Source organism: Hypomesus nipponensis, chromosome 15 (genome assembly GCF_054491055.1).
Source record: "Hypomesus nipponensis isolate SF chromosome 15, ASM5449105v1, whole genome shotgun sequence".
NCBI classification, from domain to species: Eukaryota; Metazoa; Chordata; class Actinopteri; order Osmeriformes; family Osmeridae; genus Hypomesus; species Hypomesus nipponensis.
Genome location: NC_140375.1, coordinates 13,647,817 through 13,791,271, shown reverse-complemented (window position 1 = coordinate 13,791,271; position 143,455 = coordinate 13,647,817). Strand labels below are relative to the sequence as shown.

Below are 143,455 nucleotides of genomic sequence, written 5' to 3'. Positions count from 1 at the left end.
GAAGTATTAATACATTTGGGAATTAGTTACTGAGGGAACACACATTCTTACAAAATCGTTTTATTTTTTGGGTGGGTCACACATTCTGACGGCCGTCAGAAATGGTGACCTATGTGGTAATGGCTCTATGATGACTCTAAATTGGAAAAATGGCTCCATATGAGTGTTAAATTGATGAAATAACAACCCCAAACAATCTTTCGAAGTATTAATACATTTGGGAATCAGTTACGGAGGGAACACACATTCTTACAAAATCGTTTAATTTTTTGGGTGGGTCACACATTCTGACAGCCGTCAGAAATGGTGACCTATGTGGTAATGGCTCTATGATGACTCTAAATGGGGAAAACGGCTCCAGAATAGTGTTAAATTGATAAAATAAAAAACCCCAAACCATCTTTCGAAGTATTAATACATTTGGGAATTAGTTACTGAGGGAACACACATTCTTACAAAATCGTTTTATTTTTTGGGTGGGTCACACATTCTGACGGCCGTCAGAAATGGTGACCTATGTGGTAATGGCTCTATGATGACTCTAAATTGGAAACATAGCTCCTGAATAGTGTTAAATTGATAAAATAACAACCCCAAACCATCTTTCGAAGTATTAATACATTTGGGAATAAGTTACTGAGGGAACACACATTCTTACAAAATCGTTTTATTTTTTGGGTGGGTCACACATTCTGACGGCCGTCAGAAATGGTAACCTATGTGGTAATCGCTCTATGATGACTCTAAATCGGAAAACATGGCTCCAGATGAGTGTTAAATTGATAAAATAACAACCCCAAACCATCTTTCGAAGTATTAATACATTTGGGAATTAGCTACTGAGGGAACACACATTCTTAAATAATTGTTTTATTTTTTGGGTGGGTCACACATTCTGACGGCCGTCAGAAATGGTGACCTATGTGGTAATGGCTCTATGATGACTCTAAATCGGAAACAATTTCTCCAGATTAGTGTGAATTAATGAATTATCTACCCCAAGCCATCTTTCGAAATTTTAATACTTTTGGGAAACAGTTACGGAGGGAACACACATTCTTACAAAATCGTTTTATTTTTTGGGTGGGTCACACAGTCTGACAGCCGTCAGAAATGGTGACCTATGTGGTAATAGCTCTATGATGACTCTAAATTGGAAACATAGCTCCTGAATAGTGTTAAATTGATAAAATAACAACCCCAAACCATCTTTCGAAGTATTAATACATTTGAGAATAAGTTACTGAGGGAACACACATTCTTACAAAATCGTTTTATTTTTTGGGTGGGTCACACATTCTGACGGCCGTCAGAAATGGTGACCTATTTGGTAATGGCTTTATGATGACTCTAAATCGGAAAACATGGTTCCAGATGAGTATTAAATTGTTGAAATAACAACCCTTAACCCTCTTTCACAGTTAATACATTTGGGAAGCAGTTACGGAGGGAACAAACTTTCTTAAATAATCGTTTAATTTTTTTGGTGGGTCACACATTCTGACGGCCGTCAGAAATGGTGACCTATGCGGTAATGGCTCTATGATGACTCTAAATCGGAAAAAAAGGCTCCAGAATACTGTTAAATTGATAAAATAACAACCCCAAACAATCTGTCGAAGTATTAATACATTTGGGAATCAGTTACGGAGGGAACACACATTCTTACAAAATCGTTTAATTTTTGGGGTGGGTCACACATTCTGACAGCCGTCAGAAATGGTGACCTATGTGGTAATGGCTCTATGATGACTCTAAATGGGGAAAACGGCTCCAGAATAGTGTTAAATTGATAAAATAAAAAACCCCAAACCATCTTTCGAAGTATTAATACATTTGGGAATTAGTTACTGAGGGAACACACATTCTTACAAAATCGTTTTATTTTTTGGGTGGGTCACACATTCTGACGGCCGTCAGAAATGGTGACCTATGTGGTAATGGCTCTATGATGACTCTAAACCGGAAAACATGGCTCCATATGAGTGTTAAATTGATAAAATAACAACCCCAAACCATCTTTCGAAGTATTAATACATTTGGGAATTAGCTACTGAGGGAACACACATTCTTACAAAATCGTTTTATTTTTTGGGTGGGTCACACATTCTGACGGCCGTCAGAAATGGTGACCTATGTGGTAATGGCTCTATGATGACTCTAAATTGGAAAAATGGCTCCATATGAGTGTTAAATTGATAAAATAACAACCCCAAACCATCTTTCGAAGTATTAATACATTTGGGAATCAGTTACGGAGGGAACAAACATTCTTACAAAATCGTTTTATTTTTTTGGTGGGTCACACATTCTGACGGCCGTCAGAAATGGTGACCTATGTGGTAATGGCTCTATGATGACTCTAAATCGGAAAACATGGCTCCATATGAGTGTTAAATTGATAAAATAACAACCCTTAACCCTCTTTCGAAAGTAATACATTTGGGAAGCAGTTACGGAGGGAACAAACATTCTTAAATAATCGTTTTATTTTTTGGGTGGGTCACACATTCTGACGGCCGTCAGAAATGGTGACCTATGTGGTAATGGCTCTATGATGACTCTAAATCGGAAAACATGGCTCCATATGAGTGTTAAATTGATAAAATAACAACCCCAAACCATCTTTCGAAGTATTAATACATTTGGGAATTAGCTACTGAGGGAACACACATTCTTACAAAATCGTTTTATTTTTTGGGTGGGTCACACATTCTGACGGCCGTCAGAAATGGTGACCTATGTGGTAATGGCTCTATGATGACTCTAAATCGGAAAACATGGCTCCATATGAGTGTTAAATTGATAAAATAACAACCCCAAACCATCTTTCGAAGTATTAATACATTTGGGAATTAGCTACTGAGGGAACACACATTCTTACAAAATCGTTTTATTTTTTGGGTGGGTCACACATTCTGACGGCCGTCAGAAATGGTGACCTATGTGGTAATGGCTCTATGATGACTCTAAATCGGAAAACATGGCTCCAGATGAGTGTTAAATTGTTGAAATAACAACCCTTAACCCTCTTTCGAAAGTAATACATTTGGGAATCAGTTACGGAGGGAACAAACATTCTTACAAAATCGTTTTATTTTTTGGGTGGGTCACACATTCTGACGGCCGTCAGAAATGGTGAGCTATGTGGTAATGGCTCTATGATGACTCTAAATCGGAAAACATGGCTCCAGATGAGTGTTAAATTGTTGAAATAACAACCCTTAACCCTCTTTCGAAGTTAATACATTTGGGAAGCAGTTACGGAGGGAACAAACATTCTTAAATAATCGTTTTATTTTTTTGGTGGGTCACACATTCTGACGGCCGTCAGAAATTCTAAATCAGAAAAAAGGCTCCAGATTAGTGTTAAATTGATAAAATAACAACCCCAAACCATCTTTCGAAGTATTAATACATTTGGGAATTAGCTACTGAGGGAACACACATTCTTACAAAATCGTTTTATTTTTTGGGTGGGTCACACATTCTGACGGCCGTCAGAAATGGTAACCTATGTGGTAATCGCTCTATGATGACTCTAAATCGGAAAACATGGCTCCAGATGAGTGTTAAATTGATAAAATAACAACCCCAAACCATCTTTCGAAGTATTAATACATTTGGGAATTAGCTACTGAGGGAACACACATTCTTAAATAATTGTTTTATTTTTTGGGTGGGTCACACATTCTGACGGCCGTCAGAAATGGTGACCTATGTGGTAATGGCTCTATGATGACTCTAAATTGGAAACATAGCTCCTGAATAGTGTTAAATTGATAAAATAACAACCCCAAACCATCTTTCGAAGTATTAATACATTTGGGAATAAGTTACTGAGGGAACACACATTCTTACAAAATCGTTTTATTTTTTGGGTGGGTCACACATTCTGACGGCCGTCAGAAATGGTGACCTATTTGGTAATGGCTTTATGATGACTCTAAATCGGAAAACATGGTTCCAGATGAGTATTAAATTGTTGAAATAACAACCCTTAACCCTCTTTCACAGTTAATACATTTGGGAAGCAGTTACGGAGGGAACAAACGTTCTTAAATAATCGTTTAATTTTTTTGGTGGGTCACACATTCTGACGGCCGTCAGAAATGGTGACCTATGCGGTAATGGCTCTATGATGACTCTAAATCGGAAAAAAAGGCTCCAGAATAGTGTTAAATTGATAAAATAACAACCCCAAACAATCTGTCGAAGTATTAATACATTTGGGAATCAGTTACGGAGGGAACACACATTCTTACAAAATCGTTAAATTTTTTGGGTGGGTCACACATTCTGACAGCCGTCAGAAATGGTGACCTATGTGGTAATGGCTCTATGATGACTCTAAATGGGGAAAACGGCTCCAGAATAGTGTTAAATTGATAAAATAAAAAACCCCAAACCATCTTTCGAAGTATTAATACATTTGGGAATTAGTTACTGAGGGAACACACATTCTTACAAAATCGTTTTATTTTTTGGGTGGGTCACACATTCTGACGGCCGTCAGAAATGGTGACCTATGTGGTAATGGCTCTATGATGACTCTAAATTGGAAAAATGGCTCCATATGAGTGTTAAATTGATAAAATAACAACCCCAAACCATCTTTCGAAGTATTAATACATTTGGGAATCAGTTACGGAGGGAACAAACATTCTTAAATAATCGTTTAATTTTTTTGGTGGGTCACACATTCTGACGGCCGTCAGAAATGGTGACCTATGCGGTAATGGCTCTATGATGACTCTAAATCGGGAAAAAAGGCTCCAGAATAGTGTTAAATTGATAAAATAACAACCCCAAACAATCTTTCGAAGTATTAATACATTTGGGAATCAGTTACGGAGGGAACACACATTCTTACAAAATCGTTTAATTTTTTGGGTGGGTCACACATTCTGACAGCCGTCAGAAATGGTGACCTATGTGGTAATGGCTCTATGATGACTCTAAATGGGGAAAACGGCTCCAGAATAGTGTTAAATTGATAAAATAAAAAACCCCAAACCATCTTTCGAAGTATTAATACATTTGGGAATTAGTTACTGAGGGAACACACATTCTTACAAAATCGTTTTATTTTTTGGGTGGGTCACACATTCTGACGGCCGTCAGAAATGGTGACCTATGTGGTAATGGCTCTATGATGACTCTAAATTGGAAAAATGGCTCCATATGAGTGTTAAATTGATAAAATAAAAACCCCAAACAATCTTTCGAAGTATTAATACATTTGGGAATCAGTTACGGAGGGAACACACATTCTTACAAAATCGTTTAATTTTTTGGTGGGTCACACATTCTGACAGCCGTCAGAAATGGTGACCTATGTGGTAATGGCTCTATGATGACTCTAAATGGGGAAAACGGCTCCAGAATAGTGTTAAATTGATAAAATAAAAAACCCCAAACCATCTTTCGAAGTATTAATACATTTGGGAATTAGTTACTGAGGGAACACACATTCTTACAAAATCGTTTCATTTTTTGGGTGGGTCACACATTCTGACGGCCGTCAGAAATGGTGACCTATGTGGTAATGGCTCTATGATGACTCTAAATTGGAAAAATGGCTCCATATGAGTGTTAAATTGATAAAATAACAACCCCAAACCATCTTTCGAAGTATTAATACATTTGGGAATCAGTTACGGAGGGAACAAACATTCTTAAATAATCGTTTAATTTTTTTGGTGGGTCACACATTCTGACGGCCGTCAGAAATGGTGACCTATGCGGTAATGGCTCTATGATGACTCTAAATGGGGAAAATGGCTCCAGAATAGTGTTAAATTGATAAAATAACAACCCCAAACCATCTTTCGAAGTATTAATACATTTGGGAATAAGTTAGTGAGGGAACACACATTCTTACAAAATCGTTTTATTTTTTGGGTGGGTCACACATTCTGACGGCCGTCAGAAATGGTGACCTATGTGGTAATGGCTCTATGATGACTCTAAATTGGAAACATAGCTCCTGAATAGTGTTAAATTGATAAAATAACAACCCCAAACCATCTTTCGAAGTATTAATACATTTGGGAATCAGTTACGGAGGGAACACACATTCTTACAAAATCGTTTTATTTTTTTGGTGGGTCACACATTCTGACGGCCGTCAGAAATGGTGACCTATGTGGTAATGGCTCTATGATGACTCTAAATCGGAAAACATGGCTCCATATGAGTGTTAAATTGATAAAATAACAACCCTTAACCCTCTTTCGAAAGTAATACATTTGGGAAGCAGTTACGGAGGGAACAAACATTCTTAAATAATCGTTTTATTTTTTGGGTGGGTCACACATTCTGACGGCCGTCAGAAATGGTGACCTATGTGGTAATGGCTCTATGATGACTCTAAATCGGAAAACATGGCTCCATATGAGTGTTAAATTGATAAAATAACAACCCCAAACCATCTTTCGAAGTATTAATACATTTGGGAATTAGCTACTGAGGGAACACACATTCTTACAAAATCGTTTTATTTTTTGGGTGGGTCACACATTCTGACGGCCGTCAGAAATGGTGACCTATGTGGTAATGGCTCTATGATGACTCTAAATCGGAAAACATGGCTCCATGTGAGTGTTAGATTGATAAAATAACAACCCCAAACCATCTTTCGAAGTATTAATACATTTGGGAATTAGCTACTGAGGGAACACACATTCTTACAAAATCGTTTTATTTTTTGGGTGGGTCACACATTCTGACGGCCGTCAGAAATGGTGACCTATGTGGTAATGGCTCTATGATGACTCTAAATCGGAAAACATGGCTCCAGATGAGTGTTAAATTGTTGAAATAACAACCCTTAACCCTCTTTCGAAAGTAATACATTTGGGAATCAGTTACGGAGGGAACAAACATTCTTACAAAATCGTTTTATTTTTTGGGTGGGTCACACATTCTGACGGCCGTCAGAAATGGTGAGCTATGTGGTAATGGCTCTATGATGACTCTAAATCGGAAAACATGGCTCCAGATGAGTGTTAAATTGTTGAAATAACAACCCTTAACCCTCTTTCGAAGTTAATACATTTGGGAAGCAGTTACGGAGGGAACAAACATTCTTAAATAATCGTTTTATTTTTTTGGTGGGTCACACATTCTGACGGCCGTCAGAAATGGTGACCTATATGTGGTAATGGCTCTATGATGACTCTAAATTGGAAACATAGCTCCTGAATAGTGTTAAATTGATAAAATAACAACCCCAAACCATCTTTCGAAGTATTAATACATTTGGGAATAAGTTACTGAGGGAACACACATTCTTACAAAATCGTTTTATTTTTTGGGTGGGTCACACATTCTGACGGCCGTCAGAAATGGTGACCTATTTGGTAATGGCTTTATGATGACTCTAAATCGGAAAACATGGTTCCAGATGAGTATTAAATTGTTGAAATAACAACCCTTAACCCTCTTTCACAGTTAATACATTTGGGAAGCAGTTACGGAGGGAACAAACGTTCTTAAATAATCGTTTAATTTTTTTGGTGGGTCACACATTCTGACGGCCGTCAGAAATGGTGACCTATGCGGTAATGGCTCTATGATGACTCTAAATCGGAAAAAAAGGCTCCAGAATAGTGTTAAATTGATAAAATAACAACCCCAAACAATCTGTCGAAGTATTAATACATTTGGGAATCAGTTACGGAGGGAACACACATTCTTACAAAATCGTTAAATTTTTTGGGTGGGTCACACATTCTGACAGCCGTCAGAAATGGTGACCTATGTGGTAATGGCTCTATGATGACTCTAAATGGGGAAAACGGCTCCAGAATAGTGTTAAATTGATAAAATAAAAAACCCCAAACCATCTTTCGAAGTATTAATACATTTGGGAATTAGTTACTGAGGGAACACACATTCTTACAAAATCGTTTTATTTTTTGGGTGGGTCACACATTCTGACGGCCGTCAGAAATGGTGACCTATGTGGTAATGGCTCTATGATGACTCTAAATTGGAAAAATGGCTCCATATGAGTGTTAAATTGATAAAATAACAACCCCAAACCATCTTTCGAAGTATTAATACATTTGGGAATCAGTTACGGAGGGAACAAACATTCTTAAATAATCGTTTAATTTTTTTGGTGGGTCACACATTCTGACGGCCGTCAGAAATGGTGACCTATGCGGTAATGGCTCTATGATGACTCTAAATCGGGAAAAAAGGCTCCAGAATAGTGTTAAATTGATAAAATAACAACCCCAAACAATCTTTCGAAGTATTAATACATTTGGGAATCAGTTACGGAGGGAACACACATTCTTACAAAATCGTTTAATTTTTTGGGTGGGTCACACATTCTGACAACCGTCAGAAATGGTGACCTATGTGGTAATGGCTCTATGATGACTCTAAATGGGGAAAACGGCTCCAGAATAGTGTTAAATTGATAAAATAAAAAACCCCAAACCATCTTTCGAAGTATTAATACATTTGGGAATTAGTTACTGAGGGAACACACATTCTTACAAAATCGTTTTATTTTTTGGGTGGGTCACACATTCTGACGGCCGTCAGAAATGGTGACCTATGTGGTAATGGCTCTATGATGACTCTAAATTGGAAAAATGGCTCCATATGAGTGTTAAATTGATAAAATAAAAACCCCAAACAATCTTTCGAAGTATTAATACATTTGGGAATCAGTTACGGAGGGAACACACATTCTTACAAAATCGTTTAATTTTTTGGGTGGGTCACACATTCTGACAGCCGTCAGAAATGGTGACCTATGTGGTAATGGCTCTATGATGACTCTAAATGGGGAAAACGGCTCCAGAATAGTGTTAAATTGATAAAATAAAAAACCCCAAACCATCTTTCGAAGTATTAATACATTTGGGAATTAGTTACTGAGGGAACACACATTCTTACAAAATCGTTTTATTTTTTGGGTGGGTCACACATTCTGACGGCCGTCAGAAATGGTGACCTATGTGGTAATGGCTCTATGATGACTCTAAATTGGAAAAATGGCTCCATATGAGTGTTAAATTGATAAAATAACAACCCCAAACCATCTTTCGAAGTATTAATACATTTGGGAATCAGTTACGGAGGGAACAAACATTCTTAAATAATCGTTTAATTTTTTTGGTGGGTCACACATTCTGACGGCCGTCAGAAATGGTGACCTATGCGGTAATGGCTCTATGATGACTCTAAATGGGGAAAATGGCTCCAGAATAGTGTTAAATTGATAAAATAACAACCCCAAACCATCTTTCGAAGTATTAATACATTTGGGAATAAGTTAGTGAGGGAACACACATTCTTACAAAATCGTTTTATTTTTTGGGTGGGTCACACATTCTGACGGCCGTCAGAAATGGTGACCTATGTGGTAATGGCTCTATGATGACTCTAAATTGGAAACATAGCTCCTGAATAGTGTTAAATTGATAAAATAACAACCCCAAACCATCTTTCGAAGTATTAATACATTTGGGAATAAGTTACTGAGGGAACACACATTCTTACAAAATCGTTTTATTTTTTGGGTGGGTCACACATTCTGACGGCCGTCAGAAATGGTAACCTATGTGGTAATCGCTCTATGATGACTCTAAATCGGAAAACATGGCTCCAGATGAGTGTTAAATTGATAAAATAACAACCCCAAACCATCTTTCGAAGTATTAATACATTTGGGAATTAGCTACTGAGGGAACACACATTCTTAAATAATTGTTTTATTTTTTGGGTGGGTCACACATTCTGACGGCCGTCAGAAATGGTGACCTATGTGGTAATGGCTCTATGATGACTCTAAATCGGAAACAATTTCTCCAGATTAGTGTGAATTAATGAATTATCTACCCCAAGCCATCTTTCGAAATTTTAATACTTTTGGGAAACAGTTACGGAGGGAACACACATTCTTACAAAATCGTTTTATTTTTTGGGTGGGTCACACAGTCTGACAGCCGTCAGAAATGGTGACCTATGTGGTAATGGCTCTATGATGACTCTAAATTGGAAACATAGCTCCTGAATAGTGTTAAATTGATAAAATAACAACCCCAAACCATCTTTCGAAGTATTAATACATTTGAGAATAAGTTACTGAGGGAACACACATTCTTACAAAATCGTTTTATTTTTTGGGTGGGTCACACATTCTGACGGCCGTCAGAAATGGTGACCTATTTGGTAATGGCTTTATGATGACTCTAAATCGGAAAACATGGTTCCAGATGAGTATTAAATTGTTGAAATAACAACCCTTAACCCTCTTTCACAGTTAATACATTTGGGAAGCAGTTACGGAGGGAACAAACTTTCTTAAATAATCGTTTAATTTTTTTGGTGGGTCACACATTCTGACGGCCGTCAGAAATGGTGACCTATGCGGTAATGGCTCTATGATGACTCTAAATCGGAAAAAAAGGCTCCAGAATAGTGTTAAATTGATAAAATAACAACCCCAAACAATCTGTCGAAGTATTAATACATTTGGGAATCAGTTACGGAGGGAACACACATTCTTACAAAATCGTTTAATTTTTTGGGTGGGTCAAACATTCTGACAGCCGTCAGAAATGGTGACCTATGCGGTAATGGCTCTATGATGACTCTAAATCGGAAAAAAAGGCTCCAGAATAGTGTTAAATTGATAAAATAACAACCCCAAACAATCTTTCGAAGTATTAATACATTTGGGAATCAGTTACGGAGGGAACACACATTCTTACAAAATCGTTTAATTTTTTGGGTGGGTCACACATTCTGACAGCCGTCAGAAATGGTGACCTATTTGGTAATGGCTTTATGATGACTCTAAATCGGAAAACATGGTTCCAGATGAGTATTAAATTGTTGAAATAACAACCCTTAACCCTCTTTCACAGTTAATACATTTGGGAAGCAGTTACGGAGGGAACAAACTTTCTTAAATAATCGTTTAATTTTTTTGGTGGGTCACACATTCTGACGGCCGTCAGAAATGGTGACCTATGCGGTAATTGCTCTATGATGACTCTAAATCGGAAAAAAAGGCTCCAGAATAGTGTTAAATTGATAAAATAACAACCCCAAACAATCTGTCGAAGTATTAATACATTTGGGAATCAGTTACGGAGGGAACACACATTCTTACAAAATCGTTTAATTTTTTGGGTGGGTCAAACATTCTGACAGCCGTCAGAAATGGTGACCTATGCGGTAATGGCTCTATGATGACTCTAAATCGGAAAAAAAGGCTCCAGAATAGTGTTAAATTGATAAAATAACAACCCCAAACAATCTTTCGAAGTATTAATACATTTGGGAATCAGTTACGGAGGGAACACACATTCTTACAAAATCGTTTAATTTTTTGGGTGGGTCACACATTCTGACAGCCGTCAGAAATGGTGACCTATGTGGTAATGGCTCTATGATGACTCTAAATGGGGAAAACGGCTCCAGAATAGTGTTAAATTGATAAAATAAAAAACCCCAAACCATCTTTCGAAGTATTAATACATTTGGGAATTAGTTACTGAGGGAACACACATTCTTACAAAATCGTTTTATTTTTTGGGTGGGTCACACATTCTGACGGCCGTCAGAAATGGTGACCTATGTGGTAATGGCTCTATGATGACTCTAAACCGGAAAACATGGCTCCATATGAGTGTTAAATTGATAAAATAACAACCCCAAACCATCTTTCGAAGTATTAATACATTTGGGAATTAGCTACTGAGGGAACACACATTCTTACAAAATCGTTTTATTTTTTGGGTGGGTCACACATTCTGACGGCCGTCAGAAATGGTGACCTATGTGGTAATGGCTCTATGATGACTCTAAATTGGAAAAATGGCTCCATATGAGTGTTAAATTGATAAAATAACAACCCCAAACCATCTTTCGAAGTATTAATACATTTGGGAATCAGTTACGGAGGGAACAAACATTCTTACAAAATCGTTTTATTTTTTTGGTGGGTCACACATTCTGACGGCCGTCAGAAATGGTGACCTATGTGGTAATGGCTCTATGATGACTCTAAATCGGAAAACATGGCTCCATATGAGTGTTAAATTGATAAAATAACAACCCTTAACCCTCTTTCGAAAGTAATACATTTGGGAAGCAGTTACGGAGGGAACAAACATTCTTAAATAATCGTTTTATTTTTTGGGTGGGTCACACATTCTGACGGCCGTCAGAAATGGTGACCTATGTGGTAATGGCTCTATGATGACTCTAAATCGGAAAACATGGCTCCATATGAGTGTTAAATTGATAAAATAACAACCCCAAACCATCTTTCGAAGTATTAATACATTTGGGAATTAGCTACTGAGGGAACACACATACTTACAAAATCGTTTTATTTTTTGGGTGGGTCACACATTCTGACGGCCGTCAGAAATGGTGACCTATGTGGTAATGGCTCTATGATGACTCTAAATCGGAAAACATGGCTCCAGATGAGTGTTAAATTGTTGAAATAACAACCCTTAACCCTCTTTCGAAAGTAATACATTTGGGAATCAGTTACGGAGGGAACAAACATTCTTACAAAATCGTTTTATTTTTTTGGTGGGTCACACATTCTGACGGCCGTCAGAAATGGTGACCTATGTGGTAATGGCTCTATGATGACTCTAAATCGGAAAACATGGCTCCAAATGAGTGTTAAATTGATAAAATAACAACCCCAAACCATCTTTCGAAGTATTAATACATTTGGGAATTAGCTACTGAGGGAACACACATTCTTACAAAATCGTTTAATTTTTTTGGTGGGTCACACATTCTGACGGCCGTCAGAAATGGTGACCTATGTGGTAATGGCTCTATGATGACTCTAAATCGGAAAACATGGCTCCAGATGAGTGTTAAATTGTTGAAATAACAACCCTTAACCCTCTTTCGAAGTTAATACATTTGGGAAGCAGTTACGGAGGGAACAAACATTCTTAAATAATCGTTTTATTTTTTTGGTGGGTCACACATTCTGACGGCCGTCAGAAATGGTGACCTATATGTGGTAATGGCTCTATGATGATTCTAAATCAGAAAAAAGGCTCCAGATTAGTGTTAAATTGATAAAATAACAACCCCAAACCATCTTTCGAAGTATTAATACATTTGGGAATAAGTTACTGAGGGAACACACATTCTTACAAAATCGTTTTATTTTTTTGGTGGGTCACACATTCTGACGGCCGTCAGAAATGGTGACCTATGTGGTAATGGCTCTATGATGACTCTAAATCGGAAAACATGGCTCCAGATTGGTGTTAAATTGATAAAATAACAACCCCAAACCATCTTTCGAAGTATTAATACATTTGGGAACTAGCTACTGAGGGAACACACATTCTTACAAAATCGTTTTATTTTTTTGGTGGGTCACACATTCTGACGGCCGTCAGAAATGGTGACCTATGTGGTAATGGCTCTATGATGACTCTAAATCGGAAAACATGGCTCCATATGAGTGTTAAATTGATAAAATAACAACCCTTAACCCTCTTTCGAAAGTAATACATTTGGGAAGCAGTTACGGAGGGAACAAACATTCTTAAATAATCGTTTTATTTTTTTGGTGGGTCACACATTCTGACAGCCGTCAGAAATGGTGACCTATGTGGTAATGGCTCTATGATGACTCTAAATTGGAAACATGGCTCCAGAATAGTGTTAAATTGATAAAATAACAACCCCAAACCATCTTTCGAAGTATTAATACATTTGGGAATTAGCTACTGAGGGAACACACATTCTTACAAAATCATTTTATTTTTTTGGTGGGTCACACATTCTGACGGCCGTCAGAAATGGTGACCTATGTGGTAATGGCTCTATGATGACTCTAAATCGGAAAACATGGCTCCATATGAGTGTTAAATTGATAAAATAACAACCCTTAACCCTCTTTCGAAAGTAATACATTTGGGAAGCAGTTACGGAGGGAACACACATTCTTACAAAATCGTTTTATTTTTTGGGTGGGTCACACATTCTGACAGCCGTCAGAAATGGTGACCTATGTGGTAATGGCTTTATGATCACTCTAAATCGGAAAACATGGTTCCAGATGAGTATTAAATTGTTGAAATAACAACCCTTAACCCTCTTTCAAAGTTAATACATTTGGGAAGCAGTTACGGAGGGAACAAACATTCTTAAATAATCGTTTAATTTTTTGGGTGGGTCACACATTCTGACGGCTGTCAGAAATGGTGACCTATATGTGGTAATGGCTCTATGATGACTCTAAATCGGAAAAAAGGCACCAGATGAGTGTTAAATTGATAAAATAACAACCCCAAACCATCTTTCGAAGGATTAATACATTTGGGAATCAGTTACGGAGGGAATACACATTCTTACAAAATCGTTTTATTTTTTTGGTGGGTCACACATTCTGACAGCCGTCAGAAATGGTGACCTATGTGGTAACGGCTCTATGATGACTCTAAATTGGAAACATAGCTCCTGAATAGTGTTAAATTGATAAAATAACAACCCCAAACCATCTTTCGAAGTATTAATACATTTGGGAATAAGTTAGTGAGGGAACACACATTCTTACAAAATCGTTTTATTTTTTGGGTGGGTCACACATTCTGACGGGCGTCATAAATGGTGACCTATATGGTAATGGCTCTATGATGACTCTAAATTGGAAACATAGCTCCTGAATAGTGTTAAATTGATAAAATAACAACCCCAAACCATCTTTCGAAGTATTAATACATTTGGGAATAAGTTACTGAGGGAACACACATTCTTACAAAATCGTTTTATTTTTTGGGTGGGTCACACATTCTGACGGCCGTCAGAAATGGTGACCTATTTGGTAATGGCTTTATGATGACTCTAAATCGGAAAACATGGTTCCAGATGAGTATTAAATTGTTGAAATAACAACCCTTAACCCTCTTTCACAGTTAATACATTTGGGAAGATGTTACGGAGGGAACAAACGTTCTTAAATAATCGTTTAATTTTTTTGGTGGGTCACACATTCTGACGGCCGTCAGAAATGGTGACCTATGCGGTACTGGCTCTATGATGACTCTAAATCGGAAAAAAAGGCTCCAGAATAGTGTTAAATTGATAAAATAACAACCCCAAACAATCTTTCGAAGTATTAATACATTTGGGAATCAGTTACTGAGGGAACACACATTCTCACAAAATCGTTTTATTTTTTGGGTGGGTCACACATTCTGACGGCCGTCAGAAATGGTGACCTATGTGGTAATGGCTCTATGATGACTCTAAATTGGAAAAATGGCTCCATATGAGTGTTAAATTGATAAAATAACAACCCCAAACCATCTTTCGAAGTATTAATACATTTGGGAATCAGTTACGGAGGGAACAAACATTCTTACAAAATCGTTTTATTTTTTTGGTGGGTCACACATTCTGACGGCCGTCAGAAATGGTGACCTATGTGGTAATGGCTCTATGATGACTCTAAATCGGAAAACATGGCTCCAGATGAGTGTTAAATTGTTGAAATAACAACCCTTAACCCTCTTTCGAAGTTAATACATTTGGGAAGCAGTTACGGAGGGAACAAACATTCTTAAATAATCGTTTTATTTTTTTGGTGGGTCACACATTCTGACGGCCGTCAGAAATGGTGACCTATATGTGGTAATGGCTCTATGATGATTCTAAATCAGAAAAAAGGCTCCAGATTAGTGTTAAATTGATAAAATAACAACCCCAAACCATCTTTCGAAGTATTAATACATTTGGGAATTAGCTACTGAGGGAACACACATTCTTACAAAATCGTTTTATTTTTTGGGTGGGTCACACATTCTGACGGCCGTCAGAAATGGTAACCTATGTGGTAATCGCTCTATGATGACTCTAAATCGGAAAACATGGCTCCAGATGAGTGTTAAATTGATAAAATAACAACCCCAAACCATCTTTCGAAGTATTAATACATTTGGGAATTAGCTACTGAGGGAACACACATTCTTAAATAATTGTTTTATTTTTTGGGTGGGTCACACATTCTGACGGCCGTCAGAAATGGTGACCTATGTGGTAATGGCTCTATGATGACTCTAAATTGGAAACATAGCTCCTGAATAGTGTTAAATTGATAAAATAACAACCCCAAACCATCTTTCGAAGTATTAATACATTTGGGAATAAGTTACTGAGGGAACACACATTCTTACAAAATCGTTTTATTTTTTGGGTGGGTCACACATTCTGACGGCCGTCAGAAATGGTGACCTATTTGGTAATGGCTTTATGATGACTCTAAATCGGAAAACATGGTTCCAGATGAGTATTAAATTGTTGAAATAACAACCCTTAACCCTCTTTCACAGTTAATACATTTGGGAAGCAGTTACGGAGGGAACAAACGTTCTTAAATAATCGTTTAATTTTTTTGGTGGGTCACACATTCTGACGGCCGTCAGAAATGGTGACCTATGCGGTAATGGCTCTATGATGACTCTAAATCGGAAAAAAAGGCTCCAGAATAGTGTTAAATTGATAAAATAACAACCCCAAACAATCTGTCGAAGTATTAATACATTTGGGAATCAGTTACGGAGGGAACACACATTCTTACAAAATCGTTAAATTTTTTGGGTGGGTCACACATTCTGACAGCCGTCAGAAATGGTGACCTATGTGGTAATGGCTCTATGATGACTCTAAATGGGGAAAACGGCTCCAGAATAGTGTTAAATTGATAAAATAAAAAACCCCAAACCATCTTTAGAAGTATTAATACATTTGGGAATTAGTTACTGAGGGAACACACATTCTTACAAAATCGTTTTATTTTTTGGGTGGGTCACACATTCTGACGGCCGTCAGAAATGGTGACCTATGTGGTAATGGCTCTATGATGACTCTAAATTGGAAAAATGGCTCCATATGAGTGTTAAATTGATAAAATAACAACCCCAAACCATCTTTCGAAGTATTAATACATTTGGGAATCAGTTACGGAGGGAACAAACATTCTTAAATAATCGTTTAATTTTTTTGGTGGGTCACACATTCTGACGGCCGTCAGAAATGGTGACCTATGCGGTAATGGCTCTATGATGACTCTAAATCGGGAAAAAAGGCTCCAGAATAGTGTTAAATTGATAAAATAACAACCCCAAACAATCTTTCGAAGTATTAATACATTTGGGAATCAGTTACGGAGGGAACACACATTCTTACAAAATCGTTTAATTTTTTGGGTGGGTCACACATTCTGACAGCCGTCAGAAATGGTGACCTATGTGGTAATGGCTCTATGATGACTCTAAATGGGGAAAACGGCTCCAGAATAGTGTTAAATTGATAAAATAAAAAACCCCAAACCATCTTTCGAAGTATTAATACATTTGGGAATTAGTTACTGAGGGAACACACATTCTTACAAAATCGTTTTATTTTTTGGGTGGGTCACACATTCTGACGGCCGTCAGAAATGGTGACCTATGTGGTAATGGCTCTATGATGACTCTAAATTGGAAAAATGGCTCCATATGAGTGTTAAATTGATAAAATAAAAACCCCAAACAATCTTTCGAAGTATTAATACATTTGGGAATCAGTTACGGAGGGAACACACATTCTTACAAAATCGTTTAATTTTTTGGGTGGGTCACACATTCTGACAGCCGTCAGAAATGGTGACCTATGTGGTAATGGCTCTATGATGACTCTAAATGGGGAAAACGGCTCCAGAATAGTGTTAAATTGATAAAATAAAAAACCCCAAACCATCTTTCGAAGTATTAATACATTTGGGAATTAGTTACTGAGGGAACACACATTCTTACAAAATCGTTTCATTTTTTGGGTGGGTCACACATTCTGACGGCCGTCAGAAATGGTGACCTATGTGGTAATGGCTCTATGATGACTCTAAATTGGAAAAATGGCTCCATATGAGTGTTAAATTGATAAAATAACAACCCCAAACCATCTTTCGAAGTATTAATACATTTGGGAATCAGTTACGGAGGGAACAAACATTCTTAAATAATCGTTTAATTTTTTTGGTGGGTCACACATTCTGACGGCCGTCAGAAATGGTGACCTATGCGGTAATGGCTCTATGATGACTCTAAATGGGGAAAATGGCTCCAGAATAGTGTTAAATTGATAAAATAACAACCCCAAACCATCTTTCGAAGTATTAATACATTTGGGAATAAGTTAGTGAGGGAACACACATTCTTACAAAATCGTTTTATTTTTTGGGTGGGTCACACATTCTGACGGCCGTCAGAAATGGTGACCTATGTGGTAATGGCTCTATGATGACTCTAAATTGGAAACATAGCTCCTGAATAGTGTTAAATTGATAAAATAACAACCCCAAACCATCTTTCGAAGTATTAATACATTTGGGAATCAGTTACGGAGGGAACAAACATTCTTACAAAATCGTTTTATTTTTTTGGTGGGTCACACATTCTGACGGCCGTCAGAAATGGTGACCTATGTGGTAATGGCTCTATGATGACTCTAAATCGGAAAACATGGCTCCATATGAGTGTAAAATTGATAAAATAACAACCCTTAACCCTCTTTCGAAAGTAATACATTTGGGAAGCAGTTACGGAGGGAACAAACATTCTTAAATAATCGTTTTATTTTTTGGGTGGGTCACACATTCTGACGGCCGTCAGAAATGGTGACCTATGTGGTAATGGCTCTATGATGACTCTAAATCGGAAAACATGGCTCCATATGAGTGTTAAATTGATAAAATAACAACCCCAAACCATCTTTCGAAGTATTAATACATTTGGGAATTAGCTACTGAGGGAACACACATTCTTACAAAATCGTTTTATTTTTTGGGTGGGTCACACATTCTGACGGCCGTCAGAAATGGTGACCTATGTGGTAATGGCTCTATGATGACTCTAAATCGGAAAACATGGCTCCATATGAGTGTTAAATTGATAAAATAACAACCCCAAACCATCTTTCGAAGTATTAATACATTTGGGAATTAGCTACTGAGGGAACACACATTCTTACAAAATCGTTTTATTTTTTGGGTGGGTCAGACATTCTGACGGCCGTCAGAAATGGTGACCTATGTGGTAATGGCTCTATGATGACTCTAAATCGGAAAACATGGCTCCAGATGAGTGTTAAATTGTTGAAATAACAACCCTTAACCCTCTTTCGAAAGTAATACATTTGGGAATCAGTTACGGAGGGAACAAACATTCTTACAAAATCGTTTTATTTTTTGGGTGGGTCACACATTCTGACGGCCGTCAGAAATGGTGAGCTATGTGGTAATGGCTCTATGATGACTCTAAATCGGAAAACATGGCTCCAGATGAGTGTTAAATTGTTGAAATAACAACCCTTAACCCTCTTTCGAAGTTAATACATTTGGGAAGCAGTTACGGAGGGAACAAACATTCTTAAATAATCGTTTTATTTTTTTGGTGGGTCACACATTCTGACGGCCGTCAGAAATGGTGACCTATATGTGGTAATGGCTCTATGATGACTCTAAATTGGAAACATAGCTCCTGAATAGTGTTAAATTGATAAAATAACAACCCCAAACCATCTTTCGAAGTATTAATACATTTGGGAATAAGTTACTGAGGGAACACACATTCTTACAAAATCGTTTTATTTTTTGGGTGGGTCACACATTCTGACGGCCGTCAGAAATGGTGACCTATTTGGTAATGGCTTTATGATGACTCTAAATCGGAAAACATGGTTCCAGATGAGTATTAAATTGTTGAAATAACAACCCTTAACCCTCTTTCACAGTTAATACATTTGGGAAGCAGTTACGGAGGGAACAAACGTTCTTAAATAATCGTTTAATTTTTTTGGTGGGTCACACATTCTGACGGCCGTCAGAAATGGTGACCTATGCGGTAATGGCTCTATGATGACTCTAAATCGGAAAAAAAGGCTCCAGAATAGTGTTAAATTGATAAAATAACAACCCCAAACAATCTGTCGAAGTATTAATACATTTGGGAATCAGTTACGGAGGGAACACACATTCTTACAAAATCGTTAAATTTTTTGGGTGGGTCACACATTCTGACAGCCGTCAGAAATGGTGACCTATGTGGTAATGGCTCTATGATGACTCTAAATGGGGAAAACGGCTCCAGAATAGTGTTAAATTGATAAAATAAAAAACCCCAAACCATCTTTCGAAGTATTAATACATTTGGGAATTAGTTACTGAGGGAACACACATTCTTACAAAATCGTTTTATTTTTTGGGTGGGTCACACATTCTGACGGCCGTCAGAAATGGTGACCTATGTGGTAATGGCTCTATGATGACTCTAAATTGGAAAAATGGCTCCATATGAGTGTTAAATTGATAAAATAACAACCCCAAACCATCTTTCGAAGTATTAATACATTTGGGAATCAGTTACGGAGGGAACAAACATTCTTAAATAATCGTTTAATTTTTTTGGTGGGTCACACATTCTGACGGCCGTCAGAAATGGTGACCTATGCGGTAATGGCTCTATGATGACTCTAAATCGGGAAAAAAGGCTCCAGAATAGTGTTAAATTGATAAAATAACAACCCCAAACAATCTTTCGAAGTATTAATACATTTGGGAATCAGTTACGGAGGGAACACACATTCTTACAAAATCGTTTAATTTTTTGGGTGGGTCACACATTCTGACAGCCGTCAGAAATGGTGACCTATGTGGTAATGGCTCTATGATGACTCTAAATGGGGAAAACGGCTCCAGAATAGTGTTAAATTGATAAAATAAAAAACCCCAAACCATCTTTCGAAGTATTAATACATTTGGGAATTAGTTACTGAGGGAACACACATTCTTACAAAATCGTTTTATTTTTTGGGTGGGTCACACATTCTGACGGCCGTCAGAAATGGTGACCTATGTGGTAATGGCTCTATGATGACTCTAAATTGGAAAAATGGCTCCATATGAGTGTTAAATTGATAAAATAAAAACCCCAAACAATCTTTCGAAGTATTAATACATTTGGGAATCAGTTACGGAGGGAACACACATTCTTACAAAATCGTTTAATTTTTTGGGTGGGTCACACATTCTGACAGCCGTCAGAAATGGTGACCTATGTGGTAATGGCTCTATGATGACTCTAAATGGGGAAAACGGCTCCAGAATAGTGTTAAATTGATAAAATAAAAAACCCCAAACCATCTTTCGAAGTATTAATACATTTGGGAATTAGTTACTGAGGGAACACACATTCTTACAAAATCGTTTTATTTTTTGGGTGGGTCACACATTCTGACGGCCGTCAGAAATGGTGACCTATGTGGTAATGGCTCTATGATGACTCTAAATTGGAAAAATGGCTCCATATGAGTGTTAAATTGATAAAATAACAACCCCAAACCATCTTTCGAAGTATTAATACATTTGGGAATCAGTTACGGAGGGAACAAACATTCTTAAATAATCGTTTAATTTTTTTGGTGGGTCACACATTCTGACGGCCGTCAGAAATGGTGACCTATGCGGTAATGGCTCTATGATGACTCTAAATGGGGAAAATGGCTCCAGAATAGTGTTAAATTGATAAAATAACAACCCCAAACCATCTTTCGAAGTATTAATACATTTGGGAATAAGTTAGTGAGGGAACACACATTCTTACAAAATCGTTTTATTTTTTGGGTGGGTCACACATTCTGACGGCCGTCAGAAATGGTGACCTATGTGGTAATGGCTCTATGATGACTCTAAATTGGAAACATAGCTCCTGAATAGTGTTAAATTGATAAAATAACAACCCCAAACCATCTTTCGAAGTATTAATACATTTGGGAATAAGTTACTGAGGGAACACACATTCTTACAAAATCGTTTTATTTTTTGGGTGGGTCACACATTCTGACGGCCGTCAGAAATGGTAACCTATGTGGTAATCGCTCTATGATGACTCTAAATCGGAAAACATGGCTCCAGATGAGTGTTAAATTGATAAAATAACAACCCCAAACCATCTTTCGAAGTATTAATACATTTGGGAATTAGCTACTGAGGGAACACACATTCTTAAATAATTGTTTTATTTTTTGGGTGGGTCACACATTCTGACGGCCGTCAGAAATGGTGACCTATGTGGTAATGGCTCTATGATGACTCTAAATCGGAAACAATTTCTCCAGATTAGTGTGAATTAATGAATTATCTACCCCAAGCCATCTTTCGAAATTTTAATACTTTTGGGAAACAGTTACGGAGGGAACACACATTCTTACAAAATCGTTTTATTTTTTGGGTGGGTCACACAGTCTGACAGCCGTCAGAAATGGTGACCTATGTGGTAATGGCTCTATGATGACTCTAAATTGGAAACATAGCTCCTGAATAGTGTTAAATTGATAAAATAACAACCCCAAACCATCTTTCGAAGTATTAATACATTTGAGAATAAGTTACTGAGGGAACACACATTCTTACAAAATCGTTTTATTTTTTGGGTGGGTCACACATTCTGACGGCCGTCAGAAATGGTGACCTATTTGGTAATGGCTTTATGATGACTCTAAATCGGAAAACATGGTTCCAGATGAGTATTAAATTGTTGAAATAACAACCCTTAACCCTCTTTCACAGTTAATACATTTGGGAAGCAGTTACGGAGGGAACAAACTTTCTTAAATAATCGTTTAATTTTTTTGGTGGGTCACACATTCTGACGGCCGTCAGAAATGGTGACCTATGCGGTAATGGCTCTATGATGACTCTAAATCGGAAAAAAAGGCTCCAGAATAGTGTTAAATTGATAAAATAACAACCCCAAACAATCTGTCGAAGTATTAATACATTTGGGAATCAGTTACGGAGGGAACACACATTCTTACAAAATCGTTTAATTTTTTGGGTGGGTCAAACATTCTGACAGCCGTCAGAAATGGTGACCTATGCGGTAATGGCTCTATGATGACTCTAAATCGGAAAAAAAGGCTCCAGAATAGTGTTAAATTGATAAAATAACAACCCCAAACAATCTTTCGAAGTATTAATACATTTGGGAATCAGTTACGGAGGGAACACACATTCTTACAAAATCGTTTAATTTTTTGGGTGGGTCACACATTCTGACAGCCGTCAGAAATGGTGACCTATTTGGTAATGGCTTTATGATGACTCTAAATCGGAAAACATGGTTCCAGATGAGTATTAAATTGTTGAAATAACAACCCTTAACCCTCTTTCACAGTTAATACATTTGGGAAGCAGTTACGGAGGGAACAAACTTTCTTAAATAATCGTTTAATTTTTTTGGTGGGTCACACATTCTGACGGCCGTCAGAAATGGTGACCTATGCGGTAATGGCTCTATGATGACTCTAAATCGGAAAAAAAGGCTCCAGAATAGTGTTAAATTGATAAAATAACAACCCCAAACAATCTGTCGAAGTATTAATACATTTGGGAATCAGTTACGGAGGGAACACACATTCTTACAAAATCGTTTAATTTTTTGGGTGGGTCAAACATTCTGACAGCCGTCAGAAATGGTGACCTATGCGGTAATGGCTCTATGATGACTCTAAATCGGAAAAAAAGGCTCCAGAATAGTGTTAAATTGATAAAATAACAACCCCAAACAATCTTTCGAAGTATTAATACATTTGGGAATCAGTTACGGAGGGAACACACATTCTTACAAAATCGTTTAATTTTTTGGGTGGGTCACACATTCTGACAGCCGTCAGAAATGGTGACCTATGTGGTAATGGCTCTATGATGACTCTAAATGGGGAAAACGGCTCCAGATGAGTGTTAAATTGATAAAATAAAAAACCCCAAACCATCTTTCGAAGTATTAATACATTTGGGAATTAGTTACTGAGGGAACAAACATTCTTACAAAATCGTTTTATTTTTTGGGTGGGTCACACATTCTGACGGCCGTCAGAAATGGTGACCTATGTGGTAATGGCTCTATGATGACTCTAAACCGGAAAACATGGCTCCATATGAGTGTTAAATTGATAAAATAACAACCCCAAACCATCTTTCGAAGTATTAATACATTTGGGAATTAGCTACTGAGGGAACACACATTCTTACAAAATCGTTTTATTTTTTGGGTGGGTCACACATTCTGACGGCCGTCAGAAATGGTGACCTATGTGGTAATGGCTCTATGATGACTCTAAATTGGAAAAATGGCTCCATATGAGTGTTAAATTGATAAAATAACAACCCCAAACCATCTTTCGAAGTATTAATACATTTGGGAATCAGTTACGGAGGGAACAAACATTCTTACAAAATCGTTTTATTTTTTTGGTGGGTCACACATTCTGACGGCCGTCAGAAATGGTGACCTATGTGGTAATGGCTCTATGATGACTCTAAATCGGAAAACATGGCTCCATATGAGTGTTAAATTGATAAAATAACAACCCTTAACCCTCTTTCGAAAGTAATACATTTGGGAAGCAGTTACGGAGGGAACAAACATTCTTAAATAATCGTTTTATTTTTTGGGTGGGTCACACATTCTGACGGCCGTCAGAAATGGTGACCTATGTGGTAATGGCTCTATGATGACTCTAAATCGGAAAACATGGCTCCATATGAGTGTTAAATTGATAAAATAACAACCCCAAACCATCTTTCGAAGTATTAATACATTTGGGAATTAGCTACTGAGGGAACACACATTCTTACAAAATCGTTTTATTTTTTGGGTGGGTCACACATTCTGACGGCCGTCAGAAATGGTGACCTATGTGGTAATGGCTCTATGATGACTCTAAATCGGAAAACATGGCTCCAGATGAGTGTTAAATTGTTGAAATAACAACCCTTAACCCTCTTTCGAAAGTAATACATTTGGGAATCAGTTACGGAGGGAACAAACATTCTTACAAAATCGTTTTATTTTTTTGGTGGGTCACACATTCTGACGGCCGTCAGAAATGGTGACCTATGTGGTAATGGCTCTATGATGACTCTAAATCGGAAAACATGGCTCCAAATGAGTGTTAAATTGATAAAATAACAACCCCAAACCATCTTTCGAAGTATTAATACATTTGGGAATTAGCTACTGAGGGAACACACATTCTTACAAAATCGTTTAATTTTTTTGGTGGGTCACACATTCTGACGGCCGTCAGAAATGGTGACCTATGTGGTAATGGCTCTATGATGACTCTAAATCGGAAAACATGGCTCCAGATGAGTGTTAAATTGTTGAAATAACAACCCTTAACCCTCTTTCGAAGTTAATACATTTGGGAAGCAGTTACGGAGGGAACAAACATTCTTAAATAATCGTTTTATTTTTTTGGTGGGTCACACATTCTGACGGCCGTCAGAAATGGTGACCTATATGTGGTAATGGCTCTATGATGATTCTAAATCAGAAAAAAGGCTCCAGATTAGTGTTAAATTGATAAAATAACAACCCCAAACCATCTTTCGAAGTATTAATACATTTGGGAATAAGTTACTGAGGGAACACACATTCTTACAAAATCGTTTTATTTTTTTGGTGGGTCACACATTCTGACGGCCGTCAGAAATGGTGACCTATGTGGTAATGGCTCTATGATGACTCTAAATCGGAAAATATGGCTCCAGATTGGTGTTAAATTGATAAAATAACAACCCCAAACCATCTTTCGAAGTATTAATACATTTGGGAACTAGCTACTGAGGGAACACACATTCTTACAAAATCGTTTTATTTTTTTGGTGGGTCACACATTCTGACGGCCGTCAGAAATGGTGACCTATGTGGTAATGGCTCTATGATGACTCTAAATCGGAAAACATGGCTCCATATGAGTGTTAAATTGATAAAATAACAACCCTTAACCCTCTTTCGAAAGTAATACATTTGGGAAGCAGTTACGGAGGGAACAAACATTCTTAAATAATCGTTTTATTTTTTTGGTGGGTCACACATTCTGACAGCCGTCAGAAATGGTGACCTATGTGGTAATGGCTCTATGATGACTCTAAATTGGAAACATGGCTCCAGAATAGTGTTAAATTGATAAAATAACAACCCCAAACCATCTTTCGAAGTATTAATACATTTGGGAATTAGCTACTGAGGGAACACACATTCTTACAAAATCATTTTATTTTTTTGGTGGGTCACACATTCTGACGGCCGTCAGAAATGGTGACCTATGTGGTAATGGCTCTATGATGACTCTAAATCGGAAAACATGGCTCCATATGAGTGTTAAATTGATAAAATAACAACCCTTAACCCTCTTTCGAAAGTAATACATTTGGGAAGCAGTTACGGAGGGAACACACATTCTTACAAAATCGTTTTATTTTTTGGGTGGGTCACACATTCTGACAGCCGTCAGAAATGGTGACCTATGTGGTAATGGCTTTATGATCACTCTAAATCGGAAAACATGGTTCCAGATGAGTATTAAATTGTTGAAATAACAACCCTTAACCCTCTTTCAAAGTTAATACATTTGGGAAGCAGTTACGGAGGGAACAAACATTCTTAAATAATCGTTTAATTTTTTGGGTGGGTCACACATTCTGACGGCTGTCAGAAATGGTGACCTATATGTGGTAATGGCTCTATGATGACTCTAAATCGGAAAAAAGGCTCCAGATGAGTGTTAAATTGATAAAATAACAACCCCAAACCATCTTTCGAAGGATTAATACATTTGGGAATCAGTTACGGAGGGAATACACATTCTTACAAAATCGTTTAATTTTTTGGGTGGGTCAAACATTCTGACAGCCGTCAGAAATGGTGACCTATGCGGTAATGGCTCTATGATGACTCTAAATCGGAAAAAAAGGCTCCAGAATAGTGTTAAATTGATAAAATAACAACCCCAAACAATCTTTCGAAGTATTAATACATTTGGGAATCAGTTACGGAGGGAACACACATTCTTACAAAATCGTTTAATTTTTTGGGTGGGTCACACATTCTGACAGCCGTCAGAAATGGTGACCTATTTGGTAATGGCTTTATGATGACTCTAAATCGGAAAACATGGTTCCAGATGAGTATTAAATTGTTGAAATAACAACCCTTAACCCTCTTTCACAGTTAATACATTTGGGAAGCAGTTACGGAGGGAACAAACTTTCTTAAATAATCGTTTAATTTTTTTGGTGGGTCACACATTCTGACGGCCGTCAGAAATGGTGACCTATGCGGTAATGGCTCTATGATGACTCTAAATCGGAAAAAAAGGCTCCAGAATAGTGTTAAATTGATAAAATAACAACCCCAAACAATCTGTCGAAGTATTAATACATTTGGGAATCAGTTACGGAGGGAACACACATTCTTACAAAATCGTTTAATTTTTTGGGTGGGTCAAACATTCTGACAGCCGTCAGAAATGGTGACCTATGCGGTAATGGCTCTATGATGACTCTAAATCGGAAAAAAAGGCTCCAGAATAGTGTTAAATTGATAAAATAACAACCCCAAACAATCTTTCGAAGTATTAATACATTTGGGAATCAGTTACGGAGGGAACACACATTCTTACAAAATCGTTTAATTTTTTGGGTGGGTCACACATTCTGACAGCCGTCAGAAATGGTGACCTATGTGGTAATGGCTCTATGATGACTCTAAATGGGGAAAACGGCTCCAGATGAGTGTTAAATTGATAAAATAAAAAACCCCAAACCATCTTTCGAAGTATTAATACATTTGGGAATTAGTTACTGAGGGAACAAACATTCTTACAAAATCGTTTTATTTTTTGGGTGGGTCACACATTCTGACGGCCGTCAGAAATGGTGACCTATGTGGTAATGGCTCTATGATGACTCTAAACCGGAAAACATGGCTCCATATGAGTGTTAAATTGATAAAATAACAACCCCAAACCATCTTTCGAAGTATTAATACATTTGGGAATTAGCTACTGAGGGAACACACATTCTTACAAAATCGTTTTATTTTTTGGGTGGGTCACACATTCTGACGGCCGTCAGAAATGGTGACCTATGTGGTAATGGCTCTATGATGACTCTAAATTGGAAAAATGGCTCCATATGAGTGTTAAATTGATAAAATAACAACCCCAAACCATCTTTCGAAGTATTAATACATTTGGGAATCAGTTACGGAGGGAACAAACATTCTTACAAAATCGTTTTATTTTTTTGGTGGGTCACACATTCTGACGGCCGTCAGAAATGGTGACCTATGTGGTAATGGCTCTATGATGACTCTAAATCGGAAAACATGGCTCCATATGAGTGTTAAATTGATAAAATAACAACCCTTAACCCTCTTTCGAAAGTAATACATTTGGGAAGCAGTTACGGAGGGAACAAACATTCTTAAATAATCGTTTTATTTTTTGGGTGGGTCACACATTCTGACGGCCGTCAGAAATGGTGACCTATGTGGTAATGGCTCTATGATGACTCTAAATCGGAAAACATGGCTCCATATGAGTGTTAAATTGATAAAATAACAACCCCAAACCATCTTTCGAAGTATTAATACATTTGGGAATTAGCTACTGAGGGAACACACATTCTTACAAAATCGTTTTATTTTTTGGGTGGGTCACACATTCTGACGGCCGTCAGAAATGGTGACCTATGTGGTAATGGCTCTATGATGACTCTAAATCGGAAAACATGGCTCCAGATGAGTGTTAAATTGTTGAAATAACAACCCTTAACCCTCTTTCGAAAGTAATACATTTGGGAATCAGTTACGGAGGGAACAAACATTCTTACAAAATCGTTTTATTTTTTTGGTGGGTCACACATTCTGACGGCCGTCAGAAATGGTGACCTATGTGGTAATGGCTCTATGATGACTCTAAATCGGAAAACATGGCTCCAAATGAGTGTTAAATTGATAAAATAACAACCCCAAACCATCTTTCGAAGTATTAATACATTTGGGAATTAGCTACTGAGGGAACACACATTCTTACAAAATCGTTTAATTTTTTTGGTGGGTCACACATTCTGACGGCCGTCAGAAATGGTGACCTATGTGGTAATGGCTCTATGATGACTCTAAATCGGAAAACATGGCTCCAGATGAGTGTTAAATTGTTGAAATAACAACCCTTAACCCTCTTTCGAAGTTAATACATTTGGGAAGCAGTTACGGAGGGAACAAACATTCTTAAATAATCGTTTTATTTTTTTGGTGGGTCACACATTCTGACGGCCGTCAGAAATGGTGACCTATATGTGGTAATGGCTCTATGATGATTCTAAATCAGAAAAAAGGCTCCAGATTAGTGTTAAATTGATAAAATAACAACCCCAAACCATCTTTCGAAGTATTAATACATTTGGGAATAAGTTACTGAGGGAACACACATTCTTACAAAATCGTTTTATTTTTTTGGTGGGTCACACATTCTGACGGCCGTCAGAAATGGTGACCTATGTGGTAATGGCTCTATGATGACTCTAAATCGGAAAATATGGCTCCAGATTGGTGTTAAATTGATAAAATAACAACCCCAAACCATCTTTCGAAGTATTAATACATTTGGGAACTAGCTACTGAGGGAACACACATTCTTACAAAATCGTTTTATTTTTTTGGTGGGTCACACATTCTGACGGCCGTCAGAAATGGTGACCTATGTGGTAATGGCTCTATGATGACTCTAAATCGGAAAACATGGCTCCATATGAGTGTTAAATTGATAAAATAACAACCCTTAACCCTCTTTCGAAAGTAATACATTTGGGAAGCAGTTACGGAGGGAACAAACATTCTTAAATAATCGTTTTATTTTTTTGGTGGGTCACACATTCTGACAGCCGTCAGAAATGGTGACCTATGTGGTAATGGCTCTATGATGACTCTAAATTGGAAACATGGCTCCAGAATAGTGTTAAATTGATAAAATAACAACCCCAAACCATCTTTCGAAGTATTAATACATTTGGGAATTAGCTACTGAGGGAACACACATTCTTACAAAATCATTTTATTTTTTTGGTGGGTCACACATTCTGACGGCCGTCAGAAATGGTGACCTATGTGGTAATGGCTCTATGATGACTCTAAATCGGAAAACATGGCTCCATATGAGTGTTAAATTGATAAAATAACAACCCTTAACCCTCTTTCGAAAGTAATACATTTGGGAAGCAGTTACGGAGGGAACACACATTCTTACAAAATCGTTTTATTTTTTGGGTGGGTCACACATTCTGACAGCCGTCAGAAATGGTGACCTATGTGGTAATGGCTTTATGATCACTCTAAATCGGAAAACATGGTTCCAGATGAGTATTAAATTGTTGAAATAACAACCCTTAACCCTCTTTCAAAGTTAATACATTTGGGAAGCAGTTACGGAGGGAACAAACATTCTTAAATAATCGTTTAATTTTTTGGGTGGGTCACACATTCTGACGGCTGTCAGAAATGGTGACCTATATGTGGTAATGGCTCTATGATGACTCTAAATCGGAAAAAAGGCTCCAGATGAGTGTTAAATTGATAAAATAACAACCCCAAACCATCTTTCGAAGGATTAATACATTTGGGAATCAGTTACGGAGGGAATACACATTCTTACAAAATCGTTTTATTTTTTTGGTGGGTCACACATTCTGACAGCCGTCAGAAATGGTGACCTATGTGGTAACGGCTCTATGATGACTCTAAATTGGAAACATAGCTCCTGAATAGTGTTAAATTGATAAAATAACAACCCCAAACCATCTTTCGAAGTATTAATACATTTGGGTATAAGTTAGTGAGGGAACACACATTCTTACAAAATCGTTTTATTTTTTGGGTGGGTCACACATTCTGACGGGCGTCATAAATGGTGACCTATATGGTAATGGCTCTATGATGACTCTAAATTGGAAACATAGCTCCTGAATAGTGTTAAATTGATAAAATAACAACCCCAAACCATCTTTCGAAGTATTAATACATTTGGGAATAAGTTACTGAGGGAACACACATTCTTACAAAATCGTTTTATTTTTTGGGTGGGTCACACATTCTGACGGCCGTCAGAAATGGTGACCTATTTGGTAATGGCTTTATGATGACTCTAAATCGGAAAACATGGTTCCAGATGAGTATTAAATTGTTGAAATAACAACCCTTAACCCTCTTTCACAGTTAATACATTTGGGAAGATGTTACGGAGGGAACAAACGTTCTTAAATAATCGTTTAATTTTTTTGGTGGGTCACACATTCTGACGGCCGTCAGAAATGGTGACCTATGCGGTACTGGCTCTATGATGACTCTAAATCGGAAAAAAAGGCTCCAGAATAGTGTTAAATTGATAAAATAACAACCCCAAACAATCTTTCGAAGTATTAATACATTTGGGAATCAGTTACTGAGGGAACACACATTCTCACAAAATCGTTTTATTTTTTGGGTGGGTCACACATTCTGACGGCCGTCAGAAATGGTGACCTATGTGGTAATGGCTCTATGATGACTCTAAATTGGAAAAATGGCTCCATATGAGTGTTAAATTGATAAAATAACAACCCCAAACCATCTTTCGAAGTATTAATACATTTGGGAATCAGTTACGGAGGGAACAAACATTCTTACAAAATCGTTTTATTTTTTTGGTGGGTCACACATTCTGACGGCCGTCAGAAATGGTGACCTATGTGGTAATGGCTCTATGATGACTCTAAATCGGAAAACATGGCTCCAGATGAGTGTTAAATTGTTGAAATAACAACCCTTAACCCTCTTTCGAAGTTAATACATTTGGGAAGCAGTTACGGAGGGAACAAACATTCTTAAATAATCGTTTTATTTTTTTGGTGGGTCACACATTCTGACGGCCGTCAGAAATGGTGACCTATATGTGGTAATGGCTCTATGATGATTCTAAATCAGAAAAAAGGCTCCAGATTAGTTTTAAATTGATAAAATAACAACCCCAAACCATCTTTCGAAGTACTAATACATTTGGGAATTAGCTACTGAGGGAACACACATTCTTACAAAATCGTTTTATTTTTTGGGTGGGTCACACATTCTGACGGCCGTCAGAAATGGTGACCTATGTGGTAAAGGTTCTATGATGACTCTAAATCGGAAAACATGGCTCCAGATGAGTGTTAAATTGATAAAATAACAACCCTTAACCCTCTTTCGAAAGTAATACATTTGGGAAGCAGTTACGGAGGGAACAAACATTCTTAAATAATCGTTTTATTTTTTTGGTGGGTCACACATTCTGACGGCCGTCAGAAATGGTGACCTATTTGGTAATGGCTTTATGATGACTCTAAATCGGAAAACATGGTTCCAGATGAGTATTAAATTGTTGAAATAACAACCCTTAACCCTCTTTCACAGTTAATACATTTGGGAAGATGTTACGGAGGGAACAAACGTTCTTAAATAATCGTTTAATTTTTTTGGTGGGTCACACATTCTGACGGCCGTCAGAAATGGTGACCTATGCGGTAATGGCTCTATGATGACTCTAAATCGGAAAAAAAGGCTCCAGAATAGTGTTAAATTGATAAAATAACAACCCCAAACAATCTTTCGAAGTATTAATACATTTGGGAATCAGTTACTGAGGGAACACACATTCTCACAAAATCGTTTTATTTTTTGGGTGGGTCACACATTCTGACGGCCGTCAGAAATGGTGACCTATGTGGTAATGGCTCTATGATGACTCTAAATTGGAAAAATGGCTCCATATGAGTGTTAAATTGATAAAATAACAACCCCAAACCATCTTTCGAAGTATTAATACATTTGGGAATCAGTTACGGAGGGAACAAACATTCTTACAAAATCGTTTTATTTTTTTGGTGGGTCACACATTCTGACGGCCGTCAGAAATGGTGACCTATGCGGTAATGGCTCTATGATGACTCTAAATCGGAAAAAAAGGCTCCAGAATAGTGTTAAATTGATAAAATAACAACCCCAAACCATCTTTCGAAGTATTAATACATTTGGGAATCAGTTACTGAGGGAACACACATTCTCACAAAATCGTTTTATTTTTTGGGTGGGTCACACATTCTGACGGCCGTCAGAAATGGTGACCTATGTGGTAATGGCTCTATGATGACTCTAAATTGGAAACATGGCTCCAGATGAGTGTTAAATTGTTGAAATAACAACCCTTAACCCTCTTTCGAAGTTAATACATTTGGGAAGCAGTTACGGAGGGAACAAACATTCTTAAATAATCGTTTTATTTTTTTGGTGGGTCACACATTCTGACGGCCGTCAGAAATGGTGACCTATATGTGGTAATGGCTCTATGATGATTCTAAATCAGAAAAAAGGCTCCATATTAGTGTTAAATTGATAAAATAACAACCCCAAACCATCTTTCGAAGTACTAATACATTTGGGAATTAGCTACTGAGGGAACACACATTCTTACAAAATCGTTTTATTTTTTGGGTGGGTCACACATTCTGACGGCCGTCAGAAATGGTGACCTATGTGGTAAAGGTTCTATGATGACTCTAAATCGGAAAACATGGCTCCAGATGAGTGTTAAATTGATAAAATAACAACCCTTAACCCTCTTTCGAAAGTAATACATTTGGGAAGCAGTTACGGAGGGAACAAACATTCTTAAATAATCGTTTTATTTTTTTGGTGGGTCACACATTCTGACGGCCGTCAGAAATGGTGACCTATGTGGTAATGGCTCTATGATGACTCTAAATCGGAAAACATGGCTCCAGATGAGTGTTAAATTGATAAAATAACAACCCCAAACCATCTTTCGAAGTATTAATACATTTGGGAATTAGCTACTGAGGGAACACACGTTCTTACAAAATCGTGTTATTTTTTTGGTGGGTCACACATTCTGACGGCCGTCAGAAATGGTGACCTATGTGGTAATGGCTCTATGATGACTCTAAATCGGAAAACATGGCTCCAGATGAGTGTTAAATTGTTGAAATAACAACCCTTAACCCTCTTTCGAAGTTAATACATTTGGGAAGCAGTTACGGAGGGAACAAACATTCTTAAATAATCGTTTTATTTTTTTGGTGGGTCACACATTCTGACGGCCGTCAGAAATGGTGACCTATATGTGGTAATGGCTCTGTGATGATTCTAAATCAGAAAAAAGGCTCCAGATTAGTGTTAAATTGATAAAATAACAACCCCAAACCATCTTTCGAAGTATTAATACATTTGGGAATTAGCTACTGAGGGAACACACATTCTTACAAAATCGTGTTATTTTTTTGGTGGGTCACACATTCTGACGGCCGTCAGAAATGGTAACCTATGTGGTAATGGCTCTATGATGACTCTAAATCGGAAAACATGGCTCCAGATGAGTGTTAAATTTATAAAATAACAACCCCAAACCATCTTTCGAAGTATTAATACATTTGGGAATTAGCTACTGAGGGAACACACATTCTTACAAAATCGTGTTATTTTTTTGGTGGGTCACACATTCTGACGGCCGTCAGAAATGGTGACCTATGTGGTAATGGCTCTATGATGACTCTAAATCGGAAAACATGGCTCCAGATGAGTGTTAAATTGTTGAAATAACAACCCTTAACCCTCTTTCGAAGTTAATACATTTGGGAAGCAGTTACGGAGGGAACAAACATTCTTAAATAATCGTTTTATTTTTTTGGTGGGTCACACATTCTGACGGCCGTCAGAAATGGTGACCTATATGTGGTAATGGCTCTGTGATGATTCTAAATCAGAAAAAAGGCACCAGATTAGTGTTAAATTGATAAAATAACAACCCCAAACCATCTTTCGAAGTATTAATACATTTGGGAATTAGCTACTGAGGGAACACACATTCTTACAAAATCGTTTTATTTTTTGGGTGGGTCACACATTCTGACGGCCGTCAGAAATGGTAACCTATGTGGTAATCGCTCTATGATGACTCTAAATCGGAAAACATGGCTCCAGATGAGTGTTAAATTGATAAAATAACAACCCCAAACCATCTTTCGAAGTATTAATACATTTGTGAATTAGCTACTGAGGGAACACACATTCTTAAATAATTGTTTTATTTTTTGGGTGGGTCACACATTCTGACGGCCGTCAGAAATGGTGACCTATGTGGTAATGGCTCTATGATGACTCTAAATTGGAAACATAGCTCCTGAATAGTGTTAAATTGATAAAATAACAACCCCAAACCATCTTTCGAAGTATTAATACATTTGGGAATAAGTTACTGAGGGAACACACATTCTTACAAAATCGTTTTATTTTTTGGGTGGGTCACACATTCTGACGGCCGTCAGAAATGGTGACCTATTTGGTAATGGCTTTATGATGACTCTAAATCGGAAAACATGGTTCCAGATGAGTATTAAATTGTTGAAATAACAACCCTTAACCCTCTTTCACAGTTAATACATTTGGGAAGCAGTTACGGAGGGAACAAACGTTCTTAAATAATCGTTTAATTTTTTTGGTGGGTCACACATTCTGACGGCCGTCAGAAATGGTGACCTATGCGGTAATGGCTCTATGATGACTCTAAATCGGAAAAAAAGGCTCCAGAATAGTGTTAAATTGATAAAATAACAACCCCAAATAATCTGTCGAAGTATTAATACATTTGGGAATCAGTTACGGAGGGAACACACATTCTTACAAAATCGTTTAATTTTTTGGGTGGGTCAAACATTCTGACAGCCGTCAGAAATGGTGACCTATGTGGTAATGGCTCTATGATGACTCTAAATGGGGAAAACGGCTCCAGAATAGTGTTAAATTGATAAAATAAAAAACCCCAAACCATCTTTCGAAGTATTAATACATTTGGGAATTAGTTACTGAGGGAACACACATTCTTACAAAATCGTTTTATTTTTTGGGTGGGTCACACATTCTGACGGCCGTCAGAAATGGTGACCTATGTGGTAATGGCTCTATGATGACTCTAAATTGGAAAAATGGCTCCATATGAGTGTTAAATTGATAAAATAACAACCCCAAACCATCTTTCGAAGTATTAATACATTTGGGAATCAGTTACGGAGGGAACAAACATTCTTAAATAATCGTTTAATTTTTTTGGTGGGTCACACATTCTGACGGCCGTCAGAAATGGTGACCTATGCGGTAATGGCTCTATGATGACTCTAAATCGGAAAAAAAGGCTCCAGAATAGTGTTAAATTGATAAAATAACAACCTCAAACAATCTTTCGAAGTATTAATACATTTGGGAATTAGTTACTGAGGGAACACACATTCTTACAAAATCGTTTTATTTTTTGGGTGGGTCACACATTCTGACGGCCGTCAGAAATGGTAACCTATGTGGTAATCGCTCTATGATGACTCTAAATCGGAAAACATGGCTCCAGATGAGTGTTAAATTGATAAAATAACAACCCCAAACCATCTTTCGAAGTATTAATACATTTGGGAATTAGCTACTGAGGGAACACACATTCTTAAATATATGTTTTATTTTTTGGTGGGTCACACATTCTGACGGCCGTCAGAAATGGTGACCTATGCGGTAATGGCTCTATGATGACTCTAAATGGGGAAAATGGCTCCAGAATAGTGTTAAATTGATAAAATAACAACCCCAAACCATCTTTCGAAGTATTAATACATTTGGGAATAAGTTAGTGAGGGAACACACATTCTTACAAAATCGTTTTATTTTTTGGGTGGGTCACACATTCTGACGGCCGTCAGAAATGGTGACCTATGTGGTAATGGCTCTATGATGACTCTAAATTGGAAACATAGCTCCTGAATAGTGTTAAATTGATAAAATAACAACCCCAAACCATCTTTCGAAGTATTAATACATTTGGGAATTAGCTACTGAGGGAACACACATTCTTAAATAATTGTTTTATTTTTTGGGTGGGTCACACATTCTGACGGCCGTCAGAAATGGTGACCTATGTGGTAATGGCTCTATGATGACTCTAAATCGGAAACAATTTCTCCAGATTAGTGTGAATTAATGAATTATCTACCCCAAGCCATCTTTCGAAATTTTAATACTTTTGGGAAACAGTTACGGAGGGAACACACATTCTTACAAAATCGTTTTATTTTTTGGGTGGGTCACACAGTCTGACAGCCGTCAGAAATGGTGACCTATGTGGTAATGGCTCTATGATGACTCTAAATTGGAAACATAGCTCCTGAATAGTGTTAAATTGATAAAATAACAACCCCAAACCATCTTTCGAAGTATTAATACATTTGGGAATAAGTTACTGAGGGAACACACATTCTTACAAAATCGTTTTATTTTTTGGGTGGGTCACACATTCTGACGACCGTCAGAAATGGTGACCTATTTGGTAATGGCTTTATGATGACTCTAAATCGGAAAACATGGTTCCAGATGAGTATTAAATTGTTGAAATAACAACCCTTAACCCTCTTTCACAGTTAATACATTTGGGAAGCAGTTACGGAGGGAACAAACGTTCTTAAATAATCGTTTAATTTTTTTGGTGGGTCACACATTCTGACGGCCGTCAGAAATGGTGACCTATGCGGTAATGGCTCTATGATGACTCTAAATCGGAAAAAAAGACTCCAGAATAGTGTTAAATTGATAAAATAACAACCCCAAACAATCTGTCGAAGTATTAATACATTTGGGAATCAGTTACGGAGGGAACACACATTCTTACAAAATCGTTTAATTTTTTGGGTGGGTCACACATTCTGACAGCCGTCAGAAATGGTGACCTATGTGGTAATGGCTCTATGATGACTCTAAATGGGGAAAACGGCTCCAGAATAGTGTTAAATTGATAAAATAAAAAACCCCAAACCATCTTTCGAAGTATTAATACATTTGGGAATTAGTTACTGAGGGAACACACATTCTTACAAAATCGTTTTATTTTTTGGGTGGGTCACACATTCTGACGGCCGTCAGAAATGGTGACCTATGTGGTAATGGCTCTATGATGACTCTAAATTGGAAAAATGGCTCCATATGAGTGTTAAATTGATAAAATAACAACCCCAAACCATCTTTCGAAGTATTAATACATTTGGGAATCAGTTACGGAGGGAACAAACATTCTTAAATAATCGTTTAATTTTTTTGGTGGGTCACACATTCTGACGGCCGTCAGAAATGGTGACCTATGCGGTAATGGCTCTATGATGACTCTAAATCGGAAAAAAAGGCTCCAGAATAGTGTTAAATTGATAAAATAACAACCCCAAACAATCTTTCGAAGTATTAATACATTTGGGAATCAGTTACGGAGGGAACACACATTCTTACAAAATCGTTTAATTTTTTGGGTGGGTCACACATTCTGACAGCCGTCAGAAATGGTGACCTATGTGGTAATGGCTCTATGATGACTCTAAATGGGGAAAACGGCTCCAGAATAGTGTTAAATTGATAAAATAAAAAACCCCAAACCATCTTTCGAAGTATTAATACATTTGGGAATTAGTTACTGAGGGAACACACATTCTTACAAAATCGTTTTATTTTTTGGGTGGGTCACACATTCTGACGGCCGTCAGAAATGGTGACCTATGTGGTAATGGCTCTATGATGACTCTAAATTGGAAAAATGGCTCCATATGAGTGTTAAATTGATAAAATAACAACCCCAAACAATCTTTCGAAGTATTAATACATTTGGGAATCAGTTACGGAGGGAACACACATTCTTACAAAATCGTTTAATTTTTTGGGTGGGTCACACATTCTGACAGCCGTCAGAAATGGTGACCTATGTGGTAATGGCTCTATGATGACTCTAAATGGGGAAAACGGCTCCAGAATAGTGTTAAATTGATAAAATAAAAAACCCCAAACCATCTTTCGAAGTATTAATACATTTGGGAATTAGTTACTGAGGGAACACACATTCTTACAAAATCGTTTTATTTTTTGGGTGGGTCACACATTCTGACGGCCGTCAGAAATGGTGACCTATGTGGTAATGGCTCTATGATGACTCTAAATTGGAAAAATGGCTCCATATGAGTGTTAAATTGATAAAATAACAACCCCAAACCATCTTTCGAAGTATGAATACATTTGGGAATCAGTTACGGAGGGAACAAACATTCTTAAATAATCGTTTAATTTTTTTGGTGGGTCACACATTCTGACGGCCGTCAGAAATGGTGACCTATGCGGTAATGGCTCTATGATGACTCTAAATGGGGAAAATGGCTCCAGAATAGTGTTAAATTGATAAAATAACAACCCCAAACCATCTTTCGAAGTATTAATACATTTGGGAATAAGTTAGTGAGGGAACACACATTCTTACAAAATCGTTTTATTTTTTGGGTGGGTCACACATTCTGACGGCCGTCAGAAATGGTGACCTATGTGGTAATGGCTCTATGATGACTCTAAATTGGAAACATAGCTCCTGAATAGTGTTAAATTGATAAAATAACAACCCCAAACCATCTTTCGAAGTATTAATACATTTGGGAATAAGTTACTGAGGGAACACACATTCTTACAAAATCGTTTTATTTTTTGGGTGGGTCACACATTCTGACGGCCGTCAGAAATGGTGACCTATTTGGTAATGGCTTTATGATGACTCTAAATCGGAAAACATGGTTCCAGATGAGTATTAAATTGTTGAAATAACAACCCTTAACCCTCTTTCACAGTTAATACATTTGGGAAGATGTTACGGAGGGAACAAACGTTCTTAAATAATCGTTTAATTTTTTTGGTGGGTCACACATTCTGACGGCCGTCAGAAATGGTGACCTATGCGGTAATGGCTCTATGATGACTCTAAATCGGAAAAAGGCTCCAGAATAGTGTTAAATTGATAAAATAACAACCCCAAACAATCTTTCGAAGTATTAATACATTTGGGAATCAGTTACTGAGGGAACACACATTCTCACAAAATCGTTTTATTTTGTTGGGTGGGTCACACATTCTGACGGCCGTCAGAAATGGTGACCTATGTGGTAATGGCTCTATGATGACTCTAAATTGGAAAAATGGCTCCATATGAGTGTTAAATTGATAAAAAAACAACCCCATACCATCTTTCGAAGTATTAATACATTTGGGAATCAGTTACGGAGGGAACAAACATTCTTACAAAATCGTTTTATTTTTTTGGTGGGTCACACATTCTGACGGCCGTCAGAAATGGTGACCTATGTGGTAATGGCTCTATGATGACTCTAAATCGGAAAACATGGCTCCAGATGAGTGTTAAATTGTTGAAATAACAACCCTTAACCCTCTTTCGAAGTTAATACATTTGGGAAGCAGTTACGGAGGGAACAAACATTCTTAAATAATCGTTTTATTTTTTTGGTGGGTCACACATTCTGACGGCCGTCAGAAATGGTGACCTATATGTGGTAATGGCTCTATGATGATTCTAAATCAGAAAAAAGGCTCCAGATTAGTGTTAAATTGATAAAATAACAACCCCAAACCATCTTTCGAAGTATTAATACATTTGGGAATTAGCTACTGAGGGAACACACATTCTTACAAAATCGTTTTATTTTTTGGGTGGGTCACACATTCTGACGGCCGTCAGAAATGGTAACCTATGTGGTAATCGCTCTATGATGACTCTAAATCGGAAAACATGGCTCCAGATGAGTGTTAAATTGATAAAATAACAACCCCAAACCATCTTTCGAAGTATTAATACATTTGGGAATTAGCTACTGAGGGAACACACATTCTTAAATAATTGTTTTATTTTTTTGGTGGGTCACACATTCTGACGGCCGTCAGAAATGGTGACCTATGTGGTAATGGCTCTATGATGACTCTAAATCGGAAACAATTTCTCCAGATTAGTGTGAATTAATGAATTATCTACCCCAAGCCATCTTTCGAAATTTTAATACTTTTGGGAAACAGTTACGGAGGGAACACACATTCTTACAAAATCGTTTTATTTTTTGGGTGGGTCACACAGTCTGACAGCCGTCAGAAATGGTGACCTATGTGGTAATGGCTCTATGATGACTCTAAATTGGAAACATAGCTCCTGAATAGTGTTAAATTGATAAAATAACAACCCCAAACCATCTTTTGAAGTATTAATACATTTGGGAATCAGTTACGGAGGGAACAAACATTCTTAAATAATCGTTTAATTTTTTTGGTGGATCACACATTCTGACGGCCGTCAGAAATGGTGACCTATAAGGTAATGGCTCTATGATGACTCTAAATCGGAAAAAAAGGCTCCAGAATAGTGTTAAATTGATAAAATAACAACCCCAAACAATCTTTCGAAGTATTAATACATTTGGGAATCAGTTACGGAGGGAACACACATTCTTACAAAATCGTTTAATTTTTTGGGTGGGTCACACATTCTGACAGCCGTCAGAAATGGTGACCTATGTGGTAATGGCTCTATGATGACTCTAAATGGGGAAAACGGCTCCAGAATAGTGTTAAATTGATAAAATAAAATACCCCAAACCATCTTTCGAAGTATTAATACATTTGGGAATTAGTTACTGAGGGAACACACATTCTTACAAAATCGTTTTATTTTTTGGGTGGGTCACACATTCTGACGGCCGTCAGAAATGGTGACCTATGTGGTAATGGCTCTATGATGACTCTAAATTGGAAAAATGGCTCCATATGAGTGTTAAATTGATAAAATAACAACCCCAAACAATCTTTCGAAGTATTAATACATTTGGGAATCAGTTACGGAGGGAACACACATTCTTACAAAATCGTTTAATTTTTTGGGTGGGTCACACATTCTGACAGCCGTCAGAAATGGTGACCTATGTGGTAATGGCTCTATGATGACTCTAAATGGGGAAAACGGCTCCAGAATAGTGTTAAATTGATAAAATAAAAAACCCCAAACCATCTTTCGAAGTATTAATACATTTGGGAATTAGTTACTGAGGGAACACACATTCTTACAAAATCGTTTTATTTTTTGGGTGGGTCACACATTCTGACGGCCGTCAGAAATGGTGACCTATGTGGTAATGGCTCTATGATGACTCTAAATTGGAAAAATGGCTCCATATGAGTGTTAAATTGATAAAATAACAACCCCAAACCATCTTTCGAAGTATTAATACATTTGGGAATCAGTTACGGAGGGAACAAACATTCTTAAATAATCGTTTAATTTTTTTGGTGGGTCACACATTCTGACGGCCGTCAGAAATGGTGACCTATGCGGTAATGGCTCTATGATGACTCTAAATCGGAAAAAAAGGCTCCAGAATAGTGTTAAATTGATAAAATAACAACCCCAAACAATCTTTCGAAGTATTAATACATTTGGGAATCAGTTACGGAGGGAACACACATTCTTACAAAATCGTTTAATTTTTTGGGTGGGTCACACATTCTGACAGCCGTCAGAAATGGTGACCTATGTGGTAATGGCTCTATGATGACTCTAAATGGGGAAAACGGCTCCAGAATAGTGTTAAATTGATAAAATAAAAAACCCCAAACCATCTTTCGAAGTATTAATACATTTGGGAATTAGTTACTGAGGGAACACACATTCTTACAAAATCGTTTTATTTTTTGGGTGGGTCACACATTCTGACGGCCGTCAGAAATGGTGACCTATGTGGTAATGGCTCTATGATGACTCTAAATTGGAAAAATGGCTCCATATGAGTGTTAGATTGATAAAATAACAACCCCAAACCATCTTTCGAAGTATTAATACATTTGGGAATCAGTTACGGAGGGAACAAACATTCTTACAAAATCGTTTTATTTTTTGGGTGGGTCACACATTCTGACGGCCGTCAGAAATGGTGACCTATGTGGTAATGGCTCTATGATGACTCTAAATCGGAAAACATGGCTCCAGATGAGTGTTAAATTGATAAAATAACAACCCCAAACCATCTTTCGAAGTATTAATACATTTGGGAATTAGCTACTGAGGGAACACACGTTCTTACAAAATCGTTTTATTTTTTGGGTGGGTCACACATTCTGACGGCCGTCAGAAATGGTGACCTATGTGGTAACGGCTCTATGATGACTCTAAATCGGAAAACATGGCTCCAGATGAGTGTTAAATTGTTGAAATAAGAACCCTTAACCCTCTTTCGATGTTAATACATTTGGGAAGCAGTTACGGAGGGAACAAACATTCTTAAATAATCGTTTTATTTTTTTGGTGGGTCACACATTCTGACGGCCGTCAGAAATGGTGACCTATATGCGGTAATGGCTCTATGATGATTCTAAATCAGAAAAAAGGCTCCAGATTAGTGTTAAATTGATAAAATAACAACCCCAAACCATCTTTCGAAGTATTAATACATTTGGGAATTAGCTACTGAGGGAACACACATTCTTACAAAATCGTTTTATTTTTTGGGTGGGTCACACATTCTGACGGCCGTCAGAAATGGTGACCTATGTGGTAATCGCTCTATGATGACTCTAAATCGGAAAACATGGCTCCAGATGAGTGTTAAATTGATAAAATAACAACCCCAAACCATCTTTCGAAGTATTAATACATTTGGGAATCAGTTACGGAGGGAACAAACATTCTTAAATAATCGTTTAATTTTTTTGGTGGGTCACACATTCTGACGGCCGTCAGAAATGGTGACCTATGCGGTAATGGCTCTATGATGACTCTAAATCGGAAAAAAAGGCTCCAGAATAGTGTTAAATTGATAAAATAACAACCCCAAACAATCTTTCGAAGTATTAATACATTTGGGAATCAGTTACGGAGGGAACACACATTCTTACAAAATCGTTTAATTTTTTGGGTGGGTCACACATTCTGACAGCCGTCAGAAATGGTGACCTATGTGGTAATGGCTCTATGATGACTCTAAATGGGGAAAACGGCTCCAGAATAGTGTTAAATTGATAAAATAAAAAACCCCAAACCATCTTTCGAAGTATTAATACATTTGGGAATTAGTTACTGAGGGAACACACATTCTTACAAAATCGTTTTATTTTTTGGGTGGGTCACACATTCTGACGGCCGTCAGAAATGGTGACCTATGTGGTAATGGCTCTATGATGACTCTAAATTGGAAAAATGGCTCCATATGAGTGTTAAATTGATAAAATAACAACCCCAAACCATCTTTCGAAGTATTAATACATTTGGGAATCAGTTACGGAGGGAACAAACATTCTTACAAAATCGTTTTATTTTTTGGGTGGGTCACACATTCTGACGGCCGTCAGAAATGGTGACCTATGTGGTAATGGCTCTATGATGACTCTAAATCGGAAAACATGGCTCCAGATGAGTGTTAAATTGATAAAATAACAACCCCAAACCATCTTTCGAAGTATTAATACATTTGGGAATTAGCTACTGAGGGAACACACGTTCTTACAAAATCGTTTTATTTTTTGGGTGGGTCACACATTCTGACGGCCGTCAGAAATGGTGACCTATGTGGTAACGGCTCTATGATGACTCTAAATCGGAAAACATGGCTCCAGATGAGTGTTAAATTGTTGAAATAAGAACACTTAACCCTCTTTCGAAGTTAATACATTTGGGAAGCAGTTACGGAGGGAACAAACATTCTTAAATAATCGTTTAATTTTTTTGGTGGGTCACACATTCTGACGGCCGTCAGAAATGGTGACCTATGCGGTAATGGCTCTATGATGACTCTAAATCGGAAAAAAAGGCTCCAGAATAGTGTTAAATTGTTGAAATAACAACCCTTAACCCTCTTTCGAAGTTAATACATTTGGGAAGCAGTTACGGAGGGAACAAACATTCTTAAATAATCGTTTTATTTTTTGGGTGGGTCACACATTATAACAGCCGTCAGAAATGGTGACGTATGTGGTAAAGGCTTTATGATGACTCTAAATCGGAAAACATGGTTCCAGATGTGTATTAAATTGTTGAAATAACAACCCTTAACCCTCTTTCAAAGTTAATACATTTGGGAAGCAGTTACGGAGGGAACAAACATTCTTAAATAATCGTTTAATTTTTTGGGTGGGTCACACATTCTGACGGCCGTCAGAAATGGTGACCTATGTGGTAATGGCTCTATGATGACTCTAAATCGGAAAACATGGCTCCAGATGAGTGTTAAATTGATAAAATAACAACCCCAAACCATCTTTCGAAGTATTAATACATTTGGGAATTAGCTACTGAGGGAACACACATTCTTACAAAATCGTTTCATTTTTTTGGTGGGTCACACATTCTGACGGCCGTCAGAAATGGTGACCTATGTGGTAATGGCTCTATGATGACTCTAAATCGGAAAACATGGCTCCAGATGAGTGTTAAATTGATAAAATAACAACCCCAAACCATCTTTCGAAGTATTAATACATTTGGGAATTAGCTACTGAGGGAACACACATTCTTACAAAATCGTTTCATTTTTTTGGTGGGTCACACATTCTGACGGCCGTCAGAAATGGTGACCTATGTGGTAATGGCTCTATGATGACTCTAAATCGGAAAACATGGCTCCAGATGACTGTTAAATTGTTGAAATAACAACCCTTAACCCTCTTTCGAAGTTAATACATTTGGGAAGCAGTTACGGAGGGAACAAACATTCTTAAATAATCGTTTTATTTTTTGGGTGGGTCACACATTCTAACAGCCGTCAGAAATGGTGACCTATGTGGTAAAGGCTTTATGATGACTCTAAATCGGAAAACATGGTTCCAGATGAGTATTAAATTTTTGAAATAACAACCCTTAACCCTCTTTCAAAGTTAATACATTTGGGAATCAGTTACGGAGGGAACAAACATTCTTAAATAATCGTTTAATTTTTTGGGTGGGTCACACATTCTGACGGCCGTCAGAAATGGTGACCTATATGTGGTAATGGCTCTATGATGACTCTAAATCGGAAAACATGGCTCCAGATGAGTGTTAAATTGATAAAATAACAACCCCAAACCATCTTTCGAAGTATTAATACATTTGGGAATTAGCTACTGAGGGAACACACATTCTTACAAAATCGTTTCATTTTTTTGGTGGGTCACACATTCTGACGGCCGTCAGAAATGGTGACCTATGTGGTAATGGCTCTATGATGACTCTAAATCGGAAAACATGGCTCCAGATGACTGTTAAATTGTTGAAATAACAACCCTTAACCCTCTTTCGAAGTTAATACATTTGGGAAGCAGTTACGGAGGGAACAAACATTCTTAAATAATCGTTTTATTTTTGGGGTGGGTCACACATTCTGACGGCGGTCAGAAATGGTGACCTATGTGGTAAAGGCTTTATGATGACTCTAAATCGGAAAACATGGTTCCAGATGAGTATTAAATTGTTGAAATAACAACCCTTAACCCTCTTTCAAAGTTAATACATTTGGGAAGCAGTTACGGAGGGAACAAACATTCTTAAATAATCGTTTAATTTTTTGGGTGGGTCACACATTCTGACGGCCGTCAAAAATGGTGACCTATATGTGGTAATGGCTCTATGATGACTCTAAATCGGAAAACATGGCTCCAGATGAGTGTTAAATTGTTTAAATAACAACCCTTAACCCTCTTTCGAAGTTAATACATTTGGGAAGCAGTTACGGAGGGAACAAACATTCTTAAATAATCGTTTTTTTGGGGGTGGGTCACACATTCTGACGGCCGTCAGAAATGGTGACCTATGTGGTAAAGGCTTTATGATGACTCTAAATCGGAAAACATGGTTCCAGATGAGTATTAAATTGTTGAAATAACAACCCTTAACCCTTTTTCAAAGTTAATACATTTGGGAATCAGTTACGGAGGGAACAAACATTCTTAAATAATCGTTAAATTTTTTGGGTGGGTCACACATTCTGACGGCCGTCAGAAATGGTGACCTATATGTGGTAATGGCTCTATGATGACTCTAAATCGGAAAAATGGCTCCAGATTAGTGTTAAATTGATAAAATAACAACCCAAAACCATCTTTCGAAGTATTAATACATTTGGGAATTAGCTACTGAGGGAACACACATTCTTACAAAATCGTTGTATTTTTTGGGTGGGTCACACATTCTGACGGCCGTCAGAAATGGTGACCTATGTGGTAATCGCTCTATGATGACTCTAAATCGGAAAACATGGCTCCAGATGAGTGTTAAATTGATAAAATAACAACCCCAAACCATCTTTCGAAGTATTAATACATTTGGGAATTAGCTACTGAGGGAACACACATTCTTACAAAATCGTTTAATTTTTTTGGTGGTTCACACATTCTGACGGCCGTCAGAAATGGTGACCTATGTGGTAATGGCTCTATGATGACTCTAAATCGGAAACAATTTCTCCAGATTAGTGTGAATTAATGAATTATCTACCCCAAGCCATCTTTCGAAATTTTAATACTTTTGGGAAACAGTTACGGAGGGAACACACATTCTTACAAAATCGTTTCATTTTTTGGGTGGGTCACACAGTCTGACAGCCGTCAGAAATGGTGACCTATGTGGTAATGGCTCTATGATGACTCTAAATCAGAAACAACGGCTCCAGATTAGTGTGAATCAATGAAATAACTAACCCAAACGATCTTTCGAAATTGTAATACGTTTAGGAAGCAGTTACAGTGGGAACACACATTCTTAAAACATATTTATTTGTGGGTCACACATTCTGACAGCCGTCAGAAATGGTGACCTATGTGGTAATGGCTCTATGATGACTCTAAATTGGAAACATGGCTCCAGAATAGTGTTAAATTGATAAAATAACAACCCCAAACCATCTTTCGAAGTATTAATACATTTGGGAATTAGTTACGGAGGGAACACACATTCTTACAAAATCGTTTTATTTTTTTGGTGGGTCACACATTCTGAAAGCCGTCAGAAATGGTGACCTATGTGGTAATGGCTTTATGATGACTCTAAATTGGAAACAATTTCTCCAGATTAGTGTGAATTCATGAACTAACTACCCGCATCTTTCGAGGTTTCAATACTTTTGGGAAGCAGTTACGGAGGGAACACACATTCTTACTTTTTATTTTTATTTTTGGGGTGGGTCACACATTCTGACGGCCGTCAGAAATGGTGACCTATGTGGTAATGGCTCTATGATGACTCTAAATCGGAAACAATTTCTCCAGATTACTGTGAATTAATGAACTAAGTACCCCAAGCCATCTTTTGAAGTTAATACATTTGGGAAGCAGTTACGGAGGGAACAGACATTCTTAAAAAATCGTTTTATTTTTTGGTGGGTCACACATTCTGACGGCCGTCAGAAATGGTGACCTATGTGGTAATGGCTCTCTGATGACTCTAAATCGGAAACAATTTCTCCAGATTAGTGTGAACTAATGAACTAACCACCCCAACATCTTTCGAAGTTTTAATACTTTTGGGAAGCAGTTACGGAGGGAACACACATTCTTAAATTTATTTTTAATTTTTTTGGTGGGTCAAACATTCTGACGGCCGTCAGAAATGGTGACCTCGGTGGTAATGGCTCTATGATGACTCTAAATCAGAAAACATGGATCATGATGAGTGTTAAATTGTGGAAATAACAACACTTAACCATCTTTCGAAGTTAATACATTTGGGAAGCAGTTACGGAGGGAACACACATTCTTAAAAAATCGTTTTATTTTTTTGTAGGTCACACATTCTGACGGCCGTCAGAAATGGTGACCTCGGTGGTAATGGCTCTATGATGACTCTAAATCAGAAACAACGGCTCAAGATTAGTGTGAATCGATGAAATAACTAACCCAAACGATCTTTCGAAATTGTAATACCTTTAGGAAGCAGTTACAGTGGGAACACACATTCTTAAAACATATTTATTTGTGGGTCACACATTCTGACGGCCGTCAGAAATGGTGACCTCGGTGGTAATGGCTCTATGATGACTCTATGTCTGTGTGTGAGTGTGGATTATTTTGTCTTGTCTGAGACCTAATCCTGATGTTGGCAGCTCTAATATGTTTCCCTGTTGAGGATTTGGAAAGTGCTTACGTAATGAGGCCTCCAGGAGCAGACATGGACCTGACCGCCCTCCTACTGCCCTCGAAGGGGTTTCCGAAGGAACGTTTCCTCAGCATGGACTTGACCAGGATCTGCAGTGGGCAAAGGTGGTAAAGGCTAGTAGCGACTCGAGGCTTTCCAATAACAGCCGGACAAACCTGGCCGACAGACCCAGCCGACAAACCTAACTTTAGCTAGCTCAAACACAGAGCGAAACAGAGAGAAATTGAGTCATTTAGCAGACGCTCTTATCCAGAGCGGGTGAAGTGTCTTGCCCAAGGACACAACGTCATTTTGGCACACTCCCTGCACTTGTATTGCACTTGATAGAGCTATCAGCTGGCTCACCACTGCAGACAGACTAGGGATGAGTTTGACAGAGTTCTTGATCTCCTCCTCTGTGACCTCGATCACAGTGCAGTGCTCCTCCTCCAGGGGCAGGGGGGAAGCACCATTCTCCGTCACCCACCTGTGGAGCTGCCAGAGACACAACACACACCACACAACTCAGACTACCCTGGAAACCTAAACACAACCTCACTAACAACACTCTGGATCATTCTGGATCATTGGTAGCACATAACAGGCCATCTTAGTTGTCTGTTTTTCTCTCACCTTGATTTCAGGGATGCTGACCCTTGTTTCTGCATTTTTATCGAGCATCCTGGAGATCAGCTCCTTTAGGTCCTCAGATGACACAGGCCTTAGACACCATTCATTTAGATTAATAACGACAACCAGAGCTAAGCTTCTATCCATTAAACTACAATTCACTGACAAAGGTACGTGAGGTTACAGTGACAGCTGATATGTTGATGTTTTGTTGAGTGGAGCTTACGTCTCTGGGAACACTACAGGAGCATTCTTGATTTTGGCGTGCAGAGCAAGTATGTAATCATCACAGAAAGGGACCTGGCAAATTTTGACCAAGAAAATAAAAAACTATTAATACAAACCTGTACAGGCATAGCAGCTGTAAATATAGTGTAAGACCGCAGCTGTATTAATCAAGAAAGTGTACTAATTCAAATAAGAAACCAATAGAGATAGATGAACTAAGACAGAGTTTGGTGTATTTTTCTGTAAAACACACAAGGTCATAGGAGGGCTGACCTTGCCATAAACAAAGCAGTACAGCGTAATTCCCATCGCCCACACATCTAAAGCCTGGTGAACACAAGTATTTGTTTTGTTAGGCAGAAATCATTCACTGAAAAATGTATTTGACACTCAGTTTTAATACAGAAGCATAAGAACCAGATTAGGTATAAGATCAAATAAGATTAAAACATAAAAAGTCTATAAGAATAATCATCATATATTTTCTCATTCAAATGTAAACAGGAAGGCCAATGTCTCACCTTGCCGGTAAAGCTCTGCTCGCTCTCTGACATCATCTCAGGGGCCATGAAAGCTGGGGTCCCTGCAGTGCTGGACAGCAGGGCATCATTCCCCACAAACTCGTTACTCACACCAAAGTCTGCTATCTTCACGTGCCCGTCATCTCCCAGAAGCAGGTTTGAGGGCTTAATATCTCGGTGGATGATCTTCTGGTAGTGCACTGAGGAGAAGAGCATGGAGGGGAGGAGCAGGGAGAGGAGGTGAAGGAAGAGGAGGATGGAGGAGAGGACCAGGAAGGGGAGGATCAGGGAAAGGAGGAGCAGAAATGAGAAATGAGGAAGAAAGCTAGTGTGTGGAGGGTATCATTGAGTAGATAATAACATTTCGATAAGACTCACAGTATTCAATGCCCAGGATGATGTCTCTGAAATAGAAGCGAGCCTGTTCCTCTGTAAACACAGTGTCTGTAGGCACCTCCATGACTGGCCTGGGATACACAGCAAACAGGGAAAAAAAATGGCTAAAGGTCCCATACTAACAAAATTCTCAATGAAATACTTAACCTAAGAGCAAGTAGCCAAAGACAGTATGGTTTCATTTTAATGAACAAATACACATTTACCCTTTTGGCATCAGCTCGAAGGCTAGACAGTCAACACATAGATAAGGATGATCAGAGTGATTCAGCGTAAACCTTAGTCAGCAGCATCATATCAACACTACAGTATATGAAACATGAAAGTGATGACTTACCCATATGGAGCTTGTCTTCTGAAGGATCGTCAAGCACCTAAAGTAAAACAGTCAAAGTCAGTTTTCAACATCACATTCAATTGCTGAACCAAATCAAATCACCATGCTAAAACAATATTTCATCCAGTACTGCCGTATTAGTTTCAATGATTATATAAAGTCAATGTAAAGACATACCTCGACCAGTTTGACAACATTAAGGTGGTCCAGTTTCTTCAGAATAGCAATCTCCTGGTAGACTCTGTCCAGAGGTCCTAGCGGTATTGGTGACTGTCCTTGCTCCTGGCTGGGTCCCCGAGGCGGAGGACGGCCTGGGGGAAATCACACACACACACACACGCACGCACACACACACACACACACACACGTACACACACACACACGCTCACACATGCACAAGTGTGTGAGATTCCATGATAAAGAACAAACAACTTGAGACAGTACAAGAGATCAGCGTCACCTACGAGGAAATCCGCACTGCTTCATCAGCTTCTTTTTAGACACTACTTTCATCGCCTAAAGAACAAGACAAAAGAGACTCAGAAGAGATGAAACAAAACATGAACTACTGGCAGAAAACCAGTAGTTGTGACAGTCACATATATTGAGAATGAGCAAGATAATAAAGATGCTTCAATGCGTTTCTGATCTAACAGAAAGATGGAAAGCAGCTTACATAGTACTGCTCATCATGCTCATTGTAAGCTAGTTTCACCACCCCATAAGATCCCTGTAATGTAAAGAAATCATTACAAAGGACAGTCTCAGACACAACACTTAAAGTATAGCAAGTTATCTTTGATGAACTTAAAACAAATATTTTACCTTTCCAATCTCGTCCTGCAGCTTATACTGGTTGAGTTGGATACAATCCTAGGAAAAAAGAAGGTTGTTAAATGAATTAAACTCAAAGATACACTGTCTTTTTGTCAAAACAAAATGTGTGTTTCCACCAGATATGTGTGAATCAGACACACATATGAGGGCATGCTATCTAGACATTGACCTCTGAATCAGAGATCGACACACGCTTGGACTCGATGGTGGGCTGGCGTGCCACACGGCTGGTCCCCCGCTCCTGCAGTGACAGCTTCCTGTCTGAAAGGCGGAGTCGCTGAGGAGGGTTCCTGCCTGGGTTGGACCTGAAGCCGTTATGCGTGGTCAACTGGCTGGGTGTCACATTGATGGCCGCCACCATATCAGCCAGCTCTGCATGGTCAGGGTCACTGTCAGCACTCATTGTCGTCCCAGATCAATGGAAGCAACAGTAGAGGGATGTCACTGAGGGAAGCGTACAGACAGCTTCAAAAGGTGCACAATCATTCTGGAAGGATAGAAAGATTTTCAATGCTGAATCAAAAACCTCCACACTTTAAATGTACCCGTGGGAGTATTCTGCATACAGTAAGATCAGGTTTATTTTATACGTTTTAAACATGAAAATGGCTACTAGTGTCTGACGAGTGTTTAGACCATGGATTTAAATAGCCTCTTATGTAACAGGGAAAGAAGCGAGAATTTGAACATCTTATTTAGTGGGCTGATAGGCTGACTATGTGCGATGCCAAAACAACTGAAAACACAATACTATTTGACCTCCTTGAAAATAAATGTTTAGATATCAAAATGCTGTTCATGATGTGACAATGACTGGGACATGAGCTCCTATCATACCTGTAGAGCTGTCAGGTCAACACTGCTCTCTGCAAATCCCTTCCGAAATCACTGCAACCTAGCCACAAACAAAGATGCATTGTAGAATATCTAACTAATAACGTATAAAAAAAGATTGATACACAGTGGTGTACATTTGTTGTTACTTACACATAGCTTTAGGACTTCCTTCAGGTGACTGGTGCGGCTATGCTGCATGCTCTCCTGCTGATCATTAGGTGGGAAAATCCTTTGTGTCTCAGAACACGACTTTCTCTCATGAGCCAGGAACTACAAGATCACCCAAGCCTTAGGGATTAACTCAGTCCACATTTAGCCAACTGATGCTCATTCTAAGACAGGCAATCAGTGTTTACAGTACAGTACACCAACAGACTCCTCCCAAGCCCAGGGGATGATAGTTGATTGGATGGAGTCATGACCAGGAGCATGAGCACATGATAAGTGTTCAGGTCAGTCAATACATTAAGCTGGGAGAGACCTCTGGAGGAGAGGTGAGGAGCAGCCGTGTCTCATGTTGAAGTTCATGGAATGTCCCAGTCTTAAGTGGGGTTATGCCAGGACCTTCTCCTTGGTTTAAAGCGGCTCAAGTCTTACATAAAATAATAGCAACATAGCTACACACAACATAACAACACTGATAGAGAAACAAACGTATATTCTAATAAAAACCAATAGTTTTAAACATACATTTTACAGAATAGACTGATGAGTTGACATATGTATGGTACAGCGTTAATTGGAGTCAGATGGCTGAGCAGTTAGGGAATCGGGTTAATCAAAAGGTTGCCGGTTCGATTCCCGGTCATGCTAAATGACGATGTGTACTTGGGAAAGGCACATCACCCTACTTGCCTTGGGGGGAATGTCACTGTTCTTACTGTAAATGGCTCTGGATAAGAGCGTCTGCTAAATGTAATTGACATCTGTTATATTAAATAACTTAGCCTAAAGGTTTTTGTTATTTCATAGTCTATTAAACTTGTACACTGTGATATACGGTACAAATGTTGCCCATAGCTGTTTTATAGTAACCTATCAGCTATCACATGCAACTAATTCAATTACATCGATTCGCGGAAACGATTAGCTGTAGGCTCTAGCGCAATAAATAGGAGGTTACTTAAACCAAATTTCGATTGATTAAATACCTTACATATATTTTTCTTCACAATTTGACTAATTGACAACTTCAATAGGCCTTGATATAGCATAGGTATGTTTGTACTCTTTCTTTGCAAGTACCTACTTAAAGTTAAAGTTAAAGTTTTGTCTCTTGGGTAGGCTTTAATCTGCGCTTTTACAATTCATGAAGAGAGGCGAGCTCCACCTAACGTCGAAAAAGCGAAACACGCTATAAAAAAAAACCTAGCCAACATGAGAGTGTAACAAACCTCCGTGACGCTGAGGGCAAACAGGTATCCCAGTGCAGGTAGCTACAGCCTTAGGGGCAAAAGTTGGACGTGACTTACGGATGTAATACACTGGCAAGGCATTAAGTTCCTGCTTGTAATGCATTTTAATAGGGATGCAAAATTGATGTCCGGCAATTTCAGTCGTTTGAGGACTTCTGAATTGCGGCAACTTCTGAATGATGATCCGAAATTGAGCCGTATAATTCAATTAAGTAAGAAGGTATGTTTTTTGTTTGATGCAGCCTACTGTCTATCTAAGTCTTATATCACCTTTTGTGGTTTCTTGGTTTTTACTTAAACTGCTATGTTTAAAACAGAATAGCAATAAACACTATTAAAGTATAATGTCAAAGTAATTCTTGTGCAGTTTCAGGGACTTCAGTCGACAAAAGAAGACATATTTGTGTCAAACTGTAGACTGGCCGAAATTAATCTTTCTCATCAGCCAACACTCAGAAAAGGAAAACTTAAATTAGCCAACAAGCATCTGGAGATGGAAAAACTGATCATCAGCGTTCAAGCCAAGCAAGACCAACTTTGTAAGATTAACACTAACAACAGATGCTCTATATACTCTTACTGTACATAAACGTTGACACATTTATGGGCACGTGTGTGCCATACAATCCTAATCCCCATTGTTACCCTCCTGATGTTGAACTCTACTGTTCTGTTATTGTCAATAGCAGCCTTGTTAGAAGGTCATATGCTCAAGATGGCTCACAGGCTGCTCCTTAAAAAGATAGAACAGAACGAAGAACATAGTGAGGTAAGGAAAATATATAATATATATACCGGTATATAGGAAATACAGAATTTACGTTTATAGTAGCAGTAATCCGCTATAATTCCAAATAATTATATGTTAATAGTCTAAAAGATCATTCATGTCATTTTCAACCAACAGGTTTTCTTTCAGAAATTTGTGGAGGGGAGAATGTCCGTGGAGAAGTTCTTAGGGCGCTTTCAGAACTCCAGATGTCTGCATCACATCCGACTGGTTCAGGCAGTGAAGACCCAGGACATCCTGGAACCTACACCAAAGGAACACCAGATATCTACTGAGACTCACAATAGTGAGCGTTTCCCTCTGGTCTACCCCCACAACCCACCTGACACCTGTCGTGTTCACTACAGCCTCGTGCCTTTTGTTATTCTGCCGAACTTCTACCACCCATACTCCACCATTCCATTTCCTCCTCCATTTCTACCCCCTTTGAGTGGCTATGTAGACAATGCTCAACTTCTGCAGCCTAGGGCCTTGGATTTTCACCAAACATCCCAACATGTACGCCCTAGAGTTCATGAACAGACGCCTAGGTGGCCAGCGAGACCTTCCCGTCTAGAACAACTTCACTTACCAACAAGACATCAGCAGCAGAAACCACGTTAGAGAGAAACAATTGAACGTTTTTCTCTGAAAACAATAGCATCCCATGGTTGCAAAGTTGGAAAAATCCCTTTCTTTGACATGACTCTGCAATATATATATATATTTTTTTTTTTGGGGGGGGGGGGGTGGGTCTGTGTGGTTTTGGTTGGGCTTGCTCCATGTAGTCTCATTCTGTGTCCTCAGGTCAGGAGGAACTGTCTTGAATCAACTGTGTTTAAGTGCAGTGGGTCACAGGGTGAACTTGAACTCCTCACACCACCTGATATCTCAGATCGGCTGTCTGCAGAGCCTCCTGCCAAGTGTAACCATGGACCATGACTCAGACTGCCCAATGCTTGCGTCTTTTAACCAAACACCTGTTTATGACACACTGTTCTGAAGGAAGTTAATTGTCACAATCATATAATAACTTCCTCCGTTTTAACGACTGACTACTGAGCTGTCTTGGTTTCTCTCTTTCTAGTATGTATTAACTCACCGATTCACCCGGTCGCCATTTGGGTTAGTCAGGGTGTCACAGGCCCTGACAACCTCACCACACTAATTAGACCTCAGAGAGAGGCTAGCTGCTTTATAGGAGGTGATTAGCCAAGCAACATATTTGAAAGCCTTTGTTCGACAGCGGACTTAAGTTACATCTATGTCAGCAGCCCCTATTGTTTGAAAAACCCCAAAGTGGCCAATTTTCTCATCTGTCAGCTAATCATTACCTGCCTGTCAACCCAACTCTACATCTCTGTATAACTGCTTTCTTGGGCGAGGTAAAAGGGACTCTGAGCTCGATCTGGATGCCTAATGAACTACAAATAATCCTAATTACTAAAGAAGGGCAATGAGTTCAACCAACCTATTCCCTTATTGGTGCCTGAGGTCAAAGTCGTGAATACAGAAGATATATGATAACACCAGGTGCAGTACTGGCCTGCCATGGCTTTTGCAAACTGCAATAGGGCAAGTACTTGAGTTTGCTACCTTCCTAAAAACACCATGTAGGGATTCCGGGATGTCTCTGGTGTGATGCAATATGTATTGGGTGACACTTTAACATGTTCAGTTATGTCAGAATAAATGTAGGGCAGCAGCTGTGAATGAGCAAGCACCTACTAATAAATCCAAACTTTTAACACCAAGCAGAAACTGCATGACATGCATTGTTATATTCAGATGTTTTTTTCCTTCTGTTATTATTAGGAAACATCACTTTAATAATACAATATTTAATCCAGATACATTCTGAACAAAATGTTCCATTTATACTTTATTCTCTAGAAAGTGTACCTTGTAAAAATTCACATGTACAGTAGAAACGTTCATTTTTCAAGTAATTGAAGACAACAGATCACTTAAGAGCAATAATCCACATTGTAAAAGGTAGAGTGCAAATGTACAACTTCGTATAATTCATACTTGTTTGGCTATAATAAAAATACATATAAAACATTCATACACAATAAGTTAACTCCATTACCTACAGTACATATTTTACATGATTTGCTTAAATGCACATTATCTTGACTGACATCTGCTGGACGTCCCAGGTTTTCCACCTGACTTCAACTTTCACTGTAGATTTCATAAATCAGTCTCTTCATCCCATCAACATACAGGAATCGACAGCTGTTTCTATTGGCCAGCACTATTGCCCCCTTGGTCCATACAAAACAGAGAGGACACAACCCCTGCTGAAGCAAACACACCATACAGCAGTGATCTGTAACTGGTTCCTCCACTGGTTCTGCTCTGCCAACCCAGGCAGTCAAAGCCTCATATTTCTTCCATTGTGTAAGATGGCTTCACATCGACATCCACTTCCCAGGAGGAGTTCATATGGGGGACTCCCAGGACTGTTGGGCTCTCATGGCTGCTCTCTTGATTTGCTCATAGGAGACAAACATCACAATGTTCCAGGAGCCAAGGCGAAGAAACGAGGGCATAAACCTAAAGTACGTAAACAAAAATGAGTAATCTTTCATTTTTTGATGTGCCTGAATTACAAAATGCTAACTATCAGATAGCTAGTGCTTCTGATTTTGAATTCTGTCATTTTAATACTACGCACCCTTTATAGAATGCCTTAGGCCCCTCTTTGGTCAGCATGGTGTACGCACAGTTACTAGCACTGCTGTACTGTGCTGTTGTGGAGTTCATGAACCGAGTTTTCACCACATCCACAGGAGACGCTACAACTGTGGTGAAGAATCCAGCACCAAAGGCTGCTGTGAAATGGCAGGGTAGGTTATCTGTAAAACACAAAGTAGAAGACCAACAACACATATACTCATTAGAAACATTGATGTTTTCAATCTTGAGACTTTGATCAAGTTTAAAATGTGCACTGCTTCCATCTATCAACTTACCGGTCATTAGGTCATGCTTGAGGATGAGTTCCTTGATGATGTCATAGGTCACCAGCTCTGCACAGTTTACAATGGCGTTGCGGGTTATATTTGGCATGCAGCCTACAAGGGAAATGGCAGTACAGTTAATACTCTATAATAATCACATGTACATTTTTATAATGACAAAAAGCAAGTCCTTAGTTATATTTCACCTTTCCAGAGCCCTCTGATGCCCTCTTCCCTGGCTATCGTCCTGTAGGCATCCATGGTGCCATTGTATCTCTTCACTGAGTCCATGTCTGGCAGTCTGACTTGAGCCTGAAAGCGCACTTTCACCACATCTGTGGGCTGAGCAAAGGCTACAGCCATGGCCCCTGTGCTACAGCCTGCCAGCAGCCGGATTCCAATACCTGCATCTGCAAGACGACAAACAAAGACATGAAACAAAAGCTATTTAATTTTTTTTACTGACATGAATGTCAACACACTGAGCTAAACTGAACCGAGGATCATTCATTGGCCGTACTTTCTGATCCCCGGGTGTAGAACTGCTTCATGGAGTCGTAAAGGCCGATGCGGACGGATGCGAAGCTCATCTGTCTTTGCAGTCCTGCTACCAGGCCGTTGTAGAGGCTCCTGGCCCCCTCGGTCTTCACCATGGTGCTGATGGTGCCAAACACCCCTCTGTACTTCACCACCTTCCCTCCCTCCAAGGACTTTGATTCTCCTTGAATCTAAAGCAAACACAAGCATGAGCGCAAGGGTTAACTTCTCCTTTGTGTTCCCCCCCCCCCCCCCGAGATCAAATGAAGACAATTCAATCAAGCACATTTCAGCAAATAATGACTGTGTAAACGTTTGCGTCATCATGGTTAAACATTCGAAATGGTATCCTGTGAATGTGTGAAAGTCTTTTTTTCCTTCGCTTACCTGAAGCCTAACCTTGGCTGTGTCCAAAGGAAAGGTGATGAGATCTGCTACACAGGCAGCTGTTCCTGCTCCAAAGAACTTGACCGTTGCCGTAGGAGCTAAGTCTTTGGGTTTTATCGCAACCATGATTGATCTGCTGTTAATACAGTATGGTTTCAGAAATATGGAAGGTCTTCCTGGTTGTATAACAGACTGTTTGTGGTTGAATCCCTCTGTCAGCCCCTGAATATAATGACACAAATATTATACAATGTACTTTAATTAATGGATGCTATAATAAACAGTCAGACAAACTGTTGGCAGGCTACTATGATTAATCACACCTACCCAAACAGGTGGAAGTAAAACTCAAGTTTCAGGTAATGAGAAGTGTCTGTCTTGAAAGTTATTTTGTCCTGGTTGGTCTTGCCATAAAGAATTCCAAAACAGCATGTCAAATTTCACCATGAAAGTAGAAAATAGTATCCTATAAGCCTAATGATTTGAAAATTGATGGAAACAAGTGTATCTAAAGTCTTCAACAGATCCTTGTATATAGAATCTATATCCACTACCTGAGATTTTAATCCGAAAAATGAATAATTTCAGGTTGGGTGTTTTTTTCCGAGGTGCACCGCTTCTTGCTCAGTGAGAGTTGTTCTCACACCAGCTTGCTTCCAGTTGAGTTTTTATAGCCCTCCTCCGTACTTGCATGACACGTTGACCTGAGAAGAACGCGCCAGCGCGTGCGTGTGGCACGACAGTTTGTGAAGCTCTAAACATAACTCGACAACAGTACAATAGTTACATAAGCCGTCTTTTTTTATATGCCACAAAAACATGGCAATGAACCTTGCAACTTTGGCGAATTAACATAAGATTGAATTCTTCATAAATAAACTTCAGATTTTCTGAAATCCAAATGCTTTCTGTTCAACGACTTCGTATTGGTATTGAAATTCGTAGTCTAGCTACACGGGACACAATGGCAACCGGTAGTGCACATTCTATATGTGTATATATATAATATATATATATATATATATATATATATATATATATATTAAAAAAACTTGAATCTGATGCTATAGAATTAGCGAACACCATATCCTATATAGCCTATGGCTTTGTCGTCACCCCTCAGCCAATCTATTAGGCTTGCAGATTCAGGTGTGACGTCTGGCTGCTGCATATTTTCTTTTTACATTTCGGTAACTTCACAGTGTTAAGTTACAGAACATGGGCGTGCGTGTCAGGATCACAAAGGTTGAGAACGTACAGGGTTCTACTAACTGTAAACAACACTAAAGACTCACTTGTGCATCCTTGTCACCACCACAAAACTGATGGGTCCAGTTCATACTGGTTTCAGGTAAATCATATAGCATAACTCTACAGTTTACTTATACATAATAAAGTTTTATTACTTAAAACATACAAATTACTGTACAGATTTTTATTTTACATAATTGCAAAGCACTATATACTGCAAGTTCTTTGGTCATAACCTGTAAACTTGTAAAAATGTTAATGCTAAATGGCAATTGGGACAAGTGCTAATGTTTTTCACTAAAATGAGCTGCAAATATCTTGGCTATTCTTTTGGTCTCTTCTTTCTTCATGGAAGATGGCGGTATGCTAGGCCTGGGTCTAGGTGCTCGTCTGTAGGGAATCCCTTGCTGAACAAGACTATCTTTCTGGAAAACAGAAGACATATCAATTACTGAAACATAATGATCCATTTGGACACTAATGCACGCAGTAACAGGTGGATTTGTTTCTCATGAATGCCCGTCTTATAGAAAACCCATTTGCACAAAACAGACTGTGTACCTATTATGGTACAATGAGTAAAACCAACATTATCAATCACATTGAAAAGGGCTAGTAACACTTGAAGGCGACGCACTACCAGTGGCTGGCTGGAACCAGTTTCCTTGACATGTCCTGTGAACTCTGCCACTTACCACAACGTGATAAACAACTATATCTACACCCCTCCTTGAAACTGGACACTGGCATGTCTGACGCAGGCACACGTTTCCATCTCCATACTTGCTCAGTGGTCAGGAGTGCTCTAGTCTACAGTAGCTGCTGAGCCCTATCCCGTTTTCACCTTTACCATACAAAACCTGTCCAGTAGTTACTTTGCTTTCAGTTTAACAGGCACGTTGATGAAGATTGTAGACACATGGCAAGACTCCACTGTAGTCTACTAATCATAGTAAAATTATAATTAAAAGTTAAGTGGTATGAGTTGTACAATATCATACATTAATTGTTTTGTCCTGTTGCAGACAACATCTAAGACCTAATATAGTAGGGCCCTCAATTACTTTTTACTGACATCTGTTACACATGTGAAGCCAAATAGACACGAGGACTTGCTAATAAAATACACCCTCCTTTGCCAGAAGCATGAAGAATGATGACGGAAGGCATATGACACTGCAAATGTAAGAGCACAGATGCTGGCCCCAGTCAACAGTCATCAGACCCTGCCAAAACTACTGAGCTACCTACAATAGCTCTGCCATTCAACTATATAGAACTATCCATGTCCTAGAACTGGCTGGCCCAGGCTATAGTCTTACTGTAGAGGAGAAAAGAGGGTTGTATGAGAGCAAAAGGTTGCTACCGTGGCGACTGATGAGTGTAGACCTGTGTGGATGTTTTTTGGACTCACAGGGAAGGCCGGGGCTAGACGTAAGGCTCTCATGGAAGCCTCAAGGTGATGGGGTGGGAGAAAGAAATTTGGGATTTCTACAGGGTCAGAACTGGAGGCAAACGGTTGAGGAAAACAGCAAATAACAAACACTCAGTGTTTCAATAAATACATCTTGAGGTAAAAAAAGAAAAAAAAAAAGGTTAAAATATTATCTTAGATATGTCCAGTTAACAACTCTGCGCTGGACAAAGGATACTGCTGTAGCATTCCATCTCCCTGCTCAGGGGATCTCACTGAGCAGGTATCAGATGTCCTCGTGGTGTATTCTGGGTTGAGGGACATCGTGGGGTCCTCATCTTCTGAGCTGCCGCCTCTGTCCCCACGAGCCCTGTTGGGTGTGTCTTCAGAGCACATCGAGGGGACTGAAAGAGGAGCCACACCAGAATCCTGGGGCTCCAGAGGTCCTACCTCATCAGGAGTTTGACGTGTCCTCGCACCGCCTCTGTCTGTGTCAGAGTTGTCCGTTTCCGAACCGTCCGAGCGATCAGAGTGAAAACGTTCACTGTCCTTCACTATGGCCGCCTGAGAACCACCTGAGCTCCAGGACTGCAGGGCGGTCATCTGGGTCCCCACCCCCGCCTCTCCCTCTGGGGACAAGTCTGTGTGGTGAGAGGCCCTGTCTCTGGAAGGCTGCTCCTCAGGGGCCTCCATACTCTCCAGAGAGCCCAGGTCAGGGTCTGACAGCAAGCTCGTCCAGGGGCTGGTCCTGTCGGTTAACGAGGTCACTTCATTTAGAGGTCGAGGTTCTACTACCGTCTCCTCATAATCTCCATCCTCCTCGTCCTCCTCTCCCATCTCCTGTCCACAACCTCCTCCATCGTCATCACTTTCATCCTCAGAGGAGGGGGCCTTTTGGAGGTTGTAGTCCTCCTCTTCCTGGTCCTCACCCTGGGATTCACTGTGCTGCTCAGACGGGCCAGGCGGGGGGAGGGGAGAGGAGACTCCTCCACCAGGGGAGAGTGGGTGGTTTTGTGGAAACATGGAAGACCATTTGGGAGGGGTTCAGAGGTGAAGAACTGGTTGTCGGGAACTGGAGGGGTTGCGGGGAAGCACTGGGGGACGGAGGATACTGTCTCCATGTGACTGCTCTGTAGACCTAGATATGGGGAACAGGGTGGGGTGGGATTTAGTTGCATGCACAAAAGGAAGTTACACCGAGCTATTCAATTACAACAATAAACGGTAATCCCTGAAATGAATGAAAAAGAACATTTAAAGAACAAAAAGTCCTATTTAAAGTAAAGCCTTGCAAAGCATGCTGGTGTCACTTTCATTATACACACACTGGGGTTCAAACTCAGGGTAATCCTGACTCACGCACGCAACGACCACCTCTCATAAACACAGCTTTAGCCAACAACGCCACCGAAAAGGTAGCTTTTCGATGGCTCACGTAGGCAGTATTTATACTGAGGAGTGAGTTCAACCAGCTTGGTGACATCAGTATGGAACAACACGTACTAACTTTCCACAGGGCTACAGCTACATGGAGAGAGCAGCTCACCACTGACGAGGCTATTGACTTCCCCCACCAGCCTGCTGGACTTGAGCAGGAGCTGCCTGGTGTCTGTCTCAGAGTCTCTGTGCTCCTCCAGCCTGCTGGACAGACGCCCTGTCTCACTTCGGGAGGGAAACGTGGGCGTGGACAGCTTGTGGTTGAAATACTTCTGCATGTCATCCAACTCACTCAGGTTCTTCCTAGGAAACGCATGTGTACGGTATTGGTTTATTTACGTGATGTGAACATCAACATTTTCATAGTCAAACACTGTTGAGCACCGTCCAAGTCATCCTAACTTGTGGCGTGTACGCCGTGAGGGAGTCTCAGTACCTGAGCGCAGAGAAAAGCATGGAGCTGGACGGATGGGAGTCCGCCGCGGCTCCAGTAGACTGTACCGCCGCCCCCTCCTGTAGACTCTGATGGTACAGTCTCACGTTGTCCATGTGCTCGTCGTGACGATTGCCCTCGCTGAACCTGGGAGGAGGAAACCGGTCATCACTGACGATATTCTGGAGGAGACGGAAGAGGCTGTTACCTGGGCACTCCGGGGGGGGGGGGGCCTGGTGTACCTTTCTGGGCGCAGCTGGTCCTGGCGGTCAGGGGAGGAGATGACCCTCTGCTCTGGGTAGCGGCTGATGTGGGAGGGGAAGCTGCTGTAGCTGGCAGCTGTGTGGTAGTACAGAGGCAGGGCGCGGAACAGAGCCTGGGAACACAAACACAAACCTCAGAAAATGCAGATAGGGAATGTAATGACAGTGGTGGGGATTCAAATCAGATCAAACTATGGCCGTTTCTACAATCAATCACTGTTACAAAGAGCTTTACATTTACCCACAGATTGATATCAAGGTCCAACCGACAAGGAAAACAGTGTGAACAGAATGCGTCAGTAGATCGCAGCGTACTCACTGAGGACTCTTTTGAGACGTCTTCATTCAGGGCTTGTCTCTGCCCCTTCAGGTCCTGCACCCCCTTCAGGGGAGAGATGGAGACTTTGAGCTGGCCCTGACACTGGCCGCTGAAGTCAGTGATGTTGTACCAGCCACACACAGACTGGAACCCAGACAGCAGAGGAGAGAGGTCCACAGAGGCAAAGCCAATCACACGCTCCACATCTATAAAGACAAATGACAGGACCAATGAAAGCTGTGGAGCTTGTTCTGACTCATGAGGTCATCAGGTTAAATTGTCAGGGTTATGCTAAGTATCGTTTCTGACCTCCTCTGTGCCAGACTTTGAAGACCAGGGACTCCTGTGGATCCACCAGCAACTGCTTCGAAAGCCTAGGTTGTACCAACAACAGTTTATGACATCATTCGACTACAAATCCTGTCATCAAAAACCCATTTATTTTCCCTGTGATAGAGAGCTGTACCTGCACTCTAGTTGGTGACCCCACACAGGGCAGTCAGAGTCTGCTATCAGCTCTGTGGTGATTGGCTGTTCAGAATCAGCAGTGACGTATGACACACAGCAGCAGGGCTTCGCTCCACTGCCCTCAGCCAGAGGACAGCCTGCCAGACACACACACACACACACACCCACAAAACAGAGAGTGAGCCAGGACAGTGCAGGGAGTAAACACTACACAAAAACATTCTGTCTGACCGTCATCTTACCTTTCAGGCTGAGACGCATGGCTCTGTCCACAGTGACGGAGACAGAGAAGGCGTCGTCCATGCTGGCGTCTGTCTGCTGGGAGACTGGAAGGCCTGCGCTTACGGAGGACTTAGTCTGGCGTCCGCTCTGTGGACCAGACTGCCCGGACACAACGGCTGGCAGACACCCCTCTCCTTCTACCTCCTCTGCAGGAGAGTGCGCCCCCTGGCTGTCACTGTCCTCCAGGTCGGCCCCTGCTGGGGGGGGATTGAGAGGGACAGGGCCGGGGGTCAGGGTGACATGGACCCTGAGAGCAGCTCTACTCAGGTCTGGGGCTGACCGTCGGAACAGAGGGTACACTCCTGGAAAAACAACAGGGCTGTTAGTCCTGCTACTCATTAGCTATAAGGTAATGACTAATAAATAGGTGTTCCTTTACAGTAAGTACACTATAACAAAAACCAGAAGTAAGCTTGAATATTTCCAGACAGTTCCCTACCACTGATTGTGAGCTTATGTCTGGATTTCTTGGCGAAAGAAGAGAGGTCCACAAAGGCCGAGCCCACCAGCCGGTCTGTGTCGTGAGGCCTGCTCGTCCTGTCCTTCCCAAAGGCCACCCACACCTGCACCTCTAGCCTCTCCTCCCGGAGGTACCACACCAGGGGCAGGCTGCTCTTCAACTCCAAGCTGCTGCCTCCTGGGAAGGCCACACTGGCCAGGCCGTCCTCAGCCTCGTCCTCCACACACGGGTGTCTCAGCAGGGAACAGAAGGCCTCGCGGTCGTACAGCTTGTACCTGAAGTAGCAGTACGTTGAGCGCTGGAGTTCACTGTGGCCAGGCAGAAGCAAGCTGTGGACAGGTAGCCACGCTCTAGGCATGGCCAACGTCAGGTGCACCGTCCTCCTACTCTCCACCCAGGCCTCTCCATCGCTGTCCGCCTCCTGGTCCTCCTTGTCCTCTGTCATGCCCACCTCCCAGCCCAGGCCCTGGGCAGCAGTGATGACCCTCTCTCTGTCTGCATGGTGGGCAAAGTTGATGGATATCTCCAGGCCTCCCACTAAAATGTGATGGGCAGGAAATGGACCCTGGTCCTGAGGTAACGACACCCCAAACCAGCCACAGATCCCTGGGGAACGCAGAGGCAGTAGACTGATAAGGAATACCTCAGATCTCATCCTGTGATCCAGTAGGTAGTTGTGATAACTGAAACAAGCATTGTACCTGTTCTTTTATGGATCATATCAGCCAGCTGTATTCTCACTGTGCCCAGCAGAGTGTCATTTGACTTGGGGCTGCCCATCACTGTCATTATAAATATGGGAGAGAAAAAGACAAACAGCTATCATTTCATGATTAATAATAATCGCAATATTTCAGAGAAAAATACTTCAAATTATCAAAAACGATTCTAAACAATCTTATTGCAGGAGCGATTCCCTGGCTGCCTGGTTTCCCGACCTCGGCGGCTGTCTCTGTTCCAGATGCTGAGTTCGGCGCTGGCCTCCTGCAGGATCTCAGCCAGGCTACTGCTCTCCCCGGAGCTTCTCAGGACCTGCAGCAGGCAGGGGAACTCCGAGTGGTGGTCAAACTCTGGACAGAAGGTCCTGGCCACGACACGCGTGCTCCGCCGCTCTCCCTCGGGCAGGAAGGAGAGCTGGGTGGTGACGTAGGCGTTGACCCCGACATCAGCATAGTACTGGAACGCTTCATCCCGCTCTGTCACAGCCCTGAGGGACACAGAGCCGTCAGAGAGAGAGAGAGAGACCTTGGAAGTGTATTACAGAGAAAGGAGAGAGTCAGACATTGGAGAGAGAGAGACGTTGTAATGGTATTACAGAGAAAGGAGAGTCAGACATTGGAGGAAGAGAGACGTTGTAAGGGTATTACAGAGAGAAGAGGCGAGAGAGAGCCGAGTACCTTGCTGCTGCCTTTAACCCTGAGGCTCTGTGCACCTTGACCACCATGGTGACAATGCGAGAGGCCACCGCCCCACTCCTTTGGTCACCAGATCTCAGTGGTCGGTGTTTGTACTGGACACACACATCAAGCAGCCCTGAGAGACAGTGCAGAGGGGGACAAGTAAGACCAGTGGTCTTGGAGCTTAAGCATGTGTAGTGTGTGTGTGTGCGTAGTGTGTGTGTATAGTGTGTGTGTGTGTAGTGTGTGTGTGTAGTGTGTGTGTGTGCTACCAGAGGGCTGAGGCTGATGTCCTGCTGGGTGACTAGTCCTGGGGACCAGGGGAAGAGAGAAGAGCTGAGCTTCAGTAGGTTTCTGCATCTGCATGGTCACCATGGCACACAACTTAGACAGCGGCAGCATCCCTCTGGCCACCATCTGGTCTCGCACGTTGGGATAGTAATACCTGCAGAGCATGTCGCGTATTTAAATGAAAGCTGTGCTTCATCATGGTCAAATCGTTTCATACTTATTATTACCAGAAGTGATCAGTAAATTGCTTTGATACTTTTAGGTTCCAGAAGTGACCTGCTCTCCGGTGGTCAGAGGAGAGGCAAGACACACACCTGCACCAGACTTCAAACTGGATTCCGCCCCTGTGGGCCGGCAGCTGGCTGGAGAAGGAGCCGAGGAGCAGCCTCTGGACCGGGACCCCCTCAGGACTGAGCAGCACGTGGGTCTCGCTGTGGCCGAACACCGGGTCAGGGACACACAGCGTGGTGCTGGTCCGGAACTGCTTCAAGCTCACGCCTGGAGGGAAACAACCGATTAGAACAACACAAACCAGGGTGGTTCTGTTTTCAAACCCACTTTTTTAACCTCATCTGATTTCTTTTAATTAATTTTTTTAAAGGGGTATTTCTGGAACTTCAAAACCATATCAATCATCCATTTACTTCAGAGAGAAGGTGGTTCGTGGCTTACTGCTCTCTATGACGTCTGGTTCCAGAATCTGAGTGGTGTCTTCTTCCTGGGAGGGGAAGGAGTACTGGACATAACAGTCTGCCTCCCCCCACACAGTGGACTGTAATGGAGCCAGTCCATTCACCTTCTCCACCCTCACCACAAACACATGCTCTCTCATCGCCTTGTCAGGAGCAGCCTTCGCCTGGGAAGGGAGACCAGGTGACATTAACACCTCAGGCGTTACACCTCCCGACCCATATATACTCATCCGTAAAGTTTACCAACCTTGGCTTCTGTTTGTGGGTGGTGATCCAGCAAATGGGCTGGTCTTGGGATATTAAATACAGAGACATGTTCTTCATCCCTTGTGCGCTGGAGAGCTATGATCTGCCCGGATGAGCCCATGGCTAAGAGGACCCTGAGGTTGCCCTTGCAGCTGCCTGAGAAAACATCTATGACTGGCATATAGCTGTCTACCCCTAAAACAGGGTACTGTGCCTGGAGAAGAAGGTGGGAGATTTTGGGATCTCTGAAAGGAAAAAAAAGACAGGTCATCAAGTGATTGTCATTATATATGACGAGTGTGACTTTACTATACAGTGTTTTTATGTACAATATGCATTTATGTTATCGAGCACATGATCTGGCCTTACCTGAAGGACATGTAGAACTGGTGGAGAGGTAGTTTAACCAGGCCTAGCAGACGCTCCTGGCCAGAGCTCGCAGCTCTCTGCCAAACCTCAATCACCATCACATTGTTCCTCATCCTGTCCAGCAGTCTGGAGGTCAACGCCACAGGAGTCACCTGACTGAGGTTGAATGAAGGGTTGGTCTGTCCCCAACTCATCACCGATCTAGTGGTCTCATCTGAACCAAACAGTTTACAGTTCAAGTAGATGTTGGGGGCCTGCAGGGGACCACAGTTGAAGTCCTTCCCATCAGGCACCATGAGCAGGGCGTGCAGGAGCACCTCGCAGTCCTCCTCGACCTGCTGGAAGCCTGGTCTGAAGGGAGACGTTTGCAGGCTGGGCAGTGGGGAGGGGCCGGGGGAGGAGGCCAGCTGGACGGTCCTTACACCCATCCTGGAGTCTCCTCGTGGGCCTTGGCTACCGTCCTCCCTCCTGCCAGTGTCGGCACCCTGAGGCCTGGTGTCGGTCTTAGATGGACTGGGAACTCTCTGAGGACTGGGAATAACAGCTGGAGGGGCTCTGGAACTAGCAGCCGACCCGATGTTGGCTGAAGAGAAATCTTTGCTGTCTGCAGCCAGTTCAAGTGACACCTGAGGAACATATAAAAGTGACACAAAATATGAAGGCGATTACATGGGCACAAATGAGCAGACCATCTAGGAAAAAGAACCTCCTTCCTATTGGTAACAAACAGAGCTATATTGTAATAGTATATTCATGTTTGTATTCATGTAGCATCGCACGGTGCCCTTCTGGGCTAGACGTCATCTCACCTTGAGTGGGCCGATCTCCTGGGCGTGAGCCGGCCCGCCCAGGCTCTGGACAGGCAGAACCACGGTCTGGTTCAGCTTCTCGCTCTGCAGCAGACGGCGTAAAGGGAAGACAGCCGTTCCGACGGGTTCAGGCTAAACACGACACAAAACACGGTGAGCTTCCCAACCACATGCCACTGTACTCAGTACGCAAAGTATCAGCAACGAGCAGAGACTTCGATGACTGAACCGTTCCACCTACTTTCTTCTGGGAAATCTTCCTCGAGTAGATGTTGAACGTGAGGTCAGTTTCCCACCACCGCTCCACGGTCGCCCCGTTGAACTGGACGGGAAACACGGAGCGCTGCTCGAACTTCACAACTGTAAAACACAGATGAGATGGTTTCAACCTCAACACCCTGCTCCCCTCACACTGAGCTGAGATGGTTTGACCCTGGCTCACCTCCTCCTGACACTTTGTTGGAGACGAGTCTGTTCACTTCTGCTGCCATCTGCTGGCTGTGCTCATGTCTGGTGGGGGTCACAGGGAACAGGTACTCCACAAAGTAGGAGCTGAGACATACAAACAGATGGAAAACAACAACAGCACGTCAATACACATCATTGTAATTGTTAGACATAAACAGTAGAGTGAGAGGATATGATCAGCACTGTTTGAAAATCTGTAAATCTGTAAGACAAAGACTTACCATTTCTTATTGGTCGGGGGTCTAGGGGGTTTGCCCTTGCTCTTCTTTGGTGTGACGGTGGTGCTGTTTACAGGGACAGTCAGAGAGTGGATGACCACTCTGGCCAATCGAATCCCACCCAAAACAGTCAGCTGATCCATACTCAGCCCTGGGTCATTGGTTCCTGGTGTCAGCTCCGGTTCAGAATCCAAGCTGAACAAAGAAAGTTTAAAAAGTGAATTCAATTATTATTTTTTTACTCCACTGAAGAGACATTTTTATGACATGATGAATAGATATAAATCAATACAGAATATGAGGAGAGCCGACCCTGTGGTAGTCCTGGGACCAGGAGGCCTCTCCTCAGCTCCTCCCAGCAGGCCCTGACTCCTCCTCAGGGACAAATCACCAGGGGACTCCCTCAGGAAGCTATCAGGACACTAAAGGACAGACAGAAGGTCACACCATCCACTCATATAGCAGATGCCTTCTCCAAAGGTGATCTTAGCTAAAAACTGTGTGTTAGCCAGAGTCCAAGTTACTCACAAGGGCCTTGTAGAACAAGTTCTCCAGGAGGCTGTGGTCATACTGCGGGTCGTTGAGCTCACTGTCTCCACACCCACTGCTGTGTCCTGACAGAGAGGCTGGGGGAGAGCCTTCTCCATCCCACAGAGGAAGGCTGGAGCCATCCAAACTGACCACGGGGGAAACACAAGATGAAACCCAACATACACAACAGTATTATACATTTGGCTCAAATTTAGCTGTAAATGCTATGTAGCCTATAAGCCCAGTATGGTTTAAAAGGTGTTCTACCTGCCGAGTAGGAGGTCCACGGCTTTGTTCTCGGAGTCAGCATGAGCACAGTCTGAGATCAGACAGTCGGGGGACACAGGGAGAGGGGCAGACTGCAGGAGACTGGAGTCAGTGTGGAGGATGTTCTGAAGCAAGTTTCCACAGGGCGGAAGAGATGACCTGGAGACATTTTATAAAAACGTTTTAGGTTACCACTATAGTTTAAATACGGGATATGCTGCTAAAAGTTGATTACTCACATTCGTGGAGATATTACATTGTCCTTGGGGAGAGGCAGGGGAGTGTCTTTCAAAGCCATTTCAGAGTCCAAGTCCGTTTTCAATGCTGAGACCACCATGGCATTTCTGAGCTTGCTTCCACGCTCCAAAAGAACTGGGAAATTACCAATGAAAAAAAACGTACATTGGCACATTAACAAACAAAGATAAGATTTATAACATGTTTGTCCTATTCAGGTGAGCATGACTTCTCTGGACCAACCTGAAAGGATGTCATTGGAGGTCTGGTTGTTGTGCGGTTCCAGTACTGTGGGATTCCCATCTCTGTGACCCTGCTGAGACCTAGCTGACGGGGGCATCTGGTTCTCCAAAGAAACCTCGGTTCTTCTGTCCCCCTGGGCACTCTGGAAGAACAAGTGGTCTCTCCCTCTGAAATGGAGTTGCAAACAGTTCAGTATTGATCATCTGAACGTAGAAGCACAAGCATATGTACTGCACAGGTATCAATAAAGAAATACAAAAACTTTTTTTATTTTTTATGAACATTTAGCTAATACAAACATGCAAACATCAGAGAATGGTCAGCCTGTATAAATCAGAGAGAACAGTTTACTGGCCCACCGAGGTGTGTTGACAGAGCAGCTTCCCCCTGAACCTTTTCCCGTGTTGGCAGAGAGAGGCCTGGACAAGGAGGGCACCACTAACGTGTGGGGCTGGGTTGCCCTGGCTGTCAAACCATTCACAGACACAGCTGTTTCAATGCTCATATCTGTGGTGGGAACTGAGCTGCTGCTGTCGTAGGATTCTGTCAGGGCCTCCAGAGCAATTGACACCTAGAAAAAAAGGAGTTTCATCCATGACCAAAAAATCTTACTGATGTTCAATTGCATACTTTTTATTAATGCACTCTTACCTGTAACTCGCCTAATTTCTCAGATGTTGGAGACACTAAGGTATAGAAACCACTGATAGCGTGTGACAGAGAAAGCTGAGAAATCCCTGTGACTTGAGCACGTGCTATTGGCAAATGGTCTGGCTTGGTCACCACCTCCAGCACCAGAGAGCCCATATCTGAAGGTCCAACATTGACAGAAAACAAAATGTAGCTGCTTAAAAAGCCATGTCCTGGCAATTGTTTCAGTAAAAACACAGTTTGGCAATCTAAAAAGTGATGAGTGTCTGTCATATAGCCTATAAAGATGTATTACCAGTCATGTAGGACGTAAACTGTTTTGGCCCACAGCGTATGGGAAAGCGAGCGGTGGACTTGACCATCGTCTGAGTCGTTTGTGATCCATTCCTCGGACGGAAGTGTGTCCCATTTGACGACTCTCCCCACCAGCGCAATCTCACGAATGTTTCGGCTGGAGGCTTCGGGATTGTCCATAGAATTCTGCTTACTGTCACCCTCAGAAAACACCTGAGCTGACCCTCGACCAGGGGAGGGAGGCTGGTGGATGGCGACACGTCACTGGGGACTTGAGAGCAGACTGATCAATAGTAGGAAACCATATACACAGGCAAACAATATATGCACACACCAAGATATGCGATGAATTACCATAGCATGATACTCACGTTCACAAACATAAATAGTTATGACTAGCACACACTGCAGTTTGAGGTCTCAGCAGGCAACTAGCAGCTGATATGGCTAGAGCTAGCTAATTACTTTCCTAAGCATATGTAGCAAAACAAAGCTAACTTAGCTTATTAGCAAATAGTTATATTTATCAACAAATGATTAACGATTAACAATAGCAGTTAGCCAGTTACGATAGTTAGCTGGCCTACATACAATGTGGACAAAGTCAATAGGTTATTACCTATCTGGTGGTCAGCTAGCTAACCAAGCAACAAGTAAACTACTGTACAGCTAGCCTAGCTTCAGTACTAGTAGTAGCATTAAGTACTGTAATGTAGCTACTAGTAGTACAGCTCAAATTGACCAGTGCAATGATGATGACAACTAAGTCGACTTTATTACCTTTCCGCCTGTTGCTTCCAGCTTTGGTAGATTTCACTTTTCTGTTCTTCATTCCTTTTTAAGTTAGAGAGTGTGCGGTTATCTAGACTAGCCACGGTAACTAGCTAACTACATGGTTGTCATTCACTGAGTATCTACAAGCTATCCGCTTAATATTGCGAAGACAGCGCGCAAAACGGTCTCCAAAGCAACAACGCTATGCTTTCCTTTGTATCCCGCCTCTAAACAAACGATTTCCTCAGTGTGCAGTATAACGAATGCTTCCTTTCCACCAGCAGAGGGTAGCATCGGTCTTATTTAATAAGCTCACCGACTTTCCCCACTGTCGTTGCATCATTTTACCATAACTTTCATAGAAGTTCAACTTTTAAGAATACTAAGGAGGGTTGTTTTTAAACGTAATTTTATTTGTCAGATTTTTCCATAAATCAATATCCCCATCTTTAAGACAGATTTAATGACAGTAACTTTTGAATTCATTATAGCTTGTAATTTTTTAACCATGAGGTGTCTTGTCCTTCAAATGGAGGCAGTTTGTATGACAGTTAGGTGATTATTGCCTAGCTACAGGGACCTCAGCAGCCATGTATGTTTTGGCTAACAGAAGGAGTTCCAAGGGTGGATACCGATCCCTACTGTGCAAATTTGACCAAATGCCTCTGGAACGGACAACTTCTAGTTTCTTACAGCAGTCTAAAGTCAGAAGGGTCAACTTTCAGAGACAAAACAGATTTCCACTTGTCTTCACTGTGTGAGTCCAAGTAGGGGCCCACACACATAAAGACAACTTTCATTCATTTTCACCTTTAGTGTGGAAGGGGGCTTGTGTTAATTAACTGCAAAAAAAACCCTGCATACTCTTCAGATGCAGCCAGGAGCTGTAGCATTTCTGCAGTATATGGCTCTTCTGTTTTTCCAAGTGTGTGTGTGTATGTGTACACACACAGGAGCTCATGAAAATACATCCCTACAAGCGAGGAGACGTTATCTCTTTAACCCTCCCTCAGCCTTCATTTTCAAGTCACAGCCCGTCCAAACATTTACACACACACACACACACACACACAGACACACACACAGACACAGACACACACACACAGACACACACACACACACACAGGGAAGCCCCTTGGAGCCTCCAGTTCCCACAGTATGTGTCAGCACGCCTCACTCTCCCCTCGCTCCTCAAAGACATACTGTGAAAACTGGCACCGTCTCTACTTTGGTTTTGACCTACTTTGAGGCATCTTTGAGTGGTAGGCATACAGACAATCGGCTTTTGTAGTATGAAGTCCACAGACAGCAGCAGCATTGCTGACATGTTCAAAATCATCTGGGGTACCGTGCATGATTCGTCGCAGCTCAGATATAGTAATAACACATCTGACTTATCACTGACCCATTCGATACAAGATAGCGGTTAACACATGGTATACTGTCTTTATAAATGTGGGGGGGGGGATACAAATTGAACTCTGAATGTACTTGCATATACTTTAATTGTGAGACATTTGAGTTCCCAAAGAAAATCTCTGATGACGATCAGTGGTGTTCCAATCACCATGGTCACTGTGCAAACGCAAAGAGTGTCCTGCCGTTTCAGTGCATTCGTTTTCAAGGGGCTGCATTATATCTTTTTTTTTTTTTTTTTACAAACTGACACCGGAGGCAAACAGCCTTGCAGAGTTAACTGAAACCAGTCCAGTGTGCGAGAGCAGAGGCCTCTCTCCCTCTGCAGGGACGGGGTAGCGGGAGCCGTGCTCACTGCCTCTGGGGCTGATTGCCAAATGCCCCCCTGCCCTCACACCCCACCCTCGCCCCCCATCCCAAAGTCAACTCAACCTCCTGCCATTCCAGCCCCCTACCTCCCCCCCCACCCCCCCACCCCCCCTATGCTCCCCTGGGCCTGGAGCTCCAATCACAGACCTGCAGCCTCCCGCCTCACTCCCCTTCCCTCTCTCCTTTCCTTCACTCTCTCTGGATCTGGCGCCCCCCCTCCTTTAAGCCTGCGATTGCACCACTCCATTGTGGAGTCTGTCTCTTGTACTCCAAGCGGTCCCAGCTGCTGCTTCCAGTGTCTTCACTCTTCAGGGTTAGTGCTGCAGCGACGCTGGAACTCCTGGCCATACTCATGGATCCATTTGTTAGCCACTGGAACATACATTTAGTATATTGTGTCATGATCTAATCCCAAAACGTATTTTTTTCTTCTTCTAAGAAGCATTAAGAACTCATATGCAAGACTTAAAGAAAATGTTTCTCCTTAAACAGCCGTAGTAATGACTAATATACTGCATCTTTCTCTGTTTCTGTAAGTATAGTGTCCTTGACAGTAGCATCCAGGAGGGAGTTAAGTGATGTGGAATGGGGGCTGACCGCACATGTTTGACATCCCTCCACAGCACATAGTGTATCACCAGCTCTATCATCCCTCCTGCATCTCTGTAATGTGACACAGATGTGGCCCTAACCCACAGTCAGGCTCTGACAGAGGAGCCTGGCCTCAAATGTACTGGAGACTACAGCTTCTTTAAAAATTGATCATGCATGCTCATACAAACAAGATATGGCCATATATGGTCATATTGTATACATTACAAAGGATGTCACACAAACTGTGAAATCTAAACCAAGCTGAGTATATTATTTATGTTTACGTGAGTACCTACACTGTAACATGCACACCAATCGTTGTTCGTCCCCATGGTAAATATTTAGCAGTCTTACCCCATTTGTCTCCAATAAGGACAGGACAACCAGCATGCAGGGTGTCCCCATCCCCTTGACCGTTTCTATGGAGATTCCACCAGAAGAGGGCAGCATTCTGAAACACCAGACATAGGCGCGTTTGTTGCCCACAAAAAAATAAAAACAAAATATCTTGCCTAGATTGTGTGTGGTCCTAGCTTCTAATGCAGAATCTGAATCCACTAAAAAAGAGTGAGATCTTTCTTGTTTTTCTAATACTCGGGCAGAAAGTGAAACTTCACAAACCAAGATTTGAAAGTTGAACCCAGCTGAGGATCTGGCCAATTTCAACACCGTATCATTTCTTAATCCAAACTCTCTTACTCTGACACAACTGTATTACTGTCAGCAGAGGCCACAAGAGATTCTAAAAACAACATCATGTTAAAGAATAACCTTTCAGGAGGAATTCTTATTATGGATTAAGACAGTTTCACAGTTAAAATGTTAGAAGCCCTTTCTAGCTGTTTCTATGTGAAAACAAAAGACGATAAAATTTTTGATATATTTACCTGCACAACAGGAACACTGAAGTTGGCGTGGATGAAGACTGTTGACCCGCCTGCGTCAACAGAGCTGAGCTGGGTGATCACAACAGTCTCTCTAAGGTTTGTCTAGCCATGTGTGCACTACTTTAAAAGCCATCTGGTGTACTGGCGGAATTTGTCCACAGCTTACAAACATTCTAATCTATACTACTTCACTCTGGAATGTTGAACTTGGACTACAGAATAACTGATTAAAATTCCTTCACACAGCACAGACAATTCATTTTTACATGCCAGAAAAAGAAGTTGCCTTACATATATCATAAACGTTGCCACTCGATTCCCGGTTTTAAGCTTAAACAGGGGACTTGATGCTGACTGGAGACATGGAGGGAAGGGAGGCCATTGTCAGATCATGTGGTTCAAACACACACCACTCAATATTCTCATCACCCATAAGTAACACAGGTGAGGGTACAGTCAGAGCAGCCAGAATGAGTGTCAGAGGATAAAGCAGCTTTCAGATGTACTTACTGTAGCATGATCAAAGTGAGGTTCATAGTGACCTCCGATACCATAGTTGACCACCTGGAGGTACTCTCCGTGTGGAGGCTGGACGTTCAGCCCTGTGAGCATAGAGATGCGCTGGTCCAGTTGCCTCACAATAGGGTGGACTGTGTCCTTCAACCATGCACTGAAAGACAGTAAAAATTCCCCTCATATTTCTATTCAAATCTCTACAGAGATTACATAGTTGTTACATAAGGGTGGATGTCAATTAGCGTTGTAGTCAATGTTATACACCATAACATTAACTCAGGCAGTGAGTATATTGAGTTGCTATACTATGGCAGCTTTGTTCAGCAGGTGAGATTTTATTGCTGCTTTTGACTGCTATAAGAGGGAACAATTTAATAGCAATTTCAGTTTGTAATAAAGCTGCAGCAACAAGCCAGAGATGTTGCAATAAATTAAGTTGTAGCCCCTACTGTAGAACGTGCTCATATACTGTAGTGTTTGCTCTTCATACCTCTTGCTGATTCGATACTCAGCTGTTGCCTGCTTCTCTCCTGATGCCACCACAGACCTCCTTAACTTGTGTCGTACAATGACAGAAGAAACTTATGATTTTTAATTGCATGTTATTAATTTCACATAAATAGTAAACTTCTAGGATCCAGATGCAAGCAATTAAATTAATATTAAAAACTAAATGTAAACGCAAGAGAAAAAGTGTGAAAACTTTGCGAGTTTTTAAATGTTGGCGAAACAAAGCCTTTAGTGACAAGAGCCATGATGGAAATACTTTGCTGGCCTATCTATCTACAAACTCCCTCTTGAATTCCCCTGAGGTTAGACAGCCAATACAGCCCTGAGACTAGACAACTAATACAGCTAGGCCTTGGAACTGACAGCAGGATGAAATACCAAGTTCAAGGCACAGAGAGCCTAAACTGCAAACCACATGACTAACAATCCGGGCCTGTTTCTAATCAACGCACCAGAACACCATCAAATGTCGACATAATTATGAAATAAGTGGTGGGATTTCTATCTAAAGAAAGGGTGGAAAACCTATTGGTCGGTGCCAAAACCACACATAAGCTATAAGACATTATTTGGGTTACCGCATCTTGCCAGACTAATTGAGTCAGCACAAAGTGTCTCCACTGCAAACACATTTCTCCTTTCAATGCTGCCAGGATACAACATAAATATCTTATTATCTGTCAGTTGTGAAGGAGAGAATTTTGCTTCTTGCCTTGGAGCCCTGTTAATTGAGCAGTCTTAGAAGCTACGCCAAGGACTCTACAATACAGTACAGCGTTGCATTAAGCTGTGTGTTAAATTATTGGAACCATGTCAACTATTTCTTCAAAGGTGTTGGATGATGTTGGAGATGTCTCAATTGCTTCAGTATTGTTCCACTTTATCCAGACATAAATCAGAGCAATGCAGATGCGACGTAGACATAATTAAACTAATCTTGGTTGATATAAGCTTTTGTTGGGCATTTCAATGTAAGAGACAAAGAGAGAGAGACGGACTTAAACATCTTGTTAAATCATGCAGAGCAAAAACAACCTGGCAATCTATCACTAAAACCTTCCATCATGACTTTGAGCAGGGCAGTGTAAGGGGCCAGACCACTGGAGAAAACTATGATGGGAAACTTCCGAAAATAACTAACCCCAATAGAGTCATGACTGCCAGCACCTAGTCAGTATGCACACTCACTCTCCAGCTAAACCTTTGCAGATGTAATTAACACTTAACAAATAGAAGAGGTCTCCTCAGTCTCAATATAATCCTAATAGTTTACAAAATAAAGCTTGCTACAATAGGTTACATTGTCCTTATCATGGTTTCAGTTACTGACCCCAGGATGGGCATGGAGCTTGATGTTGTTACCCTCAGCGTCAGTGATGAAGCTGTGGTAGAGGACCACGAACGGCTGCAGGCTGAGAACCTCTCGTCTGACTGGCTTCAGCAACAGTCCCGGACTGCCATTGGTGAAGTAGTCACAGAAGAGCTCAGGGTTCTCATAGTGCTTTGGCTGTGAGAGAAACGTGCATCTGAAGTCATTTATTGAAGCCAGAACAGCAAGAAAGCATTGGTAATTTTCTTTTCACTCACAGAACAGTTTTGAATGTTCTTCCCTCCTTGCTAGCTAGTATGAGAATGAAGCCAACTTTCAGTTTATTTTGAAAAATCACAACAGTTTTGCATGACATTTCGATCAACATATGATTTGAAGCCAGGGATTGTCACTTTGAACATCACGCTTCTTTGGCATTCAGTTAAAGACATGATTAGCAGTACCGTATTATTATGACTGCTGATAAAAACTACCTGATGACTTTGTGTCTGGCACAGTCTCTCATATGCGTTCCTTGTCCTGAGATAAGTGGTGTTGGGCCTCTTCAACACTCCATCAGAATCCTGTAACTGTGGACTTTCAACGAGCAGCCTCTCGTACTTCTCCACGTTCTGTAGAACTCTGCCGTTCATGGGATCTGAATGGCCAAGGAATATGTCAATCACATGTCATTCATCACATGCTCCATCTGTACAATCCTGAATCAAGTCAACATGCAGTATATATTTATATATATATATTATATATAGGGATTCAAACCAAAATATCCCACCTCCTTCCTTCAAAGCCACTATAAGCAGCACAGATGTGGTCCCAGTTTCTTTCTTCACAGTAAACACATTGCATTCTGTATCTACATTACATTACATATATTCAGAATATAGGCCACAAGAAGCTTGCTGAGAGAGTGGGCGGAGAGGCAGTGGGTACTAGCTAGATTAAAAATGATGTATTTCTTGGATTGATGTGTGAAGCAGATGTCCAAACTAAGTCCAGTTGGTGGAATTCCATGCTATGGTTTAGTAGTAGGATATTTTGACTGGAAAGTATTACCGTGGTGAAGCAACTCCTGGGAGAGACTGAGTGCATAGGTCACGTTTCCTGTCTGAGAAAACAAAGAGAAAGGAGTGTTCTCATGACCACAAACTATCTGCGGTGTCTCCGGTATTATAATATGATACCCTGTCACTTCAGGGTATGAAACCCACCTTAAAGTGTGAGAAAGCCAGGTGGTCCAGAGCATCTTCCAGAGTGCCCTCGTTCTCTGGGCTCCACTCCCCTCCTGACCCACGGAACAGGCGGACAGACTCCTCCAGCCATTGGACAGAGTGGTAGTAATCCTCCTGCTCATAGGCTACCTGAAACCACACCAGCCAATAACACATAGGTATCTATCCACAGACTAATCTGGGCAGCCAAGGCCGGAGGCTGCTCTATGTGTCTGCTGACTTCAGTACAGATGATCAAGTGTCAACAATTCCTTTGGGCATTTCTAATCCAAGGTATTTCTCATTGGATACTTCTTACTACTTAAAGGCAGGATTGGTACGTTTTGCCAACCTATTAATTTTGGCTTGAGTTTGAAAGGGTTCAAACCAAAATATCCCACCCGTCCCTTCAAAGCCACTCCCCACACATGAACTCATTGACTGACTACTGCCGGGAGGTAGGTAGACAGACAAGTAGCCCGTCCAAATAATGACAATCATCAAGTTCAGTCCAAGCAAAATGATTGGTCGTGTTTATTACAGTCCTGTAAGCCTACAGATATCAGATGTATTTAATGTTACTGTCAAACCTTTAGATGTATTAATTGCTATCCCAATGTTAAGTTTATTTAGCTAATATGACAAAAAGGGCATCTCAATAACATTACCGACCCTACCGGTCAGAGTTACTTGGATTTCCCACCTCAAAAATGAGCATGGAAACTGAGTTTGGACAAAACATTGTGCAAAAGATTTTTTGTTTACATTTACAAAACAATTCTTGCTGAAACCTACCAAAACTGTGAAGGGACCTTGAGAGCTTTGTTAGAGTATAAGTGAGTCATATGTCAGGCCGAGTCACTTAAAAATTGTTGTAAGGATGTGATCCTCAAGGCTGTAGTTTTGGACTTGCCCTAACCCTAACTCTCCAAAACTTGGATAATGACAGCACATGGATCTTGAACTGCTGGTTTTAAACAACTATAAAATTGCCGTAGCAAGCTGTAACTGCACGTCTGGATGACTACTCCCTTAAAAAAAGCATATGTTTAGAAACTCTTGTAGATTATCATGGTGAAGTAAAGAGGATATTCTCACACTCTCATTGGGACTTCCTTAGAGAAGGATGATGTCTTTTCCATTACATTTATATCCCTCCAACAGTGTCTCTACTGTGCATCATCCCTGTAGTGAGACAGCTGAGTTCATTGTGGGAAGTGACTCAATGCTGGAGTGTTTTTTACCCTTTCTGTATGAGGGAACACTCTGGTCATCCCAACAAGATTCCCCTGACAAATAAAGGAGGAATTCAGTGGCGACTGAGAAAGGCAGATGGGAAGTTAACTTTTATAGTCTTCTATGGATGGAATATTAATTAGACCTATTCTCACTGAGCTTCATTGGTCTTGTACTCCTCACGTTGCAGATCTCATTCCCCTACTCTGTATATCCAACTGAGAGGTCAGAGGAGAACACACACACAAACACACTCCCACACACACGGGTTAGGTTACCTTTCCGACCAGAAAGCAGTCATCTCCAGAGAGTGGGATGGAAACTGGTGGACTGTAGATGTGAATAGGGTTGCCATTCGTTCCCCTTTGGAAGTGGCCCCTCACCAGCCCCCCCACCTGAAGATCATACACATCCTGCAGCCTCATCAGACCTCTAGCTGCCCCATACAGGTCCTCCAGTTTGGGTAAGATGGCCTCTTCTTCCTCGTAACCTGACCTGAGGGCTGAAACACCAGCAGAAGATCACAAAGCATGTGGAGGTGGGGTGCTGACAGGTCAAGGCAAAGGAGGGGGGCAACCCCCTGTAAAACCTGTGTCCTAGGTCATCTCAGTTACCAGGACCAGATGTGCTTTTAGGAGAGCAGTAAAACCTTGGGTGTTCTCAACGGCCTCTTCACTGTAAACCACGTTCTGCCACTCTGACTGTAAGCGCTTGATCAGCGTAAACGCCACCAGTGGGTTTGACATCGATGCTGCTGCTCCACTGTACACTTCTTCATGCACGTCAGACACTTTTGAATAGAACCTGGGAAAATAATTACCTTTATCAATGAGTCGAGATAAAATAAACGTAGCCTACTCGTTGTAGCAATTGGTTTGCTACTGATAAGCTACGAAGGTAGGCTATACAACGTTTAGCTACACAATAGGTAGGTCTAGCCCATTCACGCAATGGTAATGGTAGGAAAAACATACAGACATTGCAAAGTTTAAACAATAAGACTGAAGCAATTGGCGAATAAAGGTTTAAGAAAATCATACCTACATTGCCAATACTATGAGACATGCGGCTTCTTGGTTAGACAATCCCTATAGATTTTAGACAAACATGCCCCTGCATCTCACCTGTCACTCACCTTTTGATGTCGTCTAGTCTCTGTGACTCGTGCTCGATGTACGTTTGTAAATGACTGATAAGTTCTCTTTCAACATTAATGGCTTGCTTAATGTTCAGTAACGACGTGTACATCTCACCAAAAGACAATGGAATTGCAATCACACTGATCAATCCCCAAATATAGTAAAACTTGATAGGTTGGAAAAAAGAAACTTTTGTTCGGTAGCTACAAGGCTTCATCACAACAGACTCCAGGTTCCCAGTTATTAACAACTATGATTTCCATATAGTGCTGATAGCTAGTCGCTTATTCTTTTTCAGGACTGTTGACCGCTCTCCCTCCGCCTTGCAAAAATTTAACATTCGTTACCAGCAAAGGGCATCGCTGTCCCTGACAAATGAGGTCAGTTTTCATTATCATCAAGAAAACACAAACTTATAATATAATAATCAAATGAAGTCGTCTACTGACTCAGGAAAAAGTTTTACTTTAAAAGAAAAAATTTGGCAAATTTAGCAGACCATGATCTCATAACTTCCTTTCCTATCGAATTAGGCGACTCAGTCATTTTAAGACCGTCATGTGGTTCACCTAATACTCAACTCGTTACTGAATTAGTTCACCAAATTATTATACCAAGAGCATCCTTCAATTGTTATCACGTAGACGTAAATTAATTTGTTGCGATCATCTTAAAATTGGGATTACAGTGACACCTATGGGTATTAAACGATAACATTTCAACCAATGTAGCCTACATGGACTGTACGACAAAGCCAAATAACGTATAGTTCTGGCACAATGATGAACTTTTTGTTGTATTTTTTATATCGATCATTGAATAATTACATTCATTGCATAATAAAGTCATAGTGTCACTTCATCACTTATCAGGGATATTTTATTTGCATTTTACAGGCAGGGACATTTACATGTTAGGACAACTACATTTAGACCATCAGGAAATAGTTATTACATTACCTCAATCAAAGATGCATTATTCCAAGACAGAAAGATGGCACACAGCTAAGGACTGTAACATGTGGGCTGCTGGACTGTACATTGTAGACTCATATAAGGGGCACTACACCCATGAAAGTGATCGGACAAGCTGATTACAAATGTATGGTTTGTAGCTACACAGTTTCAGCGCACAAATACAGCACAGCAAAAACCTACTTTAGTTACAATCTGATGCTGAGGAAAGTTTCTATATAGTTGGAAAACTGTGCAATTGCCCAGAGTTTTTTGTTGGTACAGATTTTGTTAGTATACATGTGACACTTCAATGCTGCAATTTCCCTTTGGGTATTTATGAAGTACCAACTACTATATCCTTGTATCATCATTCTGCTCACATTTCATTGTTGTTTTCCAATACAGGGAAGGCTAGGACACAGTCATCTACCCCTGTGTTTGGCCAAGACCCTGGTTCTGGGTGCGACCGTGTATGACCAGCAGGGGACAGCTCTCCTCATGTAGACTCGGATATTCTCGTCCCGCAGGCCGTAGATGAGCGGGCTGAGGAAACGAGGCAGCAGAACGAAGCAGAAGTAATTGAAGAAGGAGATGTGCTCCCTCAGCCAGCCAACCTGCAGCACAATCACGCTTTCTGTGATCGGTTGTGTGAAGGCCATCATGCAGAGCAGCAACTGGACACCGTGGAGCAGCACTGTGTGCATGGCCTTTCCCACCGACGCCCTGTCCTGTCGCAGTTTCCTGGTCTCCAGCAGGATCCTCATGTAGGTAAACAGAATGATGGCCGCCACCCCGGCAAAGAACAACCCGTTGAGGGTGACCTTGAACAGAGTCTGTATTGGTGAGGTGCTCAGGACCACAGTTTTACACAGCACTGGGGTGGACAGGAAGTCAACGCCAGGCTGGACCTTGCCCAAGGAGTAATCTACTATGGGCAGGATGCTGCTGACCAGCCACAGGACCAGGATGATGATCCATATGCGGTCGGAACGCCAGGCAGGTGGGCACTGCAGGGGGTAGAAGATGGCCACGTAGCGCTCCAGTGACATTGTGGCTAGGATCAAAGGTGTGTTCTGGAAGGTGGCGGTGGAGAAGAAGAGCAGAGGCATGCAGTAGACACTGGCGATGCGTACCTGGCCCATGACGAGGAGGAAGAGCAGCACGGAGGTAAGGAGCTGCAGGGTGTCATTGATCAACATGTAGGCAAACAGGATGTAACGTGAACTCTCCAGGAACTGTCTGTGAGATGCGAAGATGTGTAGCATGATCACAATGCAGTAGAGGAAGATGCAGAAGAATGGGATGACCACACACACCTTGACGGTCACAGACAGGTTGGCACTGCCTGACGTCTCGTTCAAATTCTGCATTTTTCACCGAGACCCAAAGAGCCCACAATGGAAATCTGGAAAAGCAAGTCGACACTATGGATAAAAAAAAATAGAAGTTATTGTCTTCTGCATGTTATCCAAAATGACTTTAAGCCTACCTGAGAACGTCTTCTCCAGACATCGTTTGGACTTGATGTAGATTTTATACATTCATTCCTGCTTATTGCTCCTATTTGGTTCATTAATTTTCTTACCCTACCTCCAATGTGACAGTCTCTTGATTTCTCCTGGGACAGATTAATTTCATGCCATTGTCATTGTGCATCAAGTTTGTAATTAGAGCTGAAAATCCTGAGCAGGGAAAGTGCTCAATGAAGGATGACAAAATACTTTACAGGGGTTTAATTAACCAATCTCAACGTTGATTTAGTAAAGACTGATAAATTGAATTATACATTTGACAAAGTAAAAAAGCAATAGTTAATATCTATTATTTTGCTGTTTGATTAACTACTATTGTAATTGCTTTCACTTTCGCTTGCCGCTTTTTGCCTTTCCACATACAGAAGGTCTACATCAATAGTTTACCTTAAAATATTTTTATCTGTTCAATGGCATCCATGCTTTGAAGTGAATACTGTATTGTGGATCAAATAATATATATGATTTATTATCTAATTGTTTTTTAATTTTCTTTATTTTTTTTATCCAAAGGGTTAACATACAGAAGGCCCTAAAAATGAAAGGCCAACCCCCTGAACTGGGACTGTTTTTGTTGTTGTAGAGAGAATGATGAAACCTTATGTCACCACGGTTTGTTTACTCATGATGGGGATGGATCGTATTGGATGAGGAGAAAGGAGTCAGTTAGGGAACTGGCCCCATGTTCCCTGATTAGGAATTAACCAGACTAGTAGATAATTACCAGAGAGCTCCAGAGTCTAGACTAATTGTGCAACCTTATGTTTTATTTTGTTTGACAAACAGTTTGACTCTGTGGACGGCAGCACATTGGAGCCTTATTTATTAGTCAGTAATGAAGTCAGCTGGGGCTAGACCAAGGTTTGACGAGAGGGTTATTTTTCAAAGGGGTAATTTCAAACCTTACATTTCACTTGTTAACACCCCCCCCCCCCCCCATGCACATAAGCAAAACCGTTTTGCAATCTATTCTATGAAGAATTCAGCTTTTTAATTGTTGATCACAATTATGTTAACAATATACGTAGTTACTAATGTATTATGGAAGAGTACAAGCGATTAATTAAACTCATTTATGTATGTATGAGAAGGGAAGAGTGATTCATACTGTGGTCCTATTGTTAGATACCTAAAAATAAATAATATACATATATATATCCAATATATTGAAATGGTTGTTTTGTTTATTCCCTTAACCTATCACATTAAACGGACTTAGAAAGAGGATACAGCGCGCACACACCATTAAGGCCGATATAAAATTGTGTTGGTCATTACGCAGTATTTGAGCCAGCCCTTGCGGCACTATTCACGGATCATTTTGAATAATGACGTTGCATTAGTACATTTAACCTACAGATTGACCGGTCATTCTGTACAACTCTATAGGCTCTCAAAAGCTTTGGTTTATTAGTTTGTAATTGCGTTCCCCACAGCGGGCGGAACTTGTCATAAAGTTAGCGGTAACAAAGCCCACCCATTTAGAGGGAAGATATGATTGGTCAATTTTACTGTGAATGGAAATTAGTCTTTCATGGAATTACTATTAATCGTCCGTCTGTAAATCCATAGCTGGACCACCAATCACAGAGCTGCATAGCATTTTCCTCCAAACAACGGAGGCTACAAAATTCTGATAGGGTGACAAAAGGGATTTTTTCATTTAACTCTTCACATTCCAACACAAACTCAATAGGCAGGATTGAAGGGTTTATTTCAAAAACATTGTCTTTAGATTGTCAAATTATGAATGGTTACATAAAATTAGAACAGATTACTTTTAATATATATATTTTATATAATATATTTTAAAAATATATTAGGCCCTTTCTGAGGGCCCAGAGGGCCCTGACGGTTAAGTCAAAATAGTTTCTAGCAAAATAATAAACTTTAAGTAATATCTTTATATTAATCATCGAAAAATTACATTCATTGCACAATAAAGTAATGGTATCACTTCATAACTATTAGGGATATTTTATTAGCATTTTCCAGGCAGGGATTGAACAAGTCATGTTAGGATAACTGCATTAAAACCATCAGGAAATAGTTATTACATTACCTCAATCAAAGATGCATTATTCCAAGACATAAAGATGGCACACAGCTAAGGACTGTAACATGTGGGCTGCTGGACTGTACATTGTAGACTCATATAAGGGGCACTACACCCATGAAAGTGATCGGACAAGCTGATTACAAATGTATGGTTTGTAGCTACTCAATTTCAGCACACAATTAAAGCACAGCAGAAGCCGACATCTACTTGAGTTACAATATCATGCTGAGGAAAGTTTCTATATCGTTGAAAACTATGCAATTGCCCAGAGTTTTTTGTTGGTACAGATTTTGTTAATATACATGTGACACTCATGCCTGCTACAATGCTGCAATTTCCCTTTGGGTATCTATCAAGTACCAACTACTATATCCTTGTATCATCATTCTGCCCACATTCCATTGTTGTTTTCCAACAATTGCCATCCAGAACTTGGACCAAACCCATGGAGGGTAGGCTAGGACACAGTCATCTACCCCTGTGCTTGGCCAAGACCCTGGTTCTGGGTGCGACCATGTATGACCAGCAGGGGACAGCTCTCCTCATGTAGACTCTGATATTTTTGTCCCGCAGGCCGTAGATGAGCGGGCTGAGGAAACGAGGCAGCAGGATGAAGCAGAAGTAATTAAAGAAGGAGATGTGCTCCCTCAGCCAGCCAACCTGCAGCACAATCATGCTTTCTGTGATCGGGTGTGTGAAGGCCATCATGCAGAGCAGCAACTGGACACCGTGGAGCAGCACTGTGTGCATGGCCTTTCCCACCGACGCCCTGTCCTGTCGCAGTTTCCTGGTCTCCAGCAGGATCCTCATGTAGGTGAACAGAATGATGGCCGCCACCCCAGCAAAGAACAACCCATTGAGGGTGACCTTGAACAGAGTCTGTATTGGCGAGGTGCTGAGAACAGGGTTACAGAGTACTGGGGTGGACAGGAAGTCAACGCCAGGCTGGACCTTGCCCAAGGAGAAGTCTACTATGGGCAGGATGCTGCTGACCAGCCACAGGACCAGGATGATGATCCATATGCGGTCGGAACGCCAGGCAGGTGGGCACTGCAGGGGGTAGAAGATGGCCACGTAGCGCTCCAGTGACATTGTGGCTAGGATCAAAGGTGTGTTCTGGAAGGTTGCGGTGGAGAAGAAGACCAGAGGCATGCAGTAGACACTGGCGATGCGTACCTGGCCCATCACGAGGAGGAAGAGCAGCACGGAGGTAAGGAGTTGCAGGGTGTCATTGATCAACATGTAGGCAAACAGGATGTAACGTGAACTCTCCAGGAACTGTCTGTGAGATGCGAAGATGTGTAGCATTATCACAATGCAATAGAGGAAGATGCAGAAGAATGGGATGACCACACACACCTTGACGATCACAGACAGGTTGGCACTGCCTGATGTCTCGTTCAAATTCTGCATTTTTCACCGAGACCCAAAGAGCCCACAATGGAAATCTGGAAAAATGAAAAACAAGTCAAAGCTATGGATTAAAAAAAATATATATCAAGCCTACCTGAAAACGTCTTCTCCAGACAGTGTTTGGACTTGATGTAGATTTTATACATTTATTACTGCATATTGCTCCTATTCGTTTCTTTAATTTTCCTACCCTCCCTCCAATGTGAGAGTCTCTTTATTTCTCCTGGGACAGATTAATTTCATGCCATTGTCATTGTGCATCAAGTTTGTAATTAGAGCTGAACATCCTGAGCAGGGAAAGTGCTCAATGAAGGATGACAAAATACTTTTCAGGGGTTTAATTAACCAATTTCAACGTTGATTTAGTGAAGACTGATAAACTGAATGAACCATTTAACAAAGTAAAAAAGCAATAGTTAATATCTATTATTTTGCTGTTTGATTAACTACTATTGTAATTGCTTTCACTTTTGCTTGCCGCTTTTTGCCTTTCCACATACAGAAGGCCTACATCAATAGTTTACCTTAAAATATGTTTATCTGTTAAATGGCATCCATGCTTAGTGAATAATGTATTGTGGATCAAATATATATAATATATATGGTTTATTATCCAATTGTTTTATAGTTTTCTTTTTTTCTTCCCAAAAGGGTTAATATACAGAAGGTCCTAAAAATGAAAGGCCAACCCCCTGAACTGGGACTGTTTTTGTTGTTGTAGAGAGAATGATGAAACCTTATGTCACCACGGTTTGTTTACTCATGATGGGGATGGATCGTATTGGATGAGGAAAAAGGAGTCTCAGGATGTCCCCAGAGGACAGTTAGGGAGCTGGCCCCATGTTCCCTGATTAGGAATTAACCAGACTAGTAGATCATTACCAAAGAGCTCCAGAGTCTAGGCTAATTGTGCAACCTTATGTTTTATTTTGTTTGACAAATAGTTTGACTCTGTGGACAGCAACACGTTGGAGCCTTCTTTATGCGTCAGTAATGAACTCAGCTGGGGCTAAACTAGGGCTAGACCAAAGAGGGATATTTTTCAAAGGGGTAGTTTCAAACCTTACGCTTGTTGACCCCCCCCCCCATACACATCAGCCAAACCTTTTTGAAATTTATTCTACTAAGAATTAAGATTTTTAACTGTTGATCACCATAATATTTTATCAATATACATAGTCACTAATGTATCATGAAAGAGTACAAGCAATTTATACATTGTCTCTGTCATTATTGGCCTTGCTCTGTTATTTTACTTTGCCTACGGATTACAGGTGGAAAATAGCAATCTGCTAGAATGGCACTGACCTGACCTTGCACAATGCATATTCTCTTGTTGTACAAGATTAATGTATTATTGTGCGCTGTCCCTTTCTTGAAATAAATAAAATTCAAATTCAAATGGATTAACTCATTTATTCATGTATGAGAAGAGTGATTCATACTGTGGTCCTATTGTTAGATACATAAAAAATATATATACAGTTTACTGAAATGCTTGTTTTATGTATTCCCTTAAGGCTTAAGCTATCACATTAAACTGACTTAGAAAGAGAACTATTGTAATTTATGATGATTCGGTAAATACAGTGAGCCACATAGAAATAAGCAGTAGTCATTCACAAATTATATACAGTTTGCCTAGTACCATCAGCAGCATCAACAGCTCAATTCTGCTAATGCTGATGAAAATATCAAGATTTATGGATCAAACTTAGGGTTCATTTTCTTGTTCGGGTTACAAAATACAAGATATCTCAGTGCACCGTGAAACCTTTCATCCCTTAGACCATAAACAAGTGAACTCAGACACCTTGGAGCCAGAAAAAAAACGATATAATCAAAGTAAGTGACATGACGATACCATGTCAAATCAAGTTGCCGAATAGCAGTTTCGACAAAGGGGCACCAGAACTGTATCAGACAGAGGATCAGCTGTACACCATGTAGGATCACAGTCCTGAGACCCTTGGAGGTGGATGTCTTATTCTCTACCGACGCTTCTTTGGCAACAGACATGATTTTAACATAGGTGAACACAATCGTTAAAGACATTACAAGGAAATAAAGCTGGCTTATGGCAGACCTGATGTGACTTTGCCAGTTGTAGAGGATAATGAGCATCTCCACAGAACACAACCTGTATTGGACATAGAAGCCAGGAGGAACAGAGGCAATAAAGATAGAAGTGATAATGATGGCCTGTATGGAGCTGAGGCTGTGGATGATGAAGATACAGTGTATAGCTCTGCGAGGAGTAGAAAGCTCTCCATGTCGCAGGGGCATGCAGATAGCCACGTAGCGCTCCAGACTCATGGCTGTCAGGGTTAGAGGAGTGAGAAAGTTCAACATAGACACTGGAAAACAAATAACTAGACACAACCAAGCTTGCATAGTGATTGTGAATATGTATAAGAGAAGAAGGATGTTAGTCATAATCAGAAACAGACTGTCCACCATCAGTATGTGAGCAAATAAAATATAACGTGCATTTCTGTGAAAGATGCCTCTTTTGAAGAACGTGAAGATGAGCAGGAAGTTGACAGACAGGAAGATTCCGATCAACATCTGCACTACTATGACGCTGTCACTCATAAATTGGAGTGAGTTTGTGCCAGTACCACCTGCCACAGTTGTGTTGTTTTTAACCATGTCTCTAGTTGTTAAAACCTCTCAAACAGAGCCTGTGTTTCATAACATTTTAACAATTACAAAATCTATCAATCTAAAATGATACATTCAGAAATAACAAACAGCTCCTAGAGGGTAGAAAGTTCAGTGAGTAAATATAAATGCTCTGGTCATCAGCTATGAGATGAGGGATAAGTTTAGCTTTTCTACAACAAAAATACTCATCCCATGGCAGCAATACAGTTGTAAGAAATTAGCGACACAGTTTGCCCTCATCTGAATCCAAAGGCAATTTCCTTCTGAGTCCCGCTCTGCTCAACCATTTTTATGCAAAACTGAAGGATCACATGAGACACATCAAAGCAGTGATGTGTCATTGTCTCCAAGGGATTTGACTCACACCGTTTACAGTGGTTACTACATTTAGTCATTTAGCAGCATTTATCCAGAGCGACTTACAGTAATTACAGAGACATTCCTCCATACTACCACAACAAGAATAAGGATTTACTGATTAGGCAATATGACACACGCGTGCATTGAACATTTGGGAAGTTGAATAAGAAACACGCCGTGTACCGCGACAGGTGGGGGTGGGGATTGAGGTAAAGAAAGCTTCCGGTTGGATGATTGATGGACATATGCGCTTTCATACCTCAAGAGCTTTCAAACCACAAGCTCAAACTAAGTGTCACAATGTTGGAAAAATAAATGTTGGAACCTTTCATGAAGGTTAAGAAACTACACTCCCAGAGTCTGCACAGACAGGGACCGCAAGACCCTATGTAGTGTGGTCCGGTCTGTTGAGTTCATCATCGGCAGGAAACTCCCTACCCTACAGGACACCTACCAAACACGATACCTCAGGAAAGCTGGCAGGATTCTAAGAGACTGTTACCACCCATCCTCCAGTCTTCTTAACCCCGTTGCCTTCTGGCAGGCGATACCAAAGCATTCGGTCACACACACGTAGATTGGACTACAGTTTCTTTCCAAGGGCCATCAGGCTTCTGAATGAACATTGATATGTATATTGATACACTGTCGACACACCCACACTAGTCACTTTACACACTGTCACTTTAGCTACTGGGTGCACAATCAGCAAAATTGCACCAAGTGTACCCTACCTGTCTCTAGGTTAGTATAGGATATGATGTGTTTTATAGGTTTAGAATACTCTATTGCTTATTATTTTGTATATTTAGGAGGTTTATTGTATTATATGTTAGCTTGTCATAGGTGTAAACTTGTTCTGAGTACATCTGTCATGTTAAACCAGGTTACTTTACATTGTCTTGTCCTAAGACTTTCAGTGCCCAGTCGGACCCTGTGTAGGTCTGTGTACCTGACAATAAAATACTTGATTTTGAACTTGAACTCTATGTCTTGCAGGCCATTTTGTTAATATTATGTTTTCTACAACCACAGAGTCACTTTAGGTGTGTCAATGGATGTGATAAGAAACCAATACAGAATACTGGGTTTAGCATGAAGTGAGGCTTTCTTCAAAACTGTTTAACAAAAAATACAACATTTTAATACTTCTTCCGTTGAGAGGAAACGCTTCGGCTGTCGAGTACAACTCTCGACGGACTCTATGTATTTGCTCAGCAGAGCACATAAGCCAAGCATTGCGTGGCCAGAAACCATAACTCATCCTTTCTTTTCCTATCATGAACTTCCTCTCTTTGGTGAGTTGTCCCCTTTTCACAGGGGAGTTGTGTCTGATTAGCTGACAGTGTACAGCAGTCTGCCCCACCAGGTGACTGTAGTGTAGGGAATGGAATGAAAACACCTGTCCGTAAAGCGGCCTGGGCCAGAACTCTGGTGTTTGAATGTTTGGATATAGAAACATGATTTAGAAATAAGAATTTAGAATTGCATTAAACACATTCAATAGAAGGTCTATATGTTGACGCCAAAACCAGCTGCTTCCACACATGTTGTGTTGCCCCTCCCTCTGTGTGCACTTGTTTGTTATTTAAGTTTTGTATTTTTTATTTCCACTGTATTTCTTTCTATTTATGTTGAGTACCCACCTTCAATGTGTGTCTACAAATATTGCAAAACCTCTACTTTTGCATCTTCTACCATGATTATCCTGAATACATGAATTGAATGGATACAATAATGTAATACATGCAAATCGTATGCTATGTCTGTAGTTTATTTGTACCAATAAAACAAATACAAATCATCAAAGCAGATTAAATTGTTCTTTGCTATGTTATAGCCTACAATGTTGAAGATGCCACTGCCCCAGCCAGACAACAGTGCATGTAAACATGTTCAGTGTGTCTTATTAATAACTGCGAGAAAGTATGTTGTGAATATGTGAACATGGTTTCTATTATACAAATACTTTTTTTCTTCTGAACCCACAAAATATAATCTGTTTCAGTGCATGGTAAAACTTTTCATCCCTCAGGCCATAAACCAGTGGACTCAGACACCTTGGGGCCAGAATAAAAACAATGTAATTAAAGTACCTGATGTCAATATACAATCTCAAATCTATCTGTAATATAGCAGTCTCAACGAAGGGGCACCATAACTGTATCAGACAGAGGATCAGCTGTACACCATGTAGGATCACAGTCCTGAGACCTTTGAAGGTGGATGTCTTATTCTCTACCGACGCTTCTTTGGCAACAGACATGATTTTAACATAAACAAACACAATTGTGACAGACATGACTAGGAAGTAGAACTGGCTGATAGCAGATGTGAGGTGACCCTGCCAAGGATGGATCACAAGCATCTCCAAAGTACACGACTTGTATTGCACATAGAAGGCAGGAGTAACAGAGGCAAAGAACATAGAATCTGTTATGATGGCCTGTATGGAGCTGAGGCTGTGGATGATGAAGATACAGTGTATAGCTCTGCGAGGAGTAGAAAGCTCTCCATGTCGCAGGGGCATGCAGATAGCCACGTAGCGCTCCAGACTCATGGCTGTCAGGGTTAGAGGAGTGACAAAGGTCAACACAATCAATACAGTACAAATTATTAGACACAACCAAGCTGGCATAGTGATTCTGAAATAGATAAGGTTCAGAAGGATGTTAGTCAGAATCAGGAAAAGACTGTCAGCCACCAGTGTATGAGCAAATAAGATATAGCGTGCATTTGTGTAAAAGATTTCTCTTCTGAAGAAAGTTAAGATGAGCAGGAAATTGATAAACAGGAATATTCCAATTAGCACCTGCACTACCATGACATTCACATTGATTGCTTTCTGTAAGGATGTGCTAGCATTGCTTGCAGCAGTTGTGTTGTTTTCAACCATATCTCTTTGCTATAATCCACTATAACGCATTAAAACGCTATGTTACAAGATAAAGGGATCCTTTAGCCTTCCTGTAACCTAAAGACTCATCCCATAGCAGCAACACAACTGCAAGAAATAAGTGCTAAAGTCCATCCTCTACTGAGCCCAGAGACAATTTCCTACTGAGATCTGCTCTGCTCAATGATTTTTATAGGACACTGACACGTTTTTCGAAGTGAGGCAAGGATGTCTTATAATCACCAAGGGGTTTATCTCATCTTGTCTACAGTGCATGCTCATTACTCGGCTGAACCACAAACTATGCTTGTCTGAAAGACAATTCAACAGTGTGATTTTGGGGGGGGAATTGTCACGTAGGGTTAGCCTCTAGTGTAGCTCTATTTGATTATGTCCAAAACGTGGACAATGGAGGTGTTTGATAATATTCCAAGTCAAGTGTAATCAAATTAGTGGGCTGCTATCTGTCTCATTAGAACATGATTCACAACACAATACTAATGACTGGCCTCACATTTGTGAACCTCCTTGCCATATGTTTCCACAATGTTTGCAAGCACCATGAGTATCATGAAAACAGAAACTGAATGGAATCTATTATGATTCAGAAATGCAAGATCTTTATATTTTGTTATCCAAATGCAGGGAAATAAATGCAAATCATATGCAATGTCTAGTAGTAGTTTAGTAGTTTCTTTGCATGAATAAAAAAGTACAGATCATAAAAGCAGAATTGTCTGTTAAAACGTGACATTAAATCACAATTGTTTGTTGTTTGCAATGTCATAGCCTACACTTTTGAGGATGCCACTGCCCAAGCCAGAATACAGTGCATGTAAACATGTTCAGTGTGTCTTATTAATAACTGCGAGAAAGTATGTTGTGAATATGTGAACATGGTTTCTATTATACAAATACTTTTTTTCTTCTGAACCCACAAAATATAATCTGTTTCAGTGCATGGTAAAACTTTTCATCCCTCAGGCCATAAACCAGTGGACTCAGACACCTTGGGGCCAGAATAAAAACAATGTAATTAAAGTACCTGATGTCAATATACAATCTCAAATCTATCTGTAATATAGCAGTCTCAACGAAGGGGCACCATAACTGTATCAGACAGAGGATCAGCTGTACACCATGTAGGATCACAGTCCTGAGACCTTTGGAGGTGGATGTCTTATTCTCTACCGACGCTTCTTTGGCAACAGACATGATTTTAACATAAACAAACACAATTGTGACAGACATGACTAGGAAGTAGAACTGGCTGATAGCAGATGTGAGGTGACCCTGCCAAGGATGGATCACAAGCATCTCCACAGTACACAACTTGTATTGCACATAGAAGGCAGGAGGAACAGAGGCAAAGAACATAGAATCTGTTATGATGGCCTGTATGGAGCTGAGGCTGTGGATGATGAAGATACAGTGTATAGCTCTGCGAGGAGTAGAAAGCTCTCCATGTCGCAGGGGCATGCAGATAGCCACGTAGCGCTCCAGACTCATGGCTGTCAGGGTTAGAGGAGTGACAAAGGTCAACAGAAGTAATACAGTACAAATTATTAGACACAACCAAGCTGGCATAGTGATTCTGAAATAGATAAGGTTCAGAAGGATGTTAGTCAGAATCAGGTACAGACTGTCAGCCACCAGTGTATGAGCAAATAAGATATAGCGTGCATTTGTGTAAAAGATTTCTTTTCTGAAGAAAGTTAAGATGAGCAGGAAATTGATAGACAGGAATATTCCAATTAGCACCTGCACTACCATGACATTCGCATTGACTGATTGCTGCAAGTATGTGCTTGCATTGCTTGCAGCAGTTGTGTTGTTTTCAATCATATCTCTTGTTGCTATTATCCACAATAATGCATTAAAACGCTACGTTACAAGATAAAAGGATCCTTTAGCTTTCCTGTAACCCAAAGACTCATCCCATAGCAACAACACAAGTGCAAGAAATACGTGCTAAAGTCAATTCTCTAATAAGCCCAGTGACCATTTCCTTCTGAGATCTGCTCTGCTTAATGATTTTTATAGGACACTGACACATCTTTCAAAGCAAGGCAAGGATGTCTTATAATCACCAAGGGGTTTCTCTCATATTGTTAACAGTGAATGCTCATTACTGGGCTGAACCACAAACTATGCTTGTCTGAAAGCCTCTAGTATAGCTTTATTTGATCATGTCCAAAACGTGGACAATGGAGGTGTTTGATAATATTCCAAGTCAAGTGTGATCAAATTAGTGGGCTGCTATCTGTCTCATTAGAACATGATTCACAACACAATACTAATGACTGGCCTCACATTTGTGAACCTCCTTGCCATATGTTTCCACAATGTTTGCAAGCCCCATGAGTATCATGAAAACAGAAACTGAAGGGAGTCTATTATGATTCAGAAATGCAAGACATATTTATATTTTATGTTTATCCAAATGCAAGGAAATAAATGCAAATCACATGCAATGTCTAGTAGTATTTTCTTTATATTATAAAAAAGTACAGATCATAAAAGCAGAATTGTCTGTTAAAACGTAACTCACAATTGTTTGTTGTTTGCATTGTTATAGCCTACACTTTTGAGGATGCCACTGCCTCAGCCAGACTGCAGTGCATGTAAACATGTTCAGTGTGTCTTCTCAATAACTGAGGAAATATGATGTGAATATGTGCAAATGGCTTCTATCGTACAAATACTTATTTTCTTCTGAACCCACAAAATATAATCTCTTTCAGTGCATGGTCAAACTTGTCATCCCTTAGGCCATTAACCAGTGGACTCAGACACCTTGGGGCCAGAATAAAAACAATGTATTTAAAGTACCTGACATGTATATACAATTTCAAATCAATCTGTATCATAGCAGTCTTTAATCTAGGTTCACTTTATCATATCTGAAAGGTGGACAGTCGATGTTCACCGAAAAGATTATATGTGAGTAAAAAAAATGTATATTGTATTTTTACTTGAGGTTGCAGCTTGAGCAATCCTGACAATGTTATGAGTGACATGCATTATGTAATAAAATAAAAACAGGCATTTTAGGCTATTGAACTTTTCATTTTGATCTTTGTGCCCTACAATCTTGATGTGTTTTTCTTAATGGAGACCCCTGATAATAATAATGTTTATGAGTCATAAGCTAGAACTCATGAGGCTTATTTTTTCTCAATATAATTAAAATCTCATTAATTATTAAAAGCGTGTCATGTTGGTTACCTAATGAGGAACCTCGGTTGTTTTTGGAGAAAGCCAGGGCTTGTTGTTTGTTTTCCTAATGTTGTTTCTAATTAGGATTATGGTACGAGAGGGACCAAATATGTCCTAATGAGGCCTTAGAGTCTGTTTGAGCTATCTTGTGGAAACAAATATATATTTTTATTATTTTATTTCATTTGTGTTCCAAAAATATTTATGTTTTAATTGGTAAACAGGAGACATGAAGAAATAGAAAAAACAGATAATATCACCACTGGTGATTGACATGGAGGGGTTAATTAACACATTAACCTTAACTGGTAATACCTAATGAGGAATTTCATCATGATCGGGACAAACATGCCATTGAACAATGACGTCAACATTTGGCGGCATTGGGTTTTTTTTTTACCACAAAAGAGAGCTCTTCAAGTTAGATTTACAAAGAAGGAAGAGAGTGACACATTTTCATACCCCCTCCCCCCCCCCCCCCCCTCAATTATAGCTCTATAACACACACACACACATACACACACTATTATTGGCAGTGGCACTAACATTTACATAACCTGACCTCTATTGCAAGTCTGACGTTTCATGTGCGTAATGGATGTCTTTTTGGACTCAGATGCCAGTGGGCAGTTTTGCAGGGACAGTAAATGGATCAATATGTTTGTGTACCGTTGTAGGAGGCTATTACGGCAGCCGTATATATAGTCCGGAGACTTTACGGACTCAGCAGTCCAGAAGAGAGCAAGTCGGAGTAAAGGAATAAACTTTCAGAGTTGCTTTTTGTTATATATTTTCCCAGCAGGTGGCGACAGATAGGGCCTGCTTATTTGTGTTGAAAATAGATTCAGTGAAATTTTTTAATAATACTTTTTGGTAAAGACCATTTATAGAGGAGGTTGAACTTAATTATTTACGTTACAATTACATTGACTCATTTTAAAAGGGTTACCAGATCTAAGAGAAATGCAAGTTTTTCGTCATTGCTCGATTTGTGCCAATGGGGGAGTTCTGCAGAGTCGGACGGACTTCTTATTGCAACGGACTAACATGGCTACTCTCAAGAGGGGAGTCGTATGTGTCAATTTGTTCAGGTAAATACCATGTCTTTGTGTGCTTTTGAGTGTATTGACAGCTTCAAGTCAATTGGCAGAATTGTTTAACAACATCTAAACATATCTTCCGGTCTGATTTCAATTTCTGTCACTGTGTAGGAACACAGCCAGCGTTCTTAGCAATAGAAAACCTTCGCGCCATGGATTGGTTCGACTCACAGATGTCACCCGCACGAGCATGGTGTCCCTGAGCGTTGGGAGTGGACTGTGCGCAGTTCCCTTCACGCAGGTAGGACTTTCTTCAATGAATCTCTAGAGAAATGACCGGAGTAAATAGCCTAAACAGCTAATGTCGTCGTGGTATACCCATACTCCCCCATGTTCATCAAACACCACCCACACCAAATCTCATGTACTATTATCTTTCTCTCCAGCAGGTTGAAAACCTGTCTAATGAATCTCTTGTCCGGAAAGCGTCTTTGGTGGTTTTTGACAGTGCGAACACCTACCTTTCCCAGACCACTCTGGCCCTTGTTGACTCCTTAACACAATATGCTAAAGTAAGCAACCTTGACGAATCGCATCACTCAGACTTATCAAGCTTATGACATCATTTTATCTACACACTATTTATCAATTTTTTTCTGATTGTTCCGTTTTTATTGTCTTCACAGGCTCTACATACACTTATTGCACTTCAGAGACGGTACTTGGCCTCTTTGGGAAAACTGAATGCAGCACAGGAGGACTCAATTTGGCAAGTGATCATTGGCCAGCGTGGAGAGGTATGTGTACTTTTGTTAAAGACATTGACTGAAATTGTGGCAAAGCATTTTCAAGACATTCTCTTAAACTGCCATCTCAAGTCATTTGTGGTGTACTGTAAATGAGTGTTTCAGTAATGTAATAGAACCGGAAAGTGAAAAATTTGCATTATTGACCACTCTTCTATTCCTAAATAAACATTTACTAAGTGATGGATCTCTCTGGCAGGTTTCTGACAGACTAGAAGAATGCAACCGTTTCGAGTCGAACTGGATGAATGCCGTCAACCTGTGTAAAATGGCTGCAGAGGCAGCATACAGCACAGGTGTGTATAACTTTTAAACAAGCTGTGAGGTAGCTGCCGTTATATCACCTGAGCCACATTATCTAACTAGTATTCAGACGTGATACCCAGTCTGGTTGTGTTGAGTCTTATTCCTACCTGTTTCCCACGGGAAGCAGTCTTCTGTCAGCGCTGTGTCCCTAACACAGACGTTAACCTGTCATTGAAGCAATGAGCTGAAATGCCTCGTTAGAAAGACCCACACCTGACATGTTTGTTGTCATCTTCTCACTGCTTTGTAGTTTACTTAGTGTGCTGCTCCGTCTTTGTAGAGCTGTCAGAGCATTGTGTGGATCAGTAGATTTTATAGCACTAAAGATGTCTCAATTTCCCATTTGATGGATGAGAGAGATGATGGACAGGAGCATCTGTCTGTAGGCTTTTGTCTTCATGGATGTAGATTGTGTCAACTCTCACCCCTGTCCTTGGGACGGTGCAGTAAGACTAAAGGAGTTATTGTGCTTATCTTCATCTCCAGGAGCTGAACATGCGTCCATCATGGCTAAGACCAACCTGCAGATAGCCCAGTCCCAGGTGGAGGACATACGGAAGCTGTCGCAGGACGCTGAGAAGAAGCTGGCTGAGACAAAGGCCGATGAGATCCAGAGGATGGCAGAGTATGCTTCCTACTTGGAAAGGGGCTATGAGGAGGTGCCAGAGGCTTACCTGCGAGAGGACTGAGCAAAGGCCCATCTGATGTGAACATTCACTTTATAGAGTCTCAGGGGAGTGAGTCAGTTGTTTCACCTCAGTAAGAGGTGATACTCTGCAGGCTACTAGCATCTGAGCAGTGTTTCACACCTACAACAAGTGTGCTTTACTTATTCAAGAAGTGTGAAACAGGAATGCTCGACTTACTCAAGAATTAAACTATGCTGTAGCTGTTATACGTATCATGGAGTTGATTCATAAAGGATATAGTTGGTATGGTATTTACATCTGCTTATACAAATATGTTCATGAATTGTAAAAGTGAAAGCTGGTTTTAATGAGTATTGATTCCCAGTATGCAAAGCTCTCAACGTTTTTCAAAACTTACCTGTTTCATGTTGTCCGATTAGTTAAATTACACGATTATTTATTTAATTACATTTGAAATAAAAATTCAAACTGTAAACTGAATTCTAAATTACCTATGTATTTTGTTTCATCAATTGATGACACCTGTGTGCACTTATAATAAAAAAGTTTTTATATATATATATATATACTTTTTAAATGGTTTATAACTGTCAAACACTTTTCATAGATTATTTCGTTTTATTTACCTAATATAGTGATCTGTCAAGAAGAGCAAACTCAGCAAAAGCACATGGGCAAAGATTCAATAATGAAAACATTGAGAGTGCAAGTTAATCTGTCTTTTATGGATAGCCTAAGTGTGGGTTCAGCGAAAATGTGGCATTTGGCAAGTTTTTTTATTGAGGACTTGAGTCTCTGCCAACTAGGAGAACAAAATACCACTGTGGTTCTCTTGGGAAACATTCTGTTTGCAAAAGTAGATAGCATGTTGTTTGTCCCTATGTAAACTCAGCATTAAAACCTGTGACGCACCTCTTGCGTCTTTTGGGCTATTCATTGGTCAATCAAAAGGAGGTGCCAGATTGTTCTGGTCTTGATTTTGTAGAGCAGCCATTCCCAACCTTTCCCACTTTGCGGCCCAATTGCATAGATCAAATATGTTTTCGCTCCCGCAACAACACATTTTACATGTGAATGTTAAAATATTGTTTCATCCTTTCAAAACTTTTTTTTCCAAAACTTTTTTTCTCCAAAAATGACTTTTTAAAAATTATTTTTTCAAACTTTCGAATCTTTTCACATAGGCTACACAGTGAATGTAGAGGAGACAGGAGCGCAATTATTGACGTTTCGGTCATGATGAATTAAAGGCAAAATATCATCGATACCACCAAATAATTTACCAACATGTTTATTTTTCACATTTTTTATTTTTTGTTGGTTGGCGGCCTACTTGCATTACCCTACTGGACCACTAGTGGGCGTTGGGAATTGCTACTCGTATTATTGTAGGATACTGTCTAGAAAGTAATTTGATTGGTCTGATTCAAAGAGTTTCATTTTTAGTCAATAATTCACTACCTTGTAGAAGAATATGTTGCATAATGTCTGATTGTGTGTCTCTGCACTTTTTATTCTTGCTAATAATCCAAACAGCAATCTGTCTTTTCTCACCTCTCGTCAACACATAGATCACGTAAGCCAGGGTTCTTCTGAGATAGAGTACAAAACAAAATGTTAATGACTCTGGTAAAGTTTATTTGTCAGTCCTTAAATTGACCTTTAAATTACATTATTAGTTATTACCTTTAAATAATGCTATTAGTTATTTTACAGTAAAGTGGGACATAAGACAGAATGAAATCAAGAAAACAGACTACATTGGGTTGGGTTTTTATCTTTGCTTATTTACTCAAATGATATTTAAAAGCAAAACAAATTTAAACCCATTAGGGTTGATAGAAATGTTATTCTCCGCTGTACCTGCAGATGGCAATCTAAATCCATTACAAAAAGGCAAGTTTGTGCATTGATGCAGTCTGCATTCATATCAAACAAACAAACAAGCAAACACCAAATAGTACACACACTGAACTGTTAGATCTTGTAACAATGTGCACACGACATGAGATTATATGACATGTTGTGGTCTTGGAGTGTTTTGTTTTTTCATTTCCTTCATATTTCGGTTTCACATACTGTATGTCCTCTAATGTCAAGTCCCTATACAGTCATGCATACGGACGGTTGAGAGAGAGTTCAATAAGGAAACCCTATTCAAGCTGTAAACAAAAGTGTGTAGCGTCAGCAGAGGGATGACCTCCTCCTGCTCGTAGATTGACCAAGCCTTGGCAGGGATAAGAGACCACAGGGGGTGGGATGTAGAGGGATGAGGTGTACCGAGTTGGTTCACCAATGGTGGGTGGGGGGGGGGGGGAGGAATGTTGAGTTTAACAAAAGACTGTTTTCACAGTCTGTAAAACCAAATGCTCCAGACAGGCTGTGTGGATGTTCACCTACTAGTCACAGGAGAGGTGGTGCCAACATTTTCCCCCCTGACAGGCAAGAATTGTAGTAACGCAATCAGAAGAACATTCCACTGAGTAATATTCCAGTGAGGTTGTCACACAACGACCAAGGTTATATACCATAAAAACATAGAAACATTTATACTATTAAAGCTATAATTGGACTCTGAAGCCACATTTGAGCATTTTGCTACTCACAAGCCCATGGTATTTGAAATAATTTGTAAGTATTTAAATAAACTACTCACTACAATGCATTAAATTAAATGAACAAATGTGATTGATCATCTCATTAACGTATCCCCCTGAGGCTGTCAACTGCACTGAGACCACATAACATCATATGAATTGAACACAAACAAAGTGGTCCAGGGCAGGTGATTGATCGTAGAAAATGGCACCTCTTTTACTTAGAGATTGGAGATATAAATAACACCTATGAGGTGTAGTGAGAGAGGGAGGGATGGGGCAGAATGGCAACACAGCATGGGTCATGCTTTAATCACAGCCAGGCTGAGTTATGGCCCTATGGTGGAGAGAGGAGTGTGACAGGGTTAAATATTGCAGGAGGGATTCCTACAGTTAATGCTTCCCTAAGGAGACACAGGGAACTGGAACTATCACAGGCAGTGGATGAAGATATCAACACAGGCCACAGCTGAGTGATAGCTGTAAATAAAGAAGACAGTATTACTTTGATGTGCACAGATTTGTTCTCATACAATCCATTTATTATAGCTTTTTTACATCAATGTGAGGAATGCCCTTTTGACATCATGTGACTAGGCTACTCTGCTTTTTTTTTGCTTGAAACACCATACCCATTTATAGCTCTAATTGCACTTTGGCAACTGTAGTAGGTTGGAAATCTCAAATCAACAATCTCACTTTCAGTGCAAACTTCGTTCCTTGTAGCCTTTTTTTTTCTTCTTCATTATTTAGCTCTAATCCAATATTCTTCCATGAAACTGTTTTTTAAATGTTACAGTAAATGTTTTCATACATTATACAATGGAACAGTATTTGAACGTGATATTCTTTTACCATATTAAAATATCCTGTTGAGTATGGGCCGTGTGGATCAATCAAAATCCAAACGTGATCCATTGCACATTTTTTGTTTACTTGACCATTACAACCTTGGTGTTTAGACTTCATAAAACTAAAAACGTTAGACTTCTGGGTGTATCTAAAACTCTCAACTCTTCTGTAGGTGATATATTACTCTTTATCTTTAGTCGTCAAATCAAAATAAAAAAAACTATCACTTCTTCGCACCGAATACCTGTTAAATGCGACTTTTTGACTCATGGTTGAATGCAGACGTAGTAATTAACCATTTATGGCGATTGACAAAGACCAAGAAAAGTCTGTCTATGGTGTAAGATTGGACAGCCAGGACAGTAACCTTGCTGATTTCAGAAGTGCCAGAACTCAATTGCAATTTAAAATATGAAAGGAATCAAATTGTTTGGTGGAATTTGCAACTGAAATCACGGCAGGTGCATGTATGATTGTGACAAATCTCAACACTCAAAACTGAGTATTGGTACTGCCCACGCGCAGACTGGTCGCTATGGTGAGCAAAGGATTCCCGAGCAGCAGCATTTGAACAGAGGAGAAATCGCACGGAGTGAAAAGACAGGGAGCGAAAGTGCAGGGAGAAATCATGGCGAAAAGATTGCTACTCCCCAAGAGTACTCTGCCATTTAATGGACTGCGAGCTGCATTGTTATTTATCGTCATGCATGGATTAATCTGTAAGTAACTTTTTAATTTACACATCTTCAATGGTGGTATTTTTTAAGTTGATGAAATACAAAGTTGATTGCTAGCGAGCTTGCTAATTAGCTGCACTGTAGCTAGCAAGGTAGCTAGCCACTGTATAGAAGTGCGTCTGTGCTCACTGCGACTGTGCTAACGGTTTCTTATGAATAGTCAAGAAGTTTTGTATATTTTACTAACTTGAATTTAGTCAGTTAACTCTCCCTGAAATATGACAAGTTAATAAGATTAGGTTCACTGACAACTAGTTTCAGTGAAGTTTACCTTGTCCATGCCAGGAAACTTAAGAATGTCATACCGCTGTTAGAGTACCTATTTTCTTTGGAATTCAACCAACAAGTTAACCAAACAATACGTCTACTGTATGGGTTAACTAGGTAACTACCGTCTCAATATTTAATGCCTCGCTGCTCGAACTGTGGGTGTCTATTCCTCACTAACTGGGGTTTGCGCTCTGCCTGGAATCATAGCATTTGTTTAAGTCAGACAATTGCCCCTTTTTGGTAAATAGAAGAACCTCGGAAGGAGGGCTTCCTAGTGGCATTTCCCTTGTCGAACAGTGACAATGGACTTTCGTGTCGTAGACAGACCTAGATTTGTTGCAACCTGTTCGAAACCTGACTTTTCCTTCACAATTTTTAGATGCTCTTTTACCTGTCGGCTTCACTTCATGTAAACTCGAAGGAAGAAAAAAATAAAGATTCTGCAAGGTATTGTAATGCTCTGGTGAGCGGTGGAAATTTGCCAAGAGAAGGCTTGTAGCTATATTAAAGTCTAATTGAGTAAGTCTTGGTGAATAGGATATGGGAGAAAAGTTGAACGTGTCAGGTGAGAACAGTATAGGTGATATGCCGCGAGCCTGCGAGGGCTGGGTGTGTGGTAGGGGAAATGAAGACATATTTCAGTGACTGAGAGGAAAGCACAGTAGCCGCAGAGTCTGGAAGTATTGACCTGCAGTTAGGCTCCATGCCAAAGCACCTTCCAGTCTTGCTGTCACATACGGTACAGCTGGGGAGGTTTGCTTTACCACACAGCTATCGGAGGACACAGCAGAGGACGCAGTTGTTAAGGATGGACTGTCAAGGATAGACTGTGTTGCAAATAATAACACAGTCCCTTATTTAAGTATTGTTGTTGTGATAGTTGGAAGGTCTCTTACCCCCTCCTTTTCCTTTGATTAATTATTGATCTATTTCACTAATAAACAGACGAAAAGCATTGCTTCCACCTAGTTGCTGAAACTCAGCAAGGGAACACTTTGAATGAGGAGAGTGTACATTTTCGTCAAGCTGTTTTTATGTAGATTGTGTAATTTTCTTGACTGTCATTTTCAGCATAGCAGGAGTGTAGATCAGACAGCCAAGTGAGGAAGGGATAGTTTTAGGCGTGGTAACTGGCTGCAAGGTCTGTAATTGAAGAACATAGTTTTGTGGTTTCTTCTCTTGGGGCTGTGTGATTCCCAATATATATAAATAACATAATGGAACCACCTAAATTACAGACTCAATTCAAAAATACATTTGAACAAGCAAAACAGTTCTATATAAGTTAGTATATAAAGGTTTTATATAAAACCCAGAGCATTAATAAGCTATCTTGGCTTCTCTGACCTACAGTATAAGTGGCTGCCTAGTGGTAATCTTTTATGATCATCATTTAGTTTCCAAAGTAATCCACCCATACTAAAGTCATTTGAATTTGAAAATGGCTTTAACATCTATGAGGAACTTTAACATCTCTGAGGAGTCACAGCTGGTGTATTATTCTGATCTTCTTAATTGATCTTCCTATTGGTTGAGGCAGCAGTCTGAATGCTGCCAATCACATTAAAAGGCTCTTTTGATGGAGAGCCATGAGCAGATGAGTGCTTTATTGTGGGAAGTGGTGAATGTGTGGAGAGAGACTGTTGCCACCGTCACTCGCTTAGTGTTTTCAATGCATCCCTCCTCCTCATCCTCTGACAGATGTAGAGGCAGCAGGATACCCCTCAGTAGTCCATTAGTGGATGTAAAGGACAAGGAGTGACCTCCTGGCCTAGGATAGAGCCTGGGAACATGCCTTTAACTGGGATTAAATTAAGATGGGCTACCTGTGATGCAGCCCTTCCACATCTACATTGTGTTCAAGGTCTTCTTTTATGGAACTAGCCCACACCTAATACCAATTTAAAGCAAATGTCATAGATTTTCAGTCGCTTAAATTTGTTGGCCATCTAGCCCACAGTGGAAGCTTGAGCTCTAATTTTCAGCGTCCTAGTGTTTCTTATATATAGCCGACTTGTGAACTTGAGTTTTTTAGAGCTACAACTGGGTGGTAAATATCTTCAAGATATCATCATGGTTAATGACCAACTGAATGAATAGAGGCAGCCTTTTAAGCCTCCTTTTACCTACTGTTGTTAGGAATTTCAGTTTTTCCACTGGGAGAGCAGATCTCAGCATGCACCCTATGCAAGGGGGCATTGTGGTTTAACAGTGCAGTATTTAAGAGTGGCACAGAGCAGGATGTGCATTGTCAGCAGTGTGTTCCCCTTAAGAGACGAGCTCCAGGGTTATGGGAAACAGGTGCGGCTTCTTTTCAGTTTTACAGCTCTCAGTCATACCATCAGGTACACACACACTGTACACACTTATGTTTTTAAATGGTCTTAATCAAAATCTGTAATGATTTGAAACATGCTGTCACACAGGTAATGCTAGAAATGTGTCATGACTAGTGACATACTGAATGTCTTACAGGGCACTGCACAAAGAGCCGGTCTGCTGTCAGTGGTGCTCCATCTCGGTCTCATTGTAGTTGTTAGCTGCTCTGTAAGTTTTTAACGAGGGTTTTCCATGTGCACAAAGAACAATTGTAAGACAGAGCTCTTTCAGACTAGGTCCACAGTGCAGTCTGACTTGTTCCTCATGAGTCATGTCTAATAGTGCAGTATGCACTGTCATTCTCAGTCTGGCATCAACTACGATGCCGACCGGACTTTAACCTTCAAGATTGAATCTTTATCCCCCTTTATGCCGTGGACTGTCTGAATGAGAGTTTTCGGAACATGCTCTTTCTGAGGCAATTGCTCCTTTTGACATCTCGATCTCTGATTACAGTTAACCAATATAGATTATTATTATTAGGCAATTTTTTTGTGCTATATTGGTCCTGAACCTACTACCTTAGGTGCACTACTTTGATACAGATCCTCTACACTTTATAGAAAGTCCTGGTACTCCTGGCTGCAGTAAACACAACTTTTTCCATTGCATTACGAGCAGAGAAGAATTTCTCAACTGAGTGCCTTTCAAGTGGCCTTGACTCGGTGTCATCGACTAGTATGACAAGAAAGGAGATCAGAAGAATAGCACGTGGTTTAAGTCCTCCTCCACCTCCCAAGCCATAGGCCTTTCAAATCAAGCTATGCCAGACCCACAAACCTACAGCCAGACCTGTCCCCAAACAGGGAGAACTTGATTTGGCTAGCAGAGCAAACCAGCCACTTGTTTTAGTGTAGCAGTTATGACTCCTGGATTTCAGACCAGGATTTAACTAGCCAAACCCTTCCTACTTCCTACAGCTTAGCCTATGCCTCCCAGACCCACCATGGGCATCACCTCCGTCTTCTCTTATTCTGATTTTGTGTCTTCCGGGTGGGTCTTTCTTTATTGTGTTTCCGGGTGTACTTCTGGACAAACGGGCAAGGTTTATGCCAGGGAAGGGGGTTTGGACTGAGGGGTTGAACAGGCAGGATGTGTCTTCCAGTGTAGTCTTGCTTCTTCAGACAGACCTGATTTCCTTTTTATGATTCCCAAAAGATGGTTTGTTCTTGACATAAGTTAGCCTATATCTTAGCCCACTGTTCAAAGTGGGTGGTACGATGCATCGGGACAGGATTAGGGCGCTAATCTTCCAAAGGGAGAGGGCAAGTGAGTAAGAGAGGGAGAGGGTGAGAGAGGGAGAAAGGGAGAAGGTTAGCGACAGAGAGGGAGACGGTGAGAGAGGGGAAAGGGAGGTTAGAGACGGAGAGGGAGAGGGTGAGAGAGGGAGAAAGGGAGAAGGTTAGAGACAGAGTGGGAAGGGGGAGTGGCGGGAAAGTATTCTCCCTCTGACCAGTGAAATTCCTCACTGACCAAACTACTGCTTTTATTGACAACTAAAGTCCGCACAGTACAGAGCTATGTTTTTGTTTTGCTGCCTTCCCTTTCTGCTAGATTGTTTGCAGTGGTACGCAGTGACACAAGCAGTGAGGCAGGCTGTAGAGAATGCCCAGAGCATCTAACTCAACTCTAGCCAGCTGACAGTTTAACCTGCCTGTAGTTCCTGAAATGTTAAAATGAGATGAGACCAGCAATAAAGTAAACCCTAGTTAACCGTAATGTTTCACTTCATAGTTTTACTTCCCTGTGTTAAACAAAATGAGGATTTCTCTCAAAGTTCACAACTGTCATCTTCTTCAATGAACGAAGGCTGATCAGAGTGACCCCATTGTGACTTGGAACACCTTATCTTGAGTACCCAAAGTAGTTGAGACACAAATTAGGCTGTTTGTTTGCCTGCTCAACAACCTGTCTCTTGCCAAACAGAAAAGGCAGGCAAGGGAACAGTTGCACATTTCGCTTGCTCATCCATCCTTTCCATTGCCAAGATTCCTTAATACCATTTTCTAATTATAGCGCGTTACAAGGACAGATGAGATGCGCCTGGGAGGAATAGGGAAGCTCGCTTAACGGCAATCCTTTTAGTTTTCCAAGTTCCATCCTTTGCAATGGTAGGTTAAGTTACAATTTGTATATTGCATATAGCGTATGACCTACTCTACAAGGCTAAACATAGAAGGTCGATACAGGGTTTAGTAGCTTAGCACTTGAAAACAAGTATCCAGCAGGTTTGTTCAACACTGTACTGAGGAGTCACACAGTGCTTGTCCATGGAAATCTCCAGGCTCATAAATTTTTGAAAGAAAATCAGTATTCACAGCGTCACAGGAAACGTCTCTCTCAAATACAAATGCCACTCTCATTAACGTAACGCTAGCTTCCTCCAAGATTGAGTCATCATTTTTTCCATCTGATACCCCAGCCCCCTCCACTCCAGTCTCTTCCTCACGACTATTGTTGTTTAGTGACAGCCTCCATCACCATGCTGCATTCCCCTTGGACAGCTTAGACCTAGTTGTCGAAAGAGTTTGTTATGAATTACCACTATAAGCAATGACTGTTTTAAAAATATATAAATAGAGAACAAATCCATGGGAATCATTCTGAAGCCTGGACCACAACGATCCCATGTCCTCCAGGGTCTTTGTGACATGTTGAAACCATGTGACACATTATGGATCTACAGTAGGTCATTTAGCAAGGGTCAGTCTGGTCAGTAATCTGCAGGGGCCTGCTCCCCCGAGGGCTGATGGTATGTCGCTGTATTTCTGTGTCAATGTACAGTATGGGAATATGTCACAAGTCTGCCTTTAGTGAGGTTGTCAAAGCTGAGAATACAGTCGTCTTTCAAGGAGATTGTAGCCGTCGGCCTGTAGGAAGGATGTCGAAGGGCCCAACCCTTGTTGGTTCACATAGTATACAGGCCCTCAGAGTCTCCTCACTCCATGGCAGGGCGTTTTCTTTAGACATGGTCCACTGCTGGATTTACACATGAGCTTTGTCAGACTGCTGTGAGGAATAGCATACTTCTCCGCTCTCCTTCTCCAGCCGCCTGTTTAGACAGGGCCCAGCAGGGTGGCTGATGCGCGGTATAGGATCCACCCTCTGGCTGCTGACGACCCGACGATGCTGTGCTGGAAATTATATTCTTTCCACACTTTGTATGATGTTGTTGGGCTACAATGACTGCATGATAGTGAGATACACAGCATAGCTGTATAGCACTGGCTTCCAAAGAAAGTTTTGAAATAGTTGTCAGATTGATGTTACTAGTCAAATATATCCCAATTCCCATATCTTACATTAGATACAATATTGAATGTTCTTTCATCATACTTCATAGTTGCATGAGACAAAACAAAGTGTCCTGTCTACCAATACTCTAGCTTTTATGTGTTTGGCCAACCTTCTTAGTGTAAGTGCACCTGTTTGTTAGTAACACAGAGGAGCGATAACATTAACAGTAGGGATGGCTGCCTGTCTTGTTGTCACCAGCATGTCAAGTGTCATACACTTGTGCTCTAATAAAGCTTGGGACTGGTCCTGGCTTGACCCCTAACAAAACGCCTCCTAAATTAGCCCATCTCATTCACACTGCCGGTTAAGAAACACTAGAGTGTTACAGTGGCCTTCGAGATCCTACTCTCTCATACTGCCCCCACTCAGCTTTGAAGCCTGACCTTTCTATACACCGCAAAACTGTGCACATTTCTGTATGTAATTAGGTTAATGCTCAGCTTTCCAGAACTAGGCCTAGATTTAAAGCAAAGCCATCAAAGTCCTGAAAATGTGTGTGCTGCTTAAGCACGTCCCGCAAAGGTTCTGCAGTCAGTGTGTCTGCATGGTCCTGCAGTCCATCCTGTTGCTCTGTAGGCTAACACTATTGATTTCGTCTTTTTCCTGTTACGGGTGGGTCTTCAATCAAGAGTGACGGGATGGGTAGGGCACAGCCGTGTGTGTGTGTGTGTGTGTGTGTGTGTGTGTGTGTGTGTGTGTGTGTGTGTGTGTGTGTGTGTGTGTGTGTGTGTGTGTGTGTGTGTGTGTGTGTGTGTGTGTGTGTGTGTGTGTGTGTGTGTGTGTGTGTGTGTGTGTGTGTGTGTGTGTGTGTGTGTGTGTACAGCGATGGTGCTGTGTGGGGGACAGAAGGGGTCTTGAAGAGGTCTGAAAAGGCAACAGCCTGCCCCTCTGAAAGGCCCCTGTCAGTGTGTGTTTGTCATATATTATCCAGCTGAAACACCCTCACAAGTCACAATGCTAGGAAGGGCGGGGGTAGGCTAGATTACAGTCGGTGTGGGCACTAATGGCTTTTTCACACTGCACAAATATTCCTTGCGATAAAGGACCTGCGGTAAACCAACAGTTCAACACCCCTAGGCACTTCTCTGATTAAGCACCATAAAACCAGACCCTACAATGGGTATTGTCTGTGCTTTTTCTATCCCTCCTTATTCCTTTAAAGAGGACTCCTAAAAGGATGATAAAGGCAGACAAATGGCTTTCAAATGCCTTTTGAAACCTTTAAGAGTGCAGTGTTTTAAGAGCCATGGCCAACAAAGAAAGCTGATGTCAGTAAATCACCCTTTTAAAGTTAAGCAACTAGGCAATCTCTCCCTGCTTTACCTGGCTCTCATTCCATGTCAGGGGTCTACGGTGGTGGAACTTCGTGAAATTGTTTTTTTACATTCCTAATCCTTTCAGCATCCATGGCACGCTCCGCTAGATGTGTCATGTCAGCTTCCTAAGACCACAGAGAGGAGGTCTTTGGGCTGGGCTGGGCTGGGCTGGACCAGGTTCTTCGGGATAGACCAGGGTCTGTTAGGCCGGGTCAGGTCTGGGTGGGTGGGAATCTTTGGCTCGTCAAGCTGCCGGTGTGGAATGTTTACACCGGTTGCTAGGCGAAGGTTCTGATTCATCACTGCGTATTCTGAACAGCTTGTCGCAATTAGAGATGTCAGGAGGGAGAGGAACAAACACAAAGCATGCTTCCAAGACAAAGACCTACGTCTTCTTTTCATGATTTCATTCTTGCCTCAGGTTTTTTGGGGGTTGTTTTTGCCTTTCTTGGATGGAAAGTTTCGTTACTAATCTCTTGTTTGGCAAAAACTGTGTTTCCTGTGTTGAGTTAGATGGCCAAAGATGAGACTCAACGTTTCCTCTGTGGGGCTTTCCCTCTTAAACATGACCCTCCTGTTATGCTGCCCATCAAAGATGCAACTTTTAAGTCGGAAACTCAAATCAATTTAAAATAATAAAGTTTTCAGAGATCCATTGTGCTCCACACTTTGGTACCAATGTTTTATAACATTAAAAAAATTGCAAGTTTACCATCTGTAACAGATGTCCAGTCATGACTGTTTGCTTTTCATCACCACTACTAGAAGACAAGCAAATGCCCAGTATGAAACAAAATTAAAGCCTGTACTATGCGCCGGGATTGTTGTGGTCTGTCTGGATGTAGGGTTCCAGCAGACAGACTGTAGCCCTGGGACAACCTGACCAGAGTTAATGTTGAACCCCGGATCTGAACTGGTGCCTCTTACCTCCAGTACTGGGTGTGTTTAAACAACTCTTGTTTGTTTGGATGGTAGGTCTCCAAGTGTCGCCAAGTAACCCCTTTCCATGCTCCTAGGGGTGTAGGTGTCCCACGCAGAGACCATCTGTGCCCCCTTCTCCCCCTGCGAGGTTGGGTGTGTGTGGGGGGGGGGGGCTGTCTCAAACACCCCACCCTCCAAAATACTGTCTGCTAAACAAACAGAGAATAGCAGTGATGGAGTCTTGTTACTAAGTGTGCTTTGACAGGCCTTAGAAGCTGACACAGAGACACGCACTCCTTGGCTAAAGTGTGCGGTGGGGGGGGGGGGAGGGTTGGTCGTGTGTGTTTGTGTCGTGACAGAGTATGTTGGGCATGTTGCGGAGACTTCACTCTGAGATGTCGTGCTTGGATAGCTGGCACACATGCCTGGCACTGTTATGGTTGAGTACTGTTTGGAAGAGTTAGCACATTTCAGGGTTTGATACAGTGCAGATAGAGAAATGAGTGGTTCATAGATTGCATAGAATAACAATGGTCAACGATTCCAAATATTTCTTATCTTAGCGGTGAAAGATTAGATTTGTCATTGAATGAACACCTTGTGGACAATTTATAGGCTGATGTTGACTTTGGCAACCATAAATGAGTGATGTTTCCTTTAGTACTGTACCGTGGCCTCAAGTTTCTGAAGGTATGTTTGTGCGAAGTTATTGTGGTACAGTAGGTAGGCTTGTGAACAGGGGCCAAACTCGGCTGTTGCCTCAGCTGTGGAGCAGAGCCTCTACACTTTGTGACCCTGACCCCCAGTTACACCTAAGTTCACACAGCACTCAGGCTGCACCCTGGCTCAACACAAACATACTACCACAAGGACAACAGAACAGGACTTGATGCAGTGCAACATGTAGCCTATGTAACAGAACTCCGTGCTATAAATGCTTCGTAAACTGTCCTGCGAAAACACAGACCTTATGATTCATGTTATAGGAAAACAAATGCATGAATCATACACATGGTGAAACACTCACTAAATGTTTTTGTCAGAGGAGAATTGCCTTCCCCCTGTCTCTGTGTGTGCGTGTGTGTGTGTTCACTAAAATTACAGGGGAGGCAGGGAGAGCCTATATACCCTTCTAGCCAAGATAGCATAGCTGTGGCTTACCACTCAAATTCAAGCCAAGGGCCCAAAATACCAGTCATTTGGCTACTTTTACAAACACATCCTAGGTAGGCTAAATAAAAATGTGTCTCCCAAATTTGTAAAAAATAAAAAGTTTTAGGCTTATCATGCCTTATGAATGTACTGAACAATTAAAAAATATATTTGACTAGAAACAATATTTGGGATATTTTTTACAAGGATCTCTTCTAACAGTTCCATCTTGACCAAGGCATTGTAAAGTTCATAGGAGCCTCTTGTTAAAGTTTTTAATGTCTATGTGGGCATCAATGACTCATTTGTGTTATTATGTTTGGACAAAAAAGCCTCAGTCTTGATAGGAATATATTTCACGAGACTGCAAGTGAAACCTGCAATTTAAGATTTATTTCAGTTTCACGTTCGTTTCCCTCCTGAAGTTCCAGTGAGTTACTTATTCCTATAGAGCTGAGTGGGCTCTTTCTAGGCAGCTGTTAAACTTTGGTTCTCAAAAGGTTTGACTAGTTAAAAAATAATCAAAGTGGCTGTGAGTTAGAAGGCCTGAAGATAATTTTTAGTAATTTGAACGGGTTCAGAGCATTTTATCATGCATATGACTGAGGGAGAGTTACAGTACTACTAGCCTAAGCATCTGGGTCAGGCTCATTATGCTAAACCTCACCTCCAGTGGCTCTGTGCTTCCTTACAGCATCTTACTGGCCATCAACATGAATACAAAGTTGTAGTTACTCTGAAAATGAATCAAGCATGTTCACGTGAACCTGCAGTGGCCATATATTTTGATTAAAGGTTTATTTTATTTTATAGAGAAACCCCCTATCTCTCATCAAATTACTTTTATGTTTAATCTTGTTCCAGAAAAGTTTGGTTGTTGTTGCTTTATATGGCAAGATGCTGAGCCAGTTAGCTGCAGGGCCAGTCTGGGCACCCTGTGGAGAGCAGAAAGGCTGAGTGTGTGCTGCTCATTAGGGAGGAGAGGAGACTGAGGAACGCTCTCTGACAAGGGTCCCAGACAGAGACGAATCTGTCTGCTAACCCCAGACCTGGAGGAGGTCCCTCCCCGGCTCGTAAGCAGGTCCGGGGTTCATGTGGTCCCCCTTCCTCAGCCATGTGGACACGGGGACACTCTAACACCAGGGGTAAATAAATAGAGCTTCCAGGTTAATCTTGTGTCTGGGACTGGGCTGCACTGTGTAGATGATGACATTAAAGAGTCAGGATTTTCTGGCTTTGAAATGGAGCAGGAAGGAATTACCAGGATCTGGAATGACTAAACCAGCCTCCAGGACAGCCACACACCTTGTAGTTTGTTTCCCTTTATGAGGTCAAACACACTCCCTTACAGAGCAAAGAGAAAGCTGTGGGTTGTGTATTGTGGGTGTGTAGACTCTCACACCTCTTTCATCCTCCTATCCTGTATCACCTCTCCCCCATCCTCACTTCCCTTCCTTTCTCCAGACTGTATGTAGATGTTGCCATTCAACATCATGTTTTAGTTTGTGTGGAAAGGGTTTCAATGCAATTTTAAATTCAGTGGGCAGAGCACCCAAGTTAGCACCCAAGTTTCAGTTCCCACCTTTCTGCTAATCCCTGAGATGTTGTTGTCTTTTAGTCCTGGTTCATGTTGTCAGAATGTCATGTTTGTGATCTCCTACCAGCAGCATGGACCTTCCTTGTGATTGTCTATCTGACTGCATCTTCTCTCCTCTCCTCCTTCCCTGTGCAGGTGTGAGCAGTAACCAGGTGGTGGTCCCCGAAAAGGTGAGTGCGGTGCTGGGGAAGAACATCACCCTGGGCTGCCGGATCGAGGTGGGCTCCAACCTCAGCCTGACCCAGAGCTCCTGGGAGCGCCGCCTGCCCTCTGGCACCATCACCCTGGCGGTGTTTAACCCCGAGTTCGGCATCTCCATCTCCCCAGAGTACGCCCGCCGCGTCTCCTTCCTGTCCCCCTCCATCCAGGATGCCACGATTGTCCTGGAGGGGGTGGGCTTCGCAGACGTCGGCTCGTACACCTGCAAAGTGGCCACCTTCCCTCTGGGCAACACGCAAGCATCAACCACCGTTAACATATTAGGTATGTAGGACAGTCTAACTTGTCTACTGTCGTCTCTGTGTTATATGGTGCCTTTATGTCTCCCCTTTACATGGCTGGTTGTAATGAGGTGCTTCTCGGGTCACCAGTAGCTAAGTGTTTGACCCGGAAGGATCAGTTACTCTCTGAAGGACCTCACCCTAGTGGTCCAATGGCTCTAAATCACCACCTGGATGGCAGCCATTCACATTGAGATCCCAGCTCCGAGTCACAGGGCACAGCTGTGCTGGCCTCTCTGTGCTGCAAGTGTGCCCGGGCTCACCTCTCTCTCGTTCCCAACCCAGCCTCAGGAACCCTTGATAAATATTCAAACATCTAATTTACTAAGTGCTCATTGACATTTCGGTATTCATTTGAACTGAAGCGGCAAACACGTGTTGACATTATGTACACTATTCCATCCACTTGAGCAGGACCTGTACTGTAGAACGTGAAGTGAGGAGTTGTACATTTGCCAAGAAAAAAGGTACATTTAACTGCAGATTACCCATAATAAGTGGTGCAGGGGGATTCTAAGAGGGTGAACAGCACTTCCATGTAATGGGATCCCCTTTCAGTACTCGTCTTCCTTGTTCAGTCCTGAGCTCTCACAAAAGGCCCAGACTGTTACAGCACCAGTAGTGTGGTGGGGGGAGCTCTGCGGAACGCCCAGCCTGGAAACAATAAAACTTGAGGTAGAGGAACACTCCTCGGATACTGAGAGAAGGAGAATGACCTTTCGTTTCAAATTGCTGATTAGATAAGTTGGAATGTTACCCCACGGCTCAGGAGTGTCCTCAGGGAAACTTAAGAATCCATGAAAGTACCCGAATGAAGATGTCAGTGGGACTGACATTGCGGCAAAGCGTCCTGCTCAGTTTAAGTTATTATATCCTCCAACCATAAACTGCTTTCTCCTCAGCCCCAGACTTGACTGCCCCACTCATAGCCGTTTTACGGCCCGTGACAAGCACTTGATGTGAGCAATAACGGCATCTCCCTCCTGTATTCAGCAGAATCCTGAAATGGAAGAGAACATCAGAACAGCAGTATAACAAAGACCTACCTACTTGGCTTGTTGAGCATGACATTTTACGGATGTTTTATTGATTGAAGCTGTTAGACAATGCAAACCCATAATTCTCAATGTCCTGAATACTGAAACCTATTTATTATTATTATTAGTGGTCATATCTGTATTGTTAATGTGAGCAACTGACAGGCTGTAGTCTGTGTTTCTGCAGCATGGCCTGCAAATATTTAGTTGGTGTTTAGTCTGCAAGGTTCCATCTGTCCAGCCAGCCAGTCTGGCTGTGTCAGTGCTCAGCTGAGCAGAGCAGAGCAGATCATACAGTAGGTGGATCACAGACAGGCCCGACAGGGAATTGTTATCTTCTCTTCATTCATCCAGACAGATCCCACCCTCTCCCCCGCCCTGACATGAGCACCCTGCGTAGAGGTGGTTACCGTTGGGGGTGTAAGGAGAGAGGGGTGGTTACCAGGCAGCCGCCTAACACAACAGGGCCATAGTGGGCAGTTGGAGTCCACCATGGGGGGGGTGGGGGGGTTGAGGGGGGGGTCGGGAATGGCTGGAAAAGTCTGTGGAGGGGGCTGTAGAGAGGCTGTGGTCTGAGGGGTGGGGAGCGTGTGCCGGGCTGCAGAAGGTATTGGAGCTATTTTTGGAAGCGGAGGTCTCGGGGGGGGTTAGTAAGAGGTTGTCGTTCCACCGTGGCCCCCACGGGTGGGGAGGGGGGCGGCAGATGTCTGGGGCTGGTGGCCTCGTCTTTCAGATTAGGGGTATGCATGTGCCCCACATGCTGTGACCATCACTGTGACAGGAAGTGGAGCAGCTGGTAATGCCCACCACAGAGAGAGGGGGAGAGAGAGAGAGAGAGAGAGAGGGGAGAGAGAGGGGGGAGAGAGAGAGAGAGAGAGAGAGAGAGAGAGACAGGAGGAGATGGGGGAGGAGAGATGGAGTCTCTACCGTGGAGGAGGGAGAGGAGAGACCGGGAAAGAGCTGAGAGTGGGAGATGGGGGAGGCTTAGATAGAGCACCGGAGACACTGGGGATGAGAAATGGACCTGGGAAAGAGAGCAGGGCAGGGGGAAACCCAGAGAGGAGAGGTAGCGATGGAAAATCAAGATCGCTCCCTCCCTGGATCATGAATGCAAGCCTTGTTGCCAAGTTGCTTTCCATCCTCATCTACATAAAAGCCCTTTCTTCCCCTCTGTGTCCCACCTGATCTGAACGGGTGGACATCCTGCCTGTGTGCTCATGACTAATGAAACCGTCTCCGTCTGGGTTTACGTCAGCGTAGCAGAACACTGATCCTCCTGCTTCATTGTCTGCTAGGGCAAGTAGAGGACTCCATTACCCCAGTCACCTCCCTCACATGGATCTGTTTTACATCCCTATTGAGGAAATCTGTGTCACGTCTCAAGCCCCAGTTATTCACAGGAAGCCAATGTAACATAAACCTGGCTCCGAAGTACTGAACGACATACAGCAACCCTACTCCACTGTTGGGATCTCCGTGAAATCAAACACAGAAACACAACTGCACTAAGTGTTGCAACTGACACAGGACTAATAACAGGTCCACAGATCATTAGCTCTAACTTTCCAGAGAACCATTACTAGTGAGACATTTGAAATGTAGGTCAAACTCATGTTACCTAACACAAGCTGTAAGGGTTGAGCAGAAAGAGAGCGGAACTGAAACCTTTTATGGAATGTTTCATGGAAATGCTTTGTAAGTATTAGAAAACTGGGACGGTCGATACAGCACAATATCAACCTCTCACAAACACACAAACATATTTACGTCTCCGGTACAACAGTGGAGAGCTTGTTTACCTCGAGAAGTGCTCCTCTTATCAAATTGCTCAGCTCATCAATTTATTTTATAGATATCTGTGAAATGCAAGACATCAATCCTGTCTGCATCTGTGTGCTGTGGCCACTTCCTGCTGCCCATATCCCTTGTTTTATGATGCCCATTATTTATTAATCTTCATATATAAAAAGAGATCAATATTCATTTTGTAATTTATTTTCCGTCTGTCTCCCCTCCCTCCCTTCCTCCGTCCCTCCCTCCCTTCCCTGTCCTCCTCTCCTCCCTCCCCTGTCCTCCTCCCTCCCGTCTCCTTCCTCCCCTGTCCTCCGTCCTCCTCTCCTCCCTCCCCTGTCCTCCCCCCTCCTCCCTCCTCCCCTGTCCTCCTCCTTCCCTCCCCTGTCCTCCATCCTCCTCTGTCCTCCTCTCCTCCCCTGTCCTCCCCTCCCCTGTCCTCCCCCCTCCCCTCCCTAGTGGAGCCCAAGGTGTACGTGTCGGCCGGCTCTGCCCCCCTGCTCGACGGGGGGAACCACACGGTGGTGGCCACCTGCATCGCAGAGCGCGGCCGCCCCGCCGCCGAGGTCCTCTGGGAAACGGGGCTGCACGGCAGCCTGGAGACGCGGTCCCAGGACGAGCCCAACGGCACCACCACCACCCAGGTGGGCTACATCTGGAGGCCCAGCAGGGCGGACCAGGGCCAGACCCTAACCTGCGTGGTCCGCCACCCGGCCCTGCAGACAGAGTTCCGCATCCCCTACACACTCAATGTGCAGTGTAAGTGTGCAGGGACCAGGCAACCAGGGGTTAGCTTGCTGGGAAGTTGGAACTTGGGCTTAAGAGCTTAGTAAGCACCAGAGTGGAGCCGAGAGTCCAAGTCATTCAAAGTTCTGCTGTTTTTGTTTTTTCTGTTGCGCACTGTACATCACTTAATGTCAATCACCGGTCTGTCAAAGACAGCTGGCGTGTTTTTCTGTCTGGGTGCTCTGCTTTCCGATTCCTGTTACCATGTTTATCAGAAGCAGGCAATTACTGACCTTTAACTTGCGTTAATGGGTTAGAGTATGAGTACAGAGAGACCACCATGCTACCTGACTCTCTTCTTTCACCCATAAAAGGACCATTAAGAGATTCATCTTAATGTTACAGTCGTTGATGCCTGCTTCCTTGGCAAGCTGGGCTGTTGGCTAGTATCTCATTTAGACTGCATGAGTGCAGGCTAATGAAGCCATTTTATGAAATATTGATCAGGCCCCCAGCATCATCAGCAGCAGTGGAGGAGGGGGGTCGTGGTTAATACAGGAAATAAGCAGCTTCAAGGCTCAATACATCGTGTCTAATACAGAGACGGGGGATTTCTAAGTTGCCAAAGAAGCACAATTTCGACACTGACCTGTGTGCAGAGGTCAAGGGACACAGTCACGCGCTCCCCCTGTAATCATGTGCTTTCAGCTCCTAAGGGAAATCAAACATGGGGAAAATTGGAGACAGGAGTCATTGTTTGTTTACAACATGTACAGCAGCTTTGCTTCGGTTGGGATGAAATTGTGTTATCTCTGACTGGTATTGGACCAGAGAGTGTGTTAGAGCCTTCCTCCCCCAGCAGTGTGGTGCATTCCCTCCCCATGCCTCGCCATTTGTTAGTTGTCTTGCCTTTATTTCGGCAACAGTACCTGTGTGCTCCCAGAGTAATTTGTGGCTCCCTTTTTCATTTCTAGTATCACTTTTCTGCTTGTATTGCTTGCTTTGTTCCCTCTGGAAACCCCCATTTGTCATGTTGCAGATTGCTAGGGGTCACTTCGTGTAACGCACATGCTCACTGCTCCGTCCATTTGAAATGAATTGAAGTGAATTTGAAGTAGACGCTGTTCTGGCAGTTATTGCATAAGATCATAGCTTAACAGGTTTATTAAAGAGAACAAGGTGACCTTTTGCTTTCATCCTTTAACTGTTGACCTGGCTGTGTGTGTGTGGTGTGTTTGTGTGTGTCGTCATGTGTCTATGCTGCAGTCGCTCCAGAGGTGTCTGTGGAGGGGAGGGACAGGAGCTGGTTTGTGGGCCAGGCTGACGTGAAGCTGGACTGCTCTGCCAGGGCTAACCCTCCAGCCCACCACTTCTCCTGGACCAGGTGAGTCTCCTCAAGTCTGCACCGAGCTTGACCTCAGCAGCCCATGGACACGTCCAGCCCAACTGCCTGCTTCTCGGCTCACAAAGCCACGTGTGCCCCCCCCCTCCCCCAGGATGGATGCCCCCATGCCTGACGGTGTGGCTGTGGCAAACGGCACCTTCAGCTTCACCCGTCCCCTGGAGAGGAATGACTCCGGCGTGTACCGCTGCGAGGTGATGAACGACATCGGGCTCCGGAGTCAAGACGTTCACTTCTGGGTACAGGGTGAGCTGCCTCCCCCTCATCACTCATCTGCCTCCATCACCAGCTTTAGTTTTTGAACTTTTTGGTTTAGTTTTAGGGTACGGTAGCTATCTATTTCCTCATACGATCTGACAGCGCCCAGTTCGACTTGCTCCACATTTCCAGAAACAAGAGGAGCACAGAAAACACAGTGTCAATAACAAAGGACACTGTTGTGGTTTTGGCTGCGGCAGATTTATTTTGCTAGGTGGATTGTTTTTCAGCTTTTTACTGGGAGCACAGCGTGCTACAATGGGACCCTTTTTAGTTTAGTTTTTTATTCAAGGTCGGGTGTCTGGGTTGGAAACAATGAATTACATTTAGAACACAATAATCACAGACAAATGTGTTTCACATAACAAACTCATATCTGACCCTAATTTATTCATTTTGACTCAGAAGAGGTACTTATAAAGATTAGAATTGATCACTCGTGTTTAGAATTGAGACTAGCTAAATAGAGGGGAAACCTTCCTCTGAGGTCTGTTACCACGTTTTTGCTACAGTTGGCCTGAGGCCTGCTGCACAGTACCTGATGGGGCCCACGCCTCTCTCTGTCTCTCGCTCTTTCCCGCTCGCTCGCTCTCGCTCGCTCTCGCCCTCTCATGTCTAAACATCTTTGGCCGCCCCATTCTTCTGTAGCTCGAAGTGAAGCATGAGAACTCGTTCTCTTTTCCTTCCCCTCTTTCTTTTAATCCACATCCAAACATAATGACTGCTGTTTTTGGACCCAGCTTTCCCCCGGCGCACGATTCCTCTCCTCGCTCCCTGAGAGGAGAAGTCTGGAGCTGGCCCAGCGCTGCCTGTCATGCTCCATCTGTGCTGAGGCCAAGTTTTGGAGGAGGCCCCTCTAAAAACTACACCATGGTTGACATCCTGTCCAGGAAGGACAATTATCGTGCTTCTATCAGGCCAGCACGAGGAGGCGGGCATAAGCTGCCTCTCAGCCCCGCCCCCCTGTGGAGATGTTCAGGAGCCGAGGCTACGCGAACCAGCATGGGTGCACCATCCACCGTCCACCCCCCCTCCCTCATGCGGCTGCTTGACATGCCCAGTGGTCTCTTTGCCCTTTTGGACCCTCCTCTTGACCAGCTGTAGCAGCTCAGCTTAGCCCCCTTGTGTGGTGTCCTTCTGCCCCTCCCTAGCAAGACACCAGGGTGGGGTTCTGGAGAGGGGGGGGGGGGGGGGCGGTCGAGGGTTGATGGGTGACAGGACAGTGTTTTTTTTATCTCTTCACTGACCTTGAGCTGCACCCTCTCCCCCCCTCCTCACTTTACATTATCTCCATCCCCAGGGCCACTTGCATGTAATTGCAGGTTAGTTGGATTCTCTCTCAGGTAAATCACAGGAAGTCATTAGAAGCTGCACTGGGACTGGGCTGTGTTTAATCAGTCGTATTGTCAACCCTCATGTCCACTGGGGGCCTCCAAGCCTGTGCTGTTGCAGGTCATATTGCTTTGTAGTTAGGCTCTTTGATGTCTGTCTCCAGAGACTCTAGTGTCAGACTGTTTTCTTAGACCCAGAGGCTGGGCTACAATAGGGAGACAATGCTTCTGACCTTTGGCTGTGTGGAAATGGAACAATGCTGCTGACCTTGGGCTGTATAGAGCTGGAAGGTTCTATAGCTGACATCACTGCTGGTCAATGCTGATGGACCAGGCAGATTCATCTCCTCACATGACCTCCGGTGGCTTTGGAAGAGAGAGAGAGGGGGACGAACTAAGCAGATGCACGCTCTCACTGTGCGCCTCTCTCTCACTCTTTCTCACTATCACTCTGCCCCGCTCGCTCTCTCACACTCACTCTCACACACCCAATAGCTAAATTGCTTCCGACGTTTAACCTATACTTTGTTCAGTCTCACTTATAACGGCTCTTCAACAGAGCAACCTCACAAAAGAGATGCTATGATGTTCTGCCTCACTTGGACTGGTTGAGATTTGTAGACAGGGTTTGGTAGGGAGGTTTCTGAGGTAGGATTGTACTATTTAATAAAACGTGATTTATTTTTTATGGCTCGTAATAATTGTTCCTCCTGACTCTCTTCCCTCCCTTCTCCACACCCCCAGACCCTCCGCCAACGACACCCGCCCCCCTCACCTCGGCCTCCACCGTCATGGAGACCCGTGAAACCAGCACGGCCCCCGACAGGCACAGCTCCCTCTTCACCTCGCCCACGCTGGCGTCCCTGCCCGACAGCAGCCTGGGCACCATAGTGGGCGGAGCGGTGGGCGGGGTCCTCTTCCTGGTGCTGCTGCTGATTCTGGGCGGAGCCTGCTTCATGCGCCAGAGGAGGACCTTCAGAGGGGACTACTACACCAAGCAGTACCTGGGCCCGTCCGACATGCAGAAGGAGTCCCAGCTGGACGTGCTCCAGCCCCACGAGCTGCAGGAGGTGTCCGGGGACGGCTCGGGCAAGGGCAGTCAGGACCTGAAACCCAAGCCCGGGGGAGAACTCATTTACCCCGACTACACCGACGACCGCAAGGGCACGGAGGACTGGGGCGACGGGCCAAGAGCCCTCAGGGAGGGGGGTTCTATCCTGAGTATCACAACAACACCAACAACATGCACCACGGTGGGCTTCCTGTTCACAGCCCCCCGGTATCCAACGGCTCCCCCTACATCCCGGAGGACTGCTATGACAACGGCACAGACGGCGACTATGTTTCCCATATGGACGGATCTGTGATCTCTCGCAGGGAGTGGTACGTCTGAGAGGAGGAGCAGGGAAAACGGAGACACAGACTGTAACGGCTGAGACATCAGAACACGTTCATCAGCTCAATTAAAGGACTGTTGTGGTCAGTGGGGAGAGTTCCAGCCTCTGCTTGTATCGGCCCGTTTGGGAGTCATCTCTGCTTTGATTGTAACCTCTGATCTTAAAGACTCGTAGGACGTGTTACAAAGAGTGTTGCAGCTTTCTTTTTTTTTTGTCTGAAAACATGATCAGTGTTCTTGAAATTGCCTCTGCTTCACATTGGAGGAGCTTCAGTGTATGAGTTTGAAGGGATGTGATGGTTTCATGGCGTGTCTTGTCTGTAAACACCTTTCTTACATCATGGTTCCGGCTCTACAGCCCTCATTTGGAAAACACTGTATCCCTTTAACCAGGTGGCCAATATGTTGTGTTATTTTCCACCCCTCTAATAATCCATGGTATTTTGTAAATACACACTTAATTGCTTGCATGCCATCAAATTACTTTTTCCACAAAGGACAGGCTACATTCTGATTGCTTTCTCTAAGAGCATCTGAATCAAATTACGCTGAAACAAATTTTCTAACTGACATTCAGAAAGGGAAATGAAGCAACATTATTATACTAAAGGGAGATATCTGTCAATACCACTGCCACGTGAAATCAATTCCCACAAGTCTGTCAGTGATCCTAAGCTGTAGGTCTACTGAGTTCAAATGTATTGAGCTAAATTATCCTCCAGTTTTCTGAATCCCATGTATAACTACTTCTAAAGTAACCGTGGAATATGTTTGTTTTTATTAGCCACGAAGAACAAGTTTATTGCCGGCCATGATGGATAAGGGTTCCTTTGGGTGGTTATGTAGCTGAAGATACTATGATACAATGTGGTTGTGGTTGACAACTACAATGGTTGACCTGCGACATCAACCACCTGTCCTGTGTTTGACCTGGCACTTCCTGCCTCTGTCTAGTCACCCTTGCCCCTGGACCTTTACTGTACCTGAAAAGCGGGTGAAGGATCAAAGAGGCCTGGGCTAAAGCTAATCCATGAAACCTGATCCCTGCTCCCAGTCAGTGAGGAGCCTATAACCCCACGCTGGCTGGGGGAGGGGGGGCTGGATCTCCCTGTGGTGGATCAAGATGGTGGCTACAGCCTGAGGTTTCTTTGTATTTGATAGGGGGGGAGGGGGGGGTTTCTACAGATTGAGGCCAAACTCCTTTTATTTCATACGGTTTCCCTCCCAGCTATGACACTCCCAGCTATTTGGTAGAGGGTTCAGATGTCTTAGAATAAACCACTTTCATATCACACACACACACACGCCACATGTGCAGGCTAGGTCACTCCAACCCACACTCAAAGCACAGGCCTCACCTCAAAGCTGAAGCTTTTTAATTAACTTTATTCTGCTGGATGGACTTGGCGTGTGTTTAACCTCAGTGATATGTTGAGCGTCTGTGTCTGCATGCACACGCATGTTTCTTATTTGGTGGATTCATAGCTGTCAGACTAGTCCTGTCACAACAAAGATACCCAGTGAAAATTGCTGTTCTTAGCTACTGTTAAAAAACACTGGCACAAAGAGGCCAAATGTTGTCCAGGGATAATATATGTTTGTTTTTCTCTGACTGCTGCTCTGTCTCAGTCATACTTCTGGTTTCAAGTGGCTGGTCTTTGGCATTTGGCTTGATTAGGAGCGGAGGTGATTGGATGCTTCTGACTGTTTGTGTTGTCATCTGTCCCCTGTTTGAGTTATTCTCATGTCTTCTTCTCTCTGAAAGCATCCGTAGTCTGTTTTTGTACATTATGTTAAGTTTACTGTGATGGCAGACTGTCAGCTTACATTGTCATGGTTAAGACAAGCCCCGGGGATGCCTAAGGTGGGCTCATCAGCTGATACAGACTCGTACATGTGGAAGGTTGTGGGCTTTCATCACTGTTGACAAGACTGACTGCTCCTCCTGATGTCTTCCTTTTGGATGTTTACTGTTAGTTCTTTGTTTTCAACCAGTGCAGTTGACTGAAGGTAAATGTTTATGCCTTAAACCAGTGAAGACTCCTGTAGCAACTCAGTTACAAAGTATGTACCGAAAAAGTGTAATTATTAATATTTCACTGGAAATTTAGATACAAATTACAAAGCAGGCAAGAGCCATAGAAAATATTACTGTTCTGTAAATATTCTGGCTGCTTCTTTTTGTATTATTATTGTTTATTAAAAAAACAAACATATTTTTTGTATAAGGTTTTGTGCCCATAACGGGCACAGAGCATTAGTTGATGAAAAGCATTAAAGAGCACCTGCCTGATGAGAGCTTAAAGTTGTTCTCTTCAGCTGCATATTTTATGAGTTCTCAAGAGGTTTATTTTATACATTGCCATTTTGCAAATGATTGATTGCTCATGAATGACTTTGGAAAGAAGAGACAGATTTCCGTTTGTCTTGGTTTGTAATAAAACAGCATCCTTCACTCTAACAGGTCTGTGTTCTGTACGCCCAGCAAACTTTGTCAGCTTCCAGTTAGATAATGGTATTCTCTTGCTAATATATATTTGAATAAATAAATAAAAACATTTTATATAATATACCAAATTCCACCCCCCAAAAAGAATCCTTTTCCGGAGTATCTTTAGGGCTCATGTGATCCCTCTGAAGCTCCTCTCTGGCAGAGAGGTCCCACCCAGAAGGTCAGGTCCTGCCAGTTAACCCATCAGTCACTGCCACAGACACAGTCTGCACTGTCCACACCTGTGTTCTGCACTAACTGACCCGTCTAACCCCTACACCACTTTATCCCAGTCACCACCCTCTCTGTCACTGGCCCCAAGGAACCAAGGAAGAGAGGCCTATTGTGGGGGGCAGGGAGACCATCACACCTGTGCTGGGGTGGGTCTGAAGGTTGACCACCCACCAGCCCCCAGGACATTTCTTATCTTTCAGCCCTCTGACACAAGCCCCATTAGCAAGGCATTAATGAGGTATTGAGTGATCTTCTAGAGTGGTGTTCTTTCATCCAATCAGTTACACTTTGAGTATGAAAATGAACTCGTCTGAAACGTTCTAAGCTCAGTTAATACTGAATGACACAATGCGTGTGTAATTCTCACATCCCATGCCTCTAGCCATCCTCTTAAGTGCCGATGTTTAGTCCTTGGTGTTAACCTGCTTGTTGAGGTGGCATGACCAGTAACATTGTCTACATCTCAGAGACTGACTGTTCCCCTTCAGGCCAGCTTAAGAGTGAATGCAGAAACCAGATCTGTAATCTCCTCTGGCATGTCAACCAGAAACCTCCTTTCTCCCAGTTTGCTTTCATCACTTCAGCAGCCACTGTAGCCTGAGCCCAAACACAGTCTGTGTATTAGCAGCCTGTTGTGTGACTGGGCCCAGCCTAATCCATCACAGTTCCCATCTGCATGTTTGTGCAGGCTGTGTGGGTAAATAACTGTTGGTGGGCTCAATCTGCTCTGTCACCCCCGTCCTTCCTTACGCAGCTGTCTGTCTGTGAGAGGTTTGTTCTTGTTGGGATTTTTTCACACTTAATGAGTCTGTCAGCAAATGTGTTTCGCTTTGTTACCTTGTGAAACAGCAGCAGGCGCTTTCAACATTCTTCGGCGACCCCACCCAAGATAGGGTACTGCATCTGGGTATAGCCTTAAACAAATATGGTTGTAAAACGGGAGGTTTGCTTAGACTTGCAAATTAGAAAATGCCATGTATATCTTGAAATTTGCCAGATGCTTCTAAAGGGGGGGTTCAAAGCTCAGGTACCTGTGTTTTCTTTTTGATTCTGCCTTGTAGAGGAGTCGAGTGAAGGAGAAGGCCACTTGCTGCCTTCACTTCTAGCCCCCCCCCCCCAAAACCTCTGCGATTGTTAGCTAATGAACACGAACAGAGCAGTAGGGAGCTGACATCAAAGGCCACAGCTGACATAGCTGAACAGACAAATTGTTTGAGCTCACGGCTTTGGAAATAACGAAATGTTGCAGAGGGTGAGAGAGTGCAGCGCAGTTACAACAAAAACGTTGTCACATGGCCACTGTTGGTTTCTCTGTGGTGTCGGGGGGGGGGGGATGAGGACAGTAGTGGAGTTGGGCAGGGCAGAGAGAGGGGACACTTGGTTGTCAGAGCTGTGTCATGGCTGCAGTCCCAACATTTGGGAAAGCGTAGCCCCTCTCCCAGATTAACTCATGGGTCAGTGCTACCCCGCTGGCCGTGGGAGAGAGACACAGGGACGGGGGAGGGAAAGAGAGACAAGGTTCCCCTTACATCAGCAGAGGAGTAATGTCACCACGGCGATGCGGCTCAGTGCACTCCATAAAGCAGGCCAGGCAGCTCACAGGGTTTACACTGAGGCCAAGTTGAGTTTTTCCTCTTCTTTCCTCTGTAAAACTGCCATCGCTTATTCTTGAAGTGGTTGGCGGGGGTTCACATCATCCTGGAAACATTTTGGGACTTCTAGCCTGTAAGTTATTGCTTTCAGTATCACACTGCCCTTTTGAAATCAGAGATTTGGTTAAAGTGGATCCACTTGGTTAAAGTGGATGCCTTTCCTCACCTGCAACTGCTTGCATTCATGTCCCGCAGAAAGGAACACAGCTGTTTAGAAAATATCTGATTGGTGCGTTTTAAAATTACTTAGTTAGGACGGTTTGCATCCAGATAAATGGTTTGGTTATTGAAAGGGAGATGGGGTTAGAACGCCAGGACAAAGGACGCTTTGTACCCTTTGCACCTCCCCTGAGACTGAAAGCCAACACAAGGAAGGTTTTCATTGATGAGCAACATTGTTCCTGGAGATCTACTCCCATGGCCATTCACAGATTCTGTTCTCAGCTCACTAGATAGATGAGAATCTGCCTGTGGCATAGCCTATGAGTCAGCCGCTTTGCACCAGCTGAGTCAGATGGCTGTAAAGCACGGCTATCTTGAAGCGGCCCTTAATGCACAGTGTGAAAGTAAACTGCATGACAACTATAACGCTCCCATAACTCAGAGGTAACAACAGGCCAGATTGTAATAAAGCTGAGCTTGTGGACTTGTACTCCTCAGTTTCCTATCAGCAGAGGGCAAATAAACCCCACAGACTCAAATCTGAGAATCCCCAGTCCTCCCTCCCTGTCCTCTTATGAGTGACATGTTTTTCACCCCCCAAAAAAATCCCCAAATGAAACATACACATATCCCGGAACAGAGAGGCAAAAAGCTGTATGCTAGTGCAAACGAGGGTCTAATCCATGCCTCTCTTATGGATCAGAGTCTAATTGGGTTCATGGCATGTGAGGGTCTCTCATCAGATTGGGTGGGCAGCCGTCACCAGGCTCCGACAGCAGGACCTCAGCATTGTTCTCTAGTGCTGAAGCAGATATAATCCTCAATGAATTTAAATTCCACCCAAACAATGCAATGTTCCCACGGATATGCACATGAAGTGAAACATTAAAATACGCAGCAACAACAACAACAGCACCAATAGCAATATAGCCTAGTATGAGGTTATGTGCCATATGTTGATACGCTTTATGGATGTAGAACCATATGAAGACTGCAGATGGGAATATCTGTCACTTGTGGATGGATTCAAGATCTGTAAAGGCACTGTTTTAGAAAATGCACAGGAAAAAAATATACACAATATCATGAGTTAATAATAATCATTATTATGTTACAGACTGTTTACCCAGCCTTCTCAGGCTGTCTCACAGACACGTGTTGTTATTTGAGCGGCCCTGGTCTCCTTGGTGCTCAAACTGTGTTTGCTTCACCTGGCTTGTGGCTGTCATTTCTCAACAGACCCTCTGAGACAGCTGACTGAGTTGAGAAGAGCAGGGACCTCTGGACCAGACATATCCCCCTGCCCCTCTCCCACCTCACCTCACCTCACCCCCCTCCCCAAACCCTGAAGCACCACCCCCTACCACCAGCAGGATCAGCCCAGCCTCCCTCCCTCCCCTGGCCCTGCTCTACCTCTCTGTGTGTTTGTGCATGTGACACAGCTCCTCATATGACTGCTGCTCCAGTGTGGTTGAGGCTCAGAGCCAGGAGACGTCCACCTGAGGATATCGTCTCAGAGTGTGGCTCAAGAGCCTAACGTGCAGCCCGCCTCCCTTTAGTCACACTGTCTGTGTCCCACAGGGCTGTGAACTGCTGCTCGTTGTTCGAAATAATCAACTTATTGTGTTTATGGAGTGATTATGAGATGACATAGTAATGAGAGTGTAACTGTAACTGTGTGAGGACATGGATGTTTGCTGCTGTCATCCATCATCATGATTTAATCACTGATTGATGTTCATGTACAATTGTACCCCTTTAGGAGATGGGGCCTCGTTGACAAGCCTGTCTCTAACTCTGTCTCCAAGTCAGCCTCAGCTGTTTGGTCTGATGATAAATCATTGTGTCTCCTATTTTCATTGAGGACATCTGTTTCAATGTTACAACAATATTAGTGCTGCATGACTTACCAGATGACAGATCGTGACATCCTCTGGCATCTACTGTACTCCTGTTGGACAGAGAGCACAGGCTGCAGCACCGGCAGGATGTCCAATCACCTCTAGATCTTTCTATCCACATCCCTCCAAGCAAATCCATGTTATGCTCTTGAAGCACCTTTTTGGATTTTAAAATAACATCCACTTGATTTAGAGGCAAGAGCAATACCTCATGGTTGCCGGGCCGTTGTAAGACGGAGGGCCTTTTGACTTCATTAAACACAACCATGGTCGTGTACAATAGGCAACCCTATACAAAGGAGCAGAGCAGCACCATTGTTACAAAACATCCAGGACGTGTGTTACAGGAGGGGAGAGACGGAGGTGAAGCACAGCCGATGTCAAACCCAATAAACTGCATTAGACAGAAAGGCAGGGGATGCAGGAGGCCTGTTTAGAAGCCTTTAAAGTCAAACAGCGTGAAGTCCTAATTACAGGGACTTAACACTGGCCTGAGCTGCTGTCCCGCTGTGACGGTCAGGAGTTGGAGCCCGCTGCCCCCCCCCCGTCCCCCCGTCCCCCCCCGCTCCCGCTGATGGCAGGAAGGAGAGCAGACTGACCCTACCTCAGTCAGGACGGACGCGCTCAGACCCTACCTCAGTCAGGACGGACACGCTCAGCTCTTGAGAGTTTGTCTTCCACTTTGTCTACTAATGGAGGGGAAATAGAGGTGCATGCTGCTGGTAGGTTCCATTATCCAGAATTGTTTTACGAAATCAGGTTAGGTAACGGCCTGACCTTGATGAGGGCCTGTCTCAGAGAGGAATATTCCATCCAATTGTGTCGTTTTTCACAGCAGCACTCCTGTCAAGGTAATGAACACTTGAGTTTATTGGCAACAATGATCCCAATTTACTTCCTGCTGACCGATCACATGATGATGCCTGCTGTTCAGAGTTCAAAGAAAAATGACTTGGAAGACGGCCAGGAAGGAGGAAGAGCGAGTCAAAACTTTGCTTTATGCAACTAAACAATGTGAGAGGGTTTGAGGGTGGACAAAGTGAATCAGGTTGACGATTTGACCTCTGACCTCTACCTATTCCTGACCCCACAAGCCAAATTTTTACCTCACAGCTTCAGACACATCCTCATGACCCTCTGAGGTAATTTAACATAGACACAAACTGTTCATTCTTATGGCACCATGTACTAAAAGGGAACAGCAACATGAATATAATGTAAATCTGGAAAACAAATCATGAGTGTACAATATTCCTAAACTTATTTGAACTCATTCGTAAACTTTAAAACATTAAAATCATTTCAAAATGTTTCCCCTCAATTAGCACAGTTTTCCAAGAACTGTCCTCTCAAGACGTAGGAAGAAATGCTTCATGGCAGTTCTCTTTGGCTGTACCAGTGTCTGGACCGGAGTCTCCATTATTAAATCCCCCCCTGGCTATGCTACCTGGGGGGGGTCATGGGTTTGTGTTCACTCCAGCATTAGGATGAGGCTTCTGGTAGCCGTGACAATGCACTTTCATTTCAGGCCACTAGTATAATCCCAGAATGCAATAAAACTGTCTGGCCCCATGTCTGGCTCCAGTCACACCGTTTTTATTGACAGAAAAAAATGTAGACCCCAAAAGATTATTATGGGGAGTATATGGCTGAATATAGCACTTGGGTGCCCTTTCTTTCTTTTGTTGGAAGTATTGGATGCCATTAAACACACTTTGGACAGGGGCGAGTTGTTAATTACATAGAAGAGAGTCTCATGTGTTTTAATGAGGAACGACTACTAAAACCAAGACTCCAGCAGCTTCTTGCTGGAGTCTTCACAAGGGAAGGAGGTCATTTTTGTATGGTCAGTTTCAGGCCACATACATTAATGTTGGCAAGCACAGTCTTTACTCGGGGTAGACTGTGAGTGTATGTTTATCCCTTTAGAGTTTGCGTAACGTTTTCCATCTACTGTTGTTTTTGAGCTACTGTCTAAGTGTAGCCTCACAGAGCCAGTTGTGGTATACTTTGTGACTAACCGAAAACTGAGGTTAAAGGAGATAGCCAGGACTCTTTCCATCGCCAATGAATGAGTCACTGAAGTCTTTCTTCCTAAGCTTGTTTCTTAAACTTCATGTACATTTCTGTTTTAAGAACCCTCACAGACTTGTCATCATGCAGTAATTCAAATTTAACTATAAGGTGAGTAAAGATGGTCAGCTGAGGTACTGCTAACCTGCCCTTTCCAGGTGCAGAGATGTTTCGTTTTTTTTTACCTTGTTTTCTTTCTCCTCATCTTTGATGATGAGTTAGGTCTGTGTAATAATGGAGTTTATGTAGGTGGTATGAATTGAGAGGGGGTGGCTGTCTGTCTCTGATGTGGCGCCAAGCCTTCCCAGTCTGTGACATTTTACTTGACATTCAGGTGAGTCCATCCACAGGATCCAGACTACAGCTCCTTTCATTACAGGGATATGAAAAGACTTTCGACACAGTCTAACCAAGAATGTGAGCAGTTATATCATCTGTATGATGCAGGTACTGTTTGTCTGTGTATACTTACTGTACTGTACTGTTGGCTATGATAACAAATCTAAGTTAGTATCCCTATGAGAATGTCTGATTCTGCGAGTCAGTATTTTGGCAATGCTGCATCGTTTGTCATTTCATTGGCCGTTGTCAGAACACAGTACACTGGTACTTGACTGTTCAAGATCAAAGCCTTGGAGATAGGAGCTATCTAAATGTCTTGAACTGAACATGACTAATTGCTTGTAATTAACGTGGGACATCACATAAATCAATGGCGGATCTATCAACAACGATCTAGGATGGAGGGCAAATAGGCTGAGGCCTGGAGCCAGAATCAGGAAGAGAAGGGTTCATGTTCATGAATCACTGCCTTTACAACTGTTGAGCTATCATCACTAACAATGGGATCACCCTCAGGTAAACTGTGATGTGTGTGACATGAAGTCTAACTCAGCATTCAGCTGGTGGAACGGAGGTTAAAGTCCTTATTTAAGCATTTACTGTTTGGTGTTTGGGGTCAGCAAGACATCTCATTGACTGAGTGACTGTGTAAAAACCATGGTTTTAAAGGTTGTTTATTGATCAGACATGACAGTAGTGATCAGCTATATTACCCCAGTAAGGTTAAAGGTTAATTGGAAAAAGTTGTGCACCAGACTCAGTTGTCATTGTGGTAATTCCTACATCAACACAGGCAGACCTACTGGAGTGTGTTTGTAAGGAATGTTTTGGTTGAGCGATCCGTAATTACACAGGTGCACCATGGGGGATTTCAGCCCGGCCGGGCCATCCCTAAATGTTCCTGGCCCGACCTTCGGTTCATGGCCGGTCATCTTGGCTAACGGGTCGGACCTCGATGACATTATCATAAGCGAGTGCTCTGACATTATTTATCCGCTTTGCATGCTAGGCTGATTCAAGGCTAACTTTAGCTTCATTTTTATCTGATCAATAATGCTAATGACCAGGGAGCTCTGGAGCGAGGATGTGGAGAAAATAGGGATGACACAGCACTTCAGGAAGTCTATCTACCCCTCCCCCTTCACAGCCCTTCATCCGTGGGGCTTTCAGAGAATAGTTCGGCCATAGTCTGAATAAGACGGAAGCACACTCATAACGGGATGAGTATTTTGTGAAAGTTTTATTTGCTTGGTTGATTATGTCAGAAATAACCAGCAGTGACTACTGTAAAAGCCTATAGATGGCAGGCATGAGTTAAGTTTAACTGATTTTTGAGATGCAAAACCTTAAATCGACACAGAAATAATGATAAGCAATGTGTCTGTCACTATTGACTTGTACAATGGTTGCATTTGTATAATTCTCCAACAAACAGAAACCATTCAGATGCATTTGCTGTCATTAGCTGAAAGAAAGATAATCTTCTGCTGTCCCATTTCATATTACCTCAGGGCTTGACCTCATGGCTTGATATGTACCTACATATGTAGAGAGATAGATAGATAGTAGATGATAGATAGTGTGTGGTGTTTTGCTCTGGTGTCAGATCTCTCTGTAGATGAGCACTCAAGGCAGGTTTATGGATGATGGAAGGAAGTCTAACAGCTCTCCATTACAGCAGCCTTGCAGTGGAAACCTCTTCCCCCTAGAGGGACCAGAACAAAAATGACTCAAAGTAGCTCTGCTAAAAGGGAACGTTTATGTGTGATTCAGGCCCATAAAACTCTATTGATTTGCTGCTTGCCTCCCTCCATGCCACATCCCCCCCAGCGGTCCAGGCCAAAGAGGGAGTAATATGTCCCCCAGGTCTAAGGGTGAGTGTGAATTTTTGTGTCGCGTCAGCTGAGCTCAATGCAGCAGCACAGTGCTCGCTCCAGATGAGTTGGAACTCTAATTACACTGGCTTTAATTAAGTTCTCTGTCGAGCAGAGCAACATCTTTAACTCCTTTCTTGCCTTTAGCAGTGGGCATCCATAAATAGCAATGGGTGCATTCATCAGGACCTGTAAATCATTTCAATTACATTGAATCTTAGTTACAGAAACATTAGAACTAATTTAATCTTTGTTTGCTAGTTCAATTCTAGCATCCTAGCTTTTTCCTGCACATAGGATTGACTCTCTTTGCTCTTGTGTCACAGGAGACTAACCTTTTCACCTTTCAGTTCCTAAGGTGTGGTCCATCTTTTCTGTTACTTCAGCAAAGCATGGTTCAGAAGTTCACTACTGCTACAGAGCTGTATCCAAACATCACCTTGTATGGTCACGATATGGCAGTTGTTCTCTAACTGTGGGGAGGGACCCCAGTGTAAGCATCAAGTTGTTGTAGAAGCTGTTGTGATGTCATAATCAGTTTAAAAAAACAGTATTATTTCATCATATTTATATTATAAACCACATCTCTCTAGTTTGCAAACAAAAACCCTGGCCATTTTACATCAGTTTTTGGATGAGTGTTGGTGAGTCACCTGCCCCATGCTTAGGGGACATGTAGGGTTGGCGCAGGCAGCAGCAACCAGCCTGCTCTGGAGAGAGCCCTGCAGAGTGTGGGGGATGCCGGGAGTGGTGCCAGGCTTGGTAGGCAACACCCTGGATCTGACTTGCCTCACCAGGCGCCTGCTGCCAGTACCCAAATCAGAACCATCTGCCGCCCATTTCCACTGCCATGCTCTTGCTGCCCTGATGCCACAATGCCCTCTCTGCCAGGAGGCCACAGTATTTCACCAAGGCTGTGATCCTCTACCCATGCACCAGCCACCTGAGCCTTCGCTGAGGACCTCCGGTATCAGCAGGGTGACATCCCCACCCGACACTCTGTCCCTGACTGACCCCTAAAAGTGCTTCTGCAACTAGTGCTTATTTGTTGTTTTTGTCACATTTTTCTTACAGTTAAAAGAAGTTTGTACATTCTTTGCTTTTTTTGTACCTAGTTCTTCTCACACCCAATCCATAAGGTCTCTAGTTTCACATGCATGGACCATAAAGATTACTGTCATTTTGAATCACGTCGCTTGAATGGATAACTGTAAATCATATTAAAAATACTGCCTGCATACCCCTGTGCAGCCTTTCCAAGTATGACTTCTGTGCAGTGCATCTGAAGCACCCTGCTGCAGTAAGTATACTATGTATTAGGAAGCCAACATTAGGCAGGGCTATTTACCATCAACACTCATCACTGCTGCATGTGCATTTCCCTGTAATAGTATATTGGTCACAGATTCAGCTACTGCACAGCGAGAGAAACTACTAAACAACCATTAAGCCTTCAGCCTTTAAGTGTGCAAAGCCTGACGCCCACCAAAGCAGCGCTGGACACTCATGAGAATATTTTTACTCACTATGCTTCAGACAGCTAGAAGAATATTAATCAAGTCTGAAGTCTCAGTGTGTAGTGATGTGTGGTGGGACCTGGATAAAATGAGGAACAGGGGAGGGGAGAAGAATGAAGAAGAAAAATCTAGTGATTTTTGTTCCTTTCTGGAAAGAACGATGACATACTTCATTCCAGGTAAAGCGGTTTGACACAACCCTTGAGAGACCCATCTAAATGATCTGGCCTGTACATCCAACTGGCCTAGTCATCACCCACCCTTTTCCATGTTTTCATCCAATTTTGTGTATGTGTGTGTATGTGACAGAGAGTTGTGCACCAGTCTTGCCAGCTACATGTCTGTGAAATTCATAAACCTGAGAGGTTCCCAAATGTCAATGTTTTATCACGAGTGATATAGTTAAGGTTGCAGACTGTATGCATACCATAAACTGAAACGGAGAGTATAAGTTTCCCTCCTGCATTCTCCATAACTATTGATCTTTAGCCCTGTTTAACTAAAATACCAAAGGTAATCTAATTTGCTTGGAAAACAGCTTGCAGGCTTTATGCTCATGTAATTATGCACATTTAGTCAGGGTTGTAAGATACAACAAAGGTCTATGTCAAGAGATTAACATCGAAAGCAAATGTTCCATGTAATTTAATCAGTAATTTTTCTAAATATGTAATTTGGAATATATAATTATCTATCCCTGTCGGTAAATCATGACTGATTTAACTGAAGTAACTGTATTTACAGAATCAGATGTGCTGTATCTTTAATAATCGGGTAGACGAGAAATTGTCAGGCTTGTAGGCCTATCTAGTTTGTTTCAAGTAAAGCAAACATTTTTCATAAGTGATTTGAGGGACACTGTAAGATCATAGCAGCGATTCCCAACCTGTGGTCTGTTAGCGTCTTACTTATTTAAAAAAGAAAATTCATCATGACCGAAAAGTCAGGCTCAAACTCAATTCAATTGCCTTAAAGATCCTTGGTATCCCGGATGTTGAAATTAGATTTTTTTTTCGGCTCGAATTTTTTTGGTTCGAATATTTGGGATCTGAATTTTACTGTTCGAATTCGAGCAACCTAAATTTACGAACTTGGATCGGATTTTTTAAAATATTGAAATTCATATTTCAATTTGTAAGAGGTGAATTCAAAACCAATATATTCCGGGGTGTTAAAATTTCAATATTAAGTAGTAATCCAATGCCTTTTAAAATGTAAAACATTATGTCACTGATTTGTTTCCATAACACTTTGGCCTCTTTGATCTCTCAAATACATTGTGTCGTGAAAACGAACTGTTTGGCTCCCGTGGTGTTGTTAAACATGCGTGCATTAGCGCGAACTAAGTAAACGGATGTGTTGGGCGGCCGCTAAAATATTTGAGCTATGCAAGTGGGCTGCAAAGTGGAAAAGGTCGGGAATGGCTGCATCTAGCGAATGTTCTGGTGCTGCCGGGCTTTTGCTTTGTGTCAATCTTAGCGGGGGACCTGAATGACTCCAAGGGAAGTTATTACTTGATATGAAGGTTTCCTGTTTATGCAAAAGATTGTGCTGTGGTCTGTGTGCGTGTATGTGTGCGTGTGTGTGTGTGAGTGGTGGGTCATTTTTGCACACACATTGAAAGGAAAGAGACAAAATGTGCTTTCATGGATACTTTTGTTCTAGAAAATCATGATGTAGCAAAAAGGGTTAGGGTTTAAGACAAATGCTGTGAAGCAACCCTGTGTCACTGAATGGAAAACCTCAAACTTGCAGTCATAGGGGTTTCATATCTCATTGTATGATTTGTAAGTGTAGTTTTAAACCACAGGTATCAAATGACTCAAGGCTTACTGTCATTGCCTTGTGACATGTCATCACCAAAAACACAAAAGTGAATCTACCTCAACCATAAATCCAAAAAGACATGGTCTAGACTCTACAGAGAACAGTAGTTATTTGTTGGTCTGAAAAAATGTTTTTCCATTAGTTTTCTCCTCATCCACATTTGTTTCCCATTGTGCTGTTCCCTGCAGGGTACTGCATTGACAAATTAGTGTTAAGTAAATTGGCCAAGTCTGACCGTAAGAAAAAACACAGCCAATAAAATAAATTACAGGGAAATACCGTGTTGTAAAACACTGCCTAAAAATGAGTAATTTCCAGACGAGAAGGGCGTGAGAAAAAGTGAGTCTGACTGGAGTCACAGAGACACCGTTTTAAATGTGATAGAGGAACTGACATCCTGCAAAGATAGCACTCAGCTGCTCATTAAAGGAGCAGACGTTCAAAATCTAACTCTGTCCTTTATAGAATTGTGAACAGATTGTATTTACATGTATATATAAGTTAGTGTTAGTGTGTGTGTGTGTGTGTGTGTGTGTGTGTGTGTGTGTGTGTGTGTGTGTGTGTGTGCATGTACATACATATTTGCCTGCGCAAATAACACTTTTTTGCATTGAGGTTTGGGGTTAGTTGCACACACCCTCTACAGCTGATTCTGACCACTTTTCTCTCTACCTTCACTCACGCACTCTCATTTACACACACACACACACATACACACACACATACACACTGTTAAATACCCTCCCAGGTAGACTATGGTTGTGAGATTCATTTTTCTTTCAATGACACCAAGATGGAAGGCTCAGGGCTGTTCATCTTGGGCTTTGTCCTATATGTTACTCACTGCTTAGAAATGCTGGGTAAGTGTGCAGTTACAATCCATCTGTGACTGAGCAATGTTTATGTGTTTAGTTTATTACCCCTTAAAGATGTGTTTAACCTGTTACATTTATACTGAGCAGGGCTGCAACAGCTTCCCTGGCTTGTTAGTCTAATTGTGACTTGCTTTACAAGCAATAAAACAATCACATTACATGACATTTTTAGTGCATCTTGACTCGTCAAGAGACATCAACTTTGTATGAACATGAACATCCTCGATGGACCTTTTACTGACAGGTTTTAAAGTGCATTGTCCAGTAGTGTCATCATGTAAACCATTTTTGTTTTGTTTTATGACCATTAACATTGTATAAACTGCCTTTTAGGATCCCATTAAGTTTTTTGCAATGACTTGCAATGAGTACTGTTGTGTAATTCACAGAGGGAAAAACCCTGTGTTTTGTTGTTTTCTGAGAGAGATCCCTCGTTGTTCTGTGTTTGATCTGTAAAGAGGAACCCGTGCAGATGTATCTACCCACTGAAGATGGCAGTTAGACGATGCTTTGCAGCAGAAAAACCCATTACTCATTCTTTCAATGATCTGACTCTGAAGTCCTCTCTGGTTAGCAGAGTCACTGTGGAGTGCAGGATCCACATAGCTTTAAGTCCTCTTGGACTGAAGCCAGAAGATGAGGCATGCAGTGAAATCAGACTGTCTTGTGAGAGACTATTTAATCAGGGTGTACAGTGTGCTGCCCCTGTATGGCAGTTAAACTAAGACATTTACAGAAATAGTTCAACTGTATGTCATTGGTGAGTTGTTGCTTTGTGTGAGACAGAGCCTTGGAGGCACATTAAATCTGCAGAGCCAAATGATTGTATGATTTCAAACGGTTGCTTGGTGATTACTTGCCATGTATCCTGTAAGTGTGCTCCAGCAACGCTTGGATGACTTTCATTTTGAGCTATTATTTGCAAGGGCAGATCCATTTGTATGGCTAATAAACTCACAAAACATGATATACGATTTACTGCTGGATATGTCCAACCCCTCCCACTGTGCTTAGGCTCTCTTGTGGTTTGGGAAATACTCAACATTTTTTCCATGTGTGGTGAAGTGCAATATAACACAACATCTCTTAATCTTCTAGGTCAGTACTGTGATGATTGCCAACTGTATGAAAGTAGAGATATTAGATATGTAGAAATATTACAAAGACCTAAATACTAGTTGTTGTTGATTGCACCATGGCTGTTGCCTTCATTGGCTACAAAAAAAGTTTGAATGAACAATTGTCCACTGCTGCACCTAATAAAGGCCAGAAGGGTACTAAGATGCCATCATTTACCACTTAATGTACTTCAGACACAGTGATAACATTTACATTTGGTTCAATTTGCTGATCTGATAAACTGTGCCCTTAAACACATCTTAATCAAGAGAACAAAGACTGATGCGAATGAGTTGGTATGCACTGTCCTCCTCCACGCTTTAAAACCCGTCAGGATTTATTAAATGTCCTTTCCTGTGAAACCTCCCCTAGCCGTGCTTGAGAGTCTATGACAGCGGTAAGACAGAAGGTTAGAGGGTGTCTGGGCAAGCATGAGTGTTGCTTTCTGGACTGTTTTCATTTCATTAACATAATGGCATTTTCTATTAATTCACCACTGGTGGGACAAGGCCACATTTGTCAAGTGTCACATTGTGTTTCAAGTTCATCCCCTGTCTTTAGACTGAGATTAAGACACAGTCCACCCGCTGTTGAAAACGTCTACATCATAACTCCTATATATCGGATTACAACCATCCTTATCTGTCCTGCATCTCTAAAACTGTAATAAAAAAAAACACAATTATGTACTTCAACTAACAGGAGGAAGTCAATCAAAGTATTGATAGAGGAACATACACGCTCGCATACACTAGCTGGAAGTAGCTCATATATCACAGCTCAGCTCCACACTCCACACAAAGACACATATATGCACACACATAGACAATGAGATGGACAGATAACCCAGTTTATGTATGTCACACCAACAGACATCACTTCACCACCCTTCCTCTTGCCAATAACGTTAGCTATGTTGTCACCCTCAACGGAAATATGCTGTTTTGCTACTATTAGTGGTTTCAGCAGCATGCCAGAAATCACTGAACTCTTTATATGAACATTACTGTGTTTTGTGTAACACGATCCACTCAACCAAGTTGTGTTTTGCTTTTTGCTCTGCCTCAGGAGCAACGAATCCAGACATTGAGATGACTCATAATGTAACCGGAGTCCTGGGAGAGGACGTGTACCTGCACTGTCGATACTTGGGACAGAATAACATCATCAATGCCCTATGGAAACGGCGGATTGACTCCAAGCTGAAGCGGCTGACAGGTTATCTTGACAACAACAAGGCCTTCACCAAAGACCCCGACTTCTCTGCCCCTGCATCGGCCACCAACCTGACTGTAAGGATGAGCGTGTCCAGCCTCGAAGCTGAGGGAGAGTACATCTGTGTGTTTGCTTCTGACGAGGAGGAGTTCACAGACACCATGATTCTCAATGTCTTAGGTAAGACTGGAGCAGGAAATGATAGCAACTGGGAATAACAATGATAGGATAATTGAGGGAAACCACATGCTGACCGCATGTGTTTCATGTTCCCAATTCTAAGCTCGGCCAGACATCCAAACATCAGTGACGGAAGAGACAGTCAACGGCACCCACTACCAGTCTGTCACCTGCTCTGCTGTCAACGGTAAACCCAGGCCTGAGGTCAGGTGGATGATCCGGGGGACCCCTGTGGAGATGACTAACACCAGCCACACCAATGGCACTGTGACAGTGAGCAGTGTGCTCCGCTTCCCCACTCACCTGCAGGACCAGGACAGGGTGACATGTGAGGTCCAGCACCCTACCCTGCCAGAACCAGCCCTCGTCACTGTGAACGTGGAGACTTTCGGTATGAGAGTTCTGAGATTGTTTCAATTTATTGGATTATCCGGCCGTGCAGGAACAACTTTCTGAATGATCACTGTCTTTTGGTGGTATGCAAATATGTAAATACCTGGTCTAAGCTTAGTTTATAGACTAAATTAGGATCTCTTTGTTCACATGTTTAATTCTAACTGACATTGTTTTGTGGGAAAATTACGCTCCTTTCATTTGCAGTGGCTCCAAATGTGACCATAGAGGCAGACTTGGTGATGGAGGAGGGTGTGGATATCTGGAAGATCACATGCAGGGTGTATGGTGGAAGACCCAAGGCTGGCATCTCCCTGGCATTGCCCATCCACCAGGAGGATGAGGGTGGACCGTGGCGGGAGGGGGGCAACATTTACGATACCCAGGCCAGCTCATACCACCTCCCAGCAAAGCTGTACGAGGGACAGAATATAACCTGTGTGTTTGACCACCCCATGTTCACCCACAGGGAGCCACGGACTGTTACTCTGCCATCTTTCTGTAAGAATCATTACCTTCAGCACTGTTATCTTCAGCACTGTTATCTTCAGAACTTTTACCTTCAGCACTGTTATCTTCAGCACTGTTATCTTCAGCACTGTTATCTTCAGAACTTTTACATTCAGAACTGTTATCTTCAGCACTGTTATCTTCCGCACTGTTACCTTCAACACTGTTACCTTCAACACTGTTATCTTCAGCACTGTTATCTTCAGCACTGTTATCTTCAGAATGGTTACCTGCAGCACTGTCATCTTCAGCATTGTTACATTCAGCACTGTAACTTTCAGCTTTTACAATATACTATACTGTAAAAGCAATGCTATTCTAAAGACAAACACAAGCTCTCGGATCTGACATATTTCTCCCTGCCACTGTGGTCAGATTTGTCAGCTGTGCAGTTGGTTAACTCAGAGTCTACAGGAAATGACAACAAAAACCAGGCCATGAAAGCAGTGGTGTTAAAGGAGGGGCATGGTAACATCACCATCACCCTTCAGGTCATCGGAGATGTTCCACGTTACACGGTGATGTGCATCAAGTAAGATTTTAACACATATAATTGTTTCCATTATTTTGAAAGGAACAATTAAGGAACAATTGCTTGACTTTGAATGTGCCATAATAAAACGAATCAGGTCAGAAACTCAACTCAAAGACTTTAAAACAAAGTCTTAAACTCCACTTCAACTACTTTAACTGTTTTTATTCATTTGAGTACAGAGTGGTTAACTTAACCTATTTATCACGTTGGCTGTGGTGAGAGGTTAAGATGAAAACCACATTACAGACGTTTTTTTCTCATTCAGATAGAAGTATTAGTCATACAGAAACATAATCAGCCAATGGACTACTTGAGATCAACCAAAGGAACTGCTGTTTGTCCAACACTGAAGATTGTTACAATTTGTGTCCCTATCTTACCCCTCCAGAGACGACGGACCCTTACCAGAGGGTATGGAGGTAACTGGCAGTGTCCTCAGAGTTCAGGGCCCAGTAGAGCTGACCCATGCAGGCCTGTACGAGTGTGAGGCCTCCTACCAACACCTAAAGGCCTCTGTCAAACTGAACGTCACTGTCAGCGCACATGAAAAGCTACTTGGTAGGAAGTTCTGAGTTCTAGCACAGACGGTTTAAACATATCCATTAACACTGCATGGTTTATTTCAGCATGCATGCATTGTTCACCTTATAGCACGGCTCGAAATTAACGGCGTCCCGGGGACGATGAAAAAGTTGTCTGGGACAGTTTGGGACGACTGCGGGACGATAGCCGAATATAAAATACATACACTAGTGGTTCAACACGTTTGAACACAAGGCGGGTGAAACATATCGCAGCTCTAGCTTAAAATGCCATAAACTATGAATAATGTATTTACATTACAAGCGCTGCTATGCGTTAGCTGCTCCGTCGTGCGTGGCCGCGCTTTGTCACGTCAGACAGTGGCCGTCCATCATGCATAAACTAGCTAGCTACCAGCTAACAAAAATTCCAAACCGTATTTTTCAAACCCTGCATACGCCCATAACCACAGCCACTGCCGACATTACAAGACCTGTAGATCATCATGTCAATTCAAACATCAAGTTAATGACAAATACCGAGCTAGCTAGCTAACCAAATGGGGACCCATATCGACCGGTTACCTCTTGACAGTGACACTCAGAAATTTAACGAAAATGTGGATGTAGACCCAAGACAAATAAAAAACGTTGTCACAACGTTGTACAACGTTGTACAACGTTGTACGTTGTATCTATATGTAGATACACACCTATATTAAACTATTCCGGCCTTTAAATCCAATAGTGATTGGATTGTTTTTCAGACAT

General features: G+C 41.8%; 11 protein-coding genes and 2 pseudogenes across 15 annotated transcripts in view; 4 read left to right on the top strand and 9 right to left on the bottom strand.

Annotated features, from left to right (window-relative positions):
• Nucleotides 1–48,923: 48,923 nt before the first annotated feature.
• camkk1b (calcium/calmodulin-dependent protein kinase kinase 1, alpha b) lies at nucleotides 48,924–52,270 on the bottom strand. Its single transcript, XM_084674503.1, has 14 exons — nucleotides 52,037–52,270; nucleotides 51,856–51,903; nucleotides 51,707–51,760; nucleotides 51,495–51,546; nucleotides 51,208–51,341; nucleotides 51,031–51,067; nucleotides 50,900–50,921; nucleotides 50,676–50,764; nucleotides 50,298–50,497; nucleotides 50,050–50,103; nucleotides 49,775–49,848; nucleotides 49,552–49,639; nucleotides 49,285–49,413; nucleotides 48,924–49,028 (listed from the first exon to the last, which is right to left on the bottom strand). The coding sequence occupies exons 1-14, from the start codon at nucleotides 52,268–52,270 to the stop codon at nucleotides 48,924–48,926; spliced, it is 1,320 nt and encodes a 439-aa protein (XP_084530629.1).
• Nucleotides 52,271–54,243: 1,973 nt separating this feature from the next.
• LOC146257630 (vacuolar protein sorting-associated protein 37D-like) lies at nucleotides 54,244–55,512 on the top strand. The gene is made up of 4 exons (XM_084674773.1): nucleotides 54,244–54,339; nucleotides 54,487–54,658; nucleotides 54,806–54,888; nucleotides 55,027–55,512. Exons 1-4 carry the CDS (start codon nucleotides 54,244–54,246, stop codon nucleotides 55,510–55,512), a joined length of 837 nt encoding a protein of 278 aa, XP_084530899.1.
• A 1,227-nt stretch (nucleotides 55,513–56,739) lies between these two features.
• On the bottom strand, nucleotides 56,740–59,455 carry LOC146257629 (dicarboxylate carrier UCP2-like). Of its 2 annotated transcripts, XM_084674103.1 has the most exons (8): nucleotides 59,336–59,455; nucleotides 59,109–59,185; nucleotides 58,782–59,003; nucleotides 58,378–58,585; nucleotides 58,064–58,267; nucleotides 57,870–57,971; nucleotides 57,572–57,752; nucleotides 56,740–57,450 (listed from the first exon to the last, which is right to left on the bottom strand). In XM_084674103.1, the coding sequence occupies exons 3-8, from the start codon at nucleotides 58,905–58,907 to the stop codon at nucleotides 57,336–57,338; spliced, it is 936 nt and encodes a 311-aa protein (XP_084530229.1). In that variant the 5' UTR covers nucleotides 58,908–59,003; nucleotides 59,109–59,185; nucleotides 59,336–59,455; the 3' UTR covers nucleotides 56,740–57,335. The 2 variants fall into 2 exon arrangements, with proteins under 2 accessions (XP_084530229.1, XP_084530228.1); XM_084674102.1 differs by having other exon boundaries at nucleotides 59,109–59,423.
• Nucleotides 59,456–60,158: 703 nt separating this feature from the next.
• Nucleotides 60,159–72,933, bottom strand: c2cd3 (C2 domain containing 3 centriole elongation regulator). Its single transcript, XM_084674442.1, is given in 33 exon segments — nucleotides 60,159–60,457; nucleotides 61,447–61,537; nucleotides 61,685–62,411; nucleotides 62,414–62,584; nucleotides 62,993–63,186; nucleotides 63,320–63,463; nucleotides 63,559–63,692; nucleotides 63,899–64,104; nucleotides 64,208–64,272; nucleotides 64,365–64,503; nucleotides 64,609–64,950; nucleotides 65,088–65,714; nucleotides 65,810–65,890; nucleotides 66,047–66,315; nucleotides 66,506–66,641; nucleotides 66,778–66,950; nucleotides 67,111–67,294; nucleotides 67,469–67,652; nucleotides 67,736–67,979; nucleotides 68,104–68,729; nucleotides 68,913–69,044; nucleotides 69,154–69,272; nucleotides 69,355–69,464; nucleotides 69,602–69,793; nucleotides 69,911–70,020; nucleotides 70,127–70,274; nucleotides 70,397–70,555; nucleotides 70,636–70,768; nucleotides 70,877–71,043; nucleotides 71,236–71,447; nucleotides 71,528–71,685; nucleotides 71,823–72,092; nucleotides 72,602–72,933. Coding segments are annotated over 33 exon segments (6,840 nt in total). The 5' UTR covers nucleotides 72,654–72,933; the 3' UTR covers nucleotides 60,159–60,316.
• Nucleotides 72,934–74,500: 1,567 nt separating this feature from the next.
• Nucleotides 74,501–82,397, bottom strand: p4ha3 (prolyl 4-hydroxylase, alpha polypeptide III). Of its 2 annotated transcripts, none has more exons than XM_084674248.1 (13): nucleotides 81,797–82,397; nucleotides 81,311–81,465; nucleotides 80,940–81,163; nucleotides 79,426–79,575; nucleotides 79,271–79,322; nucleotides 78,691–78,854; nucleotides 78,218–78,394; nucleotides 76,868–76,932; nucleotides 76,372–76,531; nucleotides 76,153–76,215; nucleotides 75,862–75,911; nucleotides 75,329–75,425; nucleotides 74,501–74,752 (listed from the first exon to the last, which is right to left on the bottom strand). In XM_084674248.1, exons 1-13 carry the CDS (start codon nucleotides 82,015–82,017, stop codon nucleotides 74,570–74,572), a joined length of 1,761 nt encoding a protein of 586 aa, XP_084530374.1. In that variant the 5' UTR covers nucleotides 82,018–82,397; the 3' UTR covers nucleotides 74,501–74,569. The 2 variants fall into 2 exon arrangements, with proteins under 2 accessions (XP_084530374.1, XP_084530375.1); XM_084674249.1 differs by having other exon boundaries at nucleotides 74,561–74,752; nucleotides 75,862–75,930.
• Nucleotides 82,398–82,585: 188 nt separating this feature from the next.
• Nucleotides 82,586–84,166, bottom strand: LOC146257626 (odorant receptor 131-2-like). 2 transcript variants are annotated; one of them, XM_084675240.1, is made up of 2 exons: nucleotides 84,073–84,166; nucleotides 82,586–83,889 (listed from the first exon to the last, which is right to left on the bottom strand). In XM_084675240.1, the coding sequence occupies exons 1-2, from the start codon at nucleotides 84,124–84,126 to the stop codon at nucleotides 83,179–83,181; spliced, it is 765 nt and encodes a 254-aa protein (XP_084531366.1). In that variant the 5' UTR covers nucleotides 84,127–84,166; the 3' UTR covers nucleotides 82,586–83,178. The 2 variants fall into 2 exon arrangements, with proteins under 2 accessions (XP_084531366.1, XP_084531364.1); XM_084675238.1 differs by having other exon boundaries at nucleotides 82,586–84,166.
• A 1,825-nt stretch (nucleotides 84,167–85,991) lies between these two features.
• On the bottom strand, nucleotides 85,992–87,760 carry LOC146257625 (odorant receptor 131-2-like). The gene has a single exon (XM_084675241.1). The coding sequence runs from the start codon at nucleotides 87,758–87,760 to the stop codon at nucleotides 86,816–86,818; it is 945 nt and encodes a 314-aa protein (XP_084531367.1). The 3' UTR covers nucleotides 85,992–86,815.
• A 1,701-nt stretch (nucleotides 87,761–89,461) lies between these two features.
• On the bottom strand, nucleotides 89,462–90,355 carry LOC146257624 (odorant receptor 131-2 pseudogene; annotated as a pseudogene).
• A 2,389-nt stretch (nucleotides 90,356–92,744) lies between these two features.
• Nucleotides 92,745–93,635, bottom strand: LOC146257623 (odorant receptor 131-2 pseudogene; annotated as a pseudogene).
• A 954-nt stretch (nucleotides 93,636–94,589) lies between these two features.
• Nucleotides 94,590–95,471, bottom strand: LOC146257622 (odorant receptor 131-2-like). Its single transcript, XM_084674772.1, has one exon. The coding sequence runs from the start codon at nucleotides 95,454–95,456 to the stop codon at nucleotides 94,590–94,592; it is 867 nt and encodes a 288-aa protein (XP_084530898.1). The 5' UTR covers nucleotides 95,457–95,471.
• A 2,159-nt stretch (nucleotides 95,472–97,630) lies between these two features.
• diabloa (diablo, IAP-binding mitochondrial protein a) lies at nucleotides 97,631–100,184 on the top strand. 2 transcript variants are annotated; one of them, XM_084674975.1, is made up of 6 exons: nucleotides 97,631–97,993; nucleotides 98,114–98,243; nucleotides 98,389–98,514; nucleotides 98,629–98,739; nucleotides 98,948–99,044; nucleotides 99,541–100,184. In XM_084674975.1, the coding sequence occupies exons 1-6, from the start codon at nucleotides 97,866–97,868 to the stop codon at nucleotides 99,741–99,743; spliced, it is 795 nt and encodes a 264-aa protein (XP_084531101.1). In that variant the 5' UTR covers nucleotides 97,631–97,865; the 3' UTR covers nucleotides 99,744–100,184. The 2 variants fall into 2 exon arrangements, with proteins under 2 accessions (XP_084531101.1, XP_084531100.1); XM_084674974.1 differs by having other exon boundaries at nucleotides 97,742–97,993; nucleotides 98,392–98,514.
• Nucleotides 100,185–103,704: 3,520 nt separating this feature from the next.
• On the top strand, nucleotides 103,705–123,451 carry nectin3a (nectin cell adhesion molecule 3a). The gene is given in 7 exon segments (XM_084674997.1): nucleotides 103,705–103,872; nucleotides 114,958–115,305; nucleotides 118,610–118,909; nucleotides 120,143–120,260; nucleotides 120,373–120,524; nucleotides 122,612–123,073; nucleotides 123,076–123,451. Coding segments are annotated over 7 exon segments (1,656 nt in total). The 5' UTR covers nucleotides 103,705–103,781; the 3' UTR covers nucleotides 123,261–123,451.
• Nucleotides 123,452–138,114: 14,663 nt separating this feature from the next.
• LOC146257619 (uncharacterized) overlaps nucleotides 138,115–143,455 on the top strand; it is a 9,752-nt gene continuing 4,411 nt past the window's right edge. The window contains exons 1-6 of the mRNA XM_084674524.1: nucleotides 138,115–138,196; nucleotides 140,399–140,725; nucleotides 140,829–141,116; nucleotides 141,326–141,619; nucleotides 142,004–142,160; nucleotides 142,552–142,721. Coding sequence (XP_084530650.1) covers nucleotides 138,130–138,196; nucleotides 140,399–140,725; nucleotides 140,829–141,116; nucleotides 141,326–141,619; nucleotides 142,004–142,160; nucleotides 142,552–142,721 — 1,303 coding nt within the window. The 5' untranslated portion in view covers nucleotides 138,115–138,129. The remainder of the gene's footprint in view (nucleotides 138,197–140,398; nucleotides 140,726–140,828; nucleotides 141,117–141,325; nucleotides 141,620–142,003; nucleotides 142,161–142,551; nucleotides 142,722–143,455) is intronic.

What these genes read in the sequence shown, in the direction of transcription:
- LOC146257630 (XM_084674773.1), top strand. Translation starts at nt 54,244, where the DNA reads ATGTCCGGCAATTTCAGTCGTTTGAGGACTTCTGAATTGCGGCAACTT. An exon ending in TAATTCAATTAAGTAAGAAG is followed by an intron (nt 54,340 to 54,486) that starts GTATGTTTTTTG and finishes ATTCTTGTGCAG; the next exon opens with TTTCAGGGACTTCAGTCGAC. An exon ending in AGAACGAAGAACATAGTGAG is followed by an intron (nt 54,889 to 55,026) that starts GTAAGGAAAATA and finishes TTCAACCAACAG; the next exon opens with GTTTTCTTTCAGAAATTTGT.
- LOC146257629 (XM_084674103.1), bottom strand. Translation starts at nt 58,907, where the DNA reads ATGGTTGCGATAAAACCCAAAGACTTAGCTCCTACGGCAACGGTCAAG. An exon ending in CTACACCCGGGGATCAGAAA is followed by an intron (nt 58,268 to 58,377) that starts GTACGGCCAATG and finishes GTCGTCTTGCAG; the next exon opens with ATGCAGGTATTGGAATCCGG. An exon ending in CATCAGAGGGCTCTGGAAAG is followed by an intron (nt 57,972 to 58,063) that starts GTGAAATATAAC and finishes TTTCCCTTGTAG; the next exon opens with GCTGCATGCCAAATATAACC.
- LOC146257622 (XM_084674772.1), bottom strand. Translation starts at nt 95,456, where the DNA reads ATGGTAGTGCAGGTGCTAATTGGAATATTCCTGTCTATCAATTTCCTG.
- camkk1b (XM_084674503.1), bottom strand. Translation starts at nt 52,270, where the DNA reads ATGAGTGCTGACAGTGACCCTGACCATGCAGAGCTGGCTGATATGGTG. An exon ending in ACTGCTTTGTTTATGGCAAG is followed by an intron (nt 49,849 to 50,049) that starts GTCAGCCCTCCT and finishes AAAATTTGCCAG; the next exon opens with GTCCCTTTCTGTGATGATTA. An exon ending in CCTGTAGTGTTCCCAGAGAC is followed by an intron (nt 49,640 to 49,774) that starts GTAAGCTCCACT and finishes ATGGTGTCTAAG; the next exon opens with GCCTGTGTCATCTGAGGACC.
- LOC146257626 (XM_084675238.1), bottom strand. Translation starts at nt 84,126, where the DNA reads ATGCAGAATTTGAACGAGACGTCAGGCAGTGCCAACCTGTCTGTGACC.
- LOC146257625 (XM_084675241.1), bottom strand. Translation starts at nt 87,760, where the DNA reads ATGCAGAATTTGAACGAGACATCAGGCAGTGCCAACCTGTCTGTGATC.
- diabloa (XM_084674975.1), top strand. Translation starts at nt 97,866, where the DNA reads ATGCAAGTTTTTCGTCATTGCTCGATTTGTGCCAATGGGGGAGTTCTG. An exon ending in GTATGTGTCAATTTGTTCAG is followed by an intron (nt 97,994 to 98,113) that starts GTAAATACCATG and finishes GTCACTGTGTAG; the next exon opens with GAACACAGCCAGCGTTCTTA. An exon ending in CCTTAACACAATATGCTAAA is followed by an intron (nt 98,515 to 98,628) that starts GTAAGCAACCTT and finishes TTGTCTTCACAG; the next exon opens with GCTCTACATACACTTATTGC.
- p4ha3 (XM_084674248.1), bottom strand. Translation starts at nt 82,017, where the DNA reads ATGAAGCCTTGTAGCTACCGAACAAAAGTTTCTTTTTTCCAACCTATC. An exon ending in CTCACTTTGATCATGCTACA is followed by an intron (nt 76,216 to 76,371) that starts GTAAGTACATCT and finishes CCATGTCTCCAG; the next exon opens with TCAGCATCAAGTCCCCTGTT. An exon ending in TCAGTGTTCCTGTTGTGCAG is followed by an intron (nt 75,426 to 75,861) that starts GTAAATATATCA and finishes CTGGTGTTTCAG; the next exon opens with AATGCTGCCCTCTTCTGGTG.